The sequence below is a fragment of the Miniopterus schreibersii genome (assembly GCF_964146895.1).
Source record: "Miniopterus schreibersii genome assembly, chromosome: 10".
NCBI lineage: Eukaryota > Metazoa > Chordata > Mammalia > Chiroptera > Miniopteridae > Miniopterus > Miniopterus schreibersii.
In genome coordinates this window covers 53702975-53844158 of record NC_138110.1, presented here as the reverse complement: position 1 = coordinate 53844158, position 141184 = coordinate 53702975, and the positions used below count along the sequence as shown (strand labels likewise).

General features: G+C 47.2%; 5 protein-coding genes across 20 annotated transcripts; all 5 read left to right on the top strand.

Moving 5' to 3' along the window:
- The first annotated feature begins 21844 nt into the window (after positions 1-21844).
- SRSF6 (serine and arginine rich splicing factor 6) lies at positions 21845-26602 on the top strand. The gene is made up of 6 exons (XM_081150138.1): positions 21845-22140; positions 22364-22512; positions 23795-23919; positions 24044-24252; positions 24500-24583; positions 24679-26602. Exons 1-6 carry the CDS (start codon positions 22034-22036, stop codon positions 25040-25042), a joined length of 1038 nt encoding a protein of 345 aa, XP_081006264.1. The 5' UTR covers positions 21845-22033; the 3' UTR covers positions 25043-26602.
- Positions 26603-33713: 7111 nt separating this feature from the next.
- Positions 33714-56826, top strand: L3MBTL1 (L3MBTL histone methyl-lysine binding protein 1). Its single transcript, XM_081150137.1, has 22 exons — positions 33714-33780; positions 38775-38920; positions 39090-39316; positions 39831-39972; positions 40258-40408; positions 40544-40676; positions 41353-41437; positions 41903-41991; positions 42514-42618; positions 43525-43660; positions 43993-44084; positions 45132-45283; positions 46031-46107; positions 46671-46756; positions 46951-47061; positions 47530-47644; positions 48531-48630; positions 48809-49006; positions 49097-49146; positions 51992-52149; positions 52544-52606; positions 56563-56826. The coding sequence occupies exons 2-22, from the start codon at positions 38785-38787 to the stop codon at positions 56659-56661; spliced, it is 2505 nt and encodes an 834-aa protein (XP_081006263.1). The 5' UTR covers positions 33714-33780; positions 38775-38784; the 3' UTR covers positions 56662-56826.
- A 6408-nt stretch (positions 56827-63234) lies between these two features.
- SGK2 (serum/glucocorticoid regulated kinase 2) lies at positions 63235-82557 on the top strand. 16 transcript variants are annotated; one of them, XR_013999717.1, is made up of 16 exons: positions 63337-63507; positions 67533-67729; positions 68885-68950; positions 69531-69580; positions 70097-70154; positions 70339-70422; positions 71265-71396; positions 72459-72571; positions 72870-72906; positions 73547-73633; positions 75181-75276; positions 76205-76360; positions 78316-78405; positions 79525-79730; positions 81196-81317; positions 81583-82557. XR_013999717.1 is itself a non-coding variant. In XM_081149539.1 (15 exons), exons 3-14 carry the CDS (start codon positions 68909-68911, stop codon positions 79687-79689), a joined length of 1110 nt encoding a protein of 369 aa, XP_081005665.1. In that variant the 5' UTR covers positions 63337-63507; positions 67533-67729; positions 68885-68908; the 3' UTR covers positions 79690-79730; positions 81583-82557. The 16 variants fall into 16 exon arrangements, 8 of the variants coding, with proteins under 8 accessions (XP_081005659.1, XP_081005664.1, XP_081005662.1 ...); XR_013999711.1 differs by lacking the exon at positions 67533-67729 and having other exon boundaries at positions 63235-63507; XR_013999712.1 differs by lacking the exons at positions 67533-67729; positions 81196-81317 and having other exon boundaries at positions 63271-63507; positions 81583-81671; positions 82198-82557.
- A 900-nt stretch (positions 82558-83457) lies between these two features.
- On the top strand, positions 83458-104557 carry IFT52 (intraflagellar transport 52). Its single transcript, XM_081148281.1, has 14 exons — positions 83458-83570; positions 86219-86343; positions 86960-87047; positions 88857-88986; positions 89279-89354; positions 90459-90530; positions 91947-92073; positions 93166-93252; positions 94661-94729; positions 99044-99198; positions 100053-100140; positions 101147-101255; positions 103411-103556; positions 104295-104557. The coding sequence occupies exons 1-14, from the start codon at positions 83550-83552 to the stop codon at positions 104340-104342; spliced, it is 1341 nt and encodes a 446-aa protein (XP_081004407.1). The 5' UTR covers positions 83458-83549; the 3' UTR covers positions 104343-104557.
- A 5852-nt stretch (positions 104558-110409) lies between these two features.
- MYBL2 (MYB proto-oncogene like 2) lies at positions 110410-140710 on the top strand. The gene is made up of 14 exons (XM_081150188.1): positions 110410-110633; positions 113951-114044; positions 118395-118466; positions 119229-119321; positions 119555-119775; positions 121858-122020; positions 126975-127262; positions 129907-130320; positions 132176-132315; positions 135228-135327; positions 136734-136847; positions 138182-138283; positions 139456-139605; positions 140194-140710. The coding sequence occupies exons 1-14, from the start codon at positions 110614-110616 to the stop codon at positions 140320-140322; spliced, it is 2100 nt and encodes a 699-aa protein (XP_081006314.1). The 5' UTR covers positions 110410-110613; the 3' UTR covers positions 140323-140710.
- The last annotated feature ends 474 nt before the right edge of the window (positions 140711-141184 follow it).

The following is a 141184-nucleotide window of genomic DNA, read 5'->3' as shown; positions in this document are numbered from 1 at the left end:
AAGGGAATTTGTAGAATGTGCTTTAGCCTAGCCAAGTTCACATATTGCAAAGCCACTGGACCCAGCCAAGGCTAAAAGAACTGAACAGATACAATTAGCCCCATCTCGTCTGGGTGACCTCCAGTCAACGAATGACCGGGCAAAGCAGTGGTACGAGGGCCTAGCCATTTCTGCCCAGTGAGGGATTCCTTTCATAGGCAACTGTTGCTTCAGAGCACCCCTGCCAAGCTGGCAGAGACAGTATTAGGAATATATCTTCATGTGATGGATCCACCTGGCCGATCCTACTTCCTCCCACTTCCTTTCACAGGTGTTACTCAACAATAAACCTTTTGTACGGCTAATTCTCTCAGGATCTTCATCTCAGAAATTCCAACCCACATAAAATAATTTTAAAGCAGGTATTATTACCATATTCAAAGACTCAAATGAAAATATGCTTCAAAAAATGAACAAATAAAAAATTTCAACACATAAGTTAAAACTACAGAAATAAACATTCTAGAACTAAAAAATAAAATATCTGGAACCATCTTTAAAAGTTTACTGGGTGGATTTAACAAGACACTATTGACAGAGGGATCAATAAACTGAAGTTATCCAATCTGAAGAACAGAAAGAAAAAGACCAAAAAAATTTTACAAAATCTCAGTGATATGTGGAGCAATATGAAAAGGTTTAGTATATGTATAAGTGGAGTCCCAGACGGCTAGGAGAGAATGAGACCAAAAAAAGTTTTTTGAAGAAATAGTGGTCAAATTTTCCTATTTTGGTGAAAGTTATAAATTTACAATTTCAAGAAGCTCAACAAACCCCAAGCAGGAAAAAATACAAAGAAAACGGCCGATAGATACATCATACCAAACTCCTGAAAACCAAAGATTAAATATGTGGGTGAGGAAAAAAGATGGCGGCGTACGTAGCAGCTGCACCCGCCGCCTCCCGAAACCACATCAAAATTACAACTAAAACACAGAACCACCATCACTCAGAGCCTCCTGGAATCTGGCTGAACAGAAGCCCCACAACCAGGGACCTGAAGGAGCATCGAGGCCGGTAGGAGGGGCGGAGACGCGGGCGGATCGGGGCCTGAATCCAGGAGACGCTGCCGCGGGCCCACACCCAGTGCCTCGGGGTAAACCCGGGAGGGAATCTCAGTGGCAAAGGTTTCCCGGAGGAGCGAGGCGTCCCAGCCCCACAGCAGGCCCCCAGCCCAGGGCTCCAGGCCGGGAAGAGACGTCCCCACAACTCCGGGCTGTGAAACCAGCGGGGACTGTCCCTGAGGGTCCCAGAGGCTGCGCAAGCCCCAGGCTCTCCCCTTAAAGGGCCCGCGCACGGACTCACTGGGACACTCCCTCTGAGCCCAGCGCCGGGCAGCAGCCTGAAAGGACCCGGGACACTCGGGGAGGAACTAACCTGTCTGAGATCCAGGTGAGAGGTGGAGGGGCAGCTTCTTCCCAGGGAGAAGGGCTGGCAGAGGCCATGGCTCCATTGGCGAGTCCTCCCCGCACACAGCCGGCAGGCAGGCGCCATATTTGAATCGCCAGCACCTGACTTGCACCGTTGGCCCCGCCCCGTGATTCCCGGAGGCCCCGCCCTTCCCCACCTGCAGCTCATCCAGGCCATTTCCAGGGGCTTTTCTATGCAAGTGGCCTCTCAAGCCTCATGCTTAGGACTTTCCTAAAATCTCTCAAACAAGCAGCAGCAGGCCCCATACAGCTTGATAAGTGGCCCCGGGCCTGTCACTAGTGGCAGCCTGCATTGGCTCATAACTTGGCCTCTCCTGGACACCTAAAAGCCCAGCACAAGTAGCAGCCAACTACGGTTTGCTATGTAGCTCATGCTGGGTGGCCCTGGGCAAGACACTGGCACAGGCTGACTTTGCACCTCCTGGGAGGCCCCAGAGACAGTGCACCTGGTGATAATACTCGACCACGCTGTATTACAACCCTACCATATCCATGAGTGACACATTCAAAGAGCACACTTGGTGAACACCAAAGCTCCACTAAAGTAAATCCTGCTCCACAGGGATGTCTCCAGCACAGCAGCTCTTCAGCTGTAGTGCATGCAGCTGGTCCTCACAGCCAATTGGCCTGGGGGTCAATTCCTCCCAGGGACACCAACAGCAACCAAGGCTCAACTACAATAGGACAATGCACACAGCCCACACAGGGGAGCACCTAGAAGGCCCAGCTCAGGTGACTGAGGAGGCTGAGCCACTGGACCCCACAGGACACCTACTACACAAAGCCACTCTACAAATTCCAGGAGACATAGCAGCTCTACCTAATACACAGAAACAAACACCAGGAAGCATCCAAAATGCAAAGGCAAAGAAACATGTCACAAAAGAAAGAAGAGAAGAAATCTCTAGAAGAGGAACTAAATGAAATAGATCCAAGCAAGCTAACAGATACAGAGTTCAGAATAATGGTTATAAGGATGCTCAAGGATATTAGTAAGAGTATGACGAAAATAATTGAGAAAATCAATGACATAATAAAGTACCAATTTGAAATGAAAGCTACACAAACTGAAATGAAGAATAATCTACAGGGAATCAACAGTAGAGGACGCTGAGAATCAAATCAGCAATATGAAACATGAAGAAACAAAAAACACCCAACCAGAAGAGCAAAAAGAAAAAAGAATCCAGATATATGAAGATAGCATAAGGAGCCTCTGGGACAACTTCAAGAGGCCCAACATTCGTATTATTGGGGTGCCAGAAGGGGAAGAACGAGACCAAGAAATTGAAAACCTATTTAAAAAACAAAATTACAGAAAACTTCCCCTACCTGGGCAAAGAAATAGACTTACAAGTCCAGGAAGCACAGAGGGTCCCAAAGAAGAGGAACCAAAAGAGGCCCCACGGCAAGACGCATCATAATTAAAATGCCAAAGGTTAAAGACAAAGAGAGAATCTTAAAAGCAGCAAGAGAAAAGCAGTTAGTTACCTACAAGGTAGCACCCATACGACTGTCAGCTGATTTCTCAACAGAAACATTGCAGGCCAGAGGGAGTGGCAAGAAATATTCAAAGTGATGAAAAACATGGAACTACAACCAAGATTACTCTACCCAGCAAAGCTATCATTTAGAATTGAAGGTCAGATAAAGAGCTTCTCAGACAAGGAAAAGCTAAAGGAATTCATCACCACCAGACCAGCACTACAGGAAATGTTGAAGGGTCTTCTTTAACAAGAAGCTAATGAACAAGAGAATCTGACGAACTAAATAGATCCCGAGACATTGACGCATGCAACAGACGATCGTATTTCAGAGGGAAGAGGAAAGAAGGAAGAGGGAAGGGGGGTGGAGGGTGGGAAGAGATTAACCAAGGAAGTTATATGCATGTATGCATAGCCCATGGACACAGTCAATAATGGGGTAGAGGCCTGGGGAGGGGGTGGGAGCGAGGTGGAGGGGGTCAATTGGGGGGGAAAAAATGGGACACCTGTAATACTTTCAACAATAAAGATAAATTTTTAAAAAAATAAAATACATTATTTGTTATAGACACACACAAAAAAATGTGAGCCCAGCTGGTGTCGCCCAGTGGTTGAGCATAGACCCATGAACCTGGAGCTCATAGTTCCATTCCTGGTTAGGGCACATGCCTGGGTTGTGGACTCAATCCCTAGTAAGGGGCATGCAGGAGACAGCCAATCAATGATTCTCATCATTGATGTTTCTCTCTCTCTCCCTCTCCTTTCCTCTCTCTGAAATCAATAAAAAAAAGAAAATTATGTGAAAGCAGCCAGAGAAAAATTACACATTACATACTGGGGAACAATGATTTGAATGACTTCTCACATGAAAAATAATGGAGGGCAAAAGACAATAGACTAATATCTTCAGAGTGATGAAAGAATAAAATGGAATTTCATATCTTGCAGTATCCCGTAAATAAAGATTAAATTCCCCAAAAAGAAGAAAAAAAAAGACACAATCTCTTATCACAGAACATAACCATGAGAGTGGCATCCCATCATTTTGCTGTATTTTACTGGTTAGAAGCAAGGCACAGGTCCCAGAGTGGGCTATTAAAAGGCATGATCACCAAAAGGTACAGATCATTGGAAGTCACCTCAAGGTCCACCACAATGAAGGTGAAATAAGAACATTTTCAAATGGATGGAAACTAAGAGAATTCATTGATGGCAGACTTGCACTACAAGGAATACTAAATAAAGTTTATCAAGTGAAGAATGACATAGATGGAAAATCTTCAAAAAGAAATGATCATCCCATGCCCAGTCGGTGTGGATCAGTAGTTGAGCGTTGACCCATGCATGCACCACGAGGTCGCTGGTCCAATTCTTGGCCAGGGAACATGCCCGGGTTGCAGGCTCAACCCCCAGCAGGGTGTGTGGAGGCAGCCAATCGATGTTAATGTTTCTCTCTCTCTCTTCCTCTCCTATCCTCTCTCTCTAAAAATCAATAAAAACATATTTTTTGAAAAGAAAATTATAATCCCTGAAAATGTTAAATATGTAAACAAATATAATATATTAAAATCGTCTTGATTTCCAAGAAGAATGCATCTGACTGAAGTAAAAATTATGATACTATATTGTAGGGTTTATAAAATATGTAAATGTAACACATGATAAGTATAGCATAAAGGTTGGAGTGAGGGAATAAATGGACCTATATGTGTGTGAAGTTCTTACATTTTGTGTGAAGTGGTAAAATATTAAATAAGTAGAATGTGGGAAAAGAATGAATAGTGTAATCACTAAGCAACCATTTTGAAAAATACAAAGAAGTATAGCTAAAAAGCCAATTAAACTAAGTTCTAAAAATTATTTATTTAACCCAAAAGAAAACAGAAAGGAGGAACTGAGAAACAAAAATATATATGACAGACAAAAAATAAAACGGTAGACCTAGCTCAGCCGGTGTAGCTCAATGGTTGAGCATCAACCCAGGAACCAAGAGATCACTGGTTCAATTCCTGGTCAGGGCACATGCCTGGGTTGTGGGCTCAGTCCCCAGTAGGGGGCGTGCAGGAGGCAGCCAATTGGTGATATTTCTCTCTCATTAATGTTTCTATCTCTCTATCCCTCTCCTTCCCTCTCTCTCTAAAAATCAATAAAAACATATTTTTAAGAAATAGACCTATATCAAATAATATCCATAATTACAGCATCTGTAAGTGAACTAAACACTCTGATTAAAAGACAGAGAATGTCAGAATGGATTTTTTTAAAAACAAAAAAAAAGAATAGGCTATCTTGTGACTATAAGACACACTTTATATATAACAATACAACAGGTGAGAAGAAATGGATGAAAAAAGATATATCATACAACACAAAATCTGGGTATAAAAAGACTGGAATGAGGACTATGCTGTTTCAAATAAAGAAGACTTCAACACAGAGAGTATTAGAATAAAAGGAGTATTTCATGATGGTAAAATGGTCCATTTTCATGAGGAAGACATAAAAATTATACTTACACCTACTGACAAGGCTTAAAATGCATGAACAAAAACTGACAAAATCTAACACTCCTCTCTGAGAGATTGCTAGAACTAGATATTTTTAATCATTAAAAATGTAAAAGATTTAGATAATGCCATAAACTACCTTATCTAATTTAAATTTGTAGAACACTACTATATCCAAAAATAATAGAATATACTTTTTTTTTTAAATCTCATGGTACATTCACAAGATAGGCCATATCCTGGGCCATAAAATAAGTCTCAATAAAATTAAACTAATACAGAGTATATTTTATGACCATGGTAGAATTAAATTTAAAATCATTAGCAATTAAATATGTAGAAAAAACAAATTATTTGGATATTACGCAAAAACTTTATAAATAATCATTGGGTCAATGAAAATATCACAAGGGAATTTTAAACCACTTTATAGGAATATTGAAAATATAATACGTAAAATTTTTTGAGATGCAGTTAAAGCAATGCTTAGAAGGAACTTTGTAATTTAAATATTTATATTAGAAAATAAAATAGATGTAAAAGAAATGACCCAAGTTTCTACCTCAAGAAGCTAGAAAAAGAAGTGCAAAGCACACCCAAAAATAAGGTATTTTTTTTAAAGAGCAGAAATCATCTAAATGAAAATAAATAACAAAAGAAAAATTACAAAGCCAAAAGCTTGTTCTTTGCAAAGATTAATAAAATTAATAGACCCCACACTGGACTGACCAAGAAAAAGAGAGAAAGAACACAAGTTATTCTAAAATTTGCATAGAAATGCCAAAGGCCTCGCAATATCCACCGCAATGTTGAAAAAGGACAAGTCTGGGAGACCAGCAGACCCGGCAGAGGCTTCCTGTGAGGCCACAGTAAGGAGGGCCCTGGGGCACTGGGGCACTGGGACACTGGGGCACTGGGACACTGGCCCAGGACGGGCAGAGCCGAGAGCCCAGAAACCCATCCTCACCTGCGCGGCCATTTCGGTCTTGATGGAAAGATACCAAAGCAACCCAGTAAAGAAGGAAATGTTTTCAACAAACAGTTCTGGGACAACTGGATACCCACTATGGAAAAATAGTGACCCTCAACCCTCACTTCCTCCTACCATGCACAAGAGTTAAATCAAGATAGGATCGCGGACCTAAACACAGACGCTTAAACTATGAACTTCCAGAAGAAAGCGTAGGTGACTTTCTTCTCAACTTAGGGCTCAGGCTTCTCTGGCAGGTTCCTTAGGCAATAAACCATTTAAAAATCATAAAAGAATAATTTGTACAAGCAAGAATCATTAAGAAATTTATAAATTAGACTTACCAAGATTTAAAACTTCTGCTCATCAAAAGACACCTTTGGGAAAATGAATATGCATTTCTCGGACTGGGGAAAAATGCACAAAACATATTATTTGACAAATAACCAGTGTTCAGAGTATATAACTTTTAAAAACTTTTACAATTCAATAATTTTTTAAAAGCCCATTAAAAATGGTAAAAGATTTTAAGAAACACTTCACAAGAGAAAATATATGAGTGGCCCATATGCACATGAAAAAGTGTTCAACATCATTAGTCATCAGGGAAAAGTAGATTAAAATCACAATGAGATACCTTTACATATTTATCAAAATGGCTACATTTAAAGACTAACACCAACTGTTGTTAAGAATGTAGTATGACCGGAACCCACACGTTTTTCAGAGGAGTGTAAAATGGTACAATCACTTTAGAAAAAGATCCTGACCGATCTTTATAAAGCTAAACATACATCTACCCTATGACCAGCAATTCCACTCCTAGGTATTTACCCAAGAGAAAGGAAAGCACATGTCTATAGAAAGACTTGTACACAAATGTTCATAGCAGCTTTTTCATAATAATCAAAAATAATCTCAAGCAGTATGTTAACTCATCTACTGCCTCCCACTCATTCCCCCAAAAAGCCAGTGAGATCTTCCTAAAGCACAAATCTGACCACATCACTTATCTGCTTAAAACTGTTTTGAGGGTTCCCCATTGCTCTTAATAAGACCAAGATTAAACTCTTAATCGGGACATATTGGTGTAAGGATATGCTCAGCCTCCCCTAACACACATCACCTCCACCCCTTGCCCAAGGTGTAGGGCGCTAAGCTAATATATGGCATAAATTGAAGAGCTGGACACTTAGCAGAGTTGTCATCTTTCCTGGATCAGAAAACTAATTTCCAGGTGGCTGAAGAAGAGGGTGGAAGCTGCTTGTCCTAGGGTGACAGCCTGCGACCACAGCAGGGAAAAGCCTAGAGAAGAAATGAAGCCTACTTTTCTTTCACTTTAGGGAGGGTTTGCTCTGGCCTTAGAGTTCCCCGTTTTAATCCCTGACTCCTCAATATCGGAGCTTGGGACCAACCTGAGGGTTCCTTTACTAGTGACTGTCCTCTACACATACACAGTATGGCACTGGGTACAATAATTGTTTAATTAAATCTTATTAATGGGGTATACGATATACATTTCCCTTCACCACCAAGCTCCCAAGCCAGATGATTAGCCTGAACAGGCTGAAAAAAACTTTAGTTAGGAGAAGGGACAGTGTAAGGCTGTGGGCTGGTGCAAGGGGCCACCTCCCCTTAGAGGTGCCTCACGAAGTGGCCACACTCTACCTTTGGGGCCCGCCTGTGGCTTTAAGTGCTGGCCTTGCATGGTACTCCCTGTGTGACCTTGGCATCAGTCTTCTCATGGGTGAAGACAAGATGACATACCCTGAGCCTGGCCAAAGGGTGATGGGGATGCTGGCCTGTGCACTCAGGGCTCTGGATGCTGATGCTTTCCAGAAGGGTCCCAACCCAAATGCTTCCTAGAGAATGCTCTGCCTCAATTTGGTAACTTCCACATTTACATATAAATTGCTACCTAAGGGCTCTGCCCTCCTTTATCTTAGCTCCAGGTTCTAATGAGCTGGAAAAATGGTCCTGTGTGAAGGATAATGAAGCTTCCAGGCTGACGAAGGGAGGCAGTGGGGTTCTTCCTTCACTGTGCCCTGGGGAGGGGAAGGTGGGGGGATGTGACACCCCCTCCCCACCAGGTTACGTGTCTCAATGTCCCAAAGGAGAGGGGGAAACCCATTTTTGTCAGTTTGAAATAGGTGGAAAATCAAGCATGAAAGTATGTGAAATGCACTACACAATTTGTGAGAAGGGAGTCATAATTTTATTTGTTCTGCCCAGCATACACATCACAAATTTTTCATCCAGAAAGAAACTAAAAATAAAGATGAACCAGCAGCGCCATCTGGGGTGAGAACTGCCACTACCTCTGCTGCTCACATTCAGAGACCTCTGCAGACAGCTGGAGGTATGGGATGCATGATATCAAGCCACACACGCACACACACGCACACACTAGGGGCTGCCAGTCCCCTCCTAAAGCACTTTAACTACATCCTTCTATTTAATTTCCACAACCTGTAATGTTCAGATTCCCATTTAGAGATTGAGAAAATTAAGACTTGTCCAGCTAAGTAATTGGAAGGCTTGGGATTGAAGCTCAGACCTAATTCTAAGACCCAGGTGCGTTTACACTAAACCACTGAACATGTCCACTAGAGCAGAAGATCTGAGCTGAGGTCTGTGGATAGAGTTCAGAGGAGTCTGTGGGTTGAAAAAAATTGCATCTTTATTTTTTCCTAACTTCTAAGTGAAATTTAGCATTTCCTCTCAATCTAAATGGGAGCAACAAACCAGTACCTGGGAATTTATCACTAATAGAAATCACTGATATTTTCATATCCTACTACGGTTATTGCTGATATCTCAAAATGTCATTTATGTTCATCACTATTTCAACATGTCAGTAGCTATTAGACCCACCACAAGATCTTGTCATTTGATGTGTTAATAAAGAAGCACTATGGCAGCCAGGTAGCTCCCTGAAAATAAAGTTCTGCTATGCAGCATTTGCTGATTCCCATGGTGTAAATTCTACCATTGCCAATTTCAAGGATGGCTATGTTTAACAACTGGCTTTCAAATTTCCTGAAAATTTAACAACCAGTGCTTGGAAGCAGGGACGAGATGGCTCCAGTACACACACCATTAGCACAAGAGCAGTTTCCAGGGTCTACCTGCCCCTGTGTGCACTTCTCTTTCCTGAAACTCTCTGTGGTCTTCAGTATAATTATGTTAATAACAACAATAATAGATTTTAAATATATGTTAAATCCTTAATGTGTCAAGCACATTAATAAGTACTTAACATGACCTATATCATTTCATCTACCAATGATGCTAATATAAGGCAGGTATTATTGGAATGGCTCGGGGGGCGGGGGGGGGGATTTTATCCCTGGGGACATTTGGCATTGTCTGGAGACATTCTTGACTGAATAATTGGGTTTGCTACAGGCATCTAATGAGTAGATGCTGCTAACCACCCTACAGTGCACAGGACACCCACACCACCCAACAGAGAATTATCTGACCCCAAATGTCAATAGCGCTGAGGTTGAGAAATCCTGCATTACTGTTAAACATTTCAGAGATGGGAAAACTGCCACCCAAAGAGATTAATTGTTCACAGAGCTATTGGGTAGTAAGTCCTTAGGGAAGACTAGTTCCTACTCCCTGACTTCCCCTCACCAGGTAAGTTCACCAGGGCTTACTAGAAGGAAAAGAGCCTGCTGGGGTGAGCCTTGGCAATGCATGTCTCATGGAGGCTCAGGCATCACGTGCTGGAGGATCCAACCCCAGCTGCTTCTAGAGCGGGGACTTGGCCCCAGAAATGATTCTCAAGATGGATCATCCAGATGGCCCATTGGACGCCTACAAAATTCATTTAAGATAATACAATGGAAAAGGGAAGCGAGGATCGCTCTTCTACAGATATTAAGCACCTACTATGTGCTGGTACTACTCTAGGTGCTGGGGATAGAGTAGGGAACAAAACGAAATGGCTCTTGCCCTCATGAAGTGTACAATCTGGTGGAGGGGACCGAAAAGCAAATTTTAAAATGGGTTAAAATAATTAAAACAGGTGCTGTGAAGGAAACAAGTGAGGTGCTGTGATAGGTAATTTAGACATTGTGGTCAGGGGAGACGTCCCTGAAGAGGTGCCATGTGAGTCTGAAGGGTGAGGAGCCAGCCATGAGAAGAGGGGGGGAAGGAACAAAAACTGAGAAACAGGCATGAGGGGGCTCTGCAGAGGGAAAGAGGGTGACATGTTCCAGCCATCAAAAGCAGGTCCATGTCACCGGAGCACAGGGGACAGAGGGAGGGGAAATTCAAGACCTAAGAGTCAAGAGGTCAGCTGGGGACATTCCACAATGGGCTCTGTAGGACTGTCCCACAGCCTATGTGCACAATACTCGGGTGTGACACAAAGGCGATGAGGCCGGACAAGTAAACCAGGGGGTTAGAGGGGACTATAGTTACCACGATGAGCTTCTGGACTCTCTTTTGCTCCCCCACCCACTTCCCTTAACCCAAAACCTCTGCTGACCCAAGATTCTCAGATGCCATGACCCAGGACCCAAAACAGGAGTGTGTGAGTGTGAGTGTGTGAGTGTGTGTATGTGTGTGCATGTGTATGTACAATAATGAAGACAATTAAATAATCAGATGGTACTGGGGAAATCTTCAGCTCCAAGGTCAATCACAGCCCTGGGGAACCAACTCACCTGTCCTGGCTCTTTGCTGAAAATGTTGCATTAATAATTAGTCATCGGGGTGGCTGCAGCCCACTTATGCCTAATCACTGCTCCTTTCAACAGCAGGGGAGTGGGCTGGTGCTTAAGAGCTGGATTCGCTTTGCTGAGCAGGTTAACAAATCTGGTACCAAGCTGTGTTTACAGAAGCCCAGAATTCGGAAACGGGGGCGCTCAGCTCAGAGGGCAGAGGACGGCCGGAGGCTGAGGAGGCAGGTGAGATGGAGGGCAGTGAGGCAGCAAGTGGGCGGCCAGTCTGAGCCTGCTGCTATGTGAAGCTTCACATACACCCATTGTCTTGTTTGGTCCTTCCAACAACCCGTGTGAAGGGTACTATTTTCCCCACTTTCTACTCAGGGACTTTAGACCCAGACAGGTCCAGGAATGGAATCCAGATCTCCCCTTCCCTCTCTGAAATACCAACCCCAAGTTTGGATTTTACCACCAGTAATTCAGAAAGCTTCTTTATCCACTCAGAACTTAAATAAGTGAGCAGAGGAGCCATCCATGTGCCCCAGACAAATATAGCCTTGAGGCGGAAAGGTCATGCTAAGCAGAACTTGCTGAAACTCTCTGGAAATAGTGGGTGCCAAGGAGGTGAGCTTTTATTGGGAACTTGTGGACACATCTAACTGTATAAAGGGGAGCATATTTTTCAGACTATCAAATGGACCCATCTATTTTGTATCCCCATGAATCACGATGCTCTGCGTCCCTTCACCTCACCATTGCCTCCCTCCCCATTGGATCAAGGACATTTACTACCTTAAGAGAAGTGCAGACACCACCCGCAATAAAGAGGTCTTAGTCTGGCTCTGAGTCTATCTAAACCCATAGTCTTAAAACCTGGCCTTGGGAGGAAAGGAAACAAGAGGGAGAGAGTTTCTTAAACCCAGGAACTGCCACATCAGGTTCTGACTTGCGCAGCTGAGTGGACCGAGTACAATCTACACCAAGACGGGAGAAGCAGCGTGGGGGAGGGGGGGGCAGGACTAGGGTGAGACACGTGAGGTACAAAACGCGTGTGTGCCAAAAAACTCAGTAATCAAGATAAAGAATGTTTTAATTCAATAGTATTTTTTAAAATTAAAATAAATGCCAAAAAATCTATGATGGACAAGATCAGTATTACTGATTTTCCTTTTGCCTCAGGCTTCAGTATGGCTTGGCACTGTTACTCATCCTGTCTTGATTTTAAATTTCACTATTTAATTCATCATGGATCTTCTGCATTCACTTCTTTTTTCAAATATTACATTAAAAGATTATTTGACTGCTGTGGTTTTCAGTGCCCCATTAAATGCCGCACCTGGCACAAGGGCTTCACTGGCCTCCCTCCAGCCCCAGTGCTGAGGAGTAGGTGTGGGGAGGGGAGGTTAACTAAAATTCAGCCTTGGATATATGCAGGGGTTAAATAATATCATAGACATTAAGTGCCTGACCCAGAGTAAGCCTTCAATACATGTTGTAGTGGACTTTGTGGGGGCCTGGCTCGAATCCCCCAGACCCAACTATTTTAGGGTCTGCCAGCCACCAGGACCTGTATTTCATGCCTGAGGACTGTCTTGGCTACCAAGTGAGAGCGGTTGGACCTGCTGGATAATTAATACCCCCAGAGCGGCCCTCAACCAATGATCCACAGGAGCCGGTGTATAAATACCCCAGCTCTCTTACCCTCGGATGGGGTAATTTTGAGATACATGTGTTAACACCACTTCTCAGAGCCCCAGGTGAGATTAAGCTCCATTGCCCACACTGTAACTGGCTAGATAATACACCTCTAAGCTCTGTCCCTTCCTCGTCTCACTTCCTTACCCTCCTACTGGTGTTCCCCAGAATCACCTCCCGGATACACTTCATGTACTCGAATTCCTATCTCAGGGTCTGCTTCTAGCGCAATCAAAGCAAGATACACGTGTCCTTTCTTCCCTCATTCTCGTCTCTGTGGATCCATGGAATGTTCCACACACACTTGGAAGTCTGAGCATGCTCCGGAAGGCGAGACCCCTGACTCCAGCACTCTCTTGGGAGGGAAGTCGATAGCGGGGTAATTGTCATCCATCGCTGGGAGGCCTGGATCTGAAATGTGCTTGACTGTGTTTCTGTAATGTCTGCACCTTGAGCTGAGAAATCATTGGCAGACACCTTTCCTGGCCATTAATTCTTTACAGCTGACACTGAGCCCTTGGGGCAAAAACTGATTGTCTGCAGTTACTGCCAGTCTGGCCCTGAATTCAGAACAGGAAGCATGACTCTCCCCTCTCCTTGTCTACAACCACTCCTCTCCCCTGGTGCTGTCCCTCACCCACCCCAGAGCCCAAGAGGGGCCAGCGAAGGCTGTTTGTGCAGACTGGAGGAGACAAGAAACGACCACCTGATTGAAGGCCATGGGGTTAAAAATCAGGGAAGGTGGAGCCTGACCTGTGTGGCTCAGTGGTTGAGCATTGATCTATGAACCATGAGGTCATGGTTTGATTCCTGGGTTGCTCGATCCCACGCAGGGGGTGTGCAGGATGCACTCAATCAATGACTCATCACTGATGTTTCTCTCTCCCCCCCTTTCCCTTCCTCTCTCTGAAATCAATAAAAATATATTTTACAAGTAAATAAATCAGGGGAGGTGGAGGCTTTTTTCATGCTTTCTTTTTAGAAAATATTTTTTTCAGCATCCACACTTTTCCCCGTGATGTCCAGTAATACCTGCAAGAACCTTATACAGTACGTATATTATGATGCCCATTTTACTGGTGAAGAGGCACTGAAAAGTGAAGTGTTTTAGCTTAGGAGATAGTCTCTCCTTGACCAAACTGTAGTCAGGCTCCTCAGAGCTCTCTTCCCAACTAGCCCTGACTTTGGGACACCTGTGTTCCTCTCTGCCAATATACACAATTTTAGCAAGCATCCTGCTAACTTGGTTTAGCCAGAAGACCCCACCCTTGATACCTGATCACCCTCAATATCTGATTTGATCCCTCACCCTCCACCATCTCCCAGGTAATGCGTCATTTTCCATCCACTGCCACCACCACCCCCACTCTTTGGCTCTAAATTACCACCTTTACTTGCTGTATTTGAAGCTGACTCAGTCTCTCTCCCCACTGCAAAACCTCATTGCAGTGGTCCCTACACCTCTCACAACAGTCCCCTGAACAGTCTGCCTGACCATTTTTCATGAATAGTTTTTCTTTAACACAGGTCACATAGAGAATAGTCAGTCAGTATGAACCCAAGTCTGTTTGACTCCAAAGGCTATTCTCTTCCCTACATCGTACGTTCTCTCCTTCAGTAAACTTTACCTACTATGAGCCAGGCCCGGTGCTGAGTCAAAGGAGAACACAAGGACAAGTAAGACACATTTCTTCCCCCGAAGAGGGAGAAATCAAACCCTTCCCATTCTGCTCATTCTCTATGCCAGGGGTCAGAGCCTATTGTCATAACATTTGTGTACAGGCTCTGGGGGCTTCCAGGAGAGATCTGAGTAGGTGCAACAGAGACCATGGCACCATGAAGCCAAAGTATTCCCTGCCTGACCCTTCACAGAAAAAGTCTGCTGATGCCACACTAGGCACCAAAGATGCACCACCTTAGTTACTTCTCAGCTCAACTCTATGAGGCTCATCCTATTATCACGTCCATTTTACAGACGTAAATGGAATGAGTCAGACACATGGGATGACTTGGCACACTGTTGGAAAGGTAGAAAGGTAGAAAATTACAAAGCCCTATACACTCAAGACCCACTACATGTGGAAGACATGTAGTTATTTGAACAGCCTTAGGGGCACAACCAGGACCAGTGGGTAGACAATTCAAGGTTGTCAGTTTTTACTTTCTATAAAGAATTTACTCACAGTGAGAGATGTCCAAGAATGGACTTGGCTGCCTGATTAGGCAGTGAAGTCGCCATCAGGGAAGGTGTTCAATTAAGGGCCAGATAACCGACAGGTGAAGAAGAGTGTGGCAATTCGAATATTTGGATTTGGGGACCTTCAAAGATCATCTATCCCCAAGCTTCACTGACCCATGGGTGAGGAAGTCAGTGGAAATTTATCTACCACTGTAATCACACCGATAGCCACCAGGTGGCAACAGAGCCACATCTTAGGTACCAAGAAGCAATTTTTAGCCTACAGAAACCTAATCAGGGGAAAAACGAGGAAAAACATGAAAAACTTATTGATTTGGACAGATTAACATTCATAGGCAAAGACTGTGAATCAAGTCCTCAGCAGAGGTTTAGTCCCCAGCATGACCAGAGGGCTCAGGATCAAGTAAGTTATACATTTTTGAAAGATTTATTAACCTTTGAAATTTTTTTCCCACCAAAATACAACATACATGCAGCAAGGTGGACAAATCACAAATGTACAGCTCAATGAATTTGCAGACAGAGCACACCTGTGAAACTAGCATAGCTCAAGAAACAAAGTATGACCAGAAGTCCCTTTCTAGTCACTCCGGCGCCCCCACTCTACCCCTGACTTCTCACACCAGATTCGTTTCACTTGTGTGGTTTCACATACATGGAATCATACAGTACGACTGCTCTGTGTCTTGCTTAGATTGTTATATTGGTGAGACCCACTGATCTTCCTGTGGATTGTTGTGGTTCGTTCTCATGGCTGTGTGGGAGTGCGTGGTGTGAATAAACCAGTTGATTTGTCCATTCCCTTGTGAGGGTACATGGGGGTTTCCGGTTTGGAGGCTACTACACATAATGCTGCTATGAACTTCTAGTACATGCCTTATGGAGAGGGTATACACATTTCTGTTAGGTGTGGAATTGCTAGGTCATATGGGTAGACATTAGTAGCTTCTTCTTTAGTGGACAATTTACATTCCCACTGCCGATGTATGAGAATTCCAGTGTATGAGAATTCCGGTGGCTCCACTGCCACACCAAGATTCTCCATTTCGGTAAGTATTGGTGGAGGAAATGCAGGGTCTGCAGTGAGCATTCCTGTACTCCTCTGAGCCCTCTAAGGAGTAGGGTGTCTGGGCAGCAGGAGGGGGCGGGCATGAACCAGGAGGAGGAAGATTCCATCCCACCAGTACATCCGGATGAGCCCTTCAGCACACTGATAGCTGCTGGATGGAGATCCTCACTTCACATGCTCTGAACAGTTACCAGAATGGTGCAGCTCTCCCTGAGCACTGACTGTGTGCCGGACCTTTCCTACGTACTAAGGATGTAACAGTGAAGAGCCAGACATCCCTGATCTAATGAAGGCTAGGGTGAGTGGAGGTGGGGGAAGATAGTAAATAAATATATGTCAGGTGATGAACATTCTATTAAAAAAAATAAAATAGGGTAAGAAGATACAGAGTGCATAGAGGATGCTATTTTAAAATTGGTGGTTACAATATCACCACACACCTGTTGGAATGGCTATCACCAAAAAGACAAGTACACAAGAAGTGTTGGTAAGGCTGTGGAGAAAAGGGAGCCCTTATACACTGTTGGTGGGAATGTAGACTGGTACAGCCACTATGAAAAACAATATGGAGGTTCCTCAAGAAATTAAAAATAGAACTACCATATGATCCCACTTCTGGGTATATATCTGAAGGAAATGAAATCACTATCTCAAAGAGATATCTGCACCCCTAGGTTCATTGCAGCATCATTCACAATAGTCAAGTCATAGAAACAACCTAAGTGTCCATCAATGGCCGAATGGATTTTTTTAAATGTGGTGTGTATATACAATGGACCGTTACATTAAAAAGGAAATCCTGACCTTTGCAACAACATCAAGGGCATTCTGCTAAGTAAAATATAAGTCAAACAGAAAAAGACAAACACTGCATGTTCTCACTTATATGCAGAATCTAAAAAAAGCAAAACTAATAGAAACAGAGTTGAATGGTGGTAGCCAGGAGCTCAGGGGTTAGGGAAATTTGGAAATGTTGGTCAAAGAATATAAACTTTCAGTTTTCAGATGAGTCAATTCTGGGGAATCTAATGAACAGCATGGTGACTATAATTAACAATACTGTATTATATACTTGGAAGTTGTTAAGAGAATGTTAAACGTTATCACTACACTCTCACAAAATGGTTATTATGTGAGAGGATAGAGGTATTGACTAACTTTATTGTGGTAATCATTTTGCAATATATACGTACATCAAATCATCACATTGTACACTTTAAACTTACATATGCTGATGTCAAGATCTCAAAAACTCTGGGGAAAAATAAAACAAAATGAGTGGTCAGAGGAATGATAAGGTGGCTTTGAGCAGAAACCGGAAGTGAAGGAACAAGCCACAGGAAAAGAGATCTCTAGAATCTCCAGACACAGGGAGCCAGCCAGTCAGTGCAAAGGCCCAGCGGCAGTATATTCCATTGCTGAAACAGCATCCTAGGGACCATAATTTTGCAAATTGGTCCTCTTGTTTGTCAAATAGATTCCTAGGAGTTAGGTGGCTGGGTCAAAGACTCGTGAACTTTGTTTGCCAACTGACCACTACCTACTTGAAACCCTTTCATCTCTTGGCTCTGTGATGCCATACTCCTGCTTCTTTCCCTACCTCTTTAGCCACTGCTTCCCAGTCTCCCTTTCCTGTATTTAACTAAATTTAAGAGTCCCTGCAGTAGGCAGGATGCACCTCTCCCCCAAGATGTCCATGTCCTAATTCCTAGAATCTGTGAAGATACTACCTTAAATGGCAAAAGGGACTTTGCAGATGTGATTTAAGTCAAGGCCTAATTTTGAGAGGGGGCATGATCCTAGATTACCCAGGTGGGCCCAATATGTTTAATCACTGGGAGCTTATAAAAGGAAGCCAAGAGACTCAGTGTCAGAGAAGACATGGCAATGGAAGCAGGGGTCAGGGTCAGAGTGATTAGATGTAAGGTCTCAACCAAAGTTAATGGTTAGTGGAAGGAGCCACAAGCCAAAAAATGCAGTCTCTAGAAGCTAGAAAATACAAGGGAACAGCTCCTCCCCTAGAGCCTCAGAAGGAATGCAGCCCTGCTAACACTTGATCTTAACCCAGTGAACCATTTCAGAATTCTGACCTCCAGAACTATAACAGATTTATGTTGCTGTAAACCACTAAGTTGGTAATTTGTTACAGCAACCATAGGAATTATATACAGAAATTAACAGTCCCCTGGAGTGTAGCTCTGAATTTCCTCCTGCTTTCCATCTAAATTTACTCTTTTAGGGTTTTCATCAAGTTTGTGACAGACTTACAAGTTTCTATCTCTGGTCCACTATGTTCATTTTTTTCCACTTGACACTAACAGATTTGTTCAGAGGTTCTTAATATAAGCATTTTACCAGGCTTATCCATGGGCCCAAATTCATGTACTCAGTAAGAAAAAAAATTGTATGTTCACAGTTAATCATACTCCAGTGATTAAATTTCCCCAACATATTGCTCAAATACTACCAGATATTTAAACAGTTTGATGTATACCCACTCTCTTTAGGTAGCGAAACCTCATTATCCTCCCACTTCTGGCTGAAAACTCTAGTTAATCCTTAAACACTTAGAACACACAGGAAGCCCATTCTCAGAATCACACATCCTCTCACTATCAGAAGCAACACATCAGGGGGTAATTCTGCACCTCAGCGGACATGTGTCAACACTTGAAGACATTTTTGGCTGACACAACTTGGGGGAGGAGAAGAGCTACCGGCATCCAGCAGGTAGATGTCACCCAGGGATGCTGCTAACCACCCTACATTGTAAATGCACAGGACAGCCCCAAACAACAAAGAATTATCTGGCTCCAAATATCAATAGTGCTGAGGCTGAGAAACCTTGTCTAGATGAATCCTATACAGGGGTTTTTCAACACGGGTTTGGATTAGCTCGGCAACATTTAATCCAATATCCCAGCTGAAATGTACTTTCAGTCTGATTAACTCAAGAGGGCTCTTTCAATCGTCCGAGTTCCCATTTCTTTCAAACACTCACTGAGAATTTCTGAATTCTGTTTCTGGAGTGACCCCTACTACAATCAGTCACTCCACTACATTAACATACTTGAGTTGCCACGTTCTCCCAAAAGCCATTCAAGATGAGACAGCTTCCAGAATGCTACATTTTTCAGACATAAGACAGCAAACCTATCCGAATCCAGTCTTCACTCACTCCGAATCACAGGGTGCTTGGGAAGTTCTTTTGGTTTCCAGCTGACATATGTAAGAATATCCACTGGACTGAAACAATTGTAGGTTCTAGACTGTCCTTTACAATCTGGATAACTATGGATTCAAAGTTATTAACTCTCCTCTGGATCAGATTCAAGTGACCCTCCCTCTCTTGCTGATACACTCCTGTAGTTACCTCCACAATTTTAGAATGATCAGTGGAGTGATCTTTACCACAATTGTAGGTGTCTAAAGAAATGAATTCCCATGCTGTCCATCCATCATTTTTCCTTCTTGGAGTTGTTCTAAAATATCAAGAGGTGCCCTGGCCTGTGTGGCTCAGTTGGTTGGAGCATCCTCCCATACACCAAAAGGTGGCCAGTTCAATTCCAGGTCAGGGCACATACCCAGGTTTTGGGTTCAGTCCTCAGTAGGGGAACACATACAGGAAACAATTGACCAGTGTTTCTCTCTCTCTCTCTCTTCCTCTCTCTCAAATCAATTAAAAAAAAGAAAGCGTGTCTCCAGTGAGGATTAAAAATTTTTTTAACAAAATAAATATTCAAGAGGTAAGTTAGATCATCAGCAAGACTCCACAGTATGCTGACGGCCCAATACTCCCTTCAGTGATATTTGAGACTGTTTCCTCTAATGTTACCACTGCTACTCAGGTTGTTTTTTTCTTTTTTTAATTAAGTCTATTGGGTGACATTGGTTAATAAGATTATCTAAGTTTAAAATGTATAATTCTATAACACATCATCTGTATATCGCACTGTGTACTGACCACCTAAAATCTAGTCTCCTTCTATCACCATACATTTAACCCCCTCGCACTTTTTTGGTAAGAGTAGCCACTGGGCTCTGGGGAAAGAGGTGAAAGGAAGCTGAAGATGATGTCAGCTGCATCTTTCTCTTTGGATATACTGCAAAAAGGGAGGAGGCGACACCCCACTCCACATATGCACCCTTTAATAAATCCTACCCATCACCTTCCCAAAAAGGACATTCAGTCCCAACACCACCGTATGAGTGCCATTTTCTGGTTCACCTCTAGCCAATAATGAATTTTAACAAATTTCAAAATATTGACAATTTGATGAGCAAAAAAAAAAAAAAAAAATGTTATCACACTGTTGAATTCTCCCTTCCCTATTATATTCCACGAATTTTTTTTAAAAAAGATATACCCATGTATTTTCTCTAATTTTAAACAGACATTATAGCCTCTACCACTAGATGCCAGTATCAACATTCGCTGGAGCTCAGCAGTGACAGCCAACGAGCCTGCAGAACTTTCTCAAACGTGCCCTGGGGGTGGGGAGCGGAATCCCCTTCTTTCAACCGGGAGCTGAAGAACCTCCCGACCGCGCTTCCGGAGGTGGCGCCGAGGCCGAGCGCCCGCCCGGGAACCGGGAGGTCGGCCCGGGCGACTCCCGGTCGGGCACAGGCGGGGCTGCCCACTCGAACCCCAGCAGGGGGCGTGCAGGAGGCCGCCAGCCAAAGACTCGATGTTTCTCTCCCTCTTCCTCTATAAAATCAATAAAAACAGTTTTTAAAAAAGACTGCACAGCTCCAGAAGAGCTGGAATATACGGAAATACCTAACCAGCCAGTGTTACCTCAGCGGTGCCCCTTTCTCTCCCAGCCTCTGTGGCACCGGGCTCTCCGGGTTCCCCCTGCCTCTCTCGTCTCCTTTCCCGCACTTCAGTTTGAGGACTCAGGGTCTTCGCCTCTTCACTTACACGTACCCCGTTGGGGTTTTCATCTACTACTCCAGCATCACTACTGATGAACTCAAAAATGTGTATTTCCGCTACCGAGATAAGGTGTCTTCCAAACCAATGGGGGAAGGGATGGCATTGGGGCAAGAGGCTCGCCACACGGCTGAGAAAAAGTGCGCACCTCTGCAGGAGGGCTGCCAGGTCTTGCTCAACTTTCTTGGGCCAGAGCCAGAGGCCTTGGCCGTGTTCCCTTTGTGCACTCCGGCCTGCGGTGGACTGCCATGTGCACAGCCACCTACGGGCGACTCCAGCAGCCAGCGCTCCGAGAGAGACCCAAAGGGGAAGAGAGGAACGTGCAGGGAGACGGTGCAGGCTGGCAATGGCTGTGAACGAGACCACGAGAAACAGAAGCCGGCACGGCCGCAAGCGCGCGACGCGATCCGGGTAGACTCACAACGTCGGATACTGTTAAATGAGCGCGTTTCCCACCCAGCAGAGCGGGAGCCAATCCGTGGAGGAAATGAGCAGCCTCGTTTTAAGGGGCCAATCAGGGACCACAGAGGCCTATGATGACAACCTCGAGAACCAATGAAAAACGAGGATTCTCCTAGCCGGCCTCCCAAGCACCAATCCCAAAGAGATCACTCATTATAGAGTAAGATTTTTACAAGGTACAAATTGGAAGACAAGTCCGCGTCTGGACGACGGGATACTATGCCTACAAAGATGCATGGAGAAAACTCTGTGAGCGCGTAGAAGCGCACTTCCTCAAAAACTCACGGGGGGCGGACCCGCAAGTCACCCTCGAGCCACGGGCTTCGGCGCGGGAAGGGGCGGGAGGGTACGTGCTGCGCGCTGACGTAACGCGCCGGGCCCCGCCCCGACCGCCCTTATAGCGTATCACTGGCGCGCGCGCACACCATTGTGTGGCTGGACTCGGCCGCCGCTGCTGTGGAAGGCGCGTGTTTGGGCTTTTGACGTCCCCGCACCCGCACCGCGGCTTCTGCCTTGCGGCCCGCCGTCCGATAGCCAGCCCTCGGGCCCCTTGCCCGCCACGGACATGCCGCGCGTCTACATAGGGCGCCTTAGCTACCACGTCCGGGAGAAGGACATTCAGCGCTTTTTCAGTGGCTATGGCCGCCTCCTCGAAATAGACCTGAAAAATGGGTAAGTCGGACGCGGGCGCCTGCGTCATCCCACAGCGCTTCGAGCCTGGCGGAGCCGGAGCACCCTAAAAGGAAGGAGGCGATCAAGGCCGCGGCGCCGCGTCGCACGGCCACCAAAATGGCGGCGGCGCGGCGCCGCGGGAGCGCGCGAGGGGGCGGGGGCCGCGTGCGCGTCCCCGTCCTAACGACGCCCCGCCTGCTCCCGGCCCTTGCACCGCCCCTAGGTACGGCTTCGTGGAGTTCGAGGACTCCCGCGACGCCGACGACGCCGTTTACGAGCTGAACGGCAAGGACCTTTGCGGCGAGCGCGTGATCGTGGAGCACGCCCGGGGCCCGCGCCGGGATCGCGATGGCTACAGCTACGGAAGCCGCAGTGAGTCCCACCCCCGCGCGCTCCGCGCCCTTGGGACAGGGGGGCGGGCGCAGGCCTAGAGGGGTCGGGGTGGGGCCTCCCAGCCCGGGCGGGCGTGATAGGCGGGGTCGTTTGACTCGGGTGTTCTAGGGACCCGCCGCCTTCACGGCTGCCCGGGGCAGCCACGGGACGCCGGAGCGCGGAGATTGGGTCATGGGGTTTGCCTAGTCAGATTTTGGGTGTTTGGGGTTTCTCTGCTAAGTTGGGAGGGGGTGGCTTGTTTTGGACCCCTGTCAGCACTGTGGTGGGCTCTGCCCACAGAGGAAGTGAGGGGTGGCTGTATTTGTAGAACCCCCCTTGCTTACCTGTCAGTGCATTAGCTAGAAGTGTAAATGTCTTAGCGTAGAAGTTTGGGGCAGGCTGGGGTGGAGGTGGGGTGGGGGCGGGAAATGGGGAAGGGTATTTAAGTTTAGGTCTTAAGAGTTACTAAAATTGGCGGGGGCCAAAGAAAATACTATATTGAACTAATGTGGTATATACCACAAGTAGAGCTAAATAAGCTTTATGCTGTACTTAAACTAATGGGGGCATGTTATTTGGGGGGGGGTGGTTATGTTAAATGTTTGATGTTGAAATTGTTGCATGTTGAATTCAAACTTTTTAACAAGTCCTTGATGTTTCAATTTAAAAGTGACCAATGGGGCTGAGGCTGTGTCCACTGAGGCTAAGATGACTGCCTTTCCTGATTGGCCTTGGCTTTTCCATACATTGTGTGACCCTTGCCCTATGACCCTTTGGCTGACCTTACCGGAAGCCATGACGACAGCAGCCTTTTGCCATTAGACGCAGGGTGATGGTGAGGATTCCAAGGGTTAGACAAAACTGGTTAATCTGAACTAGGTGACTGTTACCTTGCGTGTTTTGTGGCCAAACCACCACCAAAAACCTCACACTGTGATGTAAGTACTTAGTGTAACTAGTAAACATTTTTGTAAAATGTAGAAATGCATGTAATCAGTTAAGTTTTATATTTTACAATGTTCTGTAAAATAAAACTTAGCGAGGTAAATTGAATAAAGGAGCAGTCACTCTCTAACAGATTGTAGGAGAAGTTTAGTTGGATTTAGTCTATTTGGCTTGCCCTTAATTTAATTTGTGGCAAATCACAACTGTATCAAAGGTTTAGCAATATAATAGCAAAGTCCTACTCCAGTAAATAAAAGTTGATATGTTTGTACTAACTTTCAAAAACGTGTGTCCCTATCATTACAAAGCATCTAATTGTTTTCTTCGTGTGATAAAGGTGGTGGAGGTGGATACAGCAGTCGGAGAACTTCTGGCAGAGACAAATATGGACCACCTGTTCGTACAGAATTCAGGCTTATAGTAGAAAATCTTTCTAGTCGCTGCAGTTGGCAAGATTTAAAGGTATGTGCTATAATTAGAGAAGCGATACTAATGTTTAAAGGGTCTTTATTCCTGAAAGTCCGGTACAGTCTGTCGATCTCTTTCTTCAGATTTTTGGGTCTGACCTGTCTTGTTGCTTTTTTAGGATTTCATGAGACAAGCAGGTGAAGTAACCTATGCGGATGCTCACAAAGAACGCACGAACGAAGGAGTAATTGAGTTTCGCTCCTACTCTGACATGAAGCGTGCTTTGGATAAACTAGATGGTACAGAAATAAATGGCAGAAATATTAGGCTCATTGAAGATAAAGCACGAACGAGCCACAGACGGTCTTATTCTGGAAGCAGATCAAGGTAACTTGAAGAATAAAGCAAAGGGGAGGGAACTATTTACCAAGAACCAAAAAAAAAAAATCAAAGAAAAATCTCAATTGATACTTAATTGAAATTAGGTCACTTTTTTGCTGCATCATTGGGTTCTTTTTCAGATGTTTTGACAGTGGACTTCAATTATATTTTTGTGTTGGTTTGTCTATTCTTTGTAAGTGGCACAAACATGTTCAGATGTATTGAGATTAAGATTTTGTTGTGGTCTTTACAGGTCTCGGTCTAGAAGGAGGTCACGAAGTAGGAGTCGCAGGAGCAGCCGCAGTAGATCTCGAAGTGTCTCAAAAAGTCGCTCCCGGTAAGTGTTGGGTCTTAACGTTACTCTACTTTTTTATGGAATACTTGTGTGTTCTGACAAGGTATTGAAAGAAAAATCTGGCTTTTCTTGTTCAGATCCAGGTCTCGGAGCAAAGGTCGATCACGTTCTCGGTCAAAAGGCAGGAAATCTAGGTCAAAGAGCAAATCGAAGCCCAAGTCTGATAGAGGCTCCCGTTCACGCTCTCGAAGCAGGTCTAAGGATGAGTATGAGAAATCTCAAAGCAGGTCTCGTTCTCGATCTCGTTCCCCCAAAGAAAATGGAAAAGGTGATATAAAGTCAAAATCTAGATCGAGGAGCCAGTCTCGTTCCAATTCTCCCCAACCTGCTCCACCCTCAAAAGCTCATTCTGTGTCCCCTCCACCAAAAAGAGCTTCAAGATCTCGTTCTAGATCCCGCTCAAAGTCAAGGTCACGGTCCAGATCGAGTTCCAGAGATTAACCCAGAACTCTCTGTTCTTTGCACACTATTATGGAACACTTTCCTACTTGCTTAGGCAGTTACTCTTCCATGTTTGTACTTGGCCTCTTCTGCAAGAGAGATCTCCTGAAAACAAGGGCACACAGAAATTTGACTTGTGGCCAAATTTGATGAAAAAGATGGGGTTCTAAAGAAATGGTGGCATGAAGACCTCCTCCCTTCTTTTTAGAATTAAGATAACTTTGATTTTATAGCTTTTGAGCTAAAATAACTTTTGTAAAGATTAAGCTCATTTAGGTTTTTTTTTTTTTTTTAAGTATTTCAGCAGGATCTGCTGCAGGGGTTTTGTTGTTTTGTTTGCTTACTTTTAAATTTAAACTGTTTCAAGCTTTGGATACTTAAGGCTTTAGAGGGAGGACCCATTTTTCAATTATGTTGGCTTTTTATAAAGCCTGAGTTATGTAAGATTTCAATAAAAGTTTGCTACCAAGATGATTGCCTTATTGAATAGGTTGCTATTAATTCCTTTTAATATTGATATCTACTGTTGAAACAATGTAAATTCTACTTAAATGTAAAACAAGGCAAGCCTCAGACCAGCAATAAATTATTCAATTTGGATATCATTTTGTTCTGTTAATCAAATTTGCCAAAGTCATTGTATCTGCCCATTCAACAAGTTAGGTTAAAAATAAAATATTTTATAGTCAATCTGTTAAACAATTTTGCCTAAATTGATGAGTTTTAAATAACAAAACCTTACTTTGATACTTTTTAATTTTAGATGTTTTGTAAGAAATGGGTGGGTTTTTTTTCCCAATATAAACTGCAGAATTTCAGAGAAGAAACTGGTGCCTGTAATTATAGTTTATTATTTTGCCGATTTGAAAGAATAGAAGTTAAAGACTTACGAAGAGGCAAGCCTCCACTGCTTTTCAGAATTTGTTAAGGACAAGTGAGTTTAAGACTTGGCTTTGACCAAAGTTCTCGTTTTTTTAGGGAAAGAATAAAAGCTTTTAGAAGGAGAGAGTGGGGAATGTTACAAGGTGAAATTTGACTCTCTAAAAGTATGCAACATCCTCATGTTAACATTACTTCACATGGTGTAATAGGCAGGTTTGTCCACATTGTTAGCTGGCCCTTAGTGGATATAGGTAAATTCCTGCACTTGTAAAATTTTTCTAGTAACAACAAAAAACTTACTGAAAATCTGTAGTCTTATTCCATATCTGTGGACCTCCATCGTTAGATAGCTAAACCACTATAGCATTGGTCCATTTGAGAACAGAGTTGACTGATAAAATGTTTAGTTCCTGCCAACTTGTGAGTCCAATCTGACAGTCTCTACAACATGCCACATACTGATCTGTGACTAGATGGTGTATTAAGCTGATAGAGAGAAAAAGAGAAGTGAGCAACATCTTGATTCCCCTTTTACCTGACTGTTTATTGACACCATAGTGCCTTTATGGCCAGTTTAAGTCCTACCTGCTCCTGTGTTACCATCTTTCATCTTTGGTATCTTTCTCCCTCTTTGTTAACCTATTTTATGCTTTATCTCCTTAATAAAATGCTTACTGAGGGAAAGGTTTGTTTTGAATTTATTGTGTTTTTTGTTTTGTTTATTTTTGAGAGATGGAGAGGGATAGAGAGATAAAAACATCAATCAGCTGCCCCCCATGCCCTCACCACAGATCAAGCCTGAAACCCAAGACCTCCTGGTTCATGGGTCAACACTCAACCACTGAGTCATATCAGCCGGGAATACTAAGTGTTTAACCACTTAGTGCCAAATTCTTGGCAAGTGGTCTTTAGAATTGAAGTTGCTATTCCTGACTTGAATATGAGAAAAAGGAACTAGTTTTCAGTTCCTCAGAAATGATTTGAGGATCAACTGAGTCATTGGCCCATTTTGTGCTTCAGTGTCATCAATGAAGTGGTAGGGATAAACCCTCCTGGGTTGTGAAGGTTAAAAAATGCATGAAGTACTCAGAACAGTACCATAATACTGTTTGCTAGCTTCTGCGTTAACCCTGCTTTTTCACCAATTATGTTTTGTTTCATTTACCTGTGTTTTTCCTTAGCCATCTGAAAGTAAGACATCTTGATGTTTTATTTCTCAAAAAATGTTATTTCCACCCAGCCAGTGTGGCTCAGTGGTTGAGTGTGTCAACCCATGAACGAAGAGATCCCTGGTTCAGTTCCAGTCAGGGGGCGTGCAGGAGGCAGCCAATCAATGTCTGTCTCTCTCATCAATGTTTCTATCTCCTGGGAACAGGGACATGTTCTTACATAACTTCAGTTATTGAAACCAGGAAATTAGCATTGATGACAAACTTGAGTAATCTACAATCCATACTTAAACATTTTATCATTTGTCCTATAAGTTTCTTCATATTTTTTCCATTGTTCCTGGATCATTTGCTGAATTTTGTTTCATGGCTTTGGTCTCCTTTAATCTGGAACAGGTTGTCAGTATTTTTCTTTTTTTTTTTTCTTTTTTTTAATATGTTTCTGATTTCAGAGATGAAGGGGGAAAGAGAAGCATCAATGATTAGCAAGTTATTCATCAGCTGCCTCCTGCACGCCCCCTGCTGGGGATGTGCCCTGATTGGGAACTGAACCTTGATGTCCTGGATCATAGGTCAATATTCAACCACTGAGCCATGCCCGCTGGGCAGTCAGCCTTTTTCTTGACCTTGTTGCTTTTGAAGAGTAAAGGACAGTTTTGTAGAATTTCCCTCAGTTTGGGTTTGCCCTAATACCTCCTTGTGATTGCGTGTTTGGTAGGAATATCACAGAAATGAAACTGTCTTAAATGCATCAGATATAGTGGCACGTTGTAATAGCCCGGATCACTTTTAAAGTCACTTTTTCCCTTTATAATTAATTTGATAACTCTAGTTTATTAAATACCCAGTTCCTTACCAAACTCACCCACCTTTAACATTTTTTATTTTTTAAGTTATATTTATTGGCATTCTACTGTAAGGAAGTGCTTTCTGTCAGGGGTAGACTATTTTAAAGGTAAGGTCAAAAGAAGGGTTTTTGTTTTTAGAAGGAGAAGGAACCAATCATTTTGGAGTTTGAGAAAGAGCTATCTAAGGGGGACCTTTGATGGCATCAGATTGTACTCCATTACTGTTGAAAACAAGAGTGATTCCCCTACCCCAAGGCCAAAAAGGGAGCTGGAGGCAGCTTTTACATAGATGAGAAGAGTATGCAATAGAAAATAAGCTGTGTCCTTATCTGTAAAAACTACCTTCTAATATTGTGAAAAGTGAGTGCTATTATCAAAGGGTTTGGCTTAGCCACTGGTTAATTAGTAGCTTCCTGTATTAAAATACTCTAAAATGGTGATGGGAAAATAAATTCTATAAACAAAATAGTCAAACTCTAATATTCCAGCCAATTGAGAAAAAGATACCATTTGCTGAATGTGGTGCCCGAGTATTAGTATCCACTACTACTTTAGTCACTCGCGAACAGCCTTCAGTATACTATTTAAATACATTGCTGTTACTATTATACATGTTTCAAACGCCAGCTAGAGAATAAAATGAACCTCCCATGTACTCAACCAGCTTTTAATAATATATGCCTGTCCACTTTCCCTGATAACTTTGAAAGAAATCCTAGGCATTACAGCTAAAGATAGTTCATTATGTACCTATAAAAGATCTCTTAAATCTCCTTAATCTCTAGGGTGTCTACTTAGGGGTCTGGTTTTGTCATATTGGCAGCCATTGATCTTTGCCTAGATCCATTACACTGTGAAGCCAAGTTGCATCCTGAGTTCTGAAACCTTAATAATATTTGCAGCTTCCTTGCTTTCTGGTATGGTAAGATTTCCAGGCTTATCTTTTTAGTACCATACCTGGAATTAGCCATTTCTCTGAGGAGCCCTGATTATTGTCATTTGTAATGGTATGTAGCAACCACAATCTGGGCCCTTGGGGTGTTCATTGCAACTAGTTTGGTCACAGGCCTTTTCAGTGGACAGAGCCAGGGAAACCATAGCCTGATTCTACTTCAGGCCAGAGAAATCATGTTACTTTCTGCTCTTGTGAAGGTCCTCTTCAGGCTAAACATCCCCTTGACCCTGTCTCAGTGCAGCAGTTTTGAATCCCTGAACCATCTCAATTGTTCTCCTGTACTCTGATTTGTGAGTGTTGCTCTTACCAAGTGGGGCCAACTGGTAGACACAGCACTTCCAGTTTGCTCTAACCTGCTCAGAACAGAGAGGTAGTACGTGGCCTCCCTGCCCTAATAGATGTTTCCTCAGCTGAATTCTGGGCCAGTTCCAGCAAAAGGGTAAGGAAACTATTTCTTTAATATCCCTGCAGAATCTCTTCAGTACCTTCAGAGGATTTAAAGCAGATAATGTGTCATCTTGTGCTGGATAATAGGAGAAAGGAAATTCAGAACCTACATTCCAGTGTGATTCTAGAATAGACGACAGCATTATAATTGGAATGAGCAAATAAGATCTTAAGTTATAGCCCTGGCCCATGTGACTCCTTTGGTTGGGTGTCATCCCGTAGACCAAGGGATTCCCGGTTTGATTCCCGGTCAGGGCACAGACCCAGGTTGCGGGCTCAATCCCCAGTGCAGTCTATGCAGAAGACAGCCAATCGATGTTGTACTCTCACATGATGTTTCCCTCCTTCTAAGAAAAAAAAACTTTTTTTAAAAAAAATCTTAAATTACAGCTTTCATCTATCTTTGCTATAGATGACTTCCCCTGCAGATGTAGCAGAACTGAAGCCCATATAGCTGTGGCTGTGATTGTAATAAGATGATTTATGCTCTTAGGTGTTTTCAGGAAGCCCTCAAACAGTATATAGCACCTTCAATTACCATGGTCCAAAGTCACATTCCATAAACACTTACTAAAAAGGCCTCACTGAATGTGTGGTAGATTAGATTACTGTCAGAAATGTCATGTATTTATATATATAAATACTTTTTTATATTTTTTTCTACATATCCCCATTTCCCCTCCATAAGCAGAGCCTTCCCATCCCTTGATTTTGACCATGGAATTTTAGCAGGCATGACATATTTGGTAGATGAAATACTGTTCTTCCCTCTCCCAAAGATGCGTACCTTCTAATACCTGAAGCCTGTGAATGTTACCTTACATGGTAAAAGGGATATTGCAGGTGTGATTAAGGTCTGGAAATGAGATTATTCTGGTGGACCCAGTGCAATCACAAAAGGTGCCTTATCAATCAATAGGCTGGAAGGTCAAAAGTCAGAAGAAGTGTGAAAATGGAAGCACCAAAAGATTGGAAGATGGCTTTGAAGATGGACAGGGGCCACAGGGCAAGAAAATTCTCCCCTAGAGCCTCTGGAGGGAGCAGAGCGCTGTCTACACCTTGATTTTCGCCTAGTGAAACCCATTTTGGACTTCGAATCTCCAGAACTGTTAGATAAATCTATGTTGTTTTAGGCCTCCAAATAGGTGGTAATCTGTTACTGCAGTCACAGAAAACACAACATGACCAAGACTTAAGAGGCACTTGCATAATTAGGCTCAGTCTTTTGCATCTCTTGCCATCGCCATGAGAATATGTCATACAGTGACACTGAAGGTGACCGGCCGCCAGCACTTTATAAGAGGGTCAGTTACTTGACCAACTTTACTGTGAGTTTTTGTGGTAGGCAGAATGATGGTCCCCCAAAATGTCCATATCCTAATTTCTGGAACCTATGAATATGTTATAAGGCAAAGGGGAATTAAGATTGTAAAGATTCTTTTTCATTGGGTGCCTCAGAATCATCTTAAAATATGAATCCTAACAGTATGTTGAGAACAAGGTTCAGATACTTAGCAGGGTGGGGGGTAAGGGGAACAGCTGAGACTCTGGCCCTCACTGAGACAAATTTTTCTAGTGGTTACAAATAAAACCATCAATCCTCAAAGCCAAATAGAAATTTTGTCAGTCTCTGATGTGCTGGATAACACACACCCATGTCCAGAGGAAAGCGGGACCTTAAGTTAACCATGTTTGGTGGAAACTTGGGCCTCCTCCCCTGCCTTTCCCACCATGGGGCCCACAAGTATATTAATTTGGGATGGGGGGATTCCAGTCTTTATACAGGGAGTTCAGTTCCAACTTCCAGTACCACATGGATCCAAGTGATGAAATGCAAGTCCCTACCTAGCAGTTGGTTCCTGTCTATCCAATAACTACCTACATGACAAGGGAGACATCAGGCCTCCTTGCTCTGTTTGCCTTTCCATTTCTGGCTCCTGCTGATTTTCCTTTCTTACAAGTTCAGCAATGAATTTACTTTCCTTCCTTGGCTTGCTTGCCTCCTTGTAATATTATATCCAGGATTTGGGGGTGTTTGTGCTAGAAAGGGCTCCCTATTAGCAAAGTCTGCCATGTTGCTGGAAACAGAAGTGTTTTCACACTTACATAAAAGGCACATCCTGATGATTTTCCTAACACATGGACTGCCCCAATGGCAAATTAAAATCTGCAGGAGCCGGGTCGGGCGTGGGTCAGCAGTTGAGCATTGACCTAGGATCCAGGAGATCAAGGTTCGACATCAGGTCAGGGCACATGCCTGGGTTGTGTGCTCGATCCCCAGTCAGGGGCGTGCAGGAAGCAGCCAATCAATGACGACTCTCTCATTGATAATTTCTATCCGTCTTCCTTCCTCTCTCTGAAATCAATAAAGATATATTAAAAAAAAAAAAATCTGTAGGAACAGTCCGGCTGGCATGGCTCAGTGGTTGAGCGTTAACCCAGGAGGTCAGGGTTCGATTCCCGGTCAGGGCACATTCCCGGGGCATGCAGGAGGCTGCCGATCAGTGACTCATCATTGATGTTTCTATCTGCTTTCCTTTCTCTGAAATCAATAAAAACAAAATCTGTAGGAACAGAAAGGCGTGGGCTGCTTACAAACAAGTTTTTTCAGTGTTTCTACTCAATATTTTTTAAAAATTTGGGTCCATGCTTGGTTAGGGCGTTAACTTGGAGAAGACACTGGGGGCTACTAACTTGTAGAAAGGGGCCGTGACTTGAGGAAAGGGTTGGACTTGTTCACTTGCTCCCGAGGGCACCCTAGACCAGCAGAGCAAACTCTGGCTATATAAGAGGCAGAACCTCCCCCAAATCACATCAACTTGGGAGGGGCTCTCCATCCCTGAAGGTTTTCTAGCAAGCAAACCCACCAAAGGTATGAAGACCAACATACTGTTAATAAGCAGAAAAATAGCAACTCCAACCCATGTTGTTCATTCCGGGGTTCCCAGCTCAGATTCTACTGGTTTGTCTTCTTAAGGATGCATGTTGAGAAAGCCATATGTTTGTGTAGCTTCAGCACTTTCTTTTAATCATCTGAAAACCTAAAATAAACCCTTCAGAATCCAAAACAAGCACAGTCTGGGTAGAGATGAGAGAAAAATGAGCGGATGGTTGTGTGTGTATTGGTGTGTAAAAAGAAACCTATTGTTATGGCAACCAGCATCCTTAACTGATGCAATCCTGTTCCCAGTAATAAGAGAGGTGATTAAAAACTGACATTGCAGCGAGGAAGAACGCACACGGCGCATTGGGGTAGCAACCAGCATAGTTAAATGCTGCATACATTTAAACCTGATGACCACAACAGTTTGGAGTATTTGCCTACAATTAATCAGGAACAATTTTCTCATCTGCACTTGAAGTCAGGAGCCTGGATATCCAATCTGTGGCCACCACCTTAAGGAACTGCGATTAAATCATTGGCGTTGGAGAGAGGGCTGGGGCTCTGGAATGTACCAAGTCGTGCTCTGTTTTCATCTGCATGCAATACAACATTTAGTCAACAGCTATTTATTGAGCACCCACTCAGCATCCAGCTCTGTGCTGGGTGCTACGGATACAAAAACTAATGATTCCTTCCTTCCTTCTTGGAGCTTGCAGTTTCTTAACCTCTTGAATTACACAAATCTACGTGAAGTTACAGCTACGACGTGTAAGCAATCGGTATTTTGTGTGAAGCATAGAGGAGGGGTGACTTGCTCAAGGCAACACAACAGGAACGATTACTGAAAACGACCATATGCCAGGAAGTAGGTGACAGTTTTTACAAATGGAGAAATGGGAGACCAAAAGGATAAAGTGGTGTGCCGCAGGACACACTACACTCTCCGCCACTGGCGATGGAGTCATCCAAACGCAGGAGCGGCTTAAAGCCGCCTTTAGCCGAGGCAGGGCCAGGGTCAGAACCCAAGCCTCTCGGGCCTCCTTTCCTTAGGTCGCACAGCCCTTTACCTCTCCTGGGGACTTTTCAGATGATCCTTGGCTCCCCGTCTGCAGGTGGGGGGCAGGAGCGGTCGGAAGGCTTTGGACAGCACAGCCACCCGGCGGGCGGGGGTACTAGTAGGAGAGCCGTCTCTCACTGACCTCTCAGCCTAGGGGCTCTCTCTTCCAGCTCTGTGGTCCGTGCGCCCCCATGCGCGCTGCTGGCTTTGGGTGGCAGAGAGAATCTCCATCCGTCTCGCCCCCGCAACAGTCCGGCCCCGGGGGGGTGGGGGTGGGAAGACACTCTAGGCCCACGTGGCCAGGCCTCGCAGGAAGGCAAGAAGAGCGAGCAGGCGCTGCCGAACCCGCGGGCCCGCGCCCCCAAACCTGCGCCGCTCGCGGTCCGCGCGCTGCGTCCTGCGGGGAGGCGGGTCCGCCCCCCAATGCGCGCAGGCGCGTGCGGCGCTGGGCTCGGACCGTAGCTCCGCGCTGGGCGGCCCCAGGCTGGCCCCTCAGGTAGGGAGATCGCAGGCCAGTGGGCTCGGACCCCGGGGAGCGGGACCGCCGCGCAGCCCGGCCCCGCCCCTCGCAGCCGGGCCTGGGTCCGCGGCCGGGGCGCACGGCTCCTTCCCTGCGCCGCCGGCGGGGGGCGCGGGCCGGGGAGGCGGCTCGGGAGAGCTGGAGCCGGGGGGTCTGGGCTTGAGCCGAGGCCCGGCGGGGCGGCGCGGGGCGGGGCGGGGCGGCGCGGGGCGGGAGGGCGGGAGAGCGCGCGGCTGCGGGCCGCCGCCGGGAGGCTGGCAGGAAGGAGGCTTCGTTTTTTACAGAAATGCAGTCAATTAAGAGTTTTTCATTAATGGAAGGCTGTAGTAGAGGGCGGGGTTTTGGTTTTCTTAGGAAATGGGTCATTTGGCAAACTTTCTTTTTCCCTCCGTTTATTTCCGATTTTATAATGGAAAATGGGATAATTATTATTTTTTGCCATAAAGGTAAAGAATAAAAAGAATTCCGCCATTTTGGCGTTTTAAAAGTAATCGTTCTGAGGGGCCGACGGATCCGTGACCGCCAGCGCCCGCCCCGCCCGCCGCCGGTCTATTCCTGTCCCCCGAGGACTCGGCAGGAAGGTGGGCTGCGGGTCCCTACCCTGGAACCCGCTTCGGGGGTATCTGTCTGGGTGCTAGCTCCCAACCCCCAACACCTGGAGCGAGGGCTTTTATTGAGCGTCAGCTGGATACGAGGAGGCCTTGAAGGGCAAAGTGTGGTGGGAGCCTTGGCCAACAGAGAGACCAAGAGAAAACCAAGTACATTCACTCAATAAATATTTATTGAGCATCTGCTATGTGCCAGACAGAGCTCCGGGCTGGGGATCCAACAGTTGTTTTAGGCCAGGTTCCCTGGAAACAGACTCAGGGAGGGAGGCTTTAGTGTAAGTCTATTGGGGTGCCCGTGGGAATATCACCCCTAGAAGAGGGAGGACTGCAGGGTGGTTGGGCAAAGAAGCTGAACCGCTTGTGTAGTCTCAACAGAGGCCTCAGCCTGTCCCAAGGGAAGCTCTGGAGCCCAGATGGCCTTGCAGAGGTGTCCCAAATTGAGGCAAGGGGGCGGGGCCTTTATGTCTGGTATCAACTAGTCAACCCGATAGCTGCTTCCAGGAGAGGGCACTTGGGCTGGGCAGCTCCCCTGGCTGAGGGCAATTGGGAGAGAAGCTGACAGCTGAAGGCTACCAATGACAGCCTACACAGCAGCTGGGACCTCCCACTTTGTCCCCTCCTCCCCCAACCTCTGAGCAGCACTGAAGGCGGAAACAGTATTCTAGTCCCTAAGGCAAGAACGGCTAAGCTATTTAACTATTTCATTATCATTTGTTTCTTATATTATTGACCACTCTTTACTCCCAGATCTGTGATTCACTCATTCAGTGACTGTTTGTGGAGTGTAATCTCTGGATCACATTCTTTGCACACTAGGTGTTTTGTTCTGTGTCTGGGAGAGACAGAGAAGTTAATGCATAGATTGCGGGGGAGTGGAACACAGGAGAAGGGGTGATTAACTTTGTTTTGGGAATGGATTCTGGGAATCACTCAGGCTGCATCTTCAAGGATGATTAGGAATTTTCCAGAAATATGGGATGTGGAAAGGTACCAAGCAGAAGGAACAGCATGTGCAGAAGCCACAGAAGTGAAGTTCTGAAGGTGTGCCCAGACTGCAGGGGTAGGAGTGGACAGATTCCTTGCACCTGGCAGGCCTGGGAGCCACATCAGACCAGTGGTGCTGCTATGTGGACCTAGTGGGACATTGCTTATGAAAATGCTGTCTAAGCTGCAAATATAGGGGTGGTAGTGGTAAAGGAGGGATGAATTCAAATCATAGATGCGGCAGTTCCAGGCCTCAGAAAAGCTAATGGTCTAGCTAGGGAGAAAGAACACAGAAATAGTAGGTGCTGCTAACCAGAAGCCCACAACCGCATGTAATGGGTCCCAACACACAGGTGCACTGGATGATCCTCTCCCCTCCTGCACATTCAAGGACTTAACTTGTCTTCTAGAATTATTCTTTTTCTCCTGCACTGTCAGTTTCTTCCTCTCTGTAGGTTAATTTTCATCAGATAAAAACATGCTGCAACATTGCCTATTTTTAAAAGCAAAAAAACAATCCTCTTTCTTGAGACCACATCACTCTCCAAATACCAAGCCCCATTTCCATGCTCTCCACATTCCAACTCCTTGAAAGAGCTGTTGGACCCATTGTCTCTATTTTCCTACAGGACCAGTCTTTATTGTCAGTTTCCCCGCTAGAAGTAGACTCTGTGGCAGAGGTGTCGGTTTTGTTCACTGACAAATCTGCGTTGCCTAGAACAGTGTCTGGCACATTGTAGGTGCTCAATAAATATTGAACTAATCAAAGATTTCTCTCTGGAACCCACTCTGATCAGGTTTTTGTGTCCATAGCTCTTCTGAAATGGCTCGTCGAGGTTTCTGGTGACCTCCATATTATTGCTAAAGTGGTCAACTCTTAGACCTCATCTGACTTGATCTATCAGTGGCACCTAACACCATTGAGCAGTCCACCTTCCTGAAAAATTGCCTCACGTGCCCTCTAGAAGCCCAGACTCTTCTGCATCCTCTCTCACCTCATTGCAGATTCCTTCTCAGGCTCTTTCACTAGATCTTCCAGTTCCCAACCTGTAAATCTTGGTGAGCTCCAAGGCTCCCACCTTTTTCTTTATTCTCAGTCCTAAGATTGTCAAGGCCATCTCTTCATGATGGTTTTCAAATTGATATCCCCAGCCTCAACTTTATCCCTTATTTCTAGAATATGAGATTCATGAGAGCAGTTAGTCTTATTGGAGATTGTATTCCCAGAGTGCAGATTGGTGCTGACACCTAGTCGGCCCTGCAATGCGTGCTGAAGAAAAGGCAGCAGACCTGAACAGAAGGGCAGTCCTCTCAGTCGCTCATTGATAGACCAGAAACATGTGAGAAGTTTGAAACACAATGGAATTCTTTCAAGAGTAACCGTAGTCACTCTTAATGACTGACAGTGTTTTGAATAAACGGATTCACTCTATTGAAAATAACTTAAGTGGTACAAATAGTATGTCAGCTGTGCAAAGAAAATAATTAGAATTGAAATTCAGGGCATTCTGTTTTATAAGTGTAAAAGGGGAAACAAACTTTGGTTTGAATGTTGCCTTAATTAACCAGGTTAACATATCTCACCTTTGCCTACCCGATTATACACTCTATAATATGGGGGATGGGCTCTGTATTTTAGGGAGGAAAAGCTGGGAAATAAACAAATTCAGAAGAACAGCAGGAGGGAGGGTGGGAGAGATAGCAACCATTGCAAGCTGATTGTGCAAGCAGGCAGCTTACATGTTATTGGCCAGAAGCTACCAAGTTCCCTGTTAAAAGGGAGTGGATTGGTATTTGTTGAAGGCCTTCTGCTATCAAGATTTCACATATTTTTTCATTTAATCTTCGCCAAAGCCCTTTAGGTAGATACCATTACCAGATTCATTTCACACATGAGGAAACTGAGCTTAGAGAGGGTAAGCTACTTACTCAGAGTAACAGGTATTAAGTAGTGGACCTGAGATTCAAACTGTCAACTCCTTCTTAAGACTAGGCCCGCATCCTTTCCTTTAACCTGTATGCCAGAAGCCACTGCCAAGTACTGCTAACACCTTAAAGCAACCAAGTATCAACACAGTGCTTTTTATTAACAAGTTGAAATTACTGAAATCCAACACAAATATTTGTTGAGTACCTACTGTGTGCCAGGCACCATTCTAAGTGCCAGGATATAGAAGTGAACAAGACAGATAATATCTTTGCCTTCATGGAACTTACATTGGAAAGCTATGCTTTCCAATACAATAACTATGGCCACTGTGGTTATTTAAACTTAATTCAAATTAAATAAAATTTAAAATTCTGTTTCTCAAGTCACACCAGCCACTTTTCAAGTGCTCAGTAACCACATGTAACTAGTGGCTACTATGTTGGACATTTCCATCATCATAGAAAATTCTACTGGAGAGTGTTGGTAAGGCATCTAGGACAGTGGCCAACACATTTTAGGTGTTAAGTAATGATAGAAATTAAGTGTATTTGTTGTGTCACTAGGCCTTTTGTTCCCCTATATTACCTGTTCAACCACCTCTTTATTTTTTATTTTTAAAATACTTTTATTGATTTTTTAGAGAGAGAGGAAGGGAGAGGGAGAGAGAAACATTGATCTGAGAGTGAAACATCGATTGGCTGCCTCCTGCATGCCCCCTACCAGGGATCAAGCCCGAAACCAGGGCATGTGCCCTGACCAGGAATGGAACCAACAACCTTTCGGTGCACGGGATGATGCCCAACCAACTGAGCCACACCGGCCAGGACAGCCACCTCTTTATTAAATGCCAGCACCACCCTTGCTTTATTAAAGTGAAACCATGCACTGCCAGGGTTCTCATACACTACCTCTTTGCTATTTAGATGCATGCATTTGTTCAACAGATGTTTGAGTGCCCACTGTACTTGGGGAGGGAGTGGTGGACAGGGGACGTAAAATAACATGATCAGGAAAGATCACCTCCTGGGGAAATGGACCTATAGGAGTGAGGGAGAACCTGGTGCTTGAGGGTTCTGAGACCCCAGACAGGGAAAGGAGTGATTCTGGTGGAGATGGAGGTGGGGGTTGAGAAAGAGTGGAATTTAGGCTTGGCCTGGGCTCTATCATGAAGACAGCTGGCCAGATAGAACCTTGGCCTGTGACATACTCCCCAGAGTCAGTTTTGTATGTCATAGTTTACAAAGCACCCTCACACATGCCCATCTTAGGACACTAGGGGAAGTGCAGGGCCTGGCCAGAGCCCTCACCTGGGTGACCTGGTTAAAGCCAGGAGTCCGACTTGATGTTGGGTTCCTAACACACTCTACTCCCCTCTGAGGGTGGGCAGCTCCTCCTGAAAGAAGCCCCCTCCCTCCCTGACCACCCTGGGGACTGTGTTCCACATGTAGGTCTACCAGGATGGAGGGTCATGCTGAAATGGAGATGCTGAGGACACTGAAGGGGCCCTCCACAGGGGAAGTCAGCGTGCACCTGGTGGCCAGAGACAGCCCAGGTTCCGGTCCTCACCTGCCCACCACCGCCTTCATCATTCCAGGTTGGCCAAGTCAGGGTCTGGGGAGGAGGAGCATCCCATACCTGCCCAAGCAGGTGTGGATCCTGGGAAGGAGATGATACTCTTCACCTTCCTACACACATGCATGGCAGGATTGGGGCAGAGCCACCAGGCTCACCTGTGTTGTGTCTGTTCGTGTATCTGTTCACAGCCAGCTCTGCCACCCTTGGTCTGCCCGGCAGTTCCCTGGATGTGTCCTGCTTTCCAGGGGAACCGATCCATGTGGGTGCCCCGCAGCGAGGGACCGGGAGCGTACCTGTCACCGCCACGGTTCTGCCGCAGTTAAGCGCGGGGCCGGCGGCCAGCTCCAGCTGCAGCACTGTGCGGCTTCTGGAGTGGACGGAGGCCGAGGCCCCGCCTCCTGGGAGCGGCCTGCGGGTCAGTGCCTCTGGGGACTGGCCGGGCTCAGCCAGCCGCAGCTGCGGGGTGGGGCTTGCGGGCCCGGAGGTGAAAGGGGGGGGGCTCCCCGAGCTGTAGGACTCAGTGGGTGGGCTTGGAGTGAGGCACTCTGAGCTCGAGACACGTGGGGTTCTAGAGACGTGGTTCGTGGGGAACGGGCCCTGGGGGCGTGGCCTGGGGAAGGGCGCCCCGGGATGGAGCCTTAGGGGCGTGGCCTGGGGCGGAGACCTGCAGGTGTCTGAGGGCGTGGCTTGGGGTGGGGCAGCCGAGGGCGGGTCTGGCGGGGTGCTGGGGGCGTGGCTTGGGTGGGGCAGCCGAGGGCGGGTCCGGCGGGGTGCTGGGGGCGTGGCTTGGGGGTGGGGCAGCCGAGGGCGGGGTCCGGCGGGGTGCTGGGGGCGTGGCTTGAGTCCGAGGGCGGGAGAGGGACGTGACCGCGGGGGTGGGCGGAGGGCCGGTGCGGGAGTCGCGGTCCTGAGACCCTGCCGCGCTGCAGTTCCGGATAAGCGAGTACGCGCCACCGAGCATGGTGGGAGCGGAGCAGCCCCCGAGCCCCGAACTGCGGCGGGAAGGCGTGGCCGAGTGCGGAGCTGGCCCGGCCCCGGCGGGAGGTGGCGATGCGGGCACCCAACAGCCGGGTAGGAGCCCCAGGCCCCGAACTGGGCCCCTGCGCGGGTGGAGCGAGGTCTGAGCTCCCCGAGGCGCCACGGTCGGGGGCGAGGTCCGGGTCCCTGCAGGTGCACCAGGAGTTGGTCCTAAGGCTGTGTGTGTGCGATGGGGGACCTGTCAAGTAGGGGAGCCCGAGGAGATGGGACCAAGGGGGAGGCAGGGCCTCGGGAGTGGGGGTGGGGGCTCTGAAGTGGGAGGAGCCTGGGTGTGGCTGGGATGGGGTGGGCCGCCTGAGGCCCCTTTGGCCCCCACAGCAGACTTCCCCCAGGACCCTCCAGAAGATCCCCCGCAGGACCCCCCAGAGGATGAAGGCACCTGCCAGTGCCAGGCGTGTGAGCCGCAGCAAGGCTCGGGCCCAGACCCTGGTTCCTCCGGGGACGGCTGCCCCCCACTGTTCCAGGAGCGGTAAGGGGCAGGGCTTACCCCTCTGCTTGCTCTGCTTTGGGGCGCAAAGCCCCATTCCCGTATATGGCTTAGGTGAGGGGCTGGGTGGTGCCGGGTGGGTCAGTGGTTCTTTCCTTCCTGGTGCCCCTTCCTCAGGTCAGTCATAGTGGAGAATTCCTCGGGCCAGAACTCCTCCTGCACCAGCACTTCTGAGCTCCTGAAACCCATGAAGAAGCGGAAGCACAGGGACTACCAGAGCCCATCAGAGGAGTCCGAGCCAGACGCCTCGGTAGGAAGAAGACAGTGGGAGCGGAGGGGGAGGCTAGAGGCTGTCCCTCAATTACCACTGTCCTCTCCATCCATCCAGGTCATGGGGCTGGGCCGGACAAGACACTTAATGACTCACTCATCATATTTTAGGGTCTCATCCTGAGTCAGGTCCTGTACCTGGCTGGAGGGGAATGAATAAACCCCTCTGCTGCTTTTCTGGAGCTCCCATCTCAGTCCAGTGTCAGGGGGAAAACACACTCACATGAACCGGCACCCAAGATAGCTGTGTGGACAGATAGAAAGTGCCATGGCTGAAGCCCAGTTACTAGGCCAGAGGCCAGGGAGCACAGGGCTCTAGTTGCAGAGAAGCTGGAAGAGACAGCATGAAAATTCCAGCAGGCAGTGAAAATCAGCACAGGGCAGGTGTTTGTGTCCTATTTCCCCACCTGGGAATGAGGTGGATTATAGTCACATTGTGTAGCTGGGAGTGGGGGGGGTGCTCATGTGAGTCTGTGCCCAAGTGGTAGGGGGTTGTCTGCTGGAGCTGCGTTCTTGCTAGTGGCCTAGAAGAAATTCCACCTGTTTGGGGCAAAACATCATGTAGTCAGAGAGCCAGGAAGGGGCTGGGATAAGTGACTGGGGCTTCTCTCAAACCCATGAGGACAGGAAGCTGGAATCAGGCTTGCCTTCCACAGGAGAAGCAAGAAGAAGGAAAGGATCCAGAGGGACAGCCCATGGCTAGCACCCCAGAAAGTGAGGAGTGGAGCAGCAGCCAGCCTGGTATGGTGGCCCATGTATATATATTCATGTGTTGTGTGTATACACATTTGGAGGTATGAGGCTGGGAGTGTAGGTTACCGTTGTGATGGTGTGTTGTACATACATAGATGAGCATGAGTTAGTGTGTGTGAGAGAAAAACATTGTTTACGGTTGTGTATTAGTATATGTGTGCTCTTTATTGGGGGCTATATCATCTCTTTGTTCATCCTCTATCCAGTTGTAAGTAGACCTCACTGCCAGGCTCAGTATCCAAAGACTTGAGTGTCACATGGCATTGCTTCCCTTTGGTGCTGTGAGCAAGTCTGTACTCGACATTGGTCTGACCTTGCTGTTTTGGACCCCATTCTGACCCTTTGGTTCTAAGAAAAATGAAACAAGCTCATTCATCATCAGCTCTGGCCCTCAGGCCTCCTCCATTACTATCTCCACTCTTCCATGTCAGCCTGTCTGTCTCCTGTCCACAGCATCAGGGGGGAAGAAGGAAGGCTGGTCATGGGAGTCCTACCTTGAGGAGCAGAAGGCCATCACTGCCCCGGTCAGCCTCTTCCAGGACGTGAGTGGGACAATTTCTGCCTAGGAAATAAATGCTTGCATTCCCAGTCAAGGGACTCACCACCCAACTCAGGCCTTCTGGTGTTTTCTGTGTCTGACATCTCTTAAAGGACTGTCAGAATGGAAGGGGGAGAGTGGTTAGGGTCCCAGAGTAGAAAAGAGCCCACTATAAAGGATGTCCAGGGTGGAAAGAAATAGGGAGGTGGAACCCAGGCTCACCCATCACTGGGCCTGCAGACTTTTGAATTCTGGTGCCTTCTACTCAATTTCTGTATGTTGATCTTTCAATGACTTGGATGAGAGAGGGGACCCTTAAGTCCAGCCCTGGCTCAGCCCACATTTTTCAAGGGCTCTGGGAGCTGTTCTGTCCCTCTCTGAGTCCCTGCACTGAAGACCCCCAAATAAATTATCCCTTTGGTAGTACAGGCGGGTGGGACCTAAAGGCAGCTCCTTCACCCCAAGCCCACTAGGCAAGGATAAGGCTGGATGGAAGCTGGGTCCTCTCCAATCTGTGCGTTGACAGTACCAGGCGGTCACTCATAACAAGAATGGCTTCAGATTGGGCATGAAGTTGGAAGGCATCGACCCTCAGCACCCATCCATGTACTTCATCCTCACGGTGGCCGAGGTGAGCCGAGGCTTACACCACTGTCGTTGTGATGGTGTCTCTCAGGATAGATTGATGGAGTCTGCCAGGGGTATCGAGGGCCCAGACTCAGAAGAGCACACAGTCTAGTGGGAGATTAATGTGGAACACCCAGAAAGCCAAAAAATGAACAAAACCCAGATGAAGTGTGAGGCGTGGTGATGGTACTAAATAGGTGTATACTTCAGTGCTCAGCAAACTGGAGGAGATCCCCGGGGGCAGGGGTGTTGGCATGAGTCCAACAAGGTTCATATTGTCTAGGAGCTCACAGTTGTGTGGGAATCAACCAGATAAACATACCAGCGACATATCACAGGTGTGGGACAGACTTGAGCAGAGAGGCACTGAGGGGGCAGGAGAAGCTTTGCAGAGGAAGGATCTCCTTTGCTGAGTCTTGAGAGATGACTTGGGAATGACTAGAGTGTCCCAGGGAGCAGCAGCAAAGTGAGCAAGGGCTCTGAGCGTGGAACAGGCCACATGTTCAAGGAGCTGCCATTAGCTCAGTGAAGCCAGAGCAGAGTGTGCGAGTGGGGAGCAGTGAGAGAAGGTAGCAGAAGGAAAGGTGATCGGGGCCCTGAGCAGGCCTGAGCCCTGTTAGGTGCCCTTGGGGTTCTATATAGGCCTTAAAGGGCAAGAGGATGCCATAGGACATGCCTGTCTTGTACCTGGAACTCAGGGCTCATGAGTAGATGAACTTTCCTCATTGCAGGATGGGAGAGTGTGGAACAGGTTCGGGATGGGGGAAAACCTGGGAGTGAAAGGGGGAGGGGAGGCTGCTAGCATTAGAGCCCCTGAGACAACCAGGCTGGGCAGGAGAGGGGAGGGAAAGGGAGTGGTTGTCTGCTGGCATCCACCCAGAGTCCCTGTGATTCCCCCTCATGGGGCCAGGTGTGTGGCTACCGTCTCCGTCTGCACTTCGATGGGTATTCCGAGTGCCATGACTTCTGGATCAATGCCAACTCCCCTGACATCCATCCTGCTGGCTGGTTTGAGAAGACTGGGCACAAGCTGCAGCCCCCCAAAGGTAAGGCCTAGCTGGGTTAGTCACTGTGAGGCAGTGGCCCTCAGACCCATCCCTTCTTCCCCATGGTCCCTCTTCCCTTTCCCCATTGCACAGCTAGCCTCTCTTCATCACCTCCTGCTATGAATTGGCCCCAGGGCTTCCGTTTTGCCCTTGCCCTTTGAGTGTCCACCCAGGTTGTGTCCTGCTTCAGCAGGGGGGGTGTCCCTGGGCAGGTTCTTGAGGGTTGTGGGGTCCTCAGGCCTGTCCAATTCTGCTGCTTCAGTGTGGGGTGCCCTCGCCACAGCCCAGCCTCTGTCTGCACAGTGCTCTTTTCCTCCCCTCTGAGGGGCTAGGTTACAAGGAGGAGGAGTTCAGCTGGAGTCAGTACCTGCGCAGCACAAGAGCTCAGGCTGCCCCTAAGCACCTGTTTGTGAGCCAGAGCCACGTGAGTGCCCTGAGCCAGAGTGAACACCTGCCCTGGGGACACAGACTGCAGCTGGCCGAGGGTATCTGACTTACCAGAAGAGAGCTCATCCACCACTGCTCTCAACTCCGTTCTGGTCTCCTACCAAATGGGAGGGGCATGCTGGGCAGACCAAAGCCAGAGAGGGAAGCCAGGCATAGGTTCTCTCCCAGTTCCCTCTACAGAAGTCCACTCCTCCGTATGTCCCCTTAGAGACCCTGGTGTACCGTCTCAGCCTGGGCTCTGAGGTGTCTTCGATCTTGTTTCTTGCTTTGGTGTACTCTATAGTTCTTGGTGTGAGGTCCAAGCCTCTATGCTGGGAGCTGCTTTTTCCTTCCTTTTGCCCAACATCAAAGCTCTCCCATTTAGTCTGAACAACTCACCCCTTGCCTTTTTCTCTGTTCAAGGCAGCTGGCAGCTTTACCTAGCAGTTCAAGTATTTCCTAATCCCAAGCAAAAGGCCTGAGAGATGTAGGGAACCCCCATTAAAAATTTCACTATATCAAAAGTCCAGGGTTCCCCTGGGCCCGGGACCCTGCCATGCCATTCAGGCGGTTACTCCCCACCCCCAGTCCAACCCCAGAGACCATACTTGCAGGTTCCCAAGTGACTGGTGGCGTTCTACCCACTATTGTGATAGGGGTGCAGACTTTTAAGTCAAACTTTCAGTCCTGGCCCCACCATTGATTAGTGTTGTGGTCCTGGGCACGTTATCTAACTTATAAAATGGGGGTGATGGCAGCTATCTCATAAGGTAGGGGAGGCTGCACTCGGCCTGACACACTTTGGGTGAATGCATAGTTTCCTGCCAGTCACATTTTCTGCCATGGTGAGGCTTCCTCTGAATGCATCTTGGAGACCAGGAGCTCCTGAGTGACTCTGGGCTGGGGATTGTGATTCTGCCTGTTTGTCCCACTCCCCACCCCCCAGCATGACTCCTAGGGAACCCACCCCTTCCCTTGCCAGTGGGCTCCAGGCTAGCACTAGCCTGCCTGGCCTGGCCATGGCAGCCTCTCTTCTTGCCTCCAGAGTCCCCCACCCCTGGGCTTCCAGGTGGGCATGAAGCTGGAGGCTGTTGACCGTATGAACCCATCCCTCGTCTGTGTGGCCAGTGTGACCGATGTGGTGGACAGCCGCTTCCTGGTGCACTTTGACAACTGGGACGATACTTACGACTACTGGTAGCGGGAGGGCCCAGACTTGGCCAGGGGTGGTGAGGGCATGGCAGGGGGTGGAAGGCAAGACTTTGAAAAGTTAGACACCATGTAGCCCCTGCCCAGCCCTGGCATTCGTATTTGTTCAGGAGGATAATTGACTGTCCTATGGATATGATCTATGCATTTCATAAGAAACACAACGCAATATATATATTTTTAATCCCATTTGAGGACATGGTCTTATTTATTTGTTAAGACTTTAGAAAGTATTAAGTGCATGTTTCATAGAGCTGCTCTCTTCCAAGAATGCTAGAATGCCTCTTTGATATGTTTTTACTGACTTTTTAGAGAGAGAGGAAGAGAGAGAGAGAAACATCAATATGAGAGAGAAACATCGATTCGTTGCCTCCCATATGTGCCCAGACTGGTGATTGAACCCCCAACCTTGGGTTGTGCCCTGACCAGGAATCGAACCCGCCACCCTTCGGTGCATAGGATGGTGCTTTAACCACTGAGAGCACTGGCCAGGGCCACTACACAATATTAGATGTATCATCTAAAACTACCAAGGTTAAGATGAGTAGACCCCTGTGATTCACGATTTGCCCTTAGATAAGATGGTGATGTTAGAGCTTTTAGTTAATGCTACAGTTTTCTGACTTTCTCATCAGCCATCTGTCTAACTCTAAGAAGTACAATTAGGGTGCACCCTGTTGCCAGGGTAGCAGGCCCAGGGCCTCCAAGTTTCATTTGGGTATTCTTGGGTTTCAGGTGTGATTCCAGCAGCCCCTACATCCACCCAGTGGGCTGGTGTCAGAAGCAAGGAAAGCCCCTCACACCTCCACAAGGTGACCATGCTGCCTGAGCAAACACCCTTTCCCGGGCCTGGCCCCACACCCCTCTCCCCACATCCTATACCAGGACCCCCAGGGTGAGGGGACACAGTGTCCTGGAGCCTCAGCTTCTGTGCTTGGGAGTTGAGAACCCTTTAATTTTAGGAGAGTCCTGCCAGACCCCTACTGTGTGAAGGTTTAAGGGAAGAAAGTTAGATGACCTCCCTCCCCCTAAGCAAGGGCACAGGATTCCGAAGTGAAAAAAGTGTACCCTTTCCTGTCAGAGTATTGCAATGGCCCACGTACAATGGAGGTTCAGATGGGGCTGGGCTGGAGCTGGAGCAACAGGGCAGTGGAGGGGGATGGGAGTCACAGTTCCCAGACGGCCTTGTAAACTGGGAGGCGGTGATGTGCTTGCTAGCACTCTGCCTCCGCAGCCCCTGCAAGGACCTGGCTGTGGGGATGTGGGGGAGATTGTCCTCCACAGGCCTCTGTCTCTTTCATGCTCCCAGTCCTCCTTGCGGGGACAGGGCTCTCCCAGTATGCCTGGGTGCCTAGACGTTGCTCTCCTCCTCCAGACTACCCAGACCCTGATAGCTTCTGTTGGGAGAAATACCTGGAAGAAACTGGGGCCTCTGCTGTGCCCACCTGGGCCTTCAAGGTGGTGAGTTGGCTCACCCTTCTCCCAGAGCTGAACTCAGGAAGGCATGGAGCCCTTGGCCAGCTAGGATGTGGCCCCGCACCTCCCCCTCCCACTTTTGCAGGCCCCAATTTTCCAGGCACAGCACCGGGCTCCCTTCTTGGGGCCTCAGCACTGCTGAACTGGGCATTGGCTTGAAGGCTGCTGTCCCCCTGCAGCGACCCCCGCACAGCTTTCTGGTCAACATGAAGTTGGAGGCCGTGGACCGCAGGAACCCAGCCCTGATCCGCGTGGCCAGCGTGGAGGATGTGGAGGACCATCGGATAAAGGTGGCTCTGGGACCCTTGGTCTGGGGAAGTGAACAGGTTGATTGGGAAGAAATTCTGTAGATTATTTAGAAGGCAAGTGCATAGCATGAGCCAGACATAAGGGAGGCTCCACATTGTGGTGAAGAGAGCTCTAAACTTGAGGCCGAGCCTCACCTGTGACTTACCTTTGGTTTGAGCAAGTCATTTACCTTCTCTGAGCCTTAGCATTCTCATCTATAAAATGGGCCTAATAATCCTAGTCCTACACAAGGATTGGTGGGAGGTGCCCATAATTCAATGAGTGAGGCCCTTGGAAAATGTGGCGGCCAAGATGAATTATTGTGGGGTTGGTTCCTATTCAGGAGCAATCCAGAACCTTGCTTCTGATAGGCTCCAGGGATGGGGAGAGCCTCCTGGAGCCTGCAGGACCTCCCAGCTGAGCTGGGCTCCACGAGGAACACCTGACCTCCAAGGGCCTTTCCTCCCCAGCTCCACTTTGATGGCTGGAGTCATGCCTATGACTTCTGGATCGATGCCGACCATCCGGACATCCACCCTGCCGGCTGGTGCTCCAAGACAGGGCATCCCCTGCAGCCTCCTCTCCGTATGTACCCCTAGAGCACTCTGATCCTTTCCCACCGATGTCCAGCCCCACCCCACCCCGAGCTCTTACACCCCACTTTGATAGCATGCCCAGGTCTGACACAGGGCTCTGGTGGCCTCAGTGAGTTCTGAGATCCTGCATTCTCCTGCCCCAAGGATTTCTGCTATACTAAGCAGTCCTCTGGCTTCCCCAGTTGTTGGGTCTGGGGTATTGACGTATAAAGGGAAACTCACTTGGGAACATGTGCTTAGGAGGTAGTTACACACCAAGAAGTTCTCTCAGCATCTAGCGGAGCCGCACAGAGCACGCACGGTGTTTGCTAAGGAAACGCTCGCTCCATTAAATAAAATCTGGGCCCCCACGGGCAGGGTTAGAGGTCAGATCATTGGACTGCTCAGCCTCAGTTCTTACCCTCAGAATCCACCCCCAGCCCCCCCACCCCGCTTATTTCCCTGCTGTGCCACATGGGTCTCACACGGGGTGTTGATCCTTCTCAACTGCTCTCCCAGCATGGGCAGAGCTTAAAAGTTACCAAAGTCTGGGTGATGAAACAGGGAAACAAACGATAATGTGGATCTGCCTGACATGGCTCCTAAGGTACAGCTCTGCGCACATAGCTCTGCATTGATCTTCCCCCGAGGAGACAGAGGGCATGGCCTACAGGTTTCACCAAAGTATATGAGAACCAAGCCCCTCATTCTCTACAGAGAGGTAGATACCCAGCCGCAGGAAATGGTGTCGCAGCCTAGCTCAAGGCCCTTGTACCTGGGGCACTAGTTCCCAGGGCTGACCTTCCCCGTGGAAACTGCTGCTTCCCTGCTCTCCACTCACCCCACCTCCACCTCGCCCCAGGACCCTATGCTGACGCTTCTTCCTGCTCCTCCAGATCCCAGAGAGCTCAGCTCTGCTTCCCCTGGGAGCTCTCCCCCCCTCAGCTACCGGAGCCTGCCACACACTAGGACCTCCAAGTACAGCTTCCACCACCGGTGAGGGAAGAGCTCCTGCTAAGAGAACCTCAGGCATTGTTCAGAGCGAGTCTGTTTTACACCTACTGTGTGTGGCCAATCAGAGCTCACTAAAGACCCTTTCCAAATGGGGCCAGGGTTGGAAAGGGCTAATGGGAACAAGTAGATTCAGCCCAACCTGTGCCTTTTCCTTCCCCAGGAAGTGCCCCACTCCTGGTTGTGACGGCTCTGGCCATGTCACAGGCAAGTTCACAGCTCACCATTGCCTTTCGGGCTGCCCGCTGGCTGAGAGGAACCAGAGCCGGCTGAAGACAGAGCTGTCCGACTCCGAGGCCTCGGCCCGTAAGAGGAACCTCTCGGGCTTCTCCCTAAGGAAGAAGCCTCGCCATCATGGCCGGTGCGGAGGGCAAGGGTGCAGGGCCTCGTGTCCTCTTGGGCCAGGCCAGGCACTGATTCCCTGCCATGGACCTGGTCCCTCTTTCTCCAGGATTGGGCGCCCTCCAAAGTATCGGAAGATCCCACAGGAAGATTTCACGAGTAAGTCCAAGGTCGTTTACTCCACAAAGTGTTCACAATTGTTGGGATGGGGGGACCCGGAGAAGGAGAAGCTGGAAAGGAGGTTGTATCTCTTCATTTGAGATACTTGGGGAGCATAGAGCAGTGGCAAGAGTACAGAATGGGGCCTTGAATGACCGCAGGTTCCAGCCCCATTTCACCCATGGCCTTGCTGGGAGTCTGTGGGAAAGGCACAGAGCCTCTCTGAGCCCCTGTTTCTCCACTGTGAGGTCAAATGATGCTTCAAGCTCTGTTCTTAATTCTAGGCTCCCTGGGAGGGAAGCCATGGATGTCACTGTCTAGCTGTGCGACCTTGAGCAAATCACTTAACATCTCTGAGCCTCAGTTTCCTCATTTGAAAACATGAATAACTTCCCTGGCCAGGTAGCCCAGTTGGTTAGAGCATCATCCCAATATGCCAAGGTGTTGTGGGTTAGATCCCCAATCAGGGCACATACAAGAAGCAACCAATGAATGCATGATTGGAACAACAAATCGATGTTTCTCTAAATAAATAAATAAATAAATGAATAATTTAAAAAAAGAAAGAAAACATGAATAACTGCCTTTCACATGTCAGCTACCTGAAATAATAATGGTTACTACTAGGGTTTACTGAGCACCCACTCTAGGCCGAGCACTGTTTCCAGTGCTTTCCATATACTGTTGCTGCCTCTCCTGAGCATCCTGTACTGTGAAAATCATTCTGTCCTTCGGAGAGAAGAGAAACGAGAGGCTCAGAGAGAGAAGTCATTTGCCCGAGGTCATTCGCCTTATAAGGAGCAGAGCTGGGATTCGAACTTCAGTCTGACTTCTCCTGCTACATGCTGCTGATATAATAGACATAAAGCCCCTAACCCAAATGTCAGTTCTCTTCCTAACTCCCTTTGTCTTAGCTTGACTGTCATAACCAAGTACCACAGACTGGGTGGCTTAAACAAGAGAAATTTATTTTCTCACAATTAAAAGTCCAAGATCAAAGTATGGCGGAGTTTGGTTTCTCCTGAGGCCTCTCTCCTTGGCTTGCAGATGTCTGCCTTCTCGCTGTGTGCTCACATGGTCTTTCCTCTATGCCTGTGTTCCCTACCCCACCCCATCTCTGTGAGTCCAAAATTCTTTTTCTTATAAGAACACCATTCGGATTGGATTAGAGCCCACCCTAACGACCTTATTTTAACTTAGTCACCTCTTTAAAAGCCATTTCTCCAATTATGGTCACATTCTGAGGTCCTGGGTGCTAAAATTTTAACATGGATTCGGGGAGCCGCAGTTCAGCCCATAGGCGGCTCCAAGGGGAGGCACAAGGTGACAGCCCTCCTCTGCGTGATGAATTCGTTTCACATCTTTGACCAGGGGCAAGGGCCTGATACACAGCAGGGACCCTGGGGATCTTGCCTCAGTTGAGTCGCACATCGTTTTATGGCAAGAGGAGACCATGAACAGTCACCTGGTTCATTGCACAGTGTCTAGGCAGGACCCAAGCTAGTCGAGTGATTCAGGAGCAGCCTCTGAACCTGGGCAGTACCTGAAGTCAGGCTGCCTTTTGCCCCTGTGAAACCTTAGCAGGTGATGCCGCCTCTCTGAGCCTCAGTTTCTTCATCTGCAAAATGCTGATAATAATAGTGTCAATCTTGAAAGGTGGTGTAAGGCTTAAATGAGATAGTCATGTAAAGTGCTTAATAACCTGCTGGAATTCTTGTTAGTTCTGATCTCTTGCCTGACTCCCTCTTGGTGTTGTTCCATCCATACTGTTTCCTCTGGGCGGAGACAGAAGGTGATCCCTGCAGCCTCAGGCCTGAGTGAGGAGGGTCTGGGCCTGCCTCCAGGCCCTCAGAGTGAGGACTTTGGGGGATGGCACTGCAGTGGGCACCTCTTCTACCTGCCCATGGAATACCTGGTGAGCTTCCATTGTAGGGCCATGTTCTGACCACCAGAGGGCGAGTGCCTGCTGTGTTAATTCCAGAAATTTCCCGACGACTAGGGAAGTTAAGTCTTCCCAGAGACTGAGGCTATGGCCCAGAGAGGCCCTCCAAACCCTTCAGGGACAGAACAAAGAACAGAGCTCAGGCCTCGAACCTCTGTGCAGGGCTCCCTTGTTCCACCGGCTGGCTCGCTCACAGAGGGGACACGGGTCACTCTGGATTTTGTTCCGGAGACTTCTCACACATCCCTGGGTAGACCTCTTCAGTGTGGGCTCCAGGCTTTGCTGGTGAACAGCTCTGTGGCGAAGGCTGCCTGCTGAGGAAGGTCTTAGCTGTGCTGTCCCTGCTCATGGGCCATTCCAGCCCCGAGTGTCAGCGTGGGAAAGAACAAGAGGAGACCGCAGAGATTTCCTTTCCCAACCTATTCATTTATAGGTTGGGAAACCGAGGCCCATGTTATGTGACTTGCCCAGGATTCAAGAGCAAGTTAGTAAGGGCCAAAAGGACTTAGGGAAAGGAGGAAAAACAGGACGGGCTTCTGATGTCAGGGCTGCGCTTGCTTGGGTGTTGGGCCCACCTGGATGCCAGGTACCTTGAGAATGGTGCCAGGATGCTCCAGCAGCTCCAAGAAGCCTCCTTGCAGGGCCTGGGTGGTATGGCCTCAGAGGGACCCGGGGCAGGAGGCAGGTTGTTCCAAACAGCTACCTGAGAGTCTGTAAAGCAAGGAACCTGGTTTACTGGACGGAGGGAGCCCAGATGAGGAGTCAGATCTGGACCACCCTCTTGGCTCTGCAAGGCTATCAGAAGGGGGCCGCAGTCCTCCCGAGTGGCCTGGGTACAAGCGGGCTTTGGGGGCCAGGTTAGTCCTTGGCATCGGCCTGCCAGCCTCTGACTCTGCTTTCCAGCACTAACGACCGATGTCATCCACCAGTCCCTCTTCATGTCAGCCCTGTCGGCCCACCCTGACCGTTCACTCTCAGTGTGCTGGGAGCAGCATTGCAAGCTCCTGCCGGGAGTGGCGGGCATCTCGGCCTCAACAGTCGCCAAGTGGACCATCGATGAGGTGAGGAGCGCGGGCCCCTTCCTCTTCCCCTCCCCTACTTTGCCCTCTCACCACGACGCCCTGGTTCAGGAGAAGCCCTCCCAGGCAGAGCTGGACGCTGCCCCCAACACTATCTCCTGCTCATCCCCAAGTCCACAGTCCCTCCTCGCTGCCCAGTGGGACTGATGGAGAGACTGGTGGATGGGGAGAGGGACAGGCTGCTAGTCCAGCTGGAAATCTAGCAAGAGGCAGGCTGGGCCTCACACCCAGTAGCAGAGACACGCAAGGATCGCCTTAGGCTGATCAGAAAAAGCAACACTATCACAGCCCAGAAGGCACAGAGGCCATATAAGCCCACCTCTCCCCTGTACACCGACCCCTGTCTCCTTGGCAACATGTCTTCTTTGATCTCAAGGTCTTTGGCTTCGTTCAGACCCTGACAGGTTGTGAGGATCAAGCACGACTCTTCAAAGATGAGGTAAGTAAAGTGCAGGTGCAGAGTGGGGCAGAGAAAGGTCACTCACCAAGACGGAAGGATGCAGGTGTCCCCACCAGTGCTGCTCTCAGATAGGGAAGGCCCTCTGTTGCCACACCTAGGGGAGAGTAGTCATAGTGACCACATCTCGGAAAAATCTGTATGGACTGTGGCCCAGCTTGGGAACCCTCTGTATTTAGAGCATCCCTAGGAAGGAAGAAGCATTCTGAAGACAGATTCCATTCACCCCTCTGCTCTCTGCCCAATCTTTTGTTCTCCAAACTTACCTTCAGTCAGTTAATTAAAATGTATTTTGAATGGCACAGGTATTGCCACTTACTGCAAGGATCGTAACATACACTTAAAATCAAGACCCAGAAGCTCCCCAAAGATAAGAAGCAGTAAGTTGTAGATAAAAGAATGCTAGCTTTGCAAACAGTTGGGTCTGAATCCTAGTTCTGCCAATTTGAGCTTTTTACTGTCCCTGAGCCTGCATCTTATGTGTAAAATTGAGATAAAATAGGTGTAATGATGTCTACCTTTCAAGGCCATTGTGAGCACTGGAAATGATGAATGGACCATTGTGTCAGAATGTCTAGTATAGTTATACCACTAGTATGTATACTATTATATTAATATAAAAGTAATACATAATATTCTATATTAATATTGTATATAGAATATTATAGAGTAATATGTAAGTCATATCACTATAGCAGAATAACTGATATAGTGGGGGTTCAATCCACAGTGGTTCTGACTTTTAATGTGTAGTTGTCCTTAAATGAAGAACTTTATCATGTTTCTCCTAATTTGTACAGTTTGAAACTGGAAGGGACCTTTGAGTTTGTTTAGGTCTTCCTTCCAAAGAATATACAAATCCCCCTTCACCCAGGAAAGCATAGTCTCTGCTCCCCATAGGTGCCCCCTCCGGGTGGATACCCATTAGGAAGAAGTCTGCCCCCTCTCCCTGGAAGAATCTCTTTATCCAGCCCGCCGGTCAGTTTCTTCATCAGATCCTTGTTTGGTGGGGCTCCCTTGCCCCTCCCTGTTCTGGGTGCTTTTGTTCTGGGTTGGTGATCTTACCGTAACGGGTGTGTCCATTGCTGCACCTGTGTTTCAGATGCTCTCTGAACACCTGGGCTGCTGCTCCAGATGGTTTTGGTTTCTGTTTCTAAAAAGACTTTAATACTTTAGAGCAGTTTCAGGTTCACAACAAAATTAAGAGGACAGTGCAGAGATTACCGGTATGCCCCCTGCCCACACATGCACAGCCTCCCCCTTCATCGACATCACTCAGAGCGGGACATTTGTTATAGCTGATGAACCGACACCTCGGTATTTGTACATGGAGATCAAATGTACACAGAGAGAGATGCACCCATCGTAAAAGTGCACTTCCACAGGTTCTGTGAATTGTATACACGGAACCCAATACTTCAGTTGAGATGTAAAACATTTCCATCACTCCAGGAAGTTCTTTCTCAGCCCCTTTCATCAGTCCCCAACCTCATAGGCATCCACTGTTCTCATTCCTAGCACCACAGGTTAGTTTTGCCTGCCCTTGAACTTCATATGAATGGAATTGTTTAGCACTTACTCTTTTTTGTCTGTCTTTTTTCACCCAGTGTGATGTTTTTGAGGTTCATTCATGTTACTGTGTATACCAGTAGTTCATTTTTATTGCTGAGTAGTGCTCCATTTTATGAATATCCCACAATTAATGAACATTTTTTCTTCATATTTTTATGAACAAAACTTAAGATTGCACTAGCTTTATTATAGCCACATCACACCATTTTGGGGTTCATGAAAGTCTCCAAGTGCTTTTTATATCAATTATCCATTATAATCATGCCAAATTTTCCAGTGTGTTACTCGTGCCACTGGTTTTTTAAATTAATCTAATGTGAGACTTTACATTTCTCCCTATAAAATGTTATCTTTTTGGTTGTATAGTCTCATTGTTTTAAATCTCAACTCTGTCATGTCTGATATTAATAAGCCTTTCCAGCCTCATACAACTTGTACTTTTTTTAAAATATATTTTTATTGATTTTAGAGAGAGAGGAAGGGAGAGAGAGATAGAAACGATGAGAGAGAAGCATCCATATTGATCAACTGCCTCCTGCACACCCCCTGCTGGGGATCAAGTCCAAAACCCAGGCATGTGCCCTGATGGGAATCAAATTGGTGACCTCCTGGTGCATGGGTAGACGCTCAACCTCTGAGCCACATGGATCGGGCTTCAACTTGTACATTTGATAACTAAGCCCTCTGTGTTTTAAGCCAAGTCTTCACCACATGTGTCAAGACAGAGCAGAACCATGTGGCATCCATTAGAGAACTTCCATTAGGTGACAACAGATCATAAACAACTGCTCTTTGAGTACAGTTGTTCAGCCAGCTGCTGAGCCACCCAAGAGTTTGATCCTCTGTCCCACATGGGGCTTTGCATCGTCCCCTTGTTGGGAGAGGGGTTATCTCTCCCAGGAACATCTGCTGCATGTCTCGGCTCAGCATGTTCTGATACAGAAAAGCAGTGGCCAGAACAGGGAAAGTGTGCTGGTGGACCCACAGCACCCAGTACAGTCTCAGTGCAGACCTTTGCGGGGGCTGAGGATTGCCTTCTCCAAGGCCTGGTCCACATCATCAGCCTCCCCAGGGCGTGGGTTCTCTCTGGCTGAACTGATGCAGCCTGGACATTCAGGGACACCGGTCAAGATGAATGGTAAATTGCTGCTTCTGGTAGCATGTGGTAAGGGCTCCGAGGGAGGCGTGTGCCCGGTGTAATGGGTGCTCAGAGGAGGGGGAAGACAGAGAGGGGCTGACAGACTCTGCTGACTGTGCAGCCAGATAAACACGGGCAACTTCCTGCTTCCCAAGTATCCCTTTTTCTTGGATTCTTGTGCGCCATGCCTTTCTGTTGCAATAGCACAGAAGTCTCCTCATCAGGTTTTGACAGTGCCGATTGGATTTTAGCTTGGCCTCTGTTAGACATCCATGTGTGGCTCTCTAAGGATCTTTCCAGGTTGCCCCAACTTAGGAAATTCCCTGGTCCTATCCGCAGCTATTGCTTAGAGTGGATTATTGCATTTGGCTCATTTAATTCATTTTCCTGTTGAATTTCTCTACCTTCAAGGTCAAATGTGACCTTTTTCAAGATTATGGCTCAAAACTCCCCATAGACATCAGCACACATACAACATCTTATATGTTCTTCAATAATCCCATTGTCCCATGATATAGTCCCTAACTGCTAGACCACAAACTCCAATCTTTGCTTTGAAGAGCCTAGAATCAGCCTCAGCAGTTACAGTGGTGAGAAATCTGAGTGATGCACAGGAGCCATTGGAAAGGGTCTTACAGAAGGTGCCCTTCTGGGTTTGTCTCATTGCTTTCTTAAAAGATCATTCCGCTTGTTCCAACATTCCCTGCATTTCCTATAAACTGGAAGTAGGTCCAAAGGCTTGGTGAGATTTAGATTAAATCACAGTCTCTCTCAGCTCATAGGTAATACTGTGATGCATTGACCAGAAGGCCCACATGTCTGTTAGCAGCACTAAGACTGACCGGGGGGTCATGTGGGGACAGCGACAGCAGGTTTTTTGAAGCCACTGTCAGTGAGGACTCAGGAAACATTATGCAAATACACACTGAAGTCCAGATCAGTCAACAGAGAGAGTGTGTGAGTGTGTGTGTGTGTGAGAGTGTGAGTGTGTGTGTGCATGTGTGAACATGGGGACACCGGTGGGTATCTTTTCTTCTCTGTCCCCACTGCTGTCTTCCTTGTCTCCTCCCTCCCCTCCTTCTCCTTTCCCTTCTTCTTTCCCCCTCCCCGTGCATATGCCCACCCTCCTTCCCTCCTTCCCCATGACCCTCTCCACCTTCTCCGCTTTCCACCTCCCTCCCCCAACCCTCAGATGATTGACGGCGAGGCCTTCCTTTTGCTGACACAGGCGGACATTGTGAAGATCATGAGCGTCAAGCTGGGCCCAGCCTTGAAGATCTATAACGCCATTCTCATGTTCAAAAACGCCGATGACACCTTAAAGTGACTGGCTCAGGGCTGGGCCCTCCTCCAGCCCCAGCCGGGCCTCCCTCTGCACCTGATGCTTCCTTCCTGACCTGAGTTCCTCATGTCCCACCTGTGCCCCCACCACCCTCTGTATCTGACCAGGGGTGGTCCCTCTTCTCTCCAGGGCTGCTTCCTACAAGGTGCATGGGAGGAGAGGAGCCGCAGCCCTGGAGCTCACCTGCCACCAGGCACACCAGTGAGGGTGTGACGGGGCTGGGGGACAGAACTGAAGGGGTAGATTGGGGGCGCCCCGCCTGTGGCAGCCCCATGCCTGTAGCCAGCTTGTTTTTATCACCGAAGGGTCTTTGGTTACCCATTAAGAACAGCCTGGTAGAACAGGAGGCCCTTTCGGCATCTCTCTCTGCTTTTCTTTCCTTGCCTCATCTCCTCCTACCAAGAAGTGACCCTGCCGAAAACATACTTACTCAGAAGACATCTCCCCCTTCTGTTTCCTGGTTTTGCTGCCCTCATTCTGCTGCCCAGTTTCCTGTGCCACGCCCATGGCACAGCCAGACCCCACTGGCTCTTCCCCTTGGGTGGGTGGGTCTCAAAAGCATGTTTTCATAGGATCCAATGGGAGTCTGGGCTGCCTTTCTCCCTTTTACCTAGAAGTGAGGGATTCTGAGCCAAGATGCCTTCTTCACCATGCCCAGCTCTGGGCCACTTGGCATTTTTAGTGATCCACGCCAAGTCTGTTTCCAGCAGAGTGGGTGGCTGGAGCATCTTACCTCTGCAGCAGAGGTTAGGGTTCCATGGGTGTTCCCCATACACCCTCACTGTGTCAGGTATGGGGAGGAGGCGGCCTGGATGGCTAGGTAGCCAAGGCAGCCCAAGAATATGTCAGACAATCTCAGATCTTTAGTCAGAGGGCAGCTCCAGCAGGCATGGTGGCTCCCAGAGCTGTGCGTAGCACCCTTCTCTGCAGCCATGTGTCTCAGCCAAGGCGTTGCCCATGGTGGGAGTTGGGGGAGCATGCTTGCCAGGCCTCCTCTCTTGGGCATGTAGCACTCGTCTAACACACACACACACACACACACACTATAACATCACCTCAACCTGTCCCTTACGTGCCCTGCTCTTGAGGAGTTTACAAAAATGACTTGAAGTTGGGATCTGGGAAGGTGAATTCTCTCTTTGAACTCTCCGTGTCCCTTAAGCCTTTCTTACCACTCTCCATCAGTGTTGCACTGCCAGCTGGGGACCTGCTGGGACCCTGGGACTTTGACCTTTCTGTCCAAGCCAGGGCCTAGCCTCCACTGAGCCACTGCCAAGCCTGCCTGCAGCCTAGGAGCGGGCCCCACAGGGAGGTGAGGACAGGTGCTGAGCTAGGCCTTCCCGAGATCCCCTCTGCCAGCCATGTGAGGTGTGTGTGTGTGTGTGTGTGTGTGTGTGTGTGTGTGTGTGTAGGGCACTCTCAGAAGTGTGTGACAGGGTGCTGATGTGAGGCTCAGAGTTGGGAAATGTCAAGGGCTATTACTACTAAAATATGAAGCTTTATCTTTTCCATAGAAGAGAGAAACCCAAAGTTCAGTTGATTTCCTGTTCCTGCCCAGTAGGGGGCCGTCTCTCACAAGGGACCAGATGGCTTTGCCCAAGCAGCCATTCAGCCCTCAAACTGAACTCCCACAAACCTTTACATGTCCCCCCCCTTCCAGCCCTTAGAGGCAGCTCTGAGCACAACCTTCCAGGGAGGAAAGTGAGCGGGCCCTGCCTCAGGCTGAGGGTTGGGTTTACAGAGGTGGCATCGGTGTCCCCTTGGCCAAGAGGAAGGCAGAGCAAGTCTGAGCCTCTCTATCTTGGTTGCTTGAGTGGTGGCAAAACTCATCAGTGCTTTGGCTTCATCTATGAGACTGAGAGATGCTCCCTGGCTTCGCGGTGTGAAGAGGAGGCAGCAAGTACGCACAGCTGTGGGACTGGGGTGGCTTTGCCGTGTGGATTTACCAACCACACTCTTTTACTTGCCTACCAGAAAGTCAGGGTGGACCCAGGGCCTTGGAGAAAAGGACCCCCAGGCCTCTGAACTTGGAAACCTCAGCACTTTCTGCACCAATGTCAAACTCTTTGGAAAGAAACCAAATCCTTAAAAAAGGGAAAGAAATCTGCCTTCTGTCCACCCTACTATCCCCCTTCACCTTCATCCCATCCCTGAATGAGACCATCGCCCCTTGACCTGGGAGCACAGTGAGGGGAGGGAGTTGGCCCCTGTGCCTCGTGCCATGTGACCTCTGCCCGGCTCTCCAGCAGCTGGCGCCACTTACACTTTGGCCCGGCAGCCTCACCCAGCTCTGGCCTAGGCTGGTGGGGACCTTTCTGTTTGATTTCTGAAGCAGAGAGAGTGATCCAGGGTTTGCAAAGGAAGCCTGTTTGCACTTCATCCACACGCACTTTGGTGGAGTTAGGTTTTTGTATTTTCTGTGTGTGTGTGTGTGTGTGTGTGTGCGCACATGTGTGTGTTCTTTAAGAGAATCTTCTAGTTTAAGATAATGCAACTCTTGAAGGAGAAAAAGTTACTAACAAAAATGTTGTGCTTTGTCAGTGTATTGAAGCACCATAAATAAACTTGAACAACTGAATGATATGCAGAGTTTGTTCTGTTTTCCTGATGAAATTGCCAGGAAACACAAAGGGAATATCAGTAGTACCATTACTAAAGAGAATAAAGCATTCTCTCTGCTGTTAGGGGTCCCAAAGAATCTGATTTTTATTCTATTTTAAAGATAAGAAACAAAAGATAAAGATAAATGGGTGAAGAAATATAAACAACGGGAACCCTGAGAACAGCGTGAAAAGGCCTGACCCTTGGCAGCTTGTGAATGGCAAGGGCAGATATTTTTAAAGCCTTCAGTTTTTAAAATAACATGAAACTTTCAGGTGGGGAAATATCAAGCTGAACAGTTAGAACTTGTTAAGGTTCCCATCTGTTTGAGCAGATGGGAGAGTAGCAGAAACGCCACGTTCAATCACATCCACCCCTTTCTTGTCAATATCCTTAATTCCGTTGCCCTGCTGCTCTTCCAGGTCACATGGCTAGAAGAATACCAACCATGGAGTTGTCCAAGAGCCTGTCTTCTCCACACCTTGACCAGGAACTCACCTGACTGAGCAGATTGGTTGCCATGGTTGACCAATAGTCTCTGGTTTCATTGTGATCCCTTGGGGCTGCCTGGGAAGCAGCTGGGTTACTGAGGGGTTAGCTTTGACTTCCCTTTTTATGCTCCTGAAACCGCCTACCCCATTACCTTCCCTGTTGTCTCAATAGATGTTCTTGCCACCTCTGTCACAGAGAAAATGGAAGTCATCGGAAGGAATACCCCCACCTTTCTGCCACCTCATCTGCCAGTCTCCTTCCACCTCATCCACCCTTCCTTTCCTAACTATCACAGTAGGAGAGTTGACTTTTCCACTTGCCAGACGCTCAATCCTCACCCAGCCGTGGCTGCTGTAAAAGGAAAAGAAACACTGAGAGACAAGAAAGGATTTGGAGACATTTAAAATGTGATTGCAGAGGTAAAATAATGGAACACAAGGTTGCAGGATAAAGCTGAGAATACTGCCCAGAATATATAGCCAGGTTTCAAACTCTTACCTCCTCTGCACCTTTCCTTAGAAAGTCATTGAAGGATGTGCTCCATTGAAATGAGAGACTAAGTAAAAAAAAAGAGGAAGATCCCAGGAATACAAGGATAGTTCAGCATAAGAAAATCAATCTATGTAATACACCACATTACTAGAGGGGAGAAAACACATGATCATCTCGATTGATGCAGAAAAGTCATTTGACAAAATCAACACCATTTCACAAGAAAAACAGTCAGAAAACTAGGAACCGGGCATCTAAAAAAACAACAACAACCCCACAGCTGACATCATATTCAATAGTAAAAGACTGAAAGCTTTCTACCCAAGATCAGGAACAAGACAAGTGGTAAGAAAGCCTACCTTTACCTCTGCTATTCAGTATTGAACTGGAAGTTCTAACCAGAACAATTAGATAAGAAAAATAAATAAAAGGTGCCCACATTTGAAAGGAAGAAGTAAAAATTATATCCATAGATGAAATGATTTTATATATAAAGAATTCAAAAGAAAGCTGCTAGAGCTAGTAAATAAATTAAGCACAGTTACAGGGTGTAAGATCAATACCAAAAAAAAAAAAAAAATCACTTGTGTGTCTATATACCTGCAACAAACAATCCAAAAAAGAAATTAAGAAAGCAATTCCACTTGTAATAGCACCTATAGAAATAAAATACCTAGGAATAAATTTAAATGAGATGGAAGTGAAAGCTATAAAACATTGCGGAAAGAAATCAAAGAAGATCTAAATAAATGAGGGACACCCATGTTCAGGGGTAGGAAGACTTAATATTGTTAAGATGTGATCTACAGATTCAATGCAAACCCTATCAAAATTCCTATGGCCTTTTTTATAGGAATAGAAAAGCTGATCCTATGTGTGACCTCTGTTGGCCCAAGGGTCCTGCACCCAGCCCACGTGGGTAGCAGATTTGTTGGTACTGACCTAAAGCCCATTATCCCTCTGCCTGTGGGTGAATCTGCAGGTGTGAGAACGTGTGTGCAGGTAGGGGTAGTGGAAGGAAGGGCAGGGGGCCAGACAAAGCACAGAAAAGTTGGCTGAGGGATCTCATGGTGGAGGGAATATTCATGAACTTGAGTTTCTCATTGGTTCAGTCTCTTGTTTCCCTTCTCACCCCTGAGGACATACATATCTTGGACCTTCATACCCAAACAACAGAATTGGCCAATTGAGAGGGGAGAGACAGGGAGGGTGGAAGGGGAAAGAAGGAAGAAAATGGGGCGGTAATGCATATCCTAATTTGGTAGAGAGGCCAGCATTAACCCAGCACCTTTACTTGCAGTTTAGCAGACAGAAAAACATGAGCCCCAGACCACAAGATCATATATATATATATACATATATATATATATATATGTATATATATATATACACACACACATAATGGGGGCGGGGAGGGGAGAGAAAGAGAGAGAGAGAAACATCGATTTGTTGTTCCATTCATCCATACATTTACTGGTCAGCTCTTGCATGTGCTCCGAATGGGGATTGAACCCACAACCTTGGCACATCAAGATGATGCCCTAACCAACTGAGCTACCTGGCCAGGGCAGGCCATGGGATATTAACGCAAAGATGTTCTCTGTAGCCTTATTAGACTTTTTGTGAAATTGGTAGCAGCCTAAATGTCCAGCCTAAAGGAACAGTGACTAAGGAACAGGCTTAGGGAAATTAATCCATATTATACATTGTGATGCAGATGTTTTTTAAAAAAATTTGAATATGTGTTGATATGAAAAGATGTGTGAGAAGAAAAGTGAGTGGCTGAACAATTAGTATGGCCCATTTTTCTGGGGTGGGGAGTGTATGAGATGAACATTAGGGCACAAGCAGAAATCTGGGATAGTCACCATTTAGTAAACAGCAGTTACCTCTGAGAAAGAGATTGAAGATGGTTTGGAGAAGCTTCCACTTTTATTTCACATACTGCTGTATGTTGGAATTCTTCGATAGAGTTTATGTAAAAACCGGCTTTGGGAGTGCAGGGGAGGAGAGGCTTTGTGGAGCAGGACAGCTTCAGAAAGGGGCAGGACCCAGGGCTCTGCCCTGATTTGCTTGGTGCACCTGGGCCAGCCACCGCCTCTTTGGGCTGAGGCCAGTCACATGCCTATGGGTGTGTTAGTGGAGGTGGGGAGCGGGCATGCAGGGCTCCTCCTGGGCGCTGTTAGAGCAGCCAGCTTTTAAAGCGTTAGAATGAATGGGAAGTTGTTGGCATTTTAATGAAATGGAATTGGAGAAAGCAGGATGACAGTCAGACTTTGAGTGGCCTGTTGAGGAGGAGTCACTGGGTGGAGCTTTTCTTATCTGTCCAGCAGGCCAGTCCCTGCCCTTGCCCGGAGTTAGAACCCTTAGTCTGGGCACCTTCAGATCAACCAGGGAAAGCCTTCTGTCCATGGGAGGTGGGGAGAGCTGAGAATCAGGTCTCCCGAAGGGCAGAGCGAGGCATGGGTCTCAGCCAGCTGTGGCTCTCCCAAGATGGTGCCCATCAAGAGAGCTCTGGCTGGCAGGCTTTGGCTCAATACAAAAGAGCTCCAGAGGTGTCAGGCATGAGGCTAGCTCAGGTGGGCATGAGCTGCCCCTCCCTGCCGGTGTCAATGGCAGGGCTAATCACAGAGGCTGGTGGTCCTCTCGGAGACTGGCAGAGGGGAGAGCTGTGTGCAACAAGCCCTTTGGATGGTTTCCAGGCTCTATGAGGAGGAGAAGTGATTCAGCGGATGGAATCAGGGAAGGCTGTGTAGGAGAGTCAGCATTTGAGCTGAACTTGGGAGGGTGAGGGTGAGCTTTCAGGCAATAAAAATGTGACAGTGTTGAAAGGGACTTCAGAGATCCTCCCTGTGACTCAGGACACACGCTATCATCACCAATTCACGTGAGGCTCAGGGAGCTAAAGTCACTTGCCCAAGGTCACATAAGTTGTGCAGTAGCTTTTAAAAGTTCAGAGGATCCCCAGGGCAGGTCCTTCAAGGAGCCAGTGGGTGCAGCCAGCATCGTGATTCAGGTCCCGCAGTTAATTAGTAACTGGAAGGCCTCGCGGCCAGCCTCAGCCGGCGGGGCTGGGAGACTGAACTTGAGCTGGTTCAGGAGTCTGAGCGAGTGGATGACAGGTCGCTCCTGACTGGGCAGGCTGTTCCGGCAACTCAGGACTGGGGGACCATGCAGAGAACCGGGAGGGCAGACCTGTGCTCGGGGCTGCTCCCCAGGACCTGAGCTGGGACGCAGAGTTTTCAGGTGAGAGGCTCAGCGGTGAGCAGGACACCGGCCTGCCAACTTGATGGTCTGCCAAACTGACTAACTGGTGACTTAGCTAACTTCCTTCCTAACTACCTATTGACTTCCTTTCCTGCCTAACTCCCTTCTTCCTAACTCCCTTTCTTCTTCCTAAATCTTCTCTCCCTCCGTCCCTTGCTTCCTTCTTTACTAATTTTCTTTTTTCCTAACTTTTTTCCCTTCATCCCTCTCTCCTTTGCCTCCTCCCCTTTCAACCAACTCGCTACCTAATTGTCTTCCTTCCTAACTAACCAGGATACATCCTGACTTCCTTCCCACTAACTTCATGCCTCCCTCTTCTGAATTCCTAACTTCTCCCTGAAAGTTCAGACTTTGAAGTCAGACCGGCTGGGTTCAAATCTCAGTTATATCACTAACTAGCTATGTGGTTGATCAATTCATTTCACCTCCTCAAGCCTCAGTAGTCTTCTCCCCTGACAGGGAAGATGATAGTTCCCAACCTATGGCGTTGTGGGAACAAAATCAGATCAAGCTGGCACTTGGTGCACACTGTCACTGGTATGTCATTGGCATGCCTTGGGCAGGCAGTGGTGTAAATGAATCAATCACAGTAGAGGGAAGACAGATGCAACAGCAGAAGCTGGTGCAGAGAAGGGAGCAAGAAGCCTTCAGAGCAGAGAGCTGCTCGTGTGGGGGTCACAGTCAAGGTGACGGGAGAGGGCGATGGTGGGCAATGGGTATGTTAAAGTTCCCACCAGGACTTAGAAGCTTTACACAATGGTACAAAGATTAAAAAAAAATGACCTAACCCACTGTCACCTTGGGTCATGGCCTTCCAGACTTTCCTCTGTGGCTGTACACAAGAGTACATGTGTACATATGTCTTTTGTTCTGTACAAAGATAGTATCCCTGATACACCTACCATTCTGAAATCTGGTTTGTTTTTTTCGTTTGACACTGTAGCACATATGTTTCTGCTTCCATTTACATAGGCTCCTATGTCAGTTTTGTTTGTTGTCGGGTAATTTTCCACTTTATATATGTCCAGGAATGTATCTTATCAATTCATTCCTTGATTCATTAGTCAAACATGTATGGTGCACCAACTATATTTCAGGCCCCGTTCTAGGTACTGCAGTCAACAGTGGACGAGAAGTCTTTGCCCTCGTGGAGCTGATGTTCTCATTCGAGACAGAAAATAAAGCGTTAACGTGAGAAGGTGTCAAAGAGTGATGAATGTTACAAAGTAAAATATAAAGCAGGAAAAGTGGATAGGGAATGAGTGGGACTGGTTTTGTAGAGAGACCAACCATCCTGGTTTGCCCAGAACTGTACTGGTTTAAGCACTGAAAGTCCCACATCCCAGGAAACCTGGAAGTCCCAGACAAACTAGGATAATTGGTCACCAGTAATTAGAAAAGGCCTATCTGATTGGTGACATGTGAGCAGAGACCTCTGTGACATTAGTGGAAGGCAGCTCTGAAGATGTCTGGGGGAAGAGCATTCTAGGTAGAGTAAGAGCAAGGGTCAGGAGGCCAGAGGATACTGTGTTTGAGGAACAGCCAGGAGGCCAGAGAGGCTGGAGTGTAGTGAGAGGAGAGCAATGGAGACAAGGTGGAGCTGGAGACAGGAGCTGGGTTGGTGGAATCTTGTAGAACATCGTAAAGACTTTGGATTTTGATTCTCCAAGTGATGTGATGTCACTGGGGTTTTGAGCAACAAAGTCACATGATCTGGTTCACATTTTTAGAGTCACTCTGGCTTTTGGTGGGAAAAGGTTGTACTGGGTAAAGATAGAAATAGAGACTCACTAAGGCAGCTATTGCAATAATCCATGCAAGTGATGCTAGTGGCCCAGGCAGGGTGGTAGCAGCAGTGGGTTTCTGGATGGAAGTTAGAGGCTGGTGGGATTTCTTGGAGGAGTGGAGGCGGGGTGAGGGTGCCAGCTTTCTAGGATGACTGATTCCAAGTTGCTGGCTTGAACTTTTGAGTAGGTGGTAGTGCCGGGGAAGAGTGGAAGGAGTGTGGGTCAAGACTTGCTTTAGACACATTAAGTCTGAGGGGCCTCTGGCCATCTAATTAGTGACGTGTCCAGGAAGCAGTTAGCTATTTAAATCCAAAATTCAGGAGAGACTCAGAACGAGAGAGACACTTGGGAATTATTGACTAGAGTTGGTGTTCCAAGCCATTAAACTGCTTGAGATCAACTAGGGAACAAGTGTAGACAGGGGTCCAAGGGCTGAGCCTGGGGACAGGCCAGTGTGGAAGGGTGAAAAGAGGAGGTGAGTCCAGCAGAAGAGGCGGAGGAAGAACAGTCAGTGAGGCAGGTGGGAAACCAGCAGCTCCTGAAGCCAAGTGGGGGAGTGGGCGTGTCAGATCCCCCCCACCCCACCCCCAGAAGAGAAGCGGGCAAGAGGGGAAACCCATCACTGGCCCTGGCATGCGAAGGCACCTCTCTTGTCCCCTATCAGGATGCAAGCCTCTTTGTAATGGGTTCAAGAGAGAAAAGGGAAAAGCATGGAGAGCAAGTCTGGACAACGCCTTCGAGGAGTTGAGCTGAAAGGGGGAACAGGGAAATGGAGGGCATCTGGCTGGGGATGTAAGGTGGAGAGGGAGCTGTTACAGCTGGCGATGCTCCGAAGCGCTTGTGGTGGAACATTTAGGTTGTTATCATTATTACCGCCATTGTTTTGCTGCTGAGTGAAGGGCCAATCAGGGGCTTGTTACTGAAAAGAAATGTCCTTGTTCTGGGTATGTGTTTTGCCAACATGACACACTGCCCATCTGTGTGTTGGTTCAACATTTCTATTTTGTTGGCAGATGGTAGGCTCTGATACTGTCCACTTGGTTTCCTTGGCTGACACCTCCAGGTGCCCTGCACTTTAGAGCCTGCAGGGAAGCCCGGGACCACTAGGCTCAGGTCCCTCCCTGACCAACCCCCTTGGCCCCAGCCCTATAGATCCCTCCACAGTGGTGAATTGCAGGGGTCTGGGTGTGGCATGTGGTAGCCACACAGAAAGTTCCAGAAGAACAGGGACTGTGTCAGGCCCTGTCAACTCCTGCATTCCCCAGAGCATTCCTCATGAGCTCTGGGGGAGAGGAGGGACCCATGAGGGCCTAATTATCACACTAGGCAGCAACAACTTCATGAGCCAACTACCGGCTAGGACCATGTTTCTTCCTCTTGCATAGCCGCAGAGCTGTGGGCCAACCAGCCTTGTCCTGGGGACAGTAGGCCAGAGCCCTGAAGGGGCCAGCAGGGAAAGGCCCAAGTGGCCAAGGACTCAGCAGTCAGAGACCAAAGTCAGCTGGACTGAGCCAGACACCAGTCCCAGAGTCCCAGATGGTTTACACCAGGCCTGGATATGCCCTAGGGAGCATGTCTTACAGACAGGACCCTACACACACACACACACACACACACACACACACACACACACACACACAGATTTACTGATATGCATCAGTATGAGTACAGACACACAATAACCTACATACACACATGTGGTTACTCTGTCACACACATGTATCATAGACACCCATACTTACCTGCAGACTCACAGATGTAGACACCCACACACAGGCTCACACACATACACACAAGCACATTAACACGTATAGGGATACACACTGACATGTCAACACACTGCACAGAGGATCCCTGAGGCGCACACACACACACACACACACACACACACGCTGAGAACACACAGTCAGAGATGCACAGACACACAGAAAAATTATACAAACAGGGTCACCATGACACACACAACAGAGCACAGGCAGTCATCTACGTGGACTACACACTGACGCGATACCTTGCCATACGGGGACACGCAGACACACCAGACAGACACACAGGCTAAAGCACATCTATACACGAAACGCCTGCACACCCACTCCCTGACCCACACTCCCACATTCTAACAAGCCAGGAGTCTCCAGGGTTCTCCTGCAGCTGCTGCCCACCCCCCAGGGGGAGGCGATGCCCCGAGGAAACAGAGGTCTCCCATTCTATCTTAAGCTCTGCTGGGTCCTGCATGACATCAACAGCTCCCTCGATGCTGATGCTGCTGGGAGTTTGGAGCTGGGGCCAGGCCGGCACCAGGCACAGACACTTCAGCCCTTGTTGGGAGAACAGAGAGAGGCTCTCTTGTCCATTGCCCATCCTCTGGCTCTAACTGCTGGTTCTCTCAGAGGCCTCTCCTCAGGCTGGTGCAGGTACGAGGGGCTGGGGAGGCCAGGGCCTGGCAGAGGGGCCAGCAGAGTCAGCAGGAGAGGGTGTGGCCGCATGGTGGGCTGCCTGCAGGAGCACAGGCCTAGGGCACCAGGCTGTACTCCCTATGGGCAGTTCTGCAGCTTGCTCTCTTAGGGCTCCACAGAGCTGGGGGACTCCCTCTCTTCCCCTGTGGTGACTTTCTCAGCTCCCAAGATGGCCATGGGGTGGTACCAGGTGCCCTCTTGTAAAGATAGGCAGTGTCTACCCAGAGAGGTGGGGCTGCAGCCTGGGCCCCACAGAGGGCCAAGGCTGCGGGCTTGGGATGCACAGTACCCGTCAGTTCCCTTAAGCAACTGGGATATCAGGGGAGATATCAGCTCTGGACCTTCCAAGCAGGGGTGGGGCTCTGGGCCCTGGACATCCTGAGTCAGGGCCTAGATATGCCAGCTTCCTCCACCTGCAGGGTGGGGGCAGGAAAGGCACTGTGCTCCTGTCTGTATAGACCAGCTGATCTGTTTAATCTCAGCTGGACACTGGCCAGTCTGGGGTTTCTCCATGGCATCAGCCCAAGACCTCCAGGGCAGCGCCCTTCCAGGGGCATTGGGTGGAAGTCCTTGTGGCAGGGAGATCATAGTACAGAGCCCATGTGGGGGCTTTCCACAGGAATTCATGGCTGCAACATGCCTGTATGGGAGGCTGGAGAGCCTAGCCTGTCCCTCATAAGCTGTGTCATCCTGGCAAGTCCCTTTCTAGGCCTCAGGCTAGAAATAGGGGAATGGGGGGAAGGGTGCAAACTTTTATGCTCTGCCACTGTCCTTCCAGGCCTAGCCAACCTGGACTCCTGGAGCTGCCCTGGCTCACAGGGTGTTGCTACCTTGGCTATCCCCAAACCTTGAAAAAGACTCAGCCTGTGAAGGGCCTCCCTTACCATTCTCCCTCCTTCCCTCAAGAGATGTTTGACTGGGGAGGCTGGGGTCCAGTGGGTATCATTTCTTCTTCCATGCAGGGGTTGCTGGCCTCTGGGGTAGGAGCTCAGGCTATGGCAAGAGCATTGAGGGAGTTGGGGTGGGGTGGTAAGGGCAGTGGTGCCTGAAGCCCTAGACAGGTGAAGTTAACTCCCCAACCAGCTCTCTCATGCCTGCTTCTTGTGCCCCCAGCACCCACCCTATCACTGTTACAGAATGGATGCTAGTCCTAGCCTGGCCGGGACTCCCAGTCCACAGGTGAGTGGGTCTTGGTTCCCCTACCCACCAGCAGGGGGCTCACTTCCTAACACGGCTCAGGAAATCTAGGCAAGCACCTGCCAGGAAGGTGGGTCATCCCAGACAGACTGTGGGGCCAGTAGGGGTCACCCTGAGCTCACAAAAGTGGGCCATTTGCAGGGTAAATAGAGAAGAGGCAAAGGCTTCAAGAAGTAAATTGGGTGGAAAAATCATGGGATTGGCCCTGAGGACACCTGGGTTCTAATAATGCCTGTGGAGCAGCCTGCAAGTCCTTGAACAGCGCTTCTCTGGGCCTCTGTTTTCTCACCTATACAATTGGCATTACTGCCAGCAGCCTCCCAACACTGTTGTGAGAAGCAGATGAGATGGTGGATGGTGGGGGTGGGGATGAGGGGTGGGAGGAGGAAGGAAGGAAGGAAGGAAGGAAGGAAGGAAGGAAGGAAGGAAGGAAGGAAGGAAGGAAGGAAGGCAGGCTGGTAGAGATGTTGGAGAATGGATCAGGGCCTAGGGCTGGGGAAAGGAGGGAGCCAGGAGTAGAGACCTGTTGATATTAATCACCTCTTTCTGTAAATGTCTTTAGCCCTCAAGGGCCAACGGGAACATCAACCTGGGGCCTTCAGCCAACCCAAAGTGAGTTCTGGTCTCTCAAACAACTTTCCTCTCTGGCTCCCCTCATACCTGGCTCCCCTAGCCTTGGGAATAAAATCCAAGTTCTCTGGTCTACCTTCAAGACCCTCTGTCACCTTCCCAGGACCGTCCCCCAGCTTTATCTCCCACTAATTCCCCAGCCTCTGCTCATGCTGAGCCCTGAGCCTGGAATGCCCCCAAAGCCTGTGTTGTTAGCAGCTCCCCACCCCTCTCAGGCTTTGAAGCCAGCTCCCTCACCTTCTATGCCATGGCGTCTGGCTTTCTCCCCACCTTACCTGTTGTTTACCTGATTGTGAGGTCCCCAGGTGCAGGGCCAGTCATACAAGCCCCCTTTTGTCTGGGAGAACATGGCATTCTTCAGCGGTGAGGAGGCTTGGCTATAGGAAAGCTCCCTGTAGGAAAGCTGCCCACCTTCAAAGTGAAAAAGAAGTCTGGATTTGATCTCAGGACCGGGTTTCACAATCTTGCAAATGCTGACTGTGTTCCCTCTTCCCCCAGTGCCCGGCCCACCGACTTCGACTTCCTCAAAGTCATTGGCAAAGGCAACTATGGGAAGGTGAGTCACATGGTGAAGGTGGGAGGCTTGGGTCCCCCTTCTCCGGCCTCCTCCATCCCCTGCCTGTCCCCTCCATGTGCAGAGAGGGAGCCCTCGACCTGCAGATCCCAGGATGCAGGGCCGGAGCTGAGGGCCGTCAGAGGGGTGGTCACCTGCAGGGCCTTACGTTTCTGCTTCCGCTCAGGTCCTCCTGGCCAAGCGCAAGTCTGACGGGATGTTCTACGCAGTGAAGGTGCTGCAGAAAAAATCCATTTTAAAGAATAAAGAGGTATCGAGCTCAGGCAGAAGCATTTCCTCCCTGTTCCTCCACTCCCAGGCGATGGCGGCTTCCCAAGATGGGTCCCAACTGTGAGGGGTCCATGGGCTGGGTGTAGGGGGGGGTCACAGCAGGGGACCAGGTGGTCCCAGGATGCCCACCCTTCTCAAGGAAGGCAGGCCAACAACTTCACCCGCAGGCCTGCAGGAGGAGCCAGCCCCAGCCCTGTGCCTCCCCGGGGAGACTACGGCCCCACAGTGGACAAGTCCTCTGCCTGCCTCCCCAGCTGCAGTGTGGGGTCACACTTTCTACTCTCCAAAGGCCCTTCCACCACAGCCATCCTGGAGTTCCAGATGTTTCATCTGACTTGAGTCTCTTTAACTCCAACCCCATTAGGAGGAGAGAGCAGGCCCAGAGAGGGAAGCTCAAATCAGGGGACCCAGGAGAGGGAATTAACGTTAACAAGACATCATGGGGGTGGGTCAGGGAGGTCTTCCTGAGGGAGGCGGCCTTGCAGCTGCCTTGAAGGTAGGGTTCGGTGGCCTGAAAAGAGGGTGTCCAAGCAGGGGAAACAGCTCGAACAAAGGCATGAATGTGGCCTCCTGCATGCAGTAATCGGATACGCTTTGCTTATCCCCCCTGGTTGAGGGGAAGGGGTTTCTGATCTGGGGGCTGGAGCTGCAGCCATACGCACTGGCTGGGGATGAGGCTGACCACACAGAACCCTGAATACCAGGCAAGGAGCTGGGCCTGGCAATAAGGAGCCACAGTGGGTGTCTGAGGAGGGGCATGGGAAGGTTCTGGGAGAGGCCCTGCGGGCTGTGACACGGCGCCCGGTCTTTGTGACCCCGCAGCAGAACCACATCATGGCGGAGCGCAACGTGCTTCTGAAGAACGTGCGGCACCCCTTCCTCGTGGGCTTGCGCTACTCCTTCCAGACGCCCGAGAAGCTCTACTTTGTGCTCGACTACGTCAACGGAGGAGAGGTGGGTGGGACCGCAGGGAGCTCCCCGGCGGGCTCTTAGCTGGGAGCGGTCCATCCCACACACCCACTGTGTACCAGGTTCTGGAATGATCTCACGTTCTCCATACAACAGACCCATTTTGTGGCTGAAGAAGCCCAGGCTCAGGAGCTAACTCAGTTGCTCAAGGCCATGTAGCCCATACCTGGCAGAGCCAGGACTGGCATGTGGGTCTGTGGTGACTTCCCCCTGCTAAGCTGCCCAACCTCACCTAGGAAAGGTCAATGTTAGAGGAGCTCTGTGGTCAAGATTTGCAATGTGCCAGTTTTACACCAGAGGCCTCTGGTGGGGGTGACCTGTCACTGTGGTAAATGGAGACCTGAGGCCCCCTGGTGCCCTAGCAGCACAACTGCATGAGCTGAGTTCCCTCCTGGACTTCACTCTGGCAAAACTTAGTGGGGCCTTCTCAGTGACCCCAGATTTAAACTCTGTGACCTTATGCCTTTTGGCCTGATGCCAGGAGGGGAGTTTTTGTCCTACATCCCTAAGTCTCCTGGAGGAGGTGAATAGTTTTCCAGGCCAGCAGAACATACCAAAGCCATTGGTCCACGGGCAGATCTAACCTGGGCTGAGTTTGACTCAGCCATAATAATCTTATCACCTGGGTGGGAAGAAAAATACATGGTTGAACCACCCAGTTTCAGATCCCAGCTCTGCCAATTGCAAGCTACATGAGCTTGCTTGGCAAGTCACCTGACGGCTCTGACCCCTCCCAGTTTCCTCTTAGGTGAAACTACCATCATATTTGATACCTTGAAGAGGGTCATGAGGAACTGAGGAGATAAGAGACGTGAAAGGTTCTGGCTCGGAGCCTGGAACACAATAGGTGCTCAATCCATGCTAATTAAGCTCCCCTGCTGACCTTTGGACACCCGACAACTGCTATATAGGGTGGGGGCCTACATGCCCTTTGTTGTCTGAGTACATTGCCGCTCAGAGAGGGGGTGACTTGGCCAGCTGCCCCCCCTCCACTCTAGGGACTGGAGCGCCCCAGGAAACCCTCTCACAGGTGTCCTCCCCCTCCAGCTCTTCTTCCACCTGCAGCGGGAGCGCAGGTTCCTGGAGCCCCGGGCCCGGTTCTACGCCGCGGAGGTGGCCAGTGCCATTGGCTATCTGCACTCCCTCAACATCATCTACAGGTGAGGCCTGCTGTGGCTCAGAGGCAGGCCTGGGCCCTCTGCCCCAACAGCCAGGGGTTTGTGTGGCCCCTAAATCCTGATGAAACGCCAGTGGACTGGTCCTTCGTCTGAGGAGAATGTCCCCAGTGGGGTAGGGTGGGCGCCTCCTCCTTTCTAGGATCAAGTGACCATCCTCCCTGGGCTTCCCTGGACATCTCTGTGAGCCTCTCTCAATAGTCCTCCCAACAGGACCCCAGATCCCCAACTGTCCTCACTAAGTGGCTGAGCCATCACAATGTGCTTTTCTCATTTTCTGCAGGGACCTGAAACCAGAGAACATTCTCTTGGACTGCCAGGTTTGTGTGTCTGCGTGTGCATTGTTGCACATGTATGCTGTGTACCCACAAGTGTGTGCATGGATGTGCATGCATTGTATAGGGATGCATTCAAATATGTGTGTGCACATGGCCATACATGTGTACATGCACGCATATATGCATCATGTACACATGAGACCATGTGTATATGTACCTGTATGTGCACATCTGTGTACAGGAGGTCTATAGAAGGCAGAGGTGAAGCCAGGTAGAGGCTTGTGGGTTTTGTAGTCCCTCCCTGTCTTAGAGTGAATTTCCTCAATATTTAATTAATATTAAATTAATTAATTAATATTTTAATTAATATTTTAAAATATTAAAACATTAATTACTTAATATTTTAATTAACCCAACATATACAAAATATTGTCATTTCAACATACAATCAATATAAAGTTGTTGAGATATTTTCTAAGTCTTTGAAATACCGTCTCCCCACCTTGCCCCTGTGCTGCTCCCAGTCCAGAAGTCCTGGGTCTCTGAGTATAGCCTCAACCTGTGCAGGGGCATTGGCCCCCAGGGCTGCTGCCCTGCAGGGTGGCATCTGGGCATTGGGGTTAGGCCTGGCCGTACCTTTATCTTAGACCACTTTCCTGCCCCTGCCCCCCCTCCTCCGCAGGGACACGTGGTTCTGACAGATTTTGGCCTCTGCAAGGAAGGTGTAGAGCCGGAGGAGACCACGTCCACATTCTGTGGCACCCCTGAGGTGAGCTCAACCTCCTAAGAGAAGGCAGGCTATGAGTGACCGAGGCCACATCTCCTGATTAGAGGCAACAGGTTACACCTAAAGGGCTCACTCCTCCACTCAGGCACTCCCCAGAGCTGCCTGTGCACTCATCTGGGTAATGGGGGCATCAGCTCTGGGGGCTGCTGGGACCCAGCCACCTGCTGGCGATTCTGCCACAGTGATGTCCAATAGAAATAGAAACAGAAATGCAAACATGTAGGCAATTGAACTTCTCCAGTGGCCATGTTTAAAAAGTAAAAAGAAACAGGTGAAATTAATTTTAATAATATATTTTAATTAACCCAATATATACAAAATATTGTCACTTCAACATACAATCAATATAAAGTTGTTGAGATATTTTCTAAGTCTTTGAAGTCAGCGTCTGTTTCACACTGCTGGGCCATCTCAGCTCTGATCAGCCACATTTCAAGTGTCTGGTGGGCACATGTGGATAGTGGCTACTGTATTGGACAGCACTGGCCTACAGGGTGTGTAACAGGAGGTCCTAGCCTGACAGTTAAGATCAGGGCTTGCAAGTATGAAGGAAGAACTTTATTTCCACCCTTTTCTATTCACCAAGAGCCTGGAGGGTTAGAATTTGTGGGTCTCAGCAGTAATTCACACATGTCTGTCTGTCCTGCCAAGGCCTCTATGCAGCCTTGGGGTTCAAACCTTTCCTTAAACTCCCACTAGTGCTGGATGTTGGACCAGAAGGAGTCACTAAGTGCTTGGACAGATGTCTGGGTGGGGTTGTGAGGCCGAGGCTGCAGGCCTAGGAAGTTCCACCTAACCTGGCAGGGGGCAGGGCTTTAGCTGCTCTATTTTTCAACCTGTGCTTGAAAATCTGGGTTTCAGCCTGGCGGGTGTGGCTCAGCAGTTGAGCACCAACCTAGGATCCAGTAGATTGCCGTTTGATTCCTGGTCAGGGCACATGTCTGGGTTTCCGGCTCAACCTCCAGCAGGGAGCGTGCAGGAGGCAGCCGATCAATGACTCTCTCTCATCATTGATGTTTCTCTCTCCCTCTCTCTCCCTCTCCCTTCCTCTCTCTGAAATCAATAGACATATTTTTTTAAAAAATGAAAGAAAGAAAGAAAGAAAGAAAGAAAGAAAGAAAGAAAGAAAGAAAGAAAGAAAGAGAAAGAGAGAATACACCAAATATATTAAAAAAAAAAAAAAAGAAAAAAGAAAATCTGGGTTTCAGATCTCAGCTGGGCCTCCTCAATTTGGTTTTAGGGTAGCTGATGGACAGATGACCTCTTTGAGCAGTAGCCATTGTCTGTGTTTGTGTATGGCAGGGTGTCTGCTGGATGGGGCTGGTCTCCCAAAGTCTGGCAGCCCAGCTATCCCTTCTTTGGATGTTGCCAGGGCAGGGAGCAGGGGACATGGCACCCTGGCTCGTGTAGGAGACTGACCCCAACATGTTATCTCTTCCACGATCTTTTTCTCCAAGCACCTTGTTTACAGATGAGGAGACTGAGGCTGAGGGTCTTTCCCCTCAGATAAGTGTGTTTCCCCTCAACAGTACTTGGCTCCAGAAGTACTTCGTAAAGAGCCCTATGATCGGGCAGTGGACTGGTGGTGTTTGGGGGCCGTCCTCTACGAGATGCTGCATGGCCTGGTGAGTGGGGTGGAGCTGTCTGCAAGGGACGTCTGGCTCTGGGGAGAGATGGAGTGGGTTTCCACTCCAAGCTAAAAAAGATGACGCCAAAGTGAATACAAGGATGATATGTATTTTTTTAAAATACTGTCAGTTCAGCACTTATAATATACCATCTCCTATGTTACTCCTTTGGTGCCTCAAAACAGCCTTTGGAGGGTAGCTGCAGGAAATGGAGTTGTTCTTAATTTACTGAAAGGGAAACTGAGGCCCAGAAAGGTCACAGTGCTGGTAGGTTGTGGGACCAGCCCTGGACCCAATCCTAGGCTGCCTGCTTAGATGGAGGCACGTGTAGACCCACCCCAGGCCAGGCTTCACTCTGGGGGGGCTTCGTCAGCAGAGCTTGGTGGGTCTGAAGGAACAGGCTCTGTGGAGGCTGGAGAAGGAAGAGCTGGCAGAGGAGGTGGGAGGAAGAGCACCAGGAAAGGTGGGCTCTGGATAGGGTTTGGGGCCTGACTCTCTTCTGAGCTATGCCACAGGCTTTAACCTCTCTGAGCCTTGTCTTCTCATCTGAAAAATTATTACCTGTCTCCAGGGACGGTTGTGAGGCTGGGATGAAACGATGAAGTGTGTGTGTGTGGGGGGGTGACCTTTGAAAAGTGCAAAGTTGGTGCACAAGCCGGATTAAGAGAGGTGGGATAGGGGATGCTCCCAGGAGGCCCACAAGTCTTACACTGGTGAAAAGAGACTCCTCAGCCTTCCCAGCAGCCCTCTCCACTGTGCTAGAAGCCCAGAGGTCTCCGTCCCTCTCCAGTCTGCCACGTGAGCCACTATATAAGATGCGGGCCTGGCTGAATCTGTCCAGCGACCCAGCTTTGCTCCAGGTCTCTCTGAGACCTGTGCCCACTTGAACATGGATGATCCTCCAGCTCTCTCCCTCTTTCACCAGCCACCCTTCTACAGCCGAGACGTATCCCAGATGTATGACAACATCCTGCACCAGCCACTACAGATCCCTGGGGGCCGGACGGTGGCGGCCTGTGACCTCCTGCAAGCCCTTCTCCACAAGGACAAGAAGCAGCGGCTGGGCTCCAAAGCAGACTTTGTAGGTGACTTGCCAGTGGAGCACTGGCCCCTTCCTTCAGAGGCAGCTGTCCTGTGAAACCAAGCACTGCTAATTTGTTCATTGGAAATTCATAGCTTCTGCTGCCTGATTACTCCCTTCAGTCTAGTTCTTCTGTTCAGCCTCTCTACTGAGCACCTGCTTTGTGCCAGACATTGAGCTAGGTGCTAGGGATTCGGTAGACTGGGTCTCTGCCCTTATTAAGCTTATTGGGGGGAGGCAGACAATGAACAAATATATACAATAATTACAGAGTGTGACAAGTGTCAGGAAATAAATAATGAGCTGAGATAGTAATGGGGGGGTGAACTCACACTGGCATGATCAGGGAGGTCCTCTCTGAGGAGGTGACAATTAAGCTGAGACTTGAAGGATGAGAAGGAAACAGTCATACAGAGCTGGGAGGAGGCATCCGACCCAGGGCAGCATGTGCAAAAGTCCTGTGGTGGGAACGGGAGAGTGGTACACTTTAGTGTATGTTGAGCACGGGTGTGGTAAGAACCAATTCAAGTTTTAAGAAATTCCTCTGGCTTCTGTGTAAAGTGGACTGGACTGGCTTTTCACAAATATCTGAGCGCTTCCTCCTTGCCACTGCCCAGGCTGGGCACTCACGATATAGAGATCAATAATTCACAGTCTATTCCCTTAACAAATTTATTATATGTTGGTTTCTAAAGTTATTATTAAAGTAGCATCTAAAAAATATAATCTTACATTACCTACTCAACCAATGACCATTTGGATTTATAAAAGGAAGACCACAGTACTCTTCTTCCTAGAACTTTGTTTTCTCTTCTAGCATCGTGGTTGAGATGCATGAACTAGGAGACAGGCTACCTGGGTTCAGATCCCCCCTCCACCACTTATGCTTAACTTCTCTTGGTGAGCCTCAGTTTCCCTACCTGTAATAATAGCACCTAGCTCAAGGCTGCTACTAAGATCATGGATTAAGATATGCAAAGCACTTAGGCCAATGCCTGGCACATAGTAAATCCTTTTTAAGTGTTTTTACAGACAGCCCTACATGTTAGATACTGTGAAACATAACAACATTTAGGGCATTTGCCTTCCCATCCCTGGTTAGCTTAAAGAATGGGATTTTCATGAGGACCAGTCCACTCCTTCCAGGTGGAAATTTGCATGGTAAAAAATATGTATGATTTAAACAATAAGATATATTCACTTAGATCAAAATTCAAAGAATATTCAGAAAAAGTCCCTCCAGCTACCCAGTTCCTTAATTTAGAGGCAACCAGTGTTACCAGTTTTTAGGTATCTGGGATATTTTGGATCTGGCTTTTTAACAAGTCCAGAAGGTGGTAATTTGATACAGGCGGCCGGAGAATCATTCTTTGAGAAACACAGATAGAGGGTCCTGCAGGGACAAGAGAAAGTTGACATTGGTTTGCAGCAGGAAAAAAGTGGTGAAACACGGCTAGAGCTGAGTCCTAAATTCTGGGTCCCTGAGAACCTACAGCTTTTCCTGGGGCTTTCCTTCCTAAACCTTCTATAGTGAGTTCATTTGTCTATTTCTCTGCTTTGCGTTTTCGAAGAGTCAAAATGCACTAAGGCAGAGTGGGGCAAGGTCCCCACGATCCCCTGGGAACCCCCAGGGCAGGTTCTGCTGTCTTGTTCAATGACATACTGCCAAAGCCTACCACGGTGCTGGCACAGAGTAGGTATTCAGTAAATAGATGTGGAATAAACAAATGTCATGGGGGAAAGGGTTTGGGTTCCTGATGATCAAGAAGGGGAGTGCCTGGCTGCAGAATGCCCCATTGTCCCAGGAAACCAGCCAGAGGTAGAAGTTACTTTCTCAGCAAAGGTTTTAGGGCTTCACAGCCAGCTGCCGATAGAGCTGGAGCTCAGGCCCATGTGGAGGTGGGGTGGGAGCACTATGCGGAGGGCTGCCTCTGATCGGCACCTTCTTCCCGCAGATTGAGATAAAGAACCACGTGTTCTTCAGCCCCATAAACTGGGATGACTTGTACCACAAGAGGCTGACTCCACCCTTCAACCCAAACGTGGTAAGAGGTCACCACATTCCAGATTCTGCGTTACCAGGGCTAGTGGCAGTTTGGAAGGTATCTGGGCCAACTCTCTACAGATGGAAAAACCGAGGGTCCAAGAGGCCCCATGATTTGTCCAAGGCCAAATAGTAAGTTAGAGGCAGAACTGGTCTGGAACCCAGAAGCCCTGCCAGTCCAGCTGTGTGATGAGCCATGTTTCCGCTCCTTTACTTTTAGCACCACTGACTCTCATTGCACAGCCCTTTTCAGTTTTTAAAATGCTCTGTGTCATGTACCACACCCAGATGGAGCCAAGCCCTGGAAAGACATTTTCCCCCTATGGTTGGCTTTCCCCCCGATGATTAAAATGGCATGCATTCACTGTAGAGCGATGGAAAACAGGGAAGTGTAAAGGTGGGTGGGTGGGCTGAAGCTCTAACCACTTTATAGATATAAAACATGTATATAGTATGTTTTAATTAATTTATTTATTCTTAATATGTTTGTATTGATTTCAGAGAGAGGAAGGGAAAAGGAGAGAGAGAGAGAGAGAGAGAGAGAGAGAGAGAAACATCAATGATGAGAGGGTCATTGATCGGCTGTCTTCTGCACCCCCCTACCCCCCTGTGGATCCAGCCTGCAACCGGGCATGTGCCCTGACCGTGAATTGAACCAAGATCTCCTGGATTCTAGGTCGATGCTTAACTGCTGAGGCACGCTGCTGGCCTGGCAGGGCATATTTTTTATAAGACCCACCAACATCCAAAATTACCTATTTGTGTACATGCTTATTACCAATCATCCTACCCCTGTACAACGTAAGCGCCATGAAAGCAGGGGCCTGCATTCCCAGGGCCATGAACAGTACCCGGCAGGCACTCAGTAAGTGTATGTTGACTAGACTTGTCTGAGGGTTATTGTGGAGCAGGCGGGGAGGGTGCCAGGGGGTCAGAGGAATTGATAAGTGGTTATTGGACATCGTGGAATAAAATAACTAATGTAAAGGCAGGGGTGACAGGTAAGTTAGGGTGTCCAGAAGGCACTCAGAGGGCAGGCCTAACATTCCTCTCGGGGGGTGTGAGTTCCTTTGGCAGCTCTGACCCGTGTTCCCTTCTCATCGTTGGCTTATATTCACAGGCAGGACCTGCTGACTTGAAACACTTTGACCCAGAGTTCACCCAGGAAGCCGTGTCAAAGTCCATTGGCTGCACTCCAGACACTGTGGCCAGCAGCTCCGGGGCCTCAAGTGCATTCCAGGGATTTTCCTATGTGCCGGAGGATGATGCCGTCTTGGATTGCTAGGAGAGAAGTACCTGTGAAACCACTGAAGGCAGCTGGTACCTGTAAGGAATTACCTTCAGCTGCCAGGAACAGAGACTCAAAGTAACAATGGCTTAAATAAGATATTTTCCCAGCACATAAAGAATTGTGCTTAGGTGCCCAGGGCTGGGACAACAGGTCATCAGATATTCAGAGGCTTTCTGTATTTTGCTCTGCCATCTTGGCAAATGGCTTCAATATTAGTTGCTACATTATTATAAGGTGGTTACTGGAGCTCTAGCCATTGCTTTTGTGTTCTGGGTAGAGGAAAAAGGAGGGAAGAGCAGAAGGACACTTTTAGAGTTTCCCAGGAGCCCTACCCAATGACTTCTGCTCACTAGCCACCCATGCCTACTGTAATGGAGGTGAGATATGTGACTTACGTGCTGGTACTTCATCACCCCTAATAACACAGGCGTCCTGACACGAAGGTGGGGGGAACGTTGGGTAGGCAACCAGGTCTCTTGGTGTTTAGATTTTGATTTCAAAGTGTAAAATGGCAGAGATGAGACAACCTATAGGGTATCACCTAACATCTTTTTATTTTCTTATGTTGATGGTATCTCTTTGTTGTGGGTAGTGTTGGACACTTGTTATTAGGTTTGTCTGCCTGGCATCTAAACCCCTTCCTATATTCAGGGAATCTCCTACTTTATGAGTCTGGATGAGGCTCCATAACTACCTCCAGTTACTGTAGCTATAATTCTAGATAGTGACTTTCCCAGCCTCCCCTGCAGCTAGGGTCAGGCCTGTGGCCCAGAGATGCACCTGTGCCAGATTTTGACTCAAAGAAGGGACTGGAAGCTCTTTTTCATGCGGTAGGTGTGGCCACAGCACCCACAAAACCAAGTTCCTGGTGTAGAAGTGGCAACAGCTTAAATTGTAGCAATTGGGACTTAGTGGCAGCGGCGGCGGCAGCAGTAGCTTCTTCGTATCAGTGCTGTGGTGTCATTCCCGTCATTCCTGGGAAGCCTTGCATCTTGACCTCCAGCTTTCGAATGATTTTGAGAGCTTCTGATCCTTTTAACACCCTCTTTTTTGGCTTGATTGGCCCAAATCAGCTTCAGAACAGCAGCCTATGCTGAACCAGTTTCTGTGCTAGACTCTTTCAAGTCTATTATCAGTTTTTATCCAAACAACCCCAAGGTAGGAACTATTACTGTCCCCTTTTCCCAATGAAGAAACAGGGTCAGAGTTGTTTCTTACCTGGTCACATAGTTAGTAAGGGTCTGAGCTGGGACTTAAGAGCCATATAAGCTGACACCAGCGCTCTCACATGTAACCTTTGCGCTCATCTGCCTCTCACTCTGTTAGGTCCAACAGAATGGCTGTCAAAATCTCTAGTGAAAACCAAGTCAGGAATCGATCAGAATAAACTAGGTGGTGGGAATGAGGTGTTGAATAGGAGACATTTAACTGGATACTCATGGTCTAAGGCTGGTTGCCAAGTTCATGCTGTGCTCCACCTCACCTGTCCCTGTTTGGCAGGTTTAAGGCCATGCATGGGAGCCCAGGCCTTGGACAGGGCTGGAGACTGGTGCAGGCTTGGTGACCAGAGCTTTCCAGCCACCTATAGAGCTCCATGTATTCAGGATTAGTCATTTCTCAAGGTAATTCTGGGCAGAATCTGAACACATAACCTCATGAATTCAGAACACCCTGCACTTGTAGGATGGACCATGCTGCTTTATTTCAGTGGAAGTGGTTTTTGGGTTTTTTTCTCCCCACAAACCTATGGTTCATCACCTATGGTTCTGGGTTTGTGGAAGCTTTTTGGTTTGTGGAAAAGAGAGGAACTTTCTTAACATCAGTGTGCACAGTGATTTTCATTGTCTTTTCCTCTTCAGTTCCACTCTCTCCCTTCCATTTTTCCAGGGCAGCCCCCTGCTGCAGGATTTATAGGGGATGAAGCTGAACATCATGGAAAACACACCAATGACAATGACACTGGACATCAAAGCTGGGTCAGGAAGATCTGTTGTGACCCTTTGACATGCACAGAGAACTCTGAAACACTCTGATTTGATTTCTATCTTAATAGTGTCTGTAAATCGAAAAAGTAGAACATGAGGGAGGGGCCAAAATCCCCCCAACTTCCCAAAGCAAAATGCAAGATTGTAATTGTCTGAAATGTGCTAGTACTGTCAAAAGTACACAATCTGCTATGGATTATAAAAAGCATAATGACTCTTTTAAGACTATAAGATCACAAACATTTCAGCAGTATAGAAAATAGAAATGAAGAAAAACTATGATATTGAATTGATCATACTACACCCATGTTTACTGGGCACATTCTGAGTGTTACATGCATTATCTACAATTTTCACAGTAAGCTAGCACTGAGAAATTATTAAACTCCCTTCATAGATAAGAAACATTTGCTCAGAGAGATTAAGCAACTTGCCCAGGGTCACCCAGCTGGTATAAGGCACAGCCAGGAATTGAACTTGGCAGCAGCTGATTCTAAGACCTCTGCTCTTTCTACAGCCTCCAACAGTGGGAGAAGTGCTCTGGGCAGGTACACTTTTAGTCTTCTAGCGAACACTGACTACATAAAGCAAGAAGGATGCCTAGACCCATCCTAACACTCAAGTGGCACAGCCTACACTCTCTACAGTGGAACGACATCACTTCCATTTGTATCCCTCACTGAAGACTGTATTCACCCAATTTTGCACCAAAATACAGCAACCCCAGGAAAAGAATTCTGAATAACTCTCCTCCACTTAACTCTGCAATGACAGTAATTGTGAAAAGGCAACAAGAGTTTGTTCTAAGATCCCAACACTCCTACCACTCTGTACATGTTGAAGATTCTAGCAAACATAAATTCAAACAGAAACTGTCCGAAGTGTCTGCTCTCATTGGGTTGAGCCAGCGAGGTGGTGGCACCCACACAGGTCCACAGGTTCAGGGCGCCCCCCTAGGAGAAGGAAGGGCCTCTTCACTGGCACCTGCTTTCCCCTCCCGGCGATGGCTCTGGCGCATAAGCAGCTCCTTCGGCCCGCAACGCTCTTCCCAGCCCTTGCCTTCATGAACACCACTTTTTCATATCGCAGCTCATCGGGGGCCCCTTTCTGCCCAGCTCCGGCCCCTCACAGCTCCTTAAGACAGTTTACATTTTCACTTTTTTGTAGGCTCTGACCCGGGGTAACTTCCCGCCTGGAGACTCTTAGAGGGTGTTTACCGCCATATCCTGGGCCTGGAACTGCGGTGCTCAGAGTCGCGGGGTTAACCAAAGAGAAAGAACTATCTCGTTTCACCTCTCTCACCGCTAAACCTGCCCACCCTCCTCCGGGAAGTCCTCCCCGACCTCCCACGGAGCCAAAACCCCGCCGCCTCGCTCCGCTAGCCTCAGGCTCCTAGGTCTCGGCTGCAAAGCCCCGCCCCGCGCCTCTTCGCGCCTGCGCTCTTGGGATTGAGGCTGGGGCGTTCCTCACCCCCCCACCCCCGGCCGGAAGTCTTCACAGTTTTCCATCCTCGGGGTCCTCGGGAAGTTTAGGCCCTTGGGACCTACCATTTTTATCAGTCTTTAATGAGACTTGATACTGAAGACACAATTAAGTCGGTTTACCTTTGGTTTAAAGTTAATCCAAGTTCTATTTGGATTTACCCCCCACCCAAAATAATGGTACAGCCCTAAATTAGCTCCGCCCCCTACCCCCGGCGCTCTGGACGAACTGGCGTCATCCGTTCCGTCGTAATCACATGGCTGCCGAAGCACGTCCACGCCCCGGGCCACGCCCAGGTCACGCCTTCCCAGCGCGCCGTCGGGCCTCCGCCGTTGCTAAGCGGCCTTGGATACCTGGCGGCGGGATGCTGGGCGGCGTCAGGTGAAGATGGTGGTCACCGGGCCTCAGGTAAGAAGAGCCGGGGCGTTGGGGCGGCCTGGCGCTGGCGAGGGCTTCGCCGAACTGTCTTCGGGCGCTCTGGGCCAGTCTTATGGAAAACAGAGGTCCTCTGGGGTAACGTTAAGTGGGCCCGGGCATAGGCCTGAATACCCGACCGCGGACCGGGTCCGAGTCTCCGTCGCTCCCTGCCCCGCGGATTTTCAGTGGTCCGGCTGAGTACGAAAGAGCGTTGGCCAAGGACCAGTAACATATTAGCTTCATTCCCTTTTCCTAGGAATCCCGCTCTTAGGAATCTGTCCCGCGGCAAAAATGATGGCAAAAGCAGAAATATGTACATTCCAGTAGTCTCTATGATGGCACGGAATTGAAAGATGCCAATGAGGGCAGTGGTTCAGGTCATTATGACATAGCCATGCAATGGATCATGCAACCACCCACCTAATCATGAAGACTTTTCCTGTAGGAGACTGGAGAAAGCAGAATACGATATTGTGTATACACACAGAAAGCAAGCATGCACAGGGATGGAATGAAACGTGAGAAGATAGCTGTGGTGGTTTCATGGGGGTTTTTTTTGTAACCTGAAAAAATGATTTTAAAGTTAAACTGCAAAAATAAATATGAGACTAGCCAGAAAAATCTAAAAATTAAGAGTAGTGAGGGTGTGTGTGTGTGTGTAAAAACCAACAAAAACAACAAAAAGTAAGGGGATTAGCTCTCCAGTACCGCCAGAAATAATAACATATTATAAAGCTATAGTAATAGTATGGAACTGAGCAGGAACTTACAGGCAGATAGAATATATAGAATTCAGGATAAGATTCAGATATTTATAGTGACATATAGTCAAGGTGATGTTTTAAATCAGCATTGAGAAGTTGGATTGGTGTCGGGCAGCTTTCTAGTAAAAAAAACTATTTTCTGCTAACTAAATTCCAAATGGACCAAAATTTTAATTTAATTTAATTTTTTTATTTATTGATTTGAGAGAGAGAGAAACATTGATTTGTTGTTCCACTTAGTTATGCATTTATTGGTACCGTCTTGTATGTGCCCTGACCGGAGATCGAACCCACAATCTTGGCATATAGGGAAGATACCTTAATCAACTGAGCTACCCGGCCAGGGCCTCAACATTTAAATTTTTAAAAATGATATGAAAGTACAGGAAGAAAGCATTGTTAGGTGTAGTCATAATCTTAGCATGGCAAAAGTTCTTCTAAATAGGTCATGCAATCCAGAAGCAAAAAAGGAAAAGATGAATACTTTTGACTCTAAAATTTATTTATTTATTTATTTATTTATTATTTATTTATTTTTAAAATATATCTTTATTGATTTCAGAGAGAGGAAAGGAGAGGGATAGAGAGATAGAGACATCAGTGATGAGAGAGTCATTGATCGGCTGCAGCCCACAACCCGGGCATGTGCCCTGACCAGGAATCGAACCCGGATCGCCTGGATCCTAGGTCGACGCTCAACCGCTGAGCCACGCCCGGCCGGGCTTGACTCTAAAATTTAAAACCCTCTGTTTGGCCTGCAAAATTTCACCAAACCAAACCCAAAAGCTCCCATAAGTTAAGTCTAAAGACAAATTTGTGAAAGTATTTGTGTAATGATTAGTTAGAAAAATATTAAACCCAATAGAAAAATAAGGAGAGTACATAATCAGGAAAATCAGAAGAAATACAAGTGGCCTATATCAACAGTGAAAGACGGCCATCTCACTAATTTTAAAGTGCTAATTAAAACAATAATGGGGGGGTCTATCTTACTAGAAAAGATTAAAAGGATTAGAAATAGGATTGCATTAGTATTAGTGGAAGTAAAAATTACAATTTTTTGGAGGGCAACTTGGAAATAATTTACTTAGCCATTCAACAGGTAGGAATTTATTCTACAAATACAGAAAGTGCACAAAAGCATCATGTTCAAGGATGATTGGTTAAAAAAAATGTTTTTGTTGATTTTAGAGGAAGTGAAAGGGAGAGAGAAACATCTAGAGGCTGCCTCCTGATTGTTATTTGTAACATTGTTTTACTAGCAAAAGTTTTGAAGAAAAAAAAAAAGTCAATCTGTATATAACTAGTTAAATTAATTATGGTACATCCATAAAATAGAATACTGTGTTTTAAAAAAGGATCCCTATGTACCAACATGGAAAGATGTGGAAAATACAGGGTTAAGTGAAAGAAGTGTGTTATAAAATAGTGCATATGATAAGATTCTATTTCATTAATAAAACTATAAGTTAACGTATGTATAAAAAAAATCTAGAAGACTATACCTTGTAGTTAACAGTAGTGAGCAGTAAGGAATCATGGTCTCCCACAGGGGTAGGATGAGGGCAGGGCAGGGCCAAGGAAGTAGGCTGGTGGGAAGGCCAGGGCAAGAGACAGGAGGTCACCAGGGTTGGCCTTAGGTTTCTGCAGCTATGATTATGCATTTCACTCTCAACCTTTGAGAATTGCAGAGATTTCATAGGTAGGTTGCAGCTTTATACCCTTTTTCATTAAATTAGAAGTAGACTATTTTTTCCTTTTCGGGTCTTTCTTTTGGGATATTGTTTATTGTTTTCCTTTCTGAATGATCTTTAAATTGAGCTCCTCCCACCTAGGCAGGGTTCTTTTTCTGATGATCCTTTCTTTTTTCCATAGGTAACCATGGAGAAAGAGCTTCGGAGCACCATTCTTTTCAATGCATACAAAAAGGAAGTATTTACCACCAACAATGGCTATAAATCCATGCAGAAGAGACTTCGGAGCAATTGGAAGATTCAGAGGTAACCCTGTGGATTATTTTCCCTTCCAGATAATAATAGCCTGCTGCTAAAACTGAAAGTCTTTATTTCCTTTTGTAAGCCAGATTGTTTAGGTGGGAGGAACTCAATTTAAGGATCATTCAGAACTAAATAAATTATTAAAGCATCTTTTTTGAAAATTGGCAATTAGCATATTATTAAGTTGTCCCCAAATCACACACATACAAAGTATTCTAATTATACAACTTTTTAAGAGGTTAGAGGCTTTCTCCATATTTTAACTTGGGTTAACACTTCAGTTTAGAGAAAGGAAAAGTGAGAATATTTCTGTTTTTGTAGGTGTGTAGTTTTTCTTAATGGGTAAGGATACAAGCTAATGGTAGAGCTGATTGCATTAGTAGTTGGAAGATTTCTTTATGCTCTAGCATAGTTTAAATTGGCTTATAGGAAGTATTTGAGCAGAGGCCAATGACTCTGGTTCGAGCTTATAGAAGAGATTCTTACTTTGGGAGAGAGGCTAAATCCCTTCATCTCTGGGCCTTTGTGGCCTCTGGTTCCATATAGTCTAGAGGCTAAAATGACTCATAAATTGGTTTAATTATGGATCTAACATTTGCTTTTAAAATCATATTTGTAGCTTAAAAGATGAAATTACATCTGAGAAGTTAATTGGGGTGAAACTGTGGATTACAGCTGGGCCAAGGGAAAAGTTTACTGCAGCTGAGGTAAGAAATATCCATTAAAAAACACACATATATATTCATATACATATATTTTCATAAAGAAGAAATATAATGAGATGGTTAGGAGCAGGTGCTCTGAAATCCTGGTTTAAATTCTTATTTACCACTTACTGTGTTGCCTTCAGGTACTGACTTCATCTCTCTTAATCACTGAGTTGTTGTGATGATTAAATGAGATAATGCACACAAAGTGCCAGACTAATTAAATACTAGCCATACTTCTTTGCCATATTTTTGCTTTGAAAATAGGAAAATTCCATTTTAAATTAAGCTGTTTTTTATTTTATTTCATGTAATAGACAAAGAATGATAACTGTAAAACCCAGAATACAAATAACAAGTGTTGGCAAAGATATAGAGAAATTGGAACCCTTGTGCACTGTTGGTGAAAATGTAAAATGGTGCAGCCTCAAACAGTGTGGAAAAAAGTATGCTGGTTCCTCAAAATTAAAAATAGACTTATCATATGATCCAGCAATTGTACTTCTGGATATACGTATATCCAAAAGAATTAAAAGCAGGATCTCAAAGAGTTAGTTACTTTTACACCCATGTTTATATTACTCACAGTAGCCAAAAGGCAGAAGCAACCCATGTCTACCAGGAGATGAATGGATAAACAAAATATGGTATATACACACAATGATTTATTATTCAGCCTTAAAAAGGAAGGCAAATCTGATAAATGCTACAATGTGAATAAATATTGAGGACGTTATGCTGAGTGAAATAAGCCAGTCACAAAATGACAAATACTGTCTGTTTCCATTTATATGATGTATCTAGAGTAGTCAAATCCATAGAAAGAAAATTAGAATGGTAGTTGTCAGGGGTGGAGGTAGGGTGGGGAGGGAAATGTGGAATTGTTTAATGGATATAGAGTTTTAGTTTTGTGAGATGAAGAGTTCTGTAGATTGGATGCACAACGGTTTGAATATACTTAATACTGCTGAACTGTACACTTAAAATAGTTAAGATGATAAATGTTATGTTATATGTACTTTACCACAATTAAAAAAAACCCAAAAAACCCCACACCACAGCAAGAGCCTTTCTCACAGAGACTTGGAGAAGTGTCTTGGTGCACAGGGAGGGCTGTGGGGAGTAGGGAGGTGAAGGCAGGGTGGGGCCAGTGTTGTTCTTAGGCTAAGGCAGTCCAGGGTCTCCTGTTCTTATACTGGGTGGGGCCATGAGAGGAGGTCCACAGGGGAGCATTTCTGTTGTCTTTTTTTTCTCAGCCTGATTGCAAGGCCACCTCACCTGGGAAGGGCACAGATTCGTAACTGCTTGATCAGGCGAATTGAGAGGAATAGGAATTACCATTGGGATTATGGAGGTGACCAGCTACCCTACCCCGTGAGACCCTGAGGGAGATGTTTGCACAGCTAGTAGTGGCCTGCAAAGGAATACTTTATTACTTGTTGGGCTTTGGCCTAACTCCAATATAGTTTCTCCCCCACCGCCTCCCTTCTCCATCTAGGAAAGACAGAGAGAAGTGACCAGGTCTTTGCCAACAAGCAGCCTCAGGAAAGTGAGAGCATCCACAGAGAGGGTCAGCGACCAATGCCTGGGGATATTTGGCAATGTCTGGAGACATTTTTGGTTGTCAGGAGAGGGTAGGTGCAATTGGCATCTAGTAAGTAGACACCAGGGATGCTGCTGAATGAAGGAGACCAGTGAGCTTCCGTTAGCTAATAGTTTTCCACTTTTAGTTTGCTGTCAACTTGGAAAATGTCAATTTAGTTTGAGTATTTGGGGTATATTCATAGATTGTTTTTTTCCTTTGCGTAGTTTGAGGTCCTGAAGAAATACCTTGACGGCGGTGGAGATATCCTTGTGATGCTAGGAGAGGGTGGGGAATCCAGATATGACACCAATATTAACTTTCTCCTAGAAGAATATGGAATCATGGTTAATAATGGTAATTATTATTATTAATTTAATAGAGGCATTAAATTCCTATTTATTATTCATATTTTAGTCCTCTGGGCCTAATAGTACAATGGAAAAATCTCTGGGCTGTGAGGGTACCTGGTCCAGCATTTTGGTCTTGCTAGCAGTCTGAACCTTCTGGGCCTGGGCTGCTTCTGTTTATAAAGTGAAAAGGATTGGAACAGAGTTTCAGGGTTCCTTTCAGGTCAAAGTTTTAAGTGACTATAGTATCAAACTTATTTCTAATCTAAAATGTGCCTTCCTCTCTTTTTGCCTTAAAGATGCTGTGGTTAGAAATGTATATTATAAGTATTTCCATCCTAAAGAAGCTTTAGTTTCCAATGGAGTGTTGAATAGGTAAGCATGTTAAAAGCAGAAATGCCTTTATAAGTGACTCTCATCTTTCCTACATGAATCTTCCCTAATCTCTTCTCACACATTCATTTCACTGGCCCTTCTTTTCTTTTTTCCTTTTGTTTTATTTGATTTTATTGTATCATAATTTATTTACTGTATTACTTCTCACCATCAATTTATATTCCTCTCATCTTTTGAAACCTTACTTCACATTCCCCCTTTTGTCAGTTAGAATACATTCAGTTGCAGGCAACAGAAAACCCTACTCAAATGGAATTAAACACTAAAGAGACTTATTTGATTCATCTAATGAAAGGCCCAGAAATAGGGCAGGTTTTTGATATGGATTAACTGAAAATACATGATGTCTTCAGGGTTCTAATTCCAGATTTCTGCAGTTCTCTTGGGTTTGCTCTGTTGAGTGTATGGGCTGAGTAGTTTTAACATTCTCAGATTCAGCTCCACTTGCCACACCATCTAGGGAAAGAGAGTGTGCCTTGGTCCCTGTGTTCCCATCAAGAACAGTCATGACATTTACCCTGTTTTAGCTGGCTAGGCCCACATGCACATCCTGACTTGTTGCTATGGCAGAGGGCATAGAATGTCCTGATGGCATAGCTAGGTCATATTCCCTGAAGCCTGGGATGAAGCCAGTTTTTTCTGATTCACTGGATCCTAAAACATAAATTAGGGGCTTTAGGGAAGTGGGAATTGAGTACATGAGGGGGACAGCATCAGGTACCCGCTGGAAGCTTTTCCCTATATTCAAAATGATTCATTCCACACTTGAACTTGCTACATGCGAGGTATTCTGCTGGCTCTGATAATGCAGAGTCTACAATACTAGACTAGAATGTGGGTTTAATATATGGACCCCTCCCTCAGGGACTCAAGAAACAGGAACTGATCCTTATACTTCAGAGTTAACTTTTATAAGTTTTCCAAAACTGGTGTAGGTGTATGGTGGGTGTATACCTTTAGTTATTAAGAATTGTATCTTGAACAGGTCTGCAAAGTCCTTGCATCTAATTTATGCTACTAATAAATAGAGTGTGAAATTCCTAAATTTTTTTGGTTTACTCGATTTTAATATTTTTCTTCAAGGGAGATTAGCCGAGCTGCAGGGAAAGCCGTGCCTGGAATCATTGATGAGGAGAGCAGTGGAAACAATGCCCAGTGAGTATGTTTTCCGAGGCTGCCTGAAGATTATGCCTTTTTCAAAACTGAAGAGTTTTCTTTTTCAAAATGAAGAGCTTTTGTTTACAAAAGTAATTCTCACCAAAACCCCAATTTGAACAGTTCAAAATGTATGATTGTCTAACCCCTATGCTGTACACCTGAAACTAATCCAGGATAATATCGAATATAAAAACAGAAAACAGAAGCAGGTATAAAAATGTAGCATTTTATCAAGGCAGACCCTAAAGGAATTTGAAAAAAAAGTAAGAAAAAAACCTTTCTTCTGAAGAAAAGAAAATAGAAAAAAAGAAAATTTACTGTAAATCTATACCAAAGATAATCTGTCTTATCAGTATATTTAGATTTCTAGATTTTTTTTCATATATAAAAAATTTTAACGACTAGATAAAATTGGATTTCTCTGAATTTGTCTAACTAATCTCTTATTATAGAAAATACAGGTAATTTATAATATTTTGCTTTAATAATACCACCTAACATTTATCAAGCACTTGCTATGTGACAGGCATGTATTACCTCATTTAATGCTCACAACCACCGAGGTATGTGCCCTAACCTAGTATCGAACCCTCAACCTCTTGGTGTACAGGACGATGATCCAATCAACTGAGTCACATGGCCAGGGTGGAAATTAAACACTTAATAGGAGACTTCTCATGCCCTCTCACCCACCCAAATTTCTCACTTTATGCTTTGGTTTTAACATTTCCGTTTTTCTTCATTCTGAGAGTACTTATCTTTGCAGAGCTCCAGCTTTCTTTCAGTAAAACCCTGCCCCTTCTACATAGGTTGGCCTTAACCCAGGATCTGCATCCTACTTTCCCCCCTCCACCCCACACCACTGTCCAAGTCAGACTGATTCACTTGAGATACTTCCAAGTCTTTGTTAGGACAGTGGAGAATAGAGGAGGAACTCCAAGGCATATCTGTGTAGAAGTGTCCAGTGGGGGCTAGACATATTTTTTCATGTAAGCACTCAATTGGTAACATACTCTTCTAATGATGGACATTCATTCTTAGAGAGAGCACCAGTCAGGTCTGACAGGGAGAGGAAAATGTGTCTCTCTGTGACATCATCATACAGAGCAGGCTCATGTGGAGCTCTAGTTCAGTTTTTAGATGAATTCCCTCTTCTTCCCCCTCCATAGGGACTACTTTAGTTCTTCCAGTTACAATCATTTGCACATATGATTGTCAATTGCTAATTTACATTAATATTTCTTAAAAGTGCTTTATTAAACTTGTAGTAAGAATTATACCAATTTTTGTGTTAACCAAAGCTTAGGGGAAATTTTGTTTGATGATGAATTGCTGAAGAAACACCGAAATTGTCTTCAAAAAGTTTTTATTCATTATTTTTAAAAATTGGAATGTTTCTTTAATGTCTTACAGGGCTCTCACCTTTGTATATCCTTTTGGTGCCACATTGAGTGTCATGAAACCAGCAGTGGCTGTTCTGTCCACAGGTTCTGTCTGTTTCCCGCTTAACAGACCCATTCTGGCTTTCTACCACTCCAAGGTATAGCCTTTCTTAGATATGAGTGGTATGTTGTTTTTATTATTGAAATAGTAAAAACTGCTTTACTGTTTCCAGAGGGATTTTAGATATTTTCTCATTGGTCTTCACAACAGTCCTGTATTTCAGTGATCTACGTTTTACTTGTGGGGATAATTGATGGAGTTAAGGCCTAAACCTAGCTCTTATTCTAAATCCAAAGCTTGCCACTATAGCATGAGGCTACTTGTATTATGACTTTTTTTTAATTAAAGAAAAATTTTTTTAATCCTTACCTGAGGATATGTTTATTGATTTTTTTTTTTTTTGAGAGGAAGAGAGAGAGAGAGACATTGATGTGAGAGAGAAACATTGATCAGTTGCCTCCTGTATGTGCCCTGACTGGGGATTGAACCCAAAACCTTGACATATTAGGACGACACTCGGAGCAACTGGGCTACCTGGCCAGGGCAAATGGATTTATTTCTAATTTTTTGTGATTATGATTATGAAATAGTGTATAGAGTTTTTGTGTATTTCCGACTGCTTTGTTGGATATGTTGATAATTTCAGCAACAATGAAATAACCTCACTGAAACCTGACCAACACTGTTTTTAGTCATTTTGTCATATTTATTAATCTAATAGGCAAAAATAATTTATTTTGATTTGTTTACAGTTACTAATATTGACATTTTAAAATTTCTTTTGTGAATTTTTCATGCTCATGGCTTAGTTTTTTGTTTGGATCTTAGTTAACTAAATACTATTTTTGGTACTTGAAAACGTCTTCAACTCTCTTTGGATTTATCTTTTTCTTTCTTTAAGGTTATCTTCTTCATTTATAAGACAACAGTGGGAAAATGCTGTAGAATCAATTCACAGTGTTTTTGTTGAAGTCAAATAGAATATAGAAGTATCTAAAATGAGAAGTAGATTGGAATGTGGTTATTATCATAGTTGGTATTTCTAGACTGTTGAAATCCTGATGAGAATTGGCACTTATTTGTATATAAGACAAGATGTTTTGCAATTCTGATGATGAGTGTTTGGAAACTAGGGTGCATGCAGTGCATTTTGGGATCTGAGTGTCTGATGCTGCTTTGTCATCTGCAGAACCAAGGTGGGAAGCTGGCAGTGCTTGGCTCATGTCACATGTTTAGTGACCAATATTTGGATAAAGAAGAAAACAGCAAAATCATGGTAAGCTTTTCCCTTTCATCACATTAATGAATAACGTGTAAGTATGATTTTCAAGTCATTTCAAAAAATGCCCCATTCATCTATTCATTTAAAACCAGCTGTTCAGAGCCCATTATGTGCCACGCAGGTTGGGTCAGGGATAGTCTCTACTCTGAGACTGTATAATACAATGAAAGTGTGAGAGACTGAGAAGTAAATCCAGAAGGACAAGGCGAATGTTTCTAAACATGCCAACTTAGAGTGGGAGCCGACTTGGGGAAGTGGTTGGGAACAAGCCCAGTCAGGGTCTCATGTACAAAGTTTAGGAGCTTGAACTTTCTGCAGAAAGCCCCGGGGAGCTCTTGTAGGGTGTTGAGCCACCTTGGGCATAGTCAGGTCTGAGTTTTAGAAAGACCCCTCTGTTAGGCGTATGGAAAGTGGAAAGGAGGAGGCAACCTGGAGCCAGTTCTGAGGCTGGTGGAGTCAGCCAGGCAAGAAGGGACAGGACCTGAAGGAAGGTAGTGAAGATGTGAATAAGGGGAGGGTCTGGTGGGGTTATTAATTTATTTTGTTAATCCTCCCCCAGGATATTTTTTCCCTGATGTTTAGAGAGAGTAGGAGGGAGGGAGGGAGGGGGAGAGAGAGAAACATTGATGTGAGAGAGACACATTGATTGGTTGCCTCCTGCACATGCTACGGTTGGGGCTGGGGATTGAACCTGCAACCCAGGTAGTCCCCTTGACCAAGAATCAAACCCGAGACCCTTCAGTTCACAGGCCTGTGCTCTAACTTCTAAGAAGTACTGTCCAGGGCTAGGAGGGGTTATGATAGGACTGTTCACTGATTGAGGTGGGGAATGAGATACAACTGGTTGTCAGAATAGTGTGAAGGAGACCTGTAAAGGGTGACAGACCGTGTGTGCCAAAGCTGTCCATTGATATGATTCCAGTGACTCACTTGCCAGAGGAGGAAGCTCCCACTGAGCTTTTTTATTAATGAACTAAAGTCCTTCAGCCTTGGAGACTTGAGGCCTTCAGGACTCTTTGTGTTGGGAGATGAATTAAGTGCTTGTTTCTGTGGAATCCATGTGAAGTTCCAGTGTCACTGGATACAGTCTGGGGAGATCTAGATGTATTCTCTGTTTTAAGTTCAGACCATCTGAGCACATTAAACGGGGATTGCTTCAGGACTGGGAACATGTTTTAATAAACTCTGGATTGTGGTTGGAGGACAGAATGCCCTAAGATAAATGATAAATTTCTGATAATTTTTATGTGATTTCACAAAGAGGAGGGTGGCTATCTTCATTTGAATCACTGGTTCAGTCTTTTTCCTGTTATCAATTTTTTTTATTGACTGAACTCTATTCCTGCCTTTGGCTTTCTCAAATAAACAAGTGTCTAATTCTGACTCTTTTTTTAAAATCCAGGATGTTGTTTTCCAGTGGCTTACAACAGAAGACATTCACCTAAACCAGATTGATGCTGAGGACCCAGAGGTAGGAGGTTGTGTATCATCAAAAAGACTTTTAAATGAAAAAAGGATCCACCTCTCAACACCACTTCTAACAGTTCCATCTCTTATTTTATATCTCTTATTTTATATCTCTTATTTTATCTGTAAGGCAGGTGGCAAGAAGTGATACATTTTGGGGAGATGAAGGCTGTGTTGTAAAAAAAATAATAAATCAGCCCTGGCCAGCGGGAGTGGTTAGAGCATTGGCCCCTGTGAGTTTGATTCCCGGTCAAGGGCACATACCTGCGTTGCAGGTTCAATCTCTAGCCCCCGTGGATGTGTCTCTCTCTCCCCCCTCCCCCATCCTTTCCACTCTCTCTGAAAGTCAATGGAAAAAATATCCTCAGGTGAAGATTAACCAAAAAAAAATCAAAAAAAGCTATAATTGTAGAATTTATCGGTGTGGGAGCCTCTATACGTATAGAATAATTGGAATTTTAAAATGTGGTCCTTGGCCCAAACATTCAAAGTCAGTATCTGTAGAGAAATACTTCTTTCAGAAATATAAAGGATATAAAATAATTTTTTCATGAAGAAACAAAGATCACTCTAATTGAAGTTTTAAAACTATAATTTTGTGGCCTTTGGGAATAACAATCCTAAAGGTACTATAGTAATACTAGCCTCAGGGCCGCTGGTGAACCCAGCACTGGCCTGGGAACCAGTAATCTTCAGCTCCAGTCCTTGGACCTTCAGCAGGTGTTTCTGTCCTTTTTCTCACCCTGGTTTCCCAAAGACACTAATAGCTGTGCTGAGTGCCTCAGGGAGACAGCGAGGCTGAGGTCCACAGGCGTAAATTTACCTGTTAAGCTAGAAGGTGTGACAGGTGAGTTGTTTATTTTTACCCTCACCCGAGGGCATTTTCTCCATTGCTTTTCAGAGAGAGTGGAAGGAGAGGGGGAGGGGAGAGAGACAGAGAGAGAGAGAGATCGAGAAACATCTATGTGAGAGAGACACATCTATTGGTTGCCTCTAGCACCAGCCCCAACTGGGGCCGGGGATCAAGCCTGCAACCGAGGTATGTGCCCTTGGCCAGAATTGGACCCAGGACCCTTCAGTCTGCAGGCTGACACTATAACCCACTGAGCCAAAGCAGCTAGGGCATCTATAAGACATTTTTTAAAGTTTTGTAATTACTGTATATCATATACTTCCACATAAATCATCTTATCTAAGCCTCACAACAGCCCTGGGAGGTAGATGGTGTTAAACTCATTTTATAGATGAAGAAACTAAAATTCTGTAAGATTGCAGTGTGCTCAGATTTCAAGCATGTTTGGAGCCAGGTCTCCTGATTCAGTCCACTCATTCTATAATTGCTTCTCTGTTCTTTAACCTCTAAAATGTCAGGAAAATGATTTCCTGGGTGCATAGCAGGAGGTGGGCAAGAAGGCAGTCAGAAATGGGGCCCCTGATTGCTTCCTCCCTCAGCTGAGGACACGGTGTCCCAGGGGCTAACTTAGGCTAGGAAACAGGAGAACCCCATGTCTATTACTCCCTTACATGGAAACATTAAGTGTATGGCTAATAGCTTAAATCTCTCCTGAAAAGTGATGTAATCCCCCAAGATAAAAGAATTGGGGTACAGCCAGGAATTCGCTTTTCAGATCTCACAGGACCCAACTCTGAGTGGATGGATCGTTGGCAGCTGCCAACCCTAGTTAGAGTGTCGTGGGTCAAGGGATGTAGCACCGAGAGATGCTGTATCTGTTCCCGTTCTGGGTGGCCACCTTGCTCCTGCTCAGTTTCTGTCACTCCTGTTTTCTAGCTGAGGAAACTGAAGTAAGTAAATTTTTAAGGTCCCTGCTGAATTTAGTACCTGGCCAAGCCATTATTAATACCCACGTCAGCTTGATTCTGGAGCCTGTGCCTTTTCTCTGTTGTTTACACGTGTGACATTGAGCTGGTTCAGAGGGGATGTGTCCACAGAAAGCCAGAGGAATACCGTGTCATGAAGCCTTCCTCTAAAATTGTGCAGATTAATGTATCTTCCAGGTGTGAGGCCTGGTGAAAACTGTCCTTTGTGTTGTAAGGCTCCAGAAAGTAAAAGGCTGGATCCAGTAGCATTGTAAAGTAAGACATTCTGAAAACCTGAACTTCCTATGATTTCAGATCAAATCTTGTGATCTCCAAATGGGTTTTAAACCCAGGCAGTGTAGCTCAGTTTCAAATATTTAATCAAATAAAGTGGTAGCTCGATAAAGAGTTGAAGGAATTTGCATAACAAGTTTTAACATCAAAAACTGCTAGGAAGTCATGAAAACCAGTGGTCTGGGGAGCACTCTTATGTTTCTGTCTGGACACTTAAGGCCTTCATGGTTCTCTGAACTAGGAGTTTGTAGCATGCCTCTGTGCAGAGACGAGAATCAGCCTTTGAACCTTTGGGATTGTTGGGCCCATTGTTAATCTCTGTGCTGTGTTTTGGGTGTATGTCCTGGCATAGTCATGCCATTGCTATCGCTCTCATCTTCAACCCACTGTCATCACGTTAGAGCAGGGGTGGGGAATGTCTGGCCCACTGGCCATATATGGCCTGTGAAATCATTTGGTCTGGCCCTGCCAAGGCAACCGCAAGTGGGACTCGAAATTCAAATAAATCTAGGAGCTTTATTCATAGCTAATTTTTAAGTTGATAATTTTGTATGGCCCGTGGATGATGTTATAAATATCCAAATGTTCCTTGGCAGAAAAAAGGTTCCCCACTCCTGCATTAGAGGGTTGAGGCTTCTAAAATAGCCCAGTGTTATGGGGAAGAGCAGTTATTTGTATGCTTCTCCCTTGTTTCTTATCTACAAAAAAAGTTGAGGACTGGGGGAGTTTTAGACCCTTAGGATATAGTAAAAAAGTGAGTCTGCTTGTCTTGTCTTATTTCTGTAATGCTTAGGTGTGTCTCCTCACGTGCTGGCCCTAGAGAATGTAAGACAGTATGTTGCAGGTGATTTCAGAGGACCAATTTTCAAACTATTACAAAGTTGGCCTTGTTAGAATCAAGGCTAAATGCAGCTCAAAGGGCAATTAGGAATAGTTCTTGTTGTTAGCATTCATTTATTTAAATTTAAATTAATGTTTGAATAGGTAATGCATTCACATAGTTTGGAATTCAAAAGCATATACAATAGTCTTCTTTGCTTTGTTCCCCTCCCCAGTGACAGCAACCTTAGCAGTTTCTCATATGTGTGTATACACTGTCCAGCACCTTACTTTTTAAAATTACCAATATGGCTCTAGCCGGTTTTGCTCAGTGGTTAGAGCATTGGCCCATGGACTGAAAGGTCCTGGGTTCAGTTCCAGCCAAGGGCTCGATCCCTGGCCCTAGTCAGGGCGCGTGGTGCAGGAGGCAACCAGTTGATGGGTCTCTTTCACAACGATGTTTGTTTCTCTCTCTCTCTCTTTCTCTCTCCCCCCCCCCCCACTCTCTCTGAAAAGCAATGGAAAAAATATCCTCAGGTGAGGATTAAAAAAAAAGAAGCAATAAATAAATAAAATTACCAATATGTCTTGGAGATGTTTCTGTATTTACTCACTCATAAAGAGATTTTGTTTTCTGTTTTTTTAAGACTGTGTTTTCCATTGTTTGTAGTATATTTAGCCAATCTCCTATTGATGGACATTTAAGATTTCCTGGTCTTTTACTGTTACCAACACACTTCGTGTGTCATCATTAAGCATGTCCTTGGCTAGGGGTGAGAAGGGCTGGGTCTGGTGTCCACAAGGAGGCGTTATCTGTACTGGGATCATAGGGGAAAGAAACAGGAGAGAAAGCAGAGTGTACGGCCCAGATGCTGGTAGGTGAGTAGATGTAGTGGAAGCGTGTGGACTTTCTTTTGTGATTGCCGGTTTTCTCACTGAAATAGAAAATAAGGTCATTAGCTAAAATTAGGAAAGAAAAAATTGCTTTAGATGGTTGGAGTGACAAAAGGAAAGTGTAGGAGAATGGGAAAGTGATGGACTAGGGGAATATTATTGATTGCTGAGCACTCAAGGTCAGCAATTGTAAAATTAACAGCAGACCAGTCAGCATAGTGGTGTGTTTCTCTAGCTGTGTCCAGTGTTGTGAATGAATACCAGCATGAGTAATTGGAAAGTTGGATTTAGCCAGCATTAGGATTGAGCCAAGTGATTTGTTTCTTGTTCCACATAAAGTGGCTTATTTAAGGTGGTTGTCAGTGATCGTGAATAGTGAAATCTCTTGGCAAGAGATTATAAATATTGAAGATTTAGACCTGAGACATTGGAGACTTGACAGATTAAATTCTTGTTTCTACCCTGCTGAAAGGAACTCTCTTGTGGCTTTCAGATTTCCGACTACATGATGCTGCCCGACACAGCCACTCTGTCAGAGCGGCTTCGAGTGTGTCTCCAGGAGGGCGATGAGAACCCGAGGGACTTCACCACCCTCTTTGACCTGTCCATTTACCAGCTGGATGTCACCTCCCTCTCCAAGGTCATCAAGTCAGTACCTGTGGCTCTCTGAGCTGCACTGCACTCCATTCTGAGTGTTTGGTTTGAAAACATGACCATGCTGCTCTGTGAAAATGCCTAGCACCCTTCTTCCTGTTGTCCTTGCTCTTACCTCTGCCTGGGACAGTTTGAAAGTACTGCAGGACTTCACCCTCTGGAGAGAGAGGAAGGGAGAGGGAGAGAGGGTGGGAGTGAGAGAGAGAGAGAAAGAGAGAAAGAAAAACATGGATGTGAGAGAACATCAATCAGTTGCCTCCCAGGGACTGAACCCAAAACCTGGGCATGTGCCTTGACCAGGAATCAAAGTGGTGATCTGGTGCACAGGACAATGCTCAACCAAGTGAGCCACACCGGCCAGGGTCCTTGATCTCTTTTTTTTCACTGTTGCTATTCTCCTGGTGACTAAAATTACCTGCTACATAGTACACATTCAGTAAATATTTGTTGAGTGAATCAGCACACAGATTTGGATGTCATGTAGATCTGCTCAGTTACCAGAAGCAGACTTCAGATTTGACTCGTTTCTTGATGATAAGAACAAATACGGAAACAGTGAGTTAAAAGAATCAGTGTTCATTGGGTAACAATAAAAAGCCTATTTAGGAGAAGCCTGATATGAACCTTGAACTTTCCCTTTCAGTTCTCAATGAAATCATACTCTGTGATGTAGTAGAGAGGATTCACGGAAGGATTATTACATTACGTTTAAGAACACACTTTGTGTTTTTTTCTGCAGAAGTGCTGAACCGCCTGATTTGGTGGAGAAGAGCAGTGTGATCAGTTAGATGTTCTTTGCACAGTGTCTCTCATCTTGATCCCTGTGTTTCTGTCTTATATTAACACAGGGCTTATGAACAGCTCAATGTGAAACATGAACCTCTCCAGCTCATCCAACCTCAGTTTGAGACGCCGCTGCCTGCCCTTCAGCCGGCGGTGAGTAGGTGTGCCTGGGGGATCCCACTGCAGAACCCCGCTATATGGCCTTCCCTTGCCAGCTGGGCCTCTCCTGTGGATCCTTCCATATGCCATTTGTGCCATTCCTCATGGAGGCTCATTTCTCTGGCTCTAACCATGCACAGAAACCAAACCTACTAGCATTTTACAGGGACTTTCATTTGGTGTAGTTCCCAACTGCAAAATCAAGGCTATGGATGTTTTTTGGTGATAAACATTTCCCATCTTATGGGGTTGGAGGGCGTATGTGAGAATTTCTAGGTAAACAGGAGGAAAAGTGTTGTGCTGCGGCTTTCTAGGCAACAGGCACTGAGATTCACAACACAGTTTTAACAGCCCAGCTCATAGTCATGTGTATATAAGTGATTTTCCAACATTCTAGTCCAGCATTTACTCAACTTGTCTTCATAATTGACTTATTCCATCACATTCTGGAATACTCTGAGCCATTTGGCTTCATCTTGGTAGCTTGAAATTGGCCATGTGGAAGTATTTACATCACAGAAAGTCACAAATGCTGTAGATCAGGCCTTTTGTTTTGAGAGCTGATAAACATTTATCAGCACACCACTGGTTCATACCTGTGAATTTTGGCTCTAAGTTTAGCACTTTCTGCACTAATTTACATCTGCTTCCCCAGTTTTTGTCCCTAAAGAGCTCACAATTAAATGAGAAATAAGTTGTACAAATCAAATGTTCACCCAGATAAGCCTAATAAGCCTTAAGCTTTGTGTTCTTGCAGGAGTCAGTGGGGGCTGGTACGTCAGCTTGGTCATTTTAGTGGTGTAGTTAGAGCTGGCTCTGCTTGGTTGTTTACAATGGGCTAGTCAGCTTGCTTGATATAGTCTGATGGGTGAGGGCAGGAGGAGGTGATGGATGGTCTATCCCAGGGAAGGGCTGAGTTGGCCTCTCGTTTCCCTTACGTCTCATCACTGTCAGGTTGGCTTTGGATATACTCTTTCACGACAGACCTTATTTCTTTCAGGTTTTCCCTCCCAGTTTCAGGGAATTGCCACCTCCTCCGTTGGAGCTGTTTGACCTGGATGAGACGTTCTCCTCTGAGAAGGCACGGCTTGCACAGATTACCAATAAGTGTAAGTTTAGCCAAATTTTTGTCTGTCTTTTGTGAGTTTTACTTAATTGTGAACTTCTGAGATAAGCCATGAGAGAAAGCTTAACATTTATTTAGGAAGAACAAAACATGAACTGGAGTATAATTTATAGTTTTTGTTTATTTCAGGTAAAGGATGTTAATTCTCTCTAGGCCAGTTAGCTTAGTGAGTTAGAACATGGTGCTGAGCAGAAGCCAAAGTCTCAGTTGTAATCCCTGTAGGTCCTTAGTTTTGACCTATCCAGTGACCATAGAATGAATTCTGAGCCTGGCTGCCACAGCAAATCTAGGTCACAGTCATAGGAGCAGTTCAATAGGAAAATGCAGTCAAGGCCAAAAGAATTATGGAGACTTCAAACTGGATCCTTCAAAGGGATCCTAGAGAGAGTCAAGCATGTTCACTTTACATGTGGATGAGGAAATGAAGCCCCAGGCCACACAGCTGCATGGAGTGGTACTCCGGACTCTTGGTCCAATGCTCCCTCTGACATACACTGCCTTCAGCACAGCAAATGGGCCTGCACACATATGCTGAGAGGCATAAACTTAACCATTTTGAGACAGAGACCCCACTCCTGGGAATCTAAGGAGATAAATGAAGGTATACAGATGACTACATTATTTACTTAAAAAATAAAATACAGCCCAGCTGGCATGGCTCAGCAGTTGAGCATCAATCTATGTTCCAGGAGATCATATCATGGTTTGATTCCTGGTCAGGGCACATGCCCAGTAGGGGGCTTGCAGGAGGCAGCCAATCAATGACTCTCTCACATCATTGATATTTCTCTCTCTCCCTCTCCCTTTCTCTCTCTGAAATTAATAAAGACATATTAAAAAAATAAAATACAATTGGGAACGACTTCAGTGTTTACTAGCAGGGGAATGGTAATAAATTGCGCTACATTCAATAGATGGGACAACATGCAATCATTATAAAAGAGGTTTACAAAGGGCAGGGAGTGACACTGATAGAATTTAAGTGAGAATCCTAAATGAAGAATGCAAGATAGAAAACTGCACATCCAGTTGGATCCCAGCTATGTAAACAACACCTGTATGTCCCCAGAGGTCAGAAAGGAGTATGCAAAAATGAAAATCGTTCCATGTAAAACACCTTTACTGCAGCTCTGTTCTGTGCCAGGCACTGTGGTAGGTGCTGGGCAATCAAAAATTAGCAAGACATAGTGGTTACTCCAGTAGTAATAATAGACCAGTAATAATGATGTGACCCAGCATTTCCAATTCTAGCAATTTATCCTACAGAAATCCTTGAAATGCAAAACAAAAAAGATACAGCATTCAAAAAACTGGCAACAGTCTAACGGTCCATCAGTAGGGGGATTGGTTAAAAAATACAAAATAAAGTAGAATATTATACATCTGTTAAGAGAAAGATGTAAGTTTTGACATGGAATGTCCAAATGTACATGGTTAAATGATGACGGCAACTGACAGAACTATTATAGTTTGATCCCATTTTTACATATGTAAATATATAGGCATAATGTGGCAGTAATTACCCTAGATAGTATTGGTGGGGACAGAGGTAGTACGAGAGCTATATGGTTTGAGTATTTTAATTTAAAAAATTACATTTCAGTCATAACATTTAAAAAGGCAAGTCAGGGGGGGAAAAGAAATTACAGTGTAAGAAGGGCAGTAATGGCTGTCCATCATGAATATGGGGCTGCTGGGGATGGCTTCACAGAGATACGCTGTTGATGGAATGATGGATGATTTTTTCTTTAATTTCTTTTTATAATATTGCTATAATAAATGCTATTTAAAATACCCATGTGCCCTTCTCATAATGGTCCTTGCTACATACAGAGAATGGTAATTTGACTTCCTACTGGTTGCTGTTCTTTGTAATGTAGGAATGCTGGATCTGGGAATAGGAGAGCCAGGGCCAGTCCAGCTTTATTCTAATTCAGAGTGTCACACTTTTGTCCTAATTTATAAAAGCAACACGTCAGAGACCATGACAGTGTGTCCTGTGGTGACATTACCCAAGGAGGAGGTGAATGATCTTGAGAGTTGCAGGAATCTGACAAGGGGTACTTAAATCACAATAAGTTTGTACTTGGGAAAGGGCAGAAGGTAAGGGTTACTCTAACTGTCCCAACTGTGCTTAGGTACTGAAGAAGACCTGGAATTCTATGTCAGGAAGTGTGGTGACATTCTTGGAGTAACCAATAAACTACCAAAGGACCAACAAGATGCCAAACATATTCTTGAGCACATCTTCTTCCAAGTGGTGGAGTTCAAGAAATTGAACCAGGTACAGAGTCTTGAAGGCCTACTTGTGTGGGAGCCCTTCGAGTGACGGTATCATCCATAAACTGAGTTTTATGCCATTCATTCATTCTGCAAGTATTTATTAAGTAACTACTAAGTGAACATAACAACCCCTGCACTTATAGAACTTATATTCTAGCTGAAGGAGATAGTAAACAATAACTATAATATATAAGTAAATCACATAGTATGCTAGATAAGTGCTGTGGTATAAAAAAGAAAGCAGAGCAGGGTAAGGGGATTAGTGTGCTGAACATGGCAGTATTACATAGGGTGGTTGGGGTAGGCCTCACTACAACACTAATACTGGCACAAAGACATGAAAGTGTTGAAGAATTTAGCCACACAGAAAGCTGGGGGATGAGTGTCCCAGGCAGAGGGAAGACCTGTGCCAAGTCCCTAAGGCTGGTCTTTGCCTGGCAAGTGTGAGGAACAATGATGCCAGTGTGGCTAGAGAGAACTGAGCAAAGGATAGAGCAGCACTTCATGTTAGAAACCACCTTTCTCCGGACTAAGGACCAACAACTCATCATGGTGGATGATAAGCAGTGGTCAAAAGCCCTGTCCTGGTAGTGAAAACTTGACACTTGGGCTTACAGCCAGAGATTACCTATGTGTCCCAATTAATGATGTTTCAGAATCTCTAATCAAAGAACACTGAAGATCACATTTTAGACTTTGCATTGAAATACTAAAATATATGTCTTATTCTCTCACCCAGGAACATGACATTGATACAAGTGAAACTGCATTCCAGGACAATTTCTGAGGACGTGCTTCTTGAAGCATTTTCTGCCTTTCGATTTGTAAACTTTTTCAGTTGTTCCTTAACGCCTGTATCAAAACTGTCTATCTACTCCTTCTATGAGCTCTGGAAGGTTTGTGCATCTTCTGTAGTACCCAGATAGGTATAACATTTTTAACTTAGAAGATGCTTATGTAAGATACATTCCATTTTTTAAATTAAATCTGATTGAATCTGTACTTTTATGATTTATGAAACAGTCTTTCACTGAAGGCTTTTCTTTCAGCTCCAGGCCTGGATTTGATTCTGTCTTTTTTTTATTGATTTTTTTTTTTTTTTAAGAAAGGGAGAGAGAGAATCAGCAGTGTGGGAGAGAAATGTCCATCAGCTGCCTCCTGCAGGCACCCTGACCAGGGATCAAGCCAGCAACCTGGGCATGTGCCCTGACCGGGAATCGAACTGGTGACCTTTCAGTGCACAGGATGACTCTCAACCAACTAAGCCACACTGGTCTGGGCGGATTTGAGTCTCTTTTATTAAAGGCATAGATAACTTGAACTTGTGAATACTCTACAGCTCAGACCAGTTCAGGAGTCTGCTCCACTGCACCTACTGAAAAAAATAAAATACCTTCTTTACATATATCATTCACTCCTTCATCTACCAGCTGCCCAAAAGACACAACCATTTGGAGGCTATTGTCTCCACCCACATTTGTCTCCCTCTGAGCTCCTGAAGTACTCAACTCCATCATCATTTGGGGTTATAATGCAAGGCAAAATGTCACTGTCCCAAGGACAATGGGAGACTATCCTTGCTTGAATGGGGCAGCTTGATGTGGAAATGCACGGTAGTGTGCTGGATATGCTGGGAACCAGCTTTGGGTAACCCTGAGAGCCAGAGAGAAGATTGCAGAGCCACTGCCAGTGTGTAAGAGATGTGCAATGGGAATGGTTTAGGTAGGCTTTATAAAGATGGAACTGTGGAAGAAAGGCCATTTAGGGGGAAAGTGTGATATATTCCCTAGAGGAAGTAATGAGGATGTGGACTATGGTGCTGTTATAGGAAAGGTAGCAGTTTGAAATAGATTTGGTCTGGGAGTTGAAAGTCAGATTGGCAAGATTTTGATCCTGACAGCTTGGTGGTGGAGGTTTTGGAAGTTGGGGATTCTGAAGGGTGAACTGTTTTGAGCATAAGAATCCAATTGAGGTGATAATGAGTGAAAATAACCAGTAAATAGCTGGAAATCCCTGAGGCTTAGAAAAGATGTAGAGTCTCAAGATCTGAGTTGTTCACATGGAGTTGATAATTGAAGCCATGAGATTAGGCTGTCAAGGAGTTAATATTTTTGAAAATTTAACCACCTTGGGAAGAAAGGCTCAAGTCACATTCTGAATTTCAAGTAATTCATTCATGTTCAAGCCCTGTTTAGGCTTCCATTCTCACACTGCAACCCTAGTGCAGGTCTTTCAGAGTAGCCAAGCCAGAGCAGAGAGCTGGGGAAGAGAGAGGCCCCTTTGCTCAGAGGGCACAATCTGGGAATCAGCTGAGAGACAAGCCACTATAGAACAACGGGAGTGTTGTGGCAATGTAATATTTACAAATGCATTAAAAAATGTACTCAACAATTGTCTCCCAACTCATATGCTCTTCTCTTATACTGTGAGTTTGATGCTCTTGCCATCAAGAGGTGAGGTCTTATGTTCCTTCCCTCTTAATCTGGTACTATGGTGGAAGTGACACACACTGACTTCTGAGACTAGGTCTTAAAAGGCTGTATAGCTTCTGCCTGGTTCTTTTGGGACATTCACCTTTAGAGCCACCAGCCTCCATGCAAGAAGTATGAAGCCACCTGGATTATCTAAAACATGTACCAAGGAACTTTTTGGATCTATCTGAATCTAATACAAAACATCACTTTCCAAAGGGGACACAGAGGCCTAGGGAGGCCAGGGGGAAAGGAGCACTGACAGCCTCCCTACTAACCTGGAGCTTCTTCCACCACTTCTAATGAGAAGGTGCCTTGGAGGGGCAAGGCCTGTCCAGCATGGGTCAGCTGGCTTTTTTTCCTTCATCTATGTGTGACTTGTGGCAAGGATGCATGTTTCCCCCCAGCTTCTTATGAAAAAATTGAAACATACAGAAAAGTGGAAAGAATAGTACAAAAAACACCAGTACACACCACCTAGTTTCAAAAATTAACATACTGTCATGTATGCTTTATGCACATAAATTTTTACTGAACATCTGAAATTAAATTTCAGATATTATTTTACCCCTTAGTATACTTTAGTATATAACTACAATATACCATTATCACATTTAACATTTAATGCTTATTGAAATGTCTCCCAATTGTTCCCAAAATGTGTTTTATGGATGTTTTTTCAAGCCAGGATCCAGTCATAGTTCACACATTGGATTTGATTGTCTCTTTAGTCCCTTTAAATCCAAAACACTGTCTCCCTACATCTTTTTTTTTTAATGATACTTTTTTAAAAATTGGTTTGAGAGAGCGAGGAGAGAATGACAGAGAGAAACATTGGTTTGTGTTCCACTGATTTATGCATTCATTGGTTGCATTCATATGTGCCCTGACCCTGGATCAAACCCGAGACCTTGGTGTATCCAGATGATGTTCTGACTAACTGAGCTACCCAGCCAGGGCCAACAGTGACTTTTTGATGAGACTAAATTAGGTGTCCCACATTCTGTATTTATCTGATAGTTTCATCATGGTGTCTATTATGCCTTTCTTTTATTTCCTGCAAACTGGAAGTTTAAAGGCTTGACTGAAAAGAGAAAATAAAAAAATAAAGGCTTGGCTAGTTTTGAGTTAAACATTTTTAGCAAGAATATTTCATAGGTGATACTGTATATAACGTCAGCTTAGACCTCTATTAGTGAAATTAGGTTTAATCAACTGGTTAAGGTAATAAGCAGGGGTGTTTTTAAATTCAGACATGAACTATAAGAATGCCCTTTTATCCCAGTTGCTGTTCCACTATGTGTATGAACTTTTTCTGGCACATAAGCCACTTTAGATGAAAAAGTTAAGTGACTTCAACAAGTGTTTCAACTTTATTCTTTAAAAAAACACAAACCACCACAAACAACAAAACGTGATAGCACCAGTCCTAGCAGGTAACAGCAAAAAAATAACTGCTGGAGATTTTATTTGTTGAACTCAAAAACCTCTCTGATCAGAGAAACATTAGGGCCAAGAAGGGGAGATAACACGACAAAGGGGAGATACCTGTAGGTGACAAAACATCTTTCCCCATGAGCAAGACGGAGAATTTGTGGTATCTTATGATTCATAGATCTATGGCTTTTCCTAAGTTACTTTTAATTTATAAAACCAAATATAAGTTTTTAAACTCTGTTCCGTAAAGGGTCCTAGTATGCATGCCTTGATGAAATTTAAAACTTTTTTAAAATAAAGCTTAGGTAACAGCTAAAAACGGAACTAAAAGATGAAGAGAGAATTTCACTCTCTTCAGGCATTCAGTTCCCTTTTCTCCAACCCACGTTATCAACTTCTTCCGCTGCCTTTAAGACAGTAATACCATGCACTTATTAAAAGAAGTTTCTGGCTTACACCAGATTTTAACATGAAGCCCACTAACGTTTCATCCTAGGGCTGCTGCAGCCCACAAACTAATCGAGGAGAGAAAATAACCTCGTAAGAACGACAAACGGTGACAAACCGCGCGAAGGAAACCTGCGGTGTTAGGAGCTTGCCTAGGCCTGCTGACTCACGGGGAGTCGTCCGGGGCGGCTCGAGGCAGAATGGGGTCCACAGGGCCAGAGGCGACTGCAGGCCGCGAAGTCCCGGGACGGCCATAGTGTCAGAGGCCGGAGATGGGCCCGCCCTGCTCCCTCTCACCCCCGGGGCCTTTCTTTTTCTGCACGACTCCAAACGACAGGCGTCAGGGCAGGCCTCCCAGTGACCACGGCTCCGCGGGTGCGGGGCGGGCGGGATTCGCCCGCGAGACGGCGGCCCGGGGAAGTGCGCCGGAACTGAGGCTCCAAGCGGGACCGAGCGCCCGCGCTCCCTGGTGACGTCAGGCGGCGAGACTCCCGTGATGCCTCGCGGGGCGCCCGAGTTCGAGCGCGCGTCTGTAGCGGACGCTTTGCGAGCGGGTGTGGGACCCGCTGTCCGACCCGCCTGGGTCCCTCGAGGCAGGTCGTGCTGCGCCCGTCCGCGCGGCAGTGGGCGGCTGATAATTCATCCGAGAGTGTGTGCTGTGTGCAAAGCAGCTACTGGCCCTCAGGACAAGCATGCGAGCTGAACTGTCACAATAATAAGCTGGAGAGTAAAAAAAAACAACTAAAAGTAATAATATGTGCCAGGGATTGTTTTTAGTGGTTTACACATATTTAATCCTACAACCACCCTACGAAGTACTTAACAGTGTAGTGATTAAGAACGTAGACACCAGAACTAGACAGCCCAGTTTTTAATCCCTGCTTTTTCATTTACCGTCACTTGGACCTCAGCATGCCATAGTTTTGGCAACGTAAGAAATGTTCAAACCTGCAGAGTTTTTATGAGTTTGTTTGAACGGCACTGACAACCGCCAGGAAGCAAAATCTCAAAGGACTGAGAAAATGCTCTGGAAAATGGCAAATTTACCAGTTAAGGTAAATGTACCACTTATTTAATTTCTCAATATATATATAGATGTTTAGAGAGTGAGGAAGGGAGAGAAAAATATTGATAGGTTGCCTCCCATACTTGCTCCAACCACAAATCAAACCTGCAACCTAGGTATGTGCCCCGACTGGGAATCGAACCCGAAACCTTTAGGTGCTCCAACCAACTGAACCAGGCGGCCAGGGCAGTTTTACTACTTATTTTATGTCTGAGTCAAAGGAGAAGAAGATAGCAGGGAGTTACAGGAAATTCACCGGTGACAGGTTAAGGAGGCGGGAGAAAGCAAAGTGGGGGAAATCTTTGGGACTGGATAAAAAGTAAAAGAAAGAGTTGCTTCATTAACGTTTGTGGGTATGGGATACTTAACACTCAACAATTAACAGGATAACATTGAGCGGATTTGTGGTCTCTGCTCGGGTGGGTGGTTGCGCTCGGGGGTGGGGAGCGGAGGGTGGAAGGAAATTACCTTGACGTCCCGAAGGCTGTCATCCGAGATGCAAAAAGACAATGGACAGGCTCAGTTAAGGTGAAGATTGACCTTTGTTAGGGAAAAGCACTGCCCTAGGACATGACTACTGCCAGGAACTGTTTTAGTTAGGCTTTAATTTGAGACCATCCAAGCGGTTACTTTCTGTTTCTGTGCCTGTAAGGCCGCCCTGCAGGCTCCTCCAGAGCTAGTCAGGTTTAGAATTTGGCCCCTTCCCTCCCCCTCCCCCTCCCCCCACTACGCCCCCACCGCAGTTCAAAGGTGGAAACGGGAAAGTCAACAAGAGGATTAAGGGGAGTGGGCCCCTAGGATAAATAGGTGAGAGGGGCAAGAAGTGTTCCTGGCCCAAGCAAAGGCAAGGGAGCTAGTCAGTTTCTTTTGGCTGGGGGGGGGGGAGGTCGGGCAGAATGCTATAAATCTTATCATGGAGTATTTTACCCTGACAGAGGACAGAGGTTTTAAGTTCTGGAAAAAGTAGATCAGGTTTACATTTTAGGGGGCTTACACGGACTGCCAGGCAGGAGAAGGGCGGAGGGGCCAGAACCACTGAATTCGAGGCTGAAGAGGAAGCAGGTTGGACGGCACAGCCCGGGGCTAGGCAGGGGTGAGGGGGCAGCAGGCCAGAGGAGCGGCTTGCTCTAGCCCTGGGTCTCTGCGTAGGCGGTTTCCCCGACCTGACTCTCCCATCCTTGCGGCTCACCCCCTTTCCTCAGTCTTTGCTGTGTGGGCTACTCCGGGCGACCCCCCCACCCCCACCCGGCCTGAGCCGGGTCCCAGTCACGCCGCCCCGGGTCCAGAGCCGCACCTTCCCGACCCGCCGGCCCCGGGCCCTCAGCGCTCCGGGCGGCGCCGCGCCGGCCGCCGAGCAGCCCCCTCCCTGAGGCCCCGCCCCGCGCCCCGGGTCCGCCTGCGCGCCAGGCCCGGGCGGTGCCGACGCGCTTGGCGGGAGATAGGAAAGTGCTTCTGCGCGCGCTAGCGGTGCCTGCAGTTCCTGCGAGCTGCGGCCGGACCCGCGGCTACGCCGACGCCTCCCAGCGCGGCCCCAGGGCCCGGAGCGGCCGGAGCAGCCCGCGCTCTGACCCCGGCCCGGCTCCCGCTCCGGGCTCAGCCGGCGAGTAGGCGAGCGCGGCGCGGCCCGGGCCGGGGGGATGTCTCGGCGGACGCGCGGGTGAGCGGAGCGGGCGGCTGAGGGCCCCTCCCCCTCCCCTTCCCCTCCCCCCCGACCCTCCCCTTAGCCCCTCCGAGCGGGACCAGACTGAGGGGCTCCCGCGGGAGGTGCTGCGTCCTGGCCTGCCCGAGGCAGGGGGCGCACGAAGCTGGGAGGCTCTTGGGGCTTCTAGCTCCGCTTCCCGTGCCTGTTGGGCCTCGGAGCCGGGGCGGGTGGGTCTCCCGGGATCTGGGCCAAGCCCTGCATGATGTCATTTTGTCTCCCGCCTAATTGCGGGGTGGGGGTGGGACAGCGGTGTCCGCTGGAAGAGCCATTATCCCGGAGGCAGGCGACCCCTGGAGAGGGAGTGATTCTCCAAGTCACTGCGCGCGGGAGGCCAAAGCCGGGAACGCGCTTTTCCTTCAAGCTTGTTTGCGTTCCGATTTGCCGGTGGGCATTCTTTCAACATTCCGGGAAGCGTAGAGCACCCTTCGCCCTCTCTTTGGCCTGAGAAGGGTGCCGGGGGTGGGGAGTGGGGGTGGGGAGGGCCTCTCCAGGCCCCCACCACCTGGATTCCGGGTCCCACCTGGGCTGAGTTTAAGAGATGGGCCTTCGTGTTCCACTTGAGGAGTTTCAGGGCAGCTGGGGTTGAAGGTGTGGGGAAGAGTGACTGATGTTTATCACGACCGTTCTTCTGTTCAGGAGCCTCTGGGGCCGGGGCAGGAACTGCGGTCTACATTGTGCTTATTCCCCCAGAGAATAAGTGGCAGAGTTGAGCCCAAAACCCAGTCTCTGGGTTCCAGGTCCCTTTCTTACACCTGTGCGCCTGGGGCCTGAGCTCTGGGCTCTTCTGCCAGTCTGGGAGTCTGGGTGGCCAATGGGGGCCTCCCCTGTTCCCTCCCTGGGTTTAGGCAGCCCAGATAACCTTAAGCTCTTCTCTAGGTGGTGGTTGTCTTCTCAGGCCAAGGATATAGATTCAAAAAGCACTGGTTTCTGGCTCTCCCCAGTTTCTCAGTAGAGAAGCATCTGATCCCTGGGCAGTGGTCAGGGTACCTGGCACAGGGTCTCTCTTCTTCAGGCCACAGTTTCCCAGGTCAGCTACAATTCTCAGGAGTGTTCTGGTCAGGTACTTGTCAGGTCCTATCCTGGTTTTTGTTTCAGGAAGTGTTACTCCAGGGAACCACAACCCCTGGCCCTCTGCCACTTCTCCCCTGGGACTCAGTGGAGGAACCTCCCACGTAAGGGATGGTTTCTGCACCCCAGCACCCCACAGTCCTCATCTCTATTCTTGGCCACTCACTGTAACTTTCCCCTCACCAGCGCCCCACTTCCTGCCCAGCTTCTGACTCACTGCACCTGGAGCAGAGCCCAGCACATGGAAGGGCATAGAAAGGGTGTGTTGGACCTACGTGTGGTGGCGGCCACTCATTGGCCTCTGCTGTTTCAGCTGAGGTGATGACTTGAAGGTGTAGGTTTCAAACCTGGCTGTGGACTTGGCAAGTGCCACCACCCCTTTGAGCCTCAGTTTCCACACCTGTTAAGTAGGGATAACAAGGATGCACGTGGAGGGGACAGTCAGCACCATGTTGGTGATAGAAGTGGATCATCTCTCGCAGAACTCCCCCAGCTGAGTCACTGTCTCCATTAAATAGAATAGTGCAGAGTGTTCACATACTTTTTCATCCTTGCAGGGACATTTGCCGAGCTCCTGTTAGAAGCTGGGTGCTGGAGACCTACAGATGGTTTCTGTCAGGGGTCTGGGAGCAGTTGGTTATAAAATAAAGCCAGCCTCCTTTTGTCATTAGTCTCTTAAAGAATTTTTGTCTTCTACTTTGACATGGTGGAGGACCTCATGAATTGGGTCAGGAATGATTGGACGTGGCTGAATTCCAGCTCCTTCTGTGACTAATGTATTGCTGGGTTTAGACACTGTCCCTTTCCTTCTTCCTCCCAAATTATATTAATTGACATTTCTTATTTACTAGTCGGCAGCACTGTAGGTTTATTCATTCATTCCCGAATCTGGTCATTCCTTGAGTAAACATTTAGGGCCTTTTGGTGCTAACCCCCTAAGGCCCTGCAGATGTGGACCTGACCTCTGTCCATGAAGTCAAGGAGACAGGAAGCCTAAGGGCCTACATTCCTTTTTTTTTTTTTTTTTTTTTTTTAATTTTGAGAGTGAAGAAGCAGCAGGAGAGCCTAGGCAGTGCTGCTGTAGCTCACTGAGAAGTCGGAAAAGGGGGCCTTGGAGACAGGTTCAAGAGGTTAGCCCTGGATGAGCTGCTGCTGCCCACTGCTCCCCTGGTTGCAAATCTCCTGCAGGTCCCTTAGAGTTTAGGAGATGCGTGCCTGTGGGGGAAGAAGAGGGGAAAGGGAGAGGTACAGGTGTACTCCCCAGATGGGGAGCGCTTGCTGGGCCTACATTCTGGAATAGAATTTCCAAGGTGCCCTAGGAGCATAGGAAGATGTTGACTTTAGGAAAGACGGTGAGTTCTAGAGGAGGCAGAAGGAAGATGGACACGAAGGGAAGTCCTCTTCCTTCCTTCCACACATGGTCTGCACTTGCCTTGCTTGTTTGAAGATGTGTAGGCTCTTTCCACTTAGGAATGTACTCAAAGGTGACCTGCTGCAGGTCCTTCCACATGGAGTTGGGAGCACCTTACATCCCTTGAGGTAGAAAGAGTGATCTCCATTTTCCTAACCTGATTTAATTAAACCTGATTAAATGTGAAGGTTTGGAGCAAATTGGAAAATTGCCTGTTAGAAAATAAAGACATCCAGAATTCAAAGCTTCTTGTACTTTGACTTTTCTCTTCATAAACTGTGCCTGTGTGTAGGCAAGAGTTGAGAGGGGATATGCAAAAATGGACATAATTACTAAGATATATTTAAAATGTTTTTCCCAAATAACCAATATTTCTTAAAACTCTGGTGCTTCATATTTACAGGCAGCATCAGCTTTAATCTTCTGAACATCCATGCAAGTTTAAAAGTTGTTATTGAAAAGAAAATACTAGATGAGTGTCTGGTTTTGAATATCATAATCTTAGTGAAATCTCAACTTCTTTTTTCTTGTAGCTTTTCCAATCCTTAGGGTCTTCCTGAAAATAAGTAAAAGAATAAAGAAGAAAATGAAAAGAGCTCATAACCCTATTTTGTTAAAATTTTTAAAGAGAGGGTATACATACCTATGTTTTTGAAAGCAGAGAGAGTAAAAACCTGCTTCCCCCAAACCTTGCCCTAGAGGTCACTGGCACCTACCCATGTACTGTCCATCCATCCATCGTGTAGCAGGATATGGAGACACACGTTTGACCTTTAGCTTGCTCTCCCTGCAGTGAGGAGCTGGATGAGCTACACTACCAGGACACAGATTCAGACGTGCAGGAGCAGAGGGATAGCAAGTGCAAGGTCAAATGGACCCATGAGGAGGTGAGTGACACTGAGGGGCAATTACAGCTGGGGTGATGGCAGCTGGGATGTGTGTGTGATGCCCTGGTGGGTGCGATGAAGAGGAGAAGCTGATGGAAGATGTGGATGGGTCCTCTGGTTCTCCCCAATACCTCTTCTCAGCATTCTTGGGGACTTTCAATACTGAGGACTCCTTGGGGTAGGGGTTTTGTCTCAGACCTCAGAGCTGGCGATCACTGTTGTGTCTCATAGAAGTTGGCATGTTCTGCGTTATGGACAATAATTGTGTTTCTTGTCCTTTAACTGCTAGGAGGTTTAGCCAAATCTGCAAACCCTTTTATTATTATTTTAAGAAATTGTATCTTGAGACATCTATTTTTTTATTCTTTAATCAACTCTATGGAAGTATAATTATTTATACGACCAAATACTCCTTTAAAAAGTGAACAGTTCCAACAGTTTTAACAGATGTGTATACCCATGGAAGCACCACCCTAATTATTCCAAAATGTTCCCTTTGTGGTCCATCTTTCCCATCTCCAGGCAGTTACTGATCTAATCTCTTTTGGCTTCATTCATTTTGCCTGTTCTTTCAATGAAATCATACTGTTGTACTCTTTCTATCTGGCTCCTTTCGTTCAGCAAAATATGTGATTCACTAATTTATTTGTTTTTATTGCTGAATAGTATTCTGGAGTATACCACGTATTTCACTTGTTGTTGGGCATTGGGGCTGTTTCCAGTTGAGGATTCTTGGTAAGTCTTTTTGAGGATTGTGTTTTCTCTGAGCACATACTTAGGTATAGTCATGGGATGGGTGTCTGTTTAGTTTTATAGAAACTGCCAGACCTTTTTCTAAATTGGTTGTACCATCTTAGACTCCTCCTGGCCTTATCTTTTTATTCTACCTCTATTTGCCAGGATGTGTTTAGTTTTAGGTCTTTTTTTTAACTGTAGGAGTTGTAAATCCCTGTTATATCATAAAAGATGCTTCTTCAGAGGAGTGCTAAGCCAGCCTTTCTGTTCATCCCACTGTGAGCTAAGAACTATTCAGCTTTTCTGGGCTTTGAAGAATAAATAAGATGGCATCCCTTCCCCAGAGCAACTCTCTGCTTGGGATGGAGAGATAAGACTGACCACAGGCCCCTGGATGTGCTGTGGTCATCCCTGGTGCCGGTAAGGATTGGTGTCTGTGTGTTGCACTAAGGCTTCTAGCAATAGGAGGCACTAGTAATTGTTGAAATATTTTTAGGAGGAGAGTTAATGTCTGAAGAGATTAGGGGAAGTTTTATAGATAAGGATTTGGAAATTCAGCAGTCAGAGAGGTAATTGTAATTGTTGAAATACCTTTAGAAGGAGAGGTTACTGCTGTCTTAAGAGGTTAGGGGAAGTTTCATGGACAAGGATTTGGAAATCCAGCAGTCAGAGAAGTGTGCAAAATGGTGGGCAAATCAGAATAGGAAATGGGTGGCAGGTGGAGAGAAGCCAGTAGAAGAGCCCTGGTTTGGCTGCAGTGAAGAGTCCTTAAGGGGAAGAAAAGTGGTTGGAAAAGATCAATTGGGGCCAAATCCTGGAGGACCTTGAATGTCAGGCTCAGAATGTAGGATTATTCAGCTGGCAGTGTGGAGCGGAGCCATTGAAGGTTTTTAAAGCAGAGGAGTGACATGAACATAGCCAGGCTTCAGAGAAGCTAACCTGCTGTGTGTAGGATGGATAGATTTGGGGGCAGTGTGGGTCCCTGAGACAGTGCTGGGAGCTGGGGAGGGCGCTGCATGGGACAGGCAAGCAAAGATGACTGTGGAGAGACTAGGGCAGTGCAGGGTGGAGTTGACAGGTGGAGGAGGCTCATGGGGTCCTGGAGGAGTTGGAGATGAAATGGCAAAGTGTCCGTGCCAGTTGTTGGGGGACAGTGGTGCTGGAGATTGACACAGGAGGAAGGAAGGTATGGGCCTGGCCAGGCTGGACTGCAGAGGAAGGCGGAGTGTCTAGGGCTGGCTGGGTGTCAGCTGGCTCAGCTGTAGGCTTTATGGGGACTTTGTCCAGCTTGTGCTGGACTGTGGCCAAGCTGCAACTGAGGGTCTGGATTTCTGTGGTGCCTTTTTTTTGTCCAGGAGGGGGTGGGGGAGGGAACGCATAACATTAAATTGACCGCTGTACCACTTTTAAGTGTACAGTTCAGTAGTGTTAAGTGTATTCCCATGTGTAACAGATCTCTAGAACTTTCTCATCTTGAAAAACAATCTCTATACCTATTAAACACTAATTCCTCAACCCCCTTCTCCAGCCCTTGGCAACCACCTTTCTACTTTCTATGATTTTGACAACTTTAGCTATTTCCTACAAGTGGAGTCTTATAGTATTTGCCCTTTTGTGACTGGCTTATTTCGTTTAGGGTGATGTTCATCTGTGTTGTAGCATATGTCCGAACTTCCTTCTTTTTAAGGCTGAATCATATCCTATTCATTGTATGGATATAGCACATTTTCTTTATATATATGTATATATGTGTTTTCTTCAAATAAAATCTATCTCATTTTGGGAGCAGTTAAATTCCCACCACCAACTTTCTTGAGCTCTGCACACTCCTATTTGTTCATCTAAAATTAGTCCATGAGCATTCCCATGAGGGGTTTTCATTTCCCTGCCCCCGGTGCCCCACTGAGGGCCAGGGCAGCGCTGAGCAGGAGGGTGCGGGCCGTGGGCCCCATTGGGCAGTTCTTGCGGTCATTTCGCCTGCTTGGAGTGCAATTCCCGCTCAGAACTCGCAGGCCCACAGGTGGAGCGCTCCCTCCCGCCTCTCACTCTCTCACTCGTTCTCTAAAATAAAAAATAAATAAGCAAAGCAAAAGTAAATTTAAAAAGAATAGAATTTGTAGAAAAGGGGGGTGGGGGTTCAAAGGAGCAGAAAGCAGGTGGGCCGGGCTTGCGGCCCCGAAGACCTGGGCAAACGAAAGGCCCTGGAGGAAGCGCCCTCTCGCTGCGGCCCCGCCCACCGAGTCATTTTCTTTATATATAAATATTAAATTTAAAAATCAGCTTGAGGAATACTTGACGTATGGTCCACCACAGTGAGTGAGAGTACAATCTGATGAGCTTCTACAGATGTGTTTCTGGGAAACTTCCAACACCTTCACCTTCTTGGACACTTTTCATGCCCCCAAACATTCCTTACTCCCCTCTGCTCACCCCAACCTCACACAGCCACCACCTGCCTTTCTGTCCCCATGGCTTAGTTTATACTTTTTGGAAATTCATATGCATGGAGCAATGCCTACTCTTAGGTCTGGATTTTTTCTCTTTCTTTTTTTATCCTTAGTAGAGGATATGTTTATTGATTTTAGAGAGAGAGAAATATCAATGGGTTGCCTCCCCTGTGCACTCCAGTGGGGGATAGAACCTGCAACTTTTGGTGTATGGGAAGATGCTCCAACCCACTGAGCAATCCAGCCAGGGCTATGTCTTGCTTCTTTGTCACAATGAGATTGAGATTCCATGTTGTGTGAATCAGTAGTTTATTTTCAGGAGAATGTATTTTTTAAATTTTTTATTGATTTTGAGAGAAAGAGAGGAAGGGAGATGGGGAGAAAGAAACATCACTGTGAGGATGAAACATCAATCAGCTGTCTTCTGCACGATCCCTGGGTATTGAGCCCGCCAGGCATGTGCCCTGACTAGAATCAAACTGGCAACTTTTCAGTGCACAGGACCATGCCCAACCAACTGAGCCACATGGGCCAGGGCTTCAGGAGACTGTTTTGACAGGCACTGTTTTGCCTTCTGACTACTCCATATTCTGCCCATGTCTCCCCATCTCCAGTTCTGTGTCACTATCATCTCTGGCGGGGGTACCTGTAAAGGCCTCCTTTCATCCATCCTGTCCTGTGACAGCCCCTTTTCTGCAGCTGCCCAAGTAAACTTCACAACAAGCATGCACGTTGGACTGGGACCACGCATTGCTCAAATGCATCAAGGGCTTTGCAGGACACAGAGGCCCGAATCAATCCCCAATGTGGTCTGGCCCCTGCCATCCCCTCCAAAACCAGCTTGCATTTCCCTCTCCCCCTTGCTTCCTGCATTCCAGCTTCACTAGGCTTCTTGGGCCTCTCCTTTTTCCTCCCTGAATAGGCAGTCGCCACTAACCTCTCCATGCCCCCTAGCACAGTGGCTTTACTTTTGTTTGCGGGAGACTTGGATTAGCATCTGTCTCTCTCTGGACCGTAAATCCCACAAGGTCAGTTGTTTGCTCATCTGTAGCACCTGGTGCTTAGTAGGTCATGGCTGAATGGAAGAATGAGGCTGTTTCTGGAGAGGGCTCTGTCACAAACAGCTGGTTTTTGCACTTGTGAGCTGAGCTCTGTCTGGTGTTGGCAGGATGAGCAGCTGAGGACCTTGGTGAGGCAGTTCGGACAACAAGACTGGAAGTTCCTGGCCAGCCACTTTCCTGTGAGTGCAGCCCTTCTGTGGCCTCCTCCCCCAAGGACAGGGTTCTGAGTGACCAGACAGCATTCCTGGGACAGACTTGCTGCTAAGCAGAAGAAAAGGGAGTTCCTTATCAATCCCCCCAGGCCCTTTCTTCCCAAACTGGAATTCTAGGCGCCCTGACTAAGCATCACCACTAGCAGTCTCAGCATGCCTGTGGTCTTTGGGCTCTGACGCCTGCAGCATGTGATCTGTGGCATATTTGCATTTCTTCCTGTGTTGGTGCTTAGTTTCTTAACAGTGAGACTGAAACTGAAGGGAATTGATACTTCCAGCAGGCTTCATGGTGAGGCCTCCTTCAGGGGGTCTTCACAGATACCCCCTCCCAAGACTGCAGGTGTCTGCTTGGGAGGGTTGTGTGACTGGACCTGCTGCCTGGCTTATGTCTTGGGTTGCTCAGGAGCCAGGTCACAAGACCTCTTCTGCCCTGTTCCTCACCTCCCTCTTCCATGTGATTGAAATAACATGATCAGGGAAATAACGCTGTCCCAGAAGGAAGCAAGGTGGTTTCCCACAGGGTTATTAGTTTGCCCAGTTCCATCCATGTCCTCTGTAGCAAAGAGAAACCATGTGTGTTCTGGCATGTGGCCATGTGGGGTATAGTGGATGCAGGAACAAGACAAAACCCATCTGAGCCACCTGGCCCAGGCCACAGTCCCCTGAGCCCAGTGATCAAGCAGGATCCAAGGCTGCCTCCCCAGTTCTCAATGATTCTTGTCCTCCCAGAACCGCACTGACCAACAATGCCAGTACCGGTGGCTGAGAGTCTTGAATCCAGATCTTGTCAAGGGGCCGTGGACTAAAGAGGAAGACGAGAAGGTAACTACTGGGACAGTGTCTTGTACACAGTGGGCCTTCACTTACCCCCAGTGAATCAAGAGACTGGAAGGCTGCCCCTGCGTTTGGCAGGGGTTGTCAAGCTGAAGGTTGGGTGTGTGTCCTTTGCTCATCAGTCAGTCGCACCTCTTGGCTGCAGTGAAGCCCATGAGGAGAGAAAGGTGCTGGTGTGTGGCAGGGGCAGGTTTGGTGGCTTCACAAAGGTTATTTCCAAGGTCATCGAGCTGGTTAAGAAGTACGGGACAAAGCAGTGGACACTGATTGCCAAGCACCTGAAGGGCCGGCTGGGGAAGCAATGCCGTGAACGTTGGCACAACCATCTCAACCCCGAGGTGAAAAAGTCCTGCTGGACCGAGGAGGAGGACCGCATCATCTGTGAGGCCCACAAGGTGCTGGGCAACCGCTGGGCTGAGATTGCCAAGATGCTGCCGGGAAGGTGAGCCACCTTCTAGGGGCTTGGGGACGGTGGTAACAGGCAGGATGAGGTTCCCAGGTCTGGGAGAGCCTTGTGGGTGAATATTCCTCAAGTCTCCTCTGGAGTTGTTCACTTTACCCAGAGATGCATGAGTCCTTCAGACTCTTGCATGGGCCTTACTGTAGGGAGTTCTGGGGCAGGGCAAGGAAAAGGGGCCTGGGACCTCCCATTGGCTGTGTAGATTTTCATTTAGTCCCCTCGCAGCTCTGCGTGCCATCCCTGCCCTCTGCTGTGACCAGGGTTGTCTGGTTTTTTTCTTTTTTTAAAAAAAAATCTATTGATTTCAGAGAGAGGAGGGGAGAGGGAGAGAGAGGTAGAAACACCAATGATGAGAGAGTCATTGATGGGCAGCCTCCTGTACGCCCCTCATGGCCCCCACTGGGGATCAAGCCTAGAACCCAGGCATGTGCCCTGACCAGGAATCGAACTGAGATCTCCTGGATCATAGGTCAGTGCTCAAGTGCCAAGCCTCACTGACCAGGCTGTGTGGTCTTTTTCTAGAGAGTAAACCTCCCTCCTGCCTGTGAGGTCAAGGCCAGGATCCGGACGTCCAAACCACTGCCCTGTTTTCAACCTGTTCCTCCCTGAGCCTGGTCCCGCCAAGCCCTTAGCCTCTTGGGTTTTGCAAGGAGCATTGGGAAGACTTGGCTTCAGTCTTGCCAGGCTCTTCCTCCTGATCAACTCCCAGTCTCCTAAGTTGCTTATTGTTCCCCTAAGTGTTCTCCATCTTCTGGAAACATAAAAATCTCTTGCTTGCTGTTTTCCTCTACCCTGTTCCTTTGTCCTAGTGTGTTTTTACCTTATTTTATTTCATTTATATTTTATTTTATAATTTTTTTAAATTTTAATCTTCCTTTTCTCGTGACACTATGGTCCTGGGGGGGAGAGGAGGTATAATTCCAGGTGGTGTATTCCCCTTGAAGTATAAATTGGTCTGTTTTCAGACTCAAACCTGAGCGTGCTGTCCTTTTGGAGCTTCTCCTAGCACTTGGGTTGAAGACTCAGCCTTTCGCTCTGTGTCCTGCTGGCCGGCTCAGGCCACCAGCCTCACCTTGACCCACCGCACCCTTGCTTGCCCGTCCGTCCCTCCTCACTCCCTCAGGCACAGTGAGCTCCTCTCTGAGACACCCCCGTGCACCTCTGCCAGCCCAGAATGCCCTCTGCCTGGCGCCCATTGTGTAGCCAACATCCTTCAGTTCTCGGTGGGGGTGTCAGTTCCTCAGAGAAAGTTCTCTGTCCTTCCACCCTATGCTCAGTCCATGGCAACCTGACCACAATGTCCCCACCTGTCTTCTAAGCAGCTTGTACCCCAATTGTAATTAGACAGTGATGCCCGACTCCCCTACTATTTAGACTCTAACTGTAGCCGCTTGTCTTACTTGGCGGTGTGTCCCCGGTGCCTGGAGCAGTGCTTGCTACACATTGGGCACCTCATAGATGTATGTGATCAGAAGAATGAAGTACATTATAGCTTGGAGCACCCCAGATCTGATTGTTGCGGGTGAGAGGGCAGGGAGGTGTCTTGGGTCAGGTTTCCTGGAAGCAGAACTTGAGACGCAGAGGTTAGAGGTACATGGGGTTTATGGAGAAGGGCTCTTGCCTGTGGGAGGAGGGGTGGAGAAGAGTAAAAGATGGGGACACAATGGCCTTGACCTGAAGGTGCTCTGTGTTTCCTGATGGTCTGCAGGGGGAATGATTAGCGGTACATGCCCTCCTCTTACACTGCTTGCTTAGCCAAGCTGTTACCCTCTGTTCACAATCCAAAGGGAAAGCACTCTGCTTGGAGCCTCAAAGAAAGAAGTGCCTACTATGTGTGAGCACTTCTATACTGCTGGGCACTAGTATTTAGCAGAAGTGAGTGGGGACGCTCTAGAAATTGTTCAGGGCTAGAAACTTGTGACTTAATCTTAGAGCTAAGACACCTTCGAGTTCCTCAGGTTAAACCCTCATTTACAGAAGTGGGAGCTCAGCTCAGGGAGGTTAGTGATGTGATTGGTGGCACATGGGCTGCAGGGTTCAAAGGTCCCTCGTTTGCCCCCGCAGGACAGACAATGCTGTGAAGAATCACTGGAATTCCACCATCAAAAGGAAGGTGGACACGGGAGGCTTCCTGAGCGAGTCCAAAGACTGCAAGCCCCCAGTGTACTTGCTGCTGGAGCTCGAGGACAAGGAGAGCCACCAGAGTGTCCACCCCGAGGAAAGCCAGGTGAGAGGGCTGCTCAGCCACTGGGTGTGGCTCTAGGTTGGTTGGTTTGATTGCAGGGTTATCCATCACTGTGCCATTTAACACCTGCTCTGCCCTTTTCACCTTCTCTATGGCTGTTCATTAGTTCCTGCTGAGGGCCTCGGTGTGGCTGCGTGTCTCTCACTGGGGCCTTTCCTTGTCACATGTCTGCATATACCTGGTACTTGTCTCCCCACAGGTGAAGCATGACAGGATAAGCTGACATATGAAACTGAGGGTTGTCTTCAGCCTTTCTCTGTTGCTCTTTTCAGCTTTTTCATACTAAGCATGCTTATAATTTTAAAAATCAGGTTTATTGAAGTATAATTCACGTACAGCAAAATTCATTGTGTTGAGGGATACAGTTCTGAGTCATGACAAAAGCATATAGTCATGTAACCAACCACCACCACAATCAAGATACAAAACAAAGCCTTTCCATCACCCTCCCAACCCCTGGGGCTCCTTCATCAGCCCTTCTCCCACCCTTAGCTCCTGGCACCCCTCATCTGTTCTGTCTCTGTGATTCTATATGGTTTCCTAGAAAGTCATAAATGAAATCGTTTAGTATTACATTGCAATTGTAAAAGTGAAACCCAACACCCCAGAGCAAACTTCTTAATGATGTTTTTAAATCTCATGAGTCTTAAAAAAACGAAGTTTTGAGGCAAACGTGTCAAACTGAAGATTTGACAGTGCTGGGCATGTGGTAGGTAGCACATTTCTACACTGCTTTCTAATCTTTTCTGTAGTTGTGAACTGAATAGATATTTTCTGCTCCCCCTTCCCTTTCTGGCTGGGGGCTGGATATAACTTGTTCACTATCATAGTTCTACTTGCCTCGCTGGAGCGTTTTCACCTCTATTTCTTGATTTCTTAACTTCAGAGAATATCTCTTGATTCCCTGATTATGAATGCATTTGTTGGGTAACAAATGTAAATAGTAGAGAAAGGTATAAAATGAAAAGTAAAGCAGCGTTGTCCTCCAGTGTGGACTCCCTGCAATGCCCCTAACCAGAGCGGTTTGTTTCTCAGTCTTTCCTGTATAACTGAGTAATATGTTTCAGTCCTTCTTCTTCTGACTGAAGAAGAAGCACGCATGCCATGAAGAGAAACCATGGGCATCGGCAAGTAGAGAAGCTGTCTTTCAGGATGGATAGTGTGGTGGGCAGACCTTCCTTAGTGTCTGAAACTCTTCCTTGGCTTTTGTCCCCTGGCACTCTGTGTCTGGAGGCTGGGCCTCATGAGCCCCAGACCCTGGAGGCACAGATCCTCAGGTCAATGAATTGATTCAGGCTTATATCATTTTAATGGTTCTGTTGTGCTGGTTATTTTATTTAATTAAGGTTATATTCAATTATTGTTATTAGAAACAAAACTTGAATGGTTTTAATGGCTGTTGTGTTGTTTATTTAAATAAGGTTAAATCCAACTTTTTTGTTATTAGAAGCAAAGTTTTAATGGTTCTGTTGTTTATTTAAATAAGGTTAAATCCAACTTAAAAAAATTTGTTAAAATTTTGTGTGTGTGTTTTTTCTTTTGGGTTAAATCTAATTTTTTGTTTGTTTATTTGTTTGTTAATCCTTACCCAAGGATATTTTTTCCACTGAATTTTTTTGAGAGAGTGGAAGAGGGGTAGGGAGGAAGGAGAGAGAGTGAGATATGGAAACATCGATGTGAGAGAGAGAAATCAGTTGGTTGCCTCCTACACACGCCCAACTGGTACCGACTAGGGCCTGGGATTAGAACCTGCAACCCAGGTACGTGCTCTTGACTTGTGTTTTGAACCTGAGACCCTTCAGTTTGTGGACTGACACTCTAACCACTGAGCCACACTGGCCAGGGCAAATCTGATGTTTTTGTTATTAGAAACAAAACTTTAACAATTGGTCTTGTAGCTAAATCACCACTCGTGTGTTCAGTTGTTTCTTGAGAAATTCTTAGAACTGGATAGTCACATTCTTAAAAAACTTTTTTTTCCTTTAAAAAAATATGGAACCCTTCATGAATTTGCATGTAATCCTTGTGCAGGGGCCATGCTAATCTTCTCTGTATCATTCTAATTTTAGTAGACGTGCTATGGAAGCGAGCACTTAAAAAACTCTTAATACATTTTGCTGGATTGCCTACCAGAAGAGTTTTGCCTATTCATGTGTGGATGGGACCACCGCCTGTTTTCCTCACTGGTCAATGTTTGCAATTACAAATTTTTCCCTGTGCTTCAAAAGTATTACATGATCATTGTAGAGTTAGAAAGTTCACAGAATTGACAGTGTAGGAGGCCAAGCCTGGTAACCTTAACTGCCAGAGAAAACCAGTATATTGCTTAGTACCTGCCAGCATTGATGACTAACCATAATAAGTTAAAAATGAGGTTGTGTTATATCTCACTGTTTTACAAGTTTCTTTTTCCACTTCTTTCCTTGTCATTATGTGTATAGAGATCTTTACATCATTCTTGAGTCTGTCGTGTCTCCTGTTGGTGATAGGCTGGTGGGCCTCTGTAGCCGTTTCCATCAGCTTGCTGCAGTGAGCGTCATTGGTGGGGTAATTTTACAGATGTGGAGCGACTAGGGCACCTGGTGTGGACACCTGAAATAGCTATAAACATCGCCAAGTTGCCACCCAAGGGATGGTGCCTCTTTACATTTTATTCTCCGGTCAGCAGTGCCTGGGACCGCCTGCCTCCACACCCTTGTCACTCACTCCTGGCTGTGGCTACTAAAAATAACTGCCAATTTCACATGCAATGTGGAATATTGTTAGGTTTCAATTGTTCTCTTTTACTGCTAGTGAGGTTGACAGTTTTTCCTTAATTTATTGATTTGCTTTTGCCTTTTTTTTCCTCATTGACTTGTAAACTTTTATTTGTGTATTAAGGATGTTACCCCTTGGTCATGGGGTAACTTTTCCCCAGGTTATTGGTAACTTCCTCATTTCTTTATTTTATTAAGGTATAATTTACAGACAGTGAAATCCACCCTTTTTTAGTAGACAGTTCTGTGAGTTTTGACAAATGTAACTATCACCACAGTTAATTTCCATCACCCCCTAAAATTCCCATGTGTATTCAACCACTCCCCAACCCCAGCCCCTGGCAACTGTTTATCTGTTTTCTGTCTCTGCAGTTTTGTTAAGAGCGTCACGTAAATGGTCGTAGACAGTCTATACTTTCTGCGTCTATTTTCTTTCACTTGGCGTCATGCATTTAATTTCACCCATGTTGTTGCGTCGGTGACTTTTTCCTTTTTATTGAGTGGCATTCTGTTGTACGTGTGTACCATGGTGTGTTTATCTGTTTACATTGTTTCCAGCCAGTGTTGACAAATAAAGCTGCCAGAAACATCTGTGTGCAGGTTTATGTGTGAACATAACTTTAAATTTCTCTTGGGCAAATATCTAGGAGAGGGACTGCTAGGTAGTATGATACGTAGATACCTAACTTGGTAAGAAATTGCCAGACTGTTCTTCAACGTGGCTGTTTCTGAAGGAGGACTCCCACACTGGTAGCTTTTAAACAGTGTGTATAGCATTCTTCCCCTCTCTCCAATTGTAGTGGTTATAAGCTTTTAATCAGAAGATCTGTTCTTATCTCCTTTTCTTCCTTTGCTTATATCACAAATTATTTCCATCCTGACCATTTGTCTATTACAGTAGCAATAATAGCCACTATTTAGGTTGAGTACTTTATACAACATTGCCGACCTGCATCAGGTCCCTGCGTGGTAGCCTTAGTGTCCTCGTATAGGCAAGGAAACAAACTCAGAGGTCATACAGCTTGCCCAAGGTCAGCTAGTAAATGGTAAAGCTCTGTCTGAATCTGGAGCTGTATTCTTGACTCCATTGTGCCCCCATTAACACGGGACCTTGCTTTTCACTCTCAATGTGGCCTATTAATCACAGGTGCCCTTTTCAGGCTACACTGGCGTCTGTCTGCCTGGTTCATGTGTTGAGCTTTCTAAGATTCTACCAGGAGAACTATTGCCATGAAGAATTTTCCTGTATTTCTTGATATTTTTTGTCACAAAATTAGTCTACACTCATTTTTCTTTCCCTTTTAAAATGAGTTTATTTCAGCCAACCTGATAACATATTCTGGGGAGCAAGGTCTCAAATGCTCTCTATGCTAATTTTTCAAACTTTCATTTTGAAATAATATTGAACTTACGGAAAAGTTGCAAGACTAGTACAAAGAACTCTCACACAAACTTTACTGGATTCATTAGTTTCTTTTTGTTTTTTGTTGGTAGTGGTGTTAATCCTTACCCGAGGATATTTTTTCCATTAATTTTTTTTTTTTTTTGAGTGGGAGTGGGAGACAGACAAACATCAATGGGTTGCTTCCTGAATATGCCCTTGACTGGGAATCAAACCTGCGACCCTGCAGGCTGACGCTCTAAACCAACCAAGGGCTGGATTCATTAGTTTTTAACAGTTGTCATTTGCTTTAGATCTTTCTTACATATATTACTTTTTTTAATCTGAGCCATTTGAAGGTCGGTTATATGCATTGTGCCTCTGTACCCATTGCTGTTTCATTGGGTGCTTCCTAAGAACACTGGCCTTCACTTACATAACCACAATGTAGTTGTATCTAACTTAGGGAATTTAACACTGATCAAGACTTTCTTTTTCTACTTTATCTAATCTACAGCCCATGTTCCATTTTTCCTGCTCCTGATCCAGTCCAGTATTAGACATTGCATTTACTTGTCATATCTCTTCTGTCCACTTTTAACTGTAATCAGCCTTTTGTAGTCTTTTATGATACTGATATTTCAAAGTGTACGGTAAGGGCATTTCTTTTAGAGACTGTCTCTCAATTTGGGTTCATGAGGGTTTCCTTTTTCATTTCAGGTTATGTGGTTTTTAGCTGGAATATGACATAATTATCTTATAACAAAAACTCCAAGTGGTGTGTCCTTGTGTCCAACAGGGAAGCCTTGCTACCAGCTGGCCTCCGGCGCTCCCTGCTGTGAAGGAGGAGGAAAGCAGTGAAGAGGAGGCCCCGGCAGCAACCCCTGCTGAGGAGCAGGAGGCTGTCCCTGCCGAGCTGGACAGAGTGTGCACACCAGAGCCCTCAGACGACACCCCCAAGAGTGAAGACCAGGAGGGCTCCTCGCCAGAAATCAGCCTGCCCTATAAGTGGGTGGTGGAGGCTGCAAACCTCCTGATTCCGGCTGAGGGGTCCAGCTTCTCAGAAGCCCTGGACTTGATCGAGTCGGTAATGTTGGTTACAGCACTTCCCAGTGGGCCCAGAGCACCCCCAGCAGGGACTCCTCTCATGGGCGGGCACCCTTCTGTTCACTCATCCCAGTAGCATTTACTGGGCTGATGCTAAGTGCCCAGCCTGCAGCCAGGGCCTGGGACACTGAGACAGTTGCCATATGGTCCCTCCCTCAGGGATCTCCTGACTCATGATGTACAGCACAGGTGGGGTGGGAGGGCTCCCCAGAGGAGGTAACACACTGAATTCTCGGATGGTGGAGGGGGAGGGTGTTTGAGGCCAATAACAGCACAGTTGAGCAAGGTGTTTGCAGAGCTACAGATGGTTGGGTGTCCCTGAAGAGGGACCTGGGAACTGGTGGTGCTGGAGTGGTGAATGGGTTCTAATTACTCAGGTGCTGCAGCCCCAAGGCAAGCTGGCTGTGGATTGTGCCCCTTAGGAGAGAGCTCTGCAGGGGGGGCTGCACCTCTTGGTGTGACATCCCCAGCTCTCAGTTCCATCAGCCAGGCCTGTGGTGTGGAATGGGTTTCAGGAGGTGATGGGCAAAAGGCCTGGCAACCTGGGGCAGTGGAATTCGGGGGAGGCACCCTACATTTGCCTTCCCACTTGGCCTTCCCCTGTCCTTTGTAAAAATAATGACATTTATTGAACATCTATTAAATGCCAGCCTCTGAGCTTGATGTACAGACCACCCAGTATTCGTTGAGGTATGTCCTTTCTCTGTTTTGTAGACTGAGGCTCAGGGAGGTCAAGTTGTATACCCAAGGTCACATAGCAAGTAAGCCTGGTGATCTTCACCATTGTACTGTGCTCTCAGTGTCTTGCTTAATGGTGGCTAGATGGTATGGCCCCTAGGGGGCAATCTTTAAGACCCTTGACTCTGGGTCTCACCTTTTCGCCCCAGTGGCTGGGACTGGACCCAGCTACATGGTCTGTCTCTGGTGTCCCTTCCACTCCAAGGAATTTCACAGTAGCTTGAGAAGCAGGCCTGATGTGTTCTTCAATCTGTAGCACACAGCTCTGAGGCTGCCATGTGAAGTCTGGGCCCTAAGGGGACTCTGGAGATGAGAGTTGTGCCCAGCACTGTTAGTACTTCATGGTGTTGCCACCTTCATCCTCAGGCTGTACTGCATCTTCCTCCACTTGCTGGGCACAGAGAAGAGGGGAGGGGAGGGGAGCTCACTCGTATTGAGCACCCAGTGCATGCGAGTTCCAGTGCTTAGTAATTACAGTATCTTAATATTTGAGTGCCTACTATGTGCCAGACTTATTACTGGCTACCTGCATACATGCTCTCTCTTAGTCCTTTAACAGCTCTGTGAAGTGGGTGGTGGACGCATCACCAGTGAGGGAATCCCAAGCTCAGAGGTTAGGAGGCTTGTCCGGCATCACATAGCTGGTGAGTGCCAGGGCCAGGAGTCAGGCTCAGCGGCCGATGAAGGAGCTACAGCATTTGTTGGAATACTACTCTCTGTTGCTCCCCTGCAGCACCTGTAGGAGGTCCTTGCAGGATGTGCTTCTATTAGGTGCCATCAATTCTGGGGCCGCCCCCAGCTTGTGGGGTTTGCTGCTGGAAGTGGGCCCAAGTCAGCACTGCCCTGAGCTGGCCTTCACCATTAGGAATGAACTGCCCCACTCTCCTGCCCATGGACCAAAAATCATCACTAGGGTGTAGGTCTTGTCGGGGACCAAAGTGCAAGCTTCTGTCCAAAAGTCTTTTGGCTGGGTTGTAATTTACTGGCAGGATTTTGGTGTGCCTCTCAGGATTGATTGCTGTTAGATACTTAGTGGGCAGATTGCACCCTCTGTGGCCTGGGTTCCTCAGTATAAAAGGGGGAAAGCAAAGCTTTTCAGGCAGGGGAAGCACCCATGACTGACAGGCCTGTAGAGCACAGGTGCTGCCTCTCCGGAAATGTGGCCACAGCATTGCGCCCAGGAGTTCCACTTCTAGTGATCTATATTAATGGTCAAACTGAAAATGTGGGAGATTTATATCCAAGATGTTCATAAAGTAGTTAAGTAGCTGATAGTCATGGGATGGAATATTTTGCAGTCAAAAATTAAAAGAGTTGAAAAATTTTCACCATTCATAGTAAACATTTAACTCATAGGTAATAGAATTAGACACAGTTATTCTTGCTTTGCAGACATTTTAAGTGGAACAAAAGCAGGATATAGAAGTGATTTATATTAATGTTAAAAACATGCAAAGTACTAGAAATGCATGAGGATAGTAAATTCTAAATTCTGGTCATTTCCTATCTGAAGGCAGAGGATGTGAGTGAGCAGGTGGACATGGGCTTCAGTGATAAGGTTTTATTTCTTTGGCTTATCGATGGATATTTGGGTTTTCTTTGTATTTTTCTTTGTTTTTGTATATGTTAAATAGTGCATGGAACATTTTAAAAATAACAGCTAGCAGCCATATGCGCACAACATGTCTTCAGTTTTACTTATAAACATAGATATGCAGAAATAGAAGAATCCTTGAGGAAATGGGAGCAAATGATAACAGTTGTTCCTGGTCTGTGAGCTCATACTTGACACTTGTGTACTTTCCTTTAATGAGTGAGTCCTCTCGTATCTACTGGAAGAAAAGCAGACAAATTGCAGTGATTACTAACCCCTCCTCTCTGGGCAGGACCCCGATGGTTGGTGTGACCTGAGTAAATTTGACCTCCCCGAGGAGCCATCTCCTGAGGGCAGCATCAGCAGCAGCCCAGAGCAGCCACAGTCATCACAGCTGTGGCAGGCCCCGCCGCCCCGCCAGCCTGTTGCCCCAGGGCCCAGCGTGACTGAGTACCGCCTGGACGGCCACACCATCTCAGACTTGAGCCGGGGCAGCCGGGGCGAGCTGATCCCCATTTCCCCCAGCACTGAAGTGGGGGGCTTGGGCATTGGCACCCCACCCTCCGTGCTCAAGCGGCAGAAGAAGAGGCGTGTCACCCTGTCCCCCGTCACAGAGAATAGCACCAACCTGTCCTTCCTGGACTCCTGCAACAGCCTCACCCCCAAGAGTACACCTGTCAAGACCTTGCCCTTCTCGCCCTCCCAGGTGTGTGGACCCCTCCCTGACTGCGCATTAGGTTTTGTTTACAGACTCCCAGTTCCCAGTACAGGGCCTTGCATGCAGGCACATTGTGTTCAACAAGTACTCATGGATTGTCTGCTGTGTGTGAGGGCTGGAGATGAAAGGGTGAGCAGAAACAGGCCTCGCTTTGCGCTCATGAAGCTTACATTCTGGCAGGAAGACCAGTTAATAAAAAGACCCAAGTAAATATAAATGGAATGAAGGAGAAAGTTTTTGGCTCATCTAGTCTGGGGGGAGGGTGTCATCCAGGAAGGCTTCCATGAGGAGGAGGAATTGCTTGAGCTGAGGTGATCACTGGGCAAAGAAGGGAAGGGGCTCTCTCAGTATTTGGTAAAAGAATCAATTTATTGAACACCTATTTCATATTGGCTTCATTATCACAGGGGAGCAAAGGTGGAGAGGACAGCTAGTATTGGGGACAGGTTTATAATGAGTTGATCCAGAATGTAGCGTGGAAAGTGCTCTGATGATAGCAATTGAGATCTTACTGTGTTCTGAGTACTGCTCAAGAGGGGCCCTATCTTTCCTAGAGGTCAGGGGGAGGCCCCCCAGGCTTTCTGGAGAGCAGTGTCTGAGCTGGGTTTTGTTGATCAGTTGACTTGCACAAAGGTGCAGAGATGCTAGGAGGGATTGTGGGGGGCCAAGATGGGGGCAGGAGCCTTGGAGGGCCTTAGGTATAACTGAGGGGTATGTACTGCCCTCAGGGGCTGTGGTGGGATGGGTATGGTAGGGCTTTGGGAGGGTGGACTGGAGGGATGGGGGAGAGGCAGGTCTTAGAGTTCCCATGTCCTGGACAGAAATTGAGAAAGCGAGGCCAACAGGTGGCATCTTTCAAGAGGCCACACCATCATCTGCAGTAGAGGGATTGAGGGCCAGGCCCATGTATTGGGGATGCTTGTGGGTTTTCCAAGAGAGGGCCTTTATTAAACTGCTAGGGCTGCCATAACAAAGTACACACACCGTGTTGCTTAACAGAAAGTTATTTTCTCACAGTTTGGAAGGAATGGGTACAGTTGGTTTCTTCTGAGGCCTCTCACTTTGGCTTGCAGGTAGCTGACTTCTTTCTGTGTCTTCACATGGTCTTCCCTCTGTGTATGTCTGTATCATAATCTCTATTTTATAATCTCTTACCTTTTATAATCTTCTAAGGGCATCTGTTTTATTGGATTAGGGCTCACCTGCATGACCTCATTTTGGTGACTGCCCTGCTCTGGCGACCCCACAAAGGGCAGTGGACCTGAGGGCTACAGATGGATCTGAGCTACCAAGGGCAGAGACAGGGAGAAGAGAATACTTCAGACTTGACTCAGATCTAGATTTGAGTCCTGCCACTAGAATTCACAAGAATCTGAAACCCTTTCATATTTAAAAAGGGGTTCACAGTAGTACCTACACCTCAGAGGATCTGAAAACCCCACGAAGTTCTTGGAGTAAAGTACGTAGCTCTGGCAGGAGAAGGTGTCCTTTAATGTCAACATTAGCACTGCCATCGTCACCGTCTCCTGTCCATTACAGGTCATTTAAGAGCTGTTCCCACACAGTCTATGTTCTTTGTCCTAAGGACACTATCAGCTTGGCAAAAGCGGGGACTGGGGCAATGACAAGCCCAGTGATCTACATGAACCTACTTGATGGGTTCCTGCTGATCTGTCTCAGCCTTTGTTCTCTGGTACCTGACTGGTGGGGAGTCTTCTATATCAGGAGGAACCTCTGTCAGAGTAGACAAGTTGGGGAAGGTGGGAGTAAGGGAGGGTCTCGAGGGTCTCGTCCAAACCCGCAGGTCATCACTTTGTCTCTTTTCCTTTGTCTTCCCTGGCAGTTTTTGAACTTCTGGAACAAACAGGACACACTGGAGCTGGAGAGCCCCTCCCTGACATCCACCCCGGTGTGCAGCCAGAAGGTGGTGGTCACCACACCCCTGCACCGGGATAAGACCCCCCTACACCAGAAACACACTGCGTGAGTGTTGTGCCTGCCCACCTGGTAGAGAGAGTGGCTCAACTTTACTTTTGCTTCTTACATTTGTTGTGGGAGAAGCACTGGTATTTATTATTTCACGAATAAGTTAGGTGATTCAGAAATCAGTTTAGGAAGTTTATCCCTCATAATGATACATATTTCAGGAAAGATTATGAGTCCCTTGGTCAGAAACCAGCCTCTCAACTGTTGACCTGAAATTTAACATAGATAAGATTCCTGAGAAAAGATCCTTCATTCAAGCCAGAGCTTAGACTTTAAACTTGAGCCCTTCAGCAGATATGCTGCAACCACAGAAGGAAATGACACTTCTGTGTCTCCTCTTCCTTCTCATCTATGTTTCTCCTGCTGCTCCAACTTCTGTTTTCTTCCACACAAAGATTTCCAGTGCTCTTCTTTCCTCTAGGTCCATATTTCCATCTAGTAGTAAATTCCCTCTGTTGGGAGGCCATCCTTTAACGTTCTTTAGTGTGGGCCTGCTGGTGATGAATTCTTGCAGCTTTTATGTAGCTGAAAAGTTGCCTTAATTTTTGAAAGAAATTTTGCTGGGTATAGAATTCTAGGTTGACAGCCCCCCCATCCTGGTTTAAAGATGTTGCTTTCCTGTCATCTGGCTCATCCTATTTTATCATTGGTTTTGAATAATTAATTATGATGTGTCATGATATCTTTTTATTTATGTTTCATATCCATTGTGTTCACTGAGCTTCTTGGATCTTTGGGTTTTCATCATATTTGGAAGCATTTTAGTCATTATTTCTTAAAAAAAAAATTTTTTTTAAATATATCTTTATTGATTTCAGAGAGAGGAAAGGAGAGGGGGAGAGATAGAAACATCAATGATGAGAGAGTCATTGATCAGCTGCCTCCACGCCTCCAACTGGGGATCGAGCCCGAAACCTGGGCATGTGCCCTGACCAGGAATTAAACCTCGATCTCCTGGATCCTAGGTTGATGCCCAACTGCTGAGCCATGCCCAGCTGGGCAGGTCTTTTTTTTTTTCCAGTTATTAGTGAAATTTGCCAGGCTGTATGTAGGTGTCCTCTTTGTTTTTTTTAAAATATATCTTTATTGCTTTCAGAGAGAGGAAAGGAGAGGGGGAGAGAGAGATAGAAACACCAATGATGAGAGAGTCATTGATTGGCTGCCTCCTGCACACCCCCTGCTGGGGATCGAGCCCGAAACCAGGGCATGTACTCTGACTGGGAATCGAACCCCGATTGCCTGGATCCTAGTTCGATGCTCAACCGCTGAGCCACGCCTGGCCGGGCGGTGTGCTCTTTGTTAACTTGTTTCTCCCAGCCTTCATTTCAAACTCAAGATTAAACTTTGAGCTGAGCAAACATGCTGCTATTTCTTTCATTTCTGGCCTCTCCCTCTTTCCTTTTACCTTAGGAATTCCTTCCTGCATAGGCTCATTAATCTCCGTCTCTTTTCATCTTCAGATTTCTATTTATCGTCTTAAGCCTCTTCCTTTGAACTCTGTGGGAATGTCATGGGATCATCTTCTCATTCACCTACTTGGTTGTCTGCTGAGTCCTCTGGCTTCCAGAATTGCGTTTTTCCCCCCCATCTTCAATCCATCTTGTATGTTCCCTTTTCAATCAGCCTCCCTCAGTTTTCTAACATGCATGTCTTCTCAGTTCTTGCTAACACGGTGAATTCAAGAAGCTCTAGAATTCTCACATTTGTTGCAAAAGTCCTGTGTCTCACAGAGATGTTGGAGCCATGGCTCAGATTGATTCCTTTGAACTGCAGTTTGAACTGTGAGGTGTTTCCATTTGACCAGTGCTGATCTGTCTGCTCATCCTTACAGAGGGGTCTCTCTATCCCTGGTGGGATAGAACAAGGATGTGGAAACAGATCTTGGGGGTGACCCCTGTGTAATCTCTCAGTCCCAAGGAAGGGAGGAAGTAATGGTTTGTACTCTTCTAGATTTTACCTCCCTGTGGAATGACTGGCAGGCCAAGGGAAGTGGCTGGAGCGGCAGCCCCCGGCAGCCGTGTCCAGGACTGGCCTTTGCCCCCAAGTTCCTGACAACCTGGGGTGTTTCTCGTGTCCTCAGACTGCCCCAGTAAGGCTTTGGGAATCAGCTGCGGTGGTGCCTCCCGTTGACTATGGACAGGCAGGCCTCATGCAGGTGGAGACTAGCATGTGCCATCAGAGCCGAGGTTTGCCCCCAACCAGCGGCCTGGCCGTACCTGCAGTCCCAGTGCTTCGGTGTGAGGTGCCTCTTCTGTCCCTTCCCCAGCAGGCTTTTCCATCACAGGCAAAAATCACGTATTGGTGGGGCCACATGTGGTAGAAGCTTCCTAGTATTTCTGCTTGTGGACCAGACCCTGCCTAGGTTTCTCTCTGCTAAAGCTTTCCCTCCACGTTTCTGTCCCCACTGTGATCATTCTGAGGAGACTGGGGAAGACGGTAAGTTAAGCATGTGCGTTGGCCTCACCATCTCACACCCGAAGTCTGCCTCACCTTTCCCTAAGGATGCTGCTGCCACCTGATCTCCGGAGAGAGGTGGGGGAGGGACACGGTCTTCCAGGATCCCCGCCTTCCACCCCGCCCCTCCCTTGCTGGCCACAGTCGCCTTTGTTTTATGGAAAGTCCTCATTATAGACTGATGACTGAGCAGCATCCTCAGCCATTCTTTTACCTACCTGGGTCTCCCAGACCTGCTTCTACTCTTTCCCATTTCCGAGGATGGCCCCTTCCTCTCAGTCCCTGATTAAGACCCTCTTGGGCGGGGGAGGTGGGTGGGCGAGTGCCTGGGGATGAGAGCCTGTGGGGGTTTCCTCCCTGCTGCCGAGGCCAGAGTTCCAGGTGGAGGGGAGTTAGGAGAGCAGCTGGTGTCTGTTCCCAACCCTGTCACTGAGCCTTCTTTCTGGCCCTGGCAGGTTTGTAACCCCAGATCAGAAGTACTCCATGGACAACACTCCCCATACACCGACTCCGTTCAAGAATGCTCTGGAGAAGTATGGACCACTAAAGCCTCTGGTACGTGGTGTGGACAGGCAGGTCTGCGCAGCAGGGCCTCCTGGGCTCATCCAGCTATTTTCAGTTCACAGAGCCCTCTCAGATCTCTTTGGGTTCTCCCAGCAGCCCTGAGATGTTGCAGCTATCCTAATTTTATAAATGGGGAAACAGGCTGAATTACTCATCAATTCCTCAGACCTTTCCTGAGCACCAGGCAGGCACTTGCTGGTGTTGGAGACACAACTTCACAGCATCCTGGTGAAACTCAGAGTGGGATGGTGGAGACAGACACTAAACACACGAATGCATAAATAATTAAATACTTCCAGCACAGCGTATGTGCTGGGAAGAAAACGGGCAGGTGCTAGAACGGAGAAGGACTTGCTCAGAATTTGGGACTAATTTGGAGAAGTAGTGAATTGTTCCTTAAATAGGAAGCCTTTTGCCTAACTGCTGGTTCTTTACAAAACATGGGAAAGCCACTTCTGGGTGGGCTGGAGATGGCCAGTAAAGACATGTGCAAACTGCCCTGCTCCCCCCGTCCCACCCAGATCATGATATGGTCATGCTTTTCCAATGACAAAAGACAGCTGGCACCTTAGGCTCTCTGAGACAGGCAGCCATTTCAGTTGAAGGTGAAAGAAAGGCTGGACCCGTGAGTTAAGTCTGCAGCGTGGTCCCCTCACTTCCTTTCCTCACTGCACGGTGGTCCTCATGCAAAAACCTGACAGGGAGGCTGTGGCGTCCCCATCCTGTGGTGCTGCTGATTGAGTTAAACGGGCCCAGGTACTAGTGAGCACTACCCTTTCCAGAGAGGAGAGTTTGGCTTCTATATCTGTGAGCTCTCTGGACAGGTTTGAGAGGGCAAATCTGCCGCTCTGACCTTGGCAACTGTAATGAAAGTGCACAGGGGCTTTCAGAGTCACTTCTGAGGTGTCAGTGTACCTACCCCTGCCTCTGCCTGGGAGTACTCTCCTTTCTCTGGTCTCTGCTGCCTGAGGCCAGAGAGGTGGCCTGGAGACCCCTGGCCAAGAAAGGGAAGTGGAACCAAGCATCCCCATTAGTGCTGGAACAAAGGGGTGAAGGAGTTTGGGCTTTGATCGGGTCCAGGTTCTGATTCCACAGTGGTGTGACTCTGGGCCGGGCTCTTGCTCTGAGCCACTGTTTCTACCCTGTGGAAGATGACAGCTATTGCAGGGGGTTGTGTGAGGGTTGCTGTGGCAACTTGGGGGCGCTTGTTGCCCGTGGTGACCCTCAGTGTGTTGAGGTCAGTGTCTGCTTGTCCAAGGCGGGGACAGTTAATAATGTTTGTGTGAGGCCAGTGTTCCGGCGCTGGACCTCCTTCCTGCACTGCCCGGGACAGCCAGGGTATGGCTCTGCCCCATATCCGACAGCCTGGGAGCCTCACGTGGCCGTCTCTGCCCCAGCCCCAGACCCCGCACCTGGAGGAGGACTTGAAGGAGGTGCTGCGCTCAGAGGCGGGCATCGAGCTCATCATCGAGGACGAAGTGAGGCCTGAGAAGCAGAAGAGGAAGACTGGGGTGAGTGGGGGTTGGGGGATGGGCAGCATGGACAGGAGCTGTGGGGAGATGAGGTGGTCGGAGAGTGGGTCTGGGGATATCCAGTGAAAGTGAGCCATCAGGGGAAGTGGAGCTGCCCCAGGCCTCCTAAGTGGTTATCCATGAAACTGGCCGAGGGGAGCCCTGGTGTCTGGGACCCTCCCCTCTTTGAACCATCCCTTAGCTATTCAGCGTTGTGTCCCTTGTAAGGTGTGCTGTGGGCTGGGTGGGGTGGATAGAGCAGTGAAAGCCCAGACATCCGCACCCTCCTGGAGTTCAGTGGGCAGAAACACACTGGTGGGTCTTAGTTAATACGCGTGGCAGAAAGAGACAGTATTCCAAGGGAAACCCTCCAGAGGGAGCTGGCCATGTGAGCCAGGTAGCAGGGAGTCAGTTCAGGTGAGGTGGAGAGATTGCAGGGACACATGTCAGAGGCACCTGGGCACAGAGGACCGGGCAGGGGCTATGCCAGGCCAGCCTCTCCCCCGCTGCTTTTCCTGTGTTATTTCCCCATAGCGGGAGTTCTTTGTGTCCCTTTGTCTTCGTGTTCCCTTTTTCTTGGATACTCTCCTCTGGGGAGAGGAGGAAGATGGGAATGCACCAGGGTGGCAAGCGGAAGTTATGGGGGGAGAGTGGGAGAAGGTGGGCAGTTAGGCTGGAGAGGCCCACTGACTGGGGCCCCTGGGTGTTGCCGGTAGAGAGAACTTGAACCCAGGCCTTCGAGGTCCTCTCCTCCGTGTTGGATGGAGTTTCTGAGCCAGGACTGCACCCATTTGGGGCACACTGCTGAGCTGGGGGTGTTGTTAGTCCCAGAGCCCCTCCCTGATATTGGAGCTCACCCCTTCCTTACCTGTGGGTGGGAGATGCAGGGGTGGGGCTGGGGCATTCCTGTCACAGGTGTTGGTGGAGGGCCTGTGTTCTGTGGGGTTTACGTCTCCATGTTGTGGGTGAGGGTTTTTAGGTGGAACTTGGATGGTTATTTTTTGGCCTTGTTTGGGGGGTGTTAGAGGCATGGGGACCGTGCTGGGTCCATTTGGGGATGAGGAGCGGGTCTCTGGGTGGTGGCTGGAGTTCATGTCCTGGCTCCCGGTCAGCATCTGGCAGTAAAGTCTACCCTGGGTGCGGAGTCTTTCAATGGGGCCAATGTTGCCGCGTCCCCCTGATGAGCCCCTGCCCTCATCCCCTCTGATACATCCTCTCCAGCTGGGCTTGGCTTGAAGGCTCCACTGCAGTTGGCCCAGTTCTTGGAGAGGACAGCTGGGGCCATGAGGGATCCCCAACCCAACCATAACCGCCTTCTTCCTCCCCACCCCCAGCTGCGGCGGAGCCCCATCAAGAAAGTCCGCAAGTCCCTGGCTCTTGACATCGTGGATGAGGGCGGGAAGCTGATGTCCACGCTGCCCAAGGTTCTGTCTGTGGTAAGGAGTCTGAGAACCGCAGAAGCTGTTCTACCCCAGCGAGGATGGACTCTCCCTGGAGGCCTCTGCCTTTGGGACCCTATCGCTGTGGGGAGGACCCTGGAGGTAGAGTGGTCTGGTGGTTCTTGGAAGTGGTTTCCATGTGCCGCTCAGCAGGGAGGGGCCTGATGGGCAGCATAGGGCTGGGCACCTGCCCCTCATTTAATCAGAGCAGCTCTGTTCCTGTCTTTCCAGAAAGTTTTATTTGGCAAGAGTTGAGTTTACTAAAATACTTATGAAAACCATGGACCTGGGTTCCCAGCACCTTCACTTGGATCCTAGCCATGGTGGTGACTCCAGAGAGGGTCGATGACATGCCTCAAGTACAGCCAGGAGGTTGGGGCACATCAGCCCTGGGATGGGTGCTCTCCAGTTCCCAGGCTGACCTCGGGAAGGGGGCTTTTGCCTATACACAGACTAGGTCCTCAGAAACCATGCCACAATGCTGATCCCTTGAAGCTGACGATGGGGTGAGCCTGTCTTACCCTGGTGCTTAGTGAGAGGTGTGCTGGGGGTCATGAGAGAAGGGATTTTCTGATTAGATCTTGCAAGTACCCACAGCCCTTGTGGAGAGACCTCACTCTGGACTTAGAAACCTCACTCAGACCTGCAGCTGGCATTGTGTAGGGCACATGAAATAATTTACCAAAAAAACACACATTATGGCAAGTGGTTAAGAGCACAGAATTTGGAGAGGTGGACCTGGGTTGAGTCCTGACACCAGCGCTTGCTCTCTCACATCTCTTAAGGCCCAGGGCGCAGCAGACAAAGGCCAAGAAGAGCAGGGAGGCTGGACGGGCCTGGGGTGCTTTGTGCAGCTCCTTCTGGGTGCTGGTAGACACAGGCATTGCTCTGACTGCTTGTGGCCCTGGGAGAAACTAGAGCACCCTCCTCTCTGCCTGAGGCTGTGGGGGAGGGGCCAGCATTATCGAGTATTTATTGGGTGCTGGGCTTTGAAATAGGCACTTGACAAATATTTTCTTAATCTTTAATCTCCCCATTTAGAAGAGAAAACTGAGGCTTAGAGGTTAATGTCCTGCTTAAGGTCACAACAGCCAGGAGGTGGTGCTGGGATGTGACGGGGTTTTTTTGAGTTTGTGGCAAAAAAGTCTTTAACTTGGTTCTGATTTCAGCCGACACATGTGCCATCAGGCTCCTCCAGCCTTGCCCTGCCTGGCATCAAAGGTGAAAACAGCCTGCTCAACGAGGGCTTCCTGCAGGCTAAGCCTGAGAAGCCCGTGATGTCCCAGAAGCCCCGAAGCCACCTACCACCACCTGCCCCTGTGAGTGCTGTCCACGAATGTGGCACCACCCTTGGGAACTTGTTCTGCCGCCCTTCTCCCCACGGGGCTTTGCACAAGCTGTTGCCTCTGCCTGGATCCCTGATCAGCTTAGGTTTCAGGTCTCAGTCCCGATACCAATCCTTGAGGGAACCCTCATACTGGAGACCCCCTTCCACACAAGTCCTCTTTTATGGCAGGGGTCTCACTTGTAGTTACGTTGTCTGTATTTAGTTGCTTAGCTCATGCCTGTCCTTGAGGCTGCCCTGGTGCCCAGTGGTTGCTCGCTCATGTGAACACCTGCATGTGTGAGCCCCTCCTTCTCACCAGCCCGTGTGGGTATAGCTTTTTCTCAGGTGGAGGCTGGTGCCACAGAGGGGCTTGGCCATGTCTTGTAGTCCAGCATTCATACTCAGAGACAGGAGTGACCTCCCCAGGGCCACCAGGAAGTTGGAGAGAACACAGGAGACTGGTTTCCAGAGGGAGGGTCATCGAAATGTCCCCCACCCCTCCCATCAGGTTCACTTCCTCCAGGGTTCCCTGGGAGCACACTGCCCCTGCCTGGATGGTAACCTTCTTGCCTCCTCCCAGATGACCAGCGCCTGGAAGACAGTGGCCTGCGGGGGAACCAGGGACCAGCTCTTCATGCAGGAGAAGGCCCGGCAGCTCCTGGGCCGCTTGAAGCCCAGCCACACGTCTCGGACCCTCATCTTGTCCTGAGGGGCTTGGCGGTCACGAGCCCATTCTCATGTTTACAGGGGGCTGGGGAACTGACGCTGATCTGTGAAATTAAGAACCACACTCAGGTGACCACCTGCAGGGAGCCTTCTGCTGCCAACCCCTCCCCAGATCTCTCAGGTGGAAACAGCAGGGCCACCTCTGTCCTGTGTCTGAGTGCAGCTGTGCCTGTGGCAGTTTCTGGTGCTAACAGAATAGAGTCCCACCACTGGGCCTGCCTGGGCCTTTTCCCAGGGCCACAGGGAGCCCCAAGCTCTGATCAGGTGTGGCCTCATCTCAGATGCCTTCTTAGGACCAGGCATGGCCCACATGCTTCTTCCTCATGTTGGTGTGTTTTCTTGAAAAAATAAAATTGCCTTTTTCCTAGCAATGATGGTGCAACTCTTTTGCCACCTGGTGGTCATTGGTGTGTTTGCAGCAGCAGGTAAACTGAGCCATAGCTCCTTCCTGAAGGTCTTGGAAGGTCCTTGAAGAATTTTTCTGATTTTAAGGCTCCCTCCTCACCTACTAGACAACTCTGCACCCTGCCCAGGGTAGCCATCATCTTAACATCAAACACCACAGATTTGTTTTTCCTTTTTGTTTGTTTTTGTTTTTCATTTTTTATTTCGGAGAGAGAAATAATTGACTTGTTCCATTTATTTGTTGATTGTCCTGTGTGCCCCAACTGGGGATCAAACCTACAACCTAGGTGTATGACCTGACTGAGAGTCAAACACACAACCTTTTGGTGTACGGGACGGTGCTCCAACCAACTGAGCCACTGGCCAGGGCTAGAGACTCACTTTTCATATCTATATTGGCAATAAAAATACCCCTTAGTATTGTGTCCGGGACATCATAA

Excerpts from the sequence above, each read along its gene's own strand:
- SRSF6 (XM_081150138.1), top strand. The coding sequence starts at position 22,034 with ATGCCGCGCGTCTACATAGGGCGCCTTAGCTACCACGTCCGGGAGAAG. Across the intron at positions 23,920-24,043 it reads GCAGTTGGCAAGATTTAAAG|GATTTCATGAGACAAGCAGG; the intron begins GTATGTGCTATA and ends TTGCTTTTTTAG. Across the intron at positions 24,584-24,678 it reads GTCTCAAAAAGTCGCTCCCG|ATCCAGGTCTCGGAGCAAAG; the intron begins GTAAGTGTTGGG and ends TTTCTTGTTCAG.
- MYBL2 (XM_081150188.1), top strand. The coding sequence starts at position 110,614 with ATGTCTCGGCGGACGCGCGG. Across the intron at positions 122,021-126,974 it reads TCCACCCCGAGGAAAGCCAG|GGAAGCCTTGCTACCAGCTG; the intron begins GTGAGAGGGCTG and ends TGTGTCCAACAG. Across the intron at positions 138,284-139,455 it reads TGCCCAAGGTTCTGTCTGTG|CCGACACATGTGCCATCAGG; the intron begins GTAAGGAGTCTG and ends TTCTGATTTCAG.
- SGK2 (XM_081149533.1), top strand. The coding sequence starts at position 68,909 with ATGGATGCTAGTCCTAGCCTGGCCGGGACTCCCAGTCCACAG. Across the intron at positions 70,423-71,264 it reads CCATTTTAAAGAATAAAGAG|CAGAACCACATCATGGCGGA; the intron begins GTATCGAGCTCA and ends GTGACCCCGCAG. Across the intron at positions 71,397-72,458 it reads ACTACGTCAACGGAGGAGAG|CTCTTCTTCCACCTGCAGCG; the intron begins GTGGGTGGGACC and ends CTCCCCCTCCAG.
- L3MBTL1 (XM_081150137.1), top strand. The coding sequence starts at position 38,785 with ATGGAGGGTCATGCTGAAATGGAGATGCTGAGGACACTGAAGGGGCCC. Across the intron at positions 43,661-43,992 it reads CAAGCTGCAGCCCCCCAAAG|GTTACAAGGAGGAGGAGTTC; the intron begins GTAAGGCCTAGC and ends CTGAGGGGCTAG. Across the intron at positions 52,150-52,543 it reads CCAAGTGGACCATCGATGAG|GTCTTTGGCTTCGTTCAGAC; the intron begins GTGAGGAGCGCG and ends TTTGATCTCAAG.
- IFT52 (XM_081148281.1), top strand. The coding sequence starts at position 83,550 with ATGGTGGTCACCGGGCCTCAG. Across the intron at positions 87,048-88,856 it reads AAAAGTTTACTGCAGCTGAG|TTTGAGGTCCTGAAGAAATA; the intron begins GTAAGAAATATC and ends TCCTTTGCGTAG. Across the intron at positions 94,730-99,043 it reads TTGATGCTGAGGACCCAGAG|ATTTCCGACTACATGATGCT; the intron begins GTAGGAGGTTGT and ends TGTGGCTTTCAG.